The sequence below is a fragment of the Ceratotherium simum genome, chromosome 27 (genome assembly GCF_057802395.1).
Source record: "Ceratotherium simum simum isolate JZ-2026a chromosome 27, ASM5780239v1, whole genome shotgun sequence".
NCBI classification, from domain to species: domain Eukaryota; kingdom Metazoa; phylum Chordata; class Mammalia; order Perissodactyla; family Rhinocerotidae; genus Ceratotherium; species Ceratotherium simum.
The window spans coordinates 11,459,748-11,603,926 of NC_141926.1; the positions used below are offsets into that span (position 1 = coordinate 11,459,748).

General features: G+C 43.7%; 1 protein-coding gene across 2 annotated transcripts; it reads left to right on the forward strand.

Moving 5' to 3' along the window:
• The first annotated feature begins 15,191 nt into the window (after positions 1–15,191).
• RCAN1 (regulator of calcineurin 1) lies at positions 15,192–110,340 on the forward strand. Of its 2 annotated transcripts, none has more exons than XM_004429581.3 (4): positions 15,192–15,531; positions 103,367–103,540; positions 105,285–105,444; positions 108,590–110,340. In XM_004429581.3, exons 1-4 carry the CDS (start codon positions 15,289–15,291, stop codon positions 108,760–108,762), a joined length of 750 nt encoding a protein of 249 aa, XP_004429638.1. In that variant the 5' UTR covers positions 15,192–15,288; the 3' UTR covers positions 108,763–110,340. The 2 variants fall into 2 exon arrangements, with proteins under 2 accessions (XP_004429638.1, XP_004429639.1); XM_004429582.3 differs by lacking the exon at positions 15,192–15,531 and adding an exon at positions 100,445–100,695.
• The last annotated feature ends 33,839 nt before the right edge of the window (positions 110,341–144,179 follow it).

Here is a 144,179-nt window from a genome sequence, read left to right on the forward strand (position 1 = left end):
TGGCAATTGACGTTTCTCTAAACATATCCTCTTTTTTTTTTTTTTTTTTTAAAGATTTTATTTATTCATTTTTTTCCCCCCAAAGCCCCAGTAGATAGTTGTATGTCATAGGTTCACATCCTTCTAGTTGCTGTACGTGGGACTCGGCCTCACGTTGGACGGAGAAGTGGTGCCTCGGGGCGCGCCCGGGATCCGAACCCGGGCTGCCAGCATCAGAGCGCGCGCACTTAACCGCTAAGCCACGGAGCCGGCCCTAAACATATCCTCTTGACCAGGAGCCCTGGGGTCCCCCTCCTCCAGCTCCAGAGTCGCTTTCCAAGTCTCCATTCCTGCTCGCCTTTCATAGTCAAAGGGACACATCTCTTTGCACCCAGGAAGGAAGGGTAGAAGGCTGCCCGTATTTCCAGTTGACATGGACAATCTTCTGGATATAATATTCCCCACAGGCGCCCCCACGAGTGCCTGGCCCAGGATAGGCACCCACTAGAGACTCACTGAATGAGGGATTTCCCTGCGTTTTGGCCTGTCCTGTACTGTGGGAATCAACTTCAAGCAGTGTATATAGGCAGTATTCTGTGGCAGAGATGTTTTTAAGCAAACAGAACCCACAGTGCCTTTTAAATCGCTCTTATCTGTGGTAGCCTTTGGGCTCTCCTGATCTGATCCATCTGCCTAGGTCAGTCTGTCTGATGGAAAAATGTTAGGTACCTAACCATGGGGGCAGCCAAGTTCTTCTCCTTCCCCTTTACCTCCCTCCTTCACCCATTCCTTCTTTCTCCCAGCTTTTGTAAAGAGATGTGGGCAATTCCCCAGTGTTATTGATGATAGCACAGAAAATAACCTGCGCACATCAAGCCATGTTTTTGAAAGTCTGTCTTCTACCACTAGGTGGTAGTATTTCCACGACTTTCTCTGCCTTACCCTGCAATTTGCTAGGAGTGGCCCCTACAGACAAAGGAGTTTATTCTCAATATTTAAGCAGGGAGAAACCCCTTACAATTAGCTACTCTAAAACACAATCATTCTTTTGACAAATGTTCTACAATATTATCCTGGAGAGGTACAATTTGCAACTAGTTTGTTCTGGCAAGTTTACTTGACTTTTTTGCTTTAAATCAGGTATTTTGTGGCCATTTTATTAGACAATTTAAAAAATTAATAGACTTTTTTTAGAGCAGTTTTAGGATTACAGAAAAAAATGAATGAAAAGTACAGAGAGTTCCTATATATCACTTCATCAGCCCCACACACAGCACACAATTTCCCCTATTGTTAACATCTTGCATTGGTGAGGTACATCTGTTGTAATTGATGAGCCAATATTGATACATTATTATTAACTAAAGTCTATAGTTTACCTTAGGGTTCACTCTCGGTGTTGTACATTCTATGGGTTTGGACAAAAGTAAAATGACATAAATCTCTCATTATAATGTCATACAGAATATTTTCACTGCCCTAAAAGTCCCCTGTGCTCCACCTATTCATCCTTCCCCTATCCCCCACCCAACCCCTGCAGCCACTGATCTTTTCACTGTCTCCATAGTTTTGCCTTTTCCAGAATGTTATATAGTTGGGATCATACAGTACATAGTCTTTTCAGATTGGCTTCTATCTTAGTAGTATGCATTTAAGTTTCCTCCACGTCTTTTTGTGGCTTGATAGCTCACTCTTTTTAGTGCTGAATACTATTCCATCATCTGGGTGGACCACAGTTTGTTTATCCATTCACCTACTCAAGGACATCGTTCTCAAGGGGGTTGGCTAATCGTAAGAAATACTTTGAACATTTTCATCACAACACCATCTACAATGTGGAGCTCTTGCTATTTTATAAGGAAAATCTTGATTCTTCTTGAAATAGAAGTGAGGTGCCTCAGGAGTCCTGCAAAGGGAACTTGCATTGTGTAAAAGGAGGTCCCCGCCTCTGCTCACTTGATTGACAAGGAGATGGATCTGCCTTCAACCCACTACATAGAGTTCTACATTCAGAGCAGAAAATAACCTGTGACTCTCTTCTGATCAAAACTAAATTTAGAAACTCAGGTGAAATGGGTTTAGTAGAAGGAAAAACATATTTTTTTTTTTTTATAAAATAAAATGGCAGTGGTGCTTCCACAGTGTAGAGGGAAGGCCTTGGTCTCACAGGTAACTCAGAAACACCCAGGTGAGCCCTGAAGAGTAGTTGTGGGTGAGAAACAGGAGGCCCTCTTGGCACAGCCTGCATGAGGGGTCAACCTGCCCCCTTGACCCAATGCAGTAAAAATAAGAATCCCAAACAACGCATGCAGACTTGAGGTGGCTTAGCATCTCCAAGGAGCCTGTGTAGCTGAGAGAACCGAGAGGCCCCGGGCCAGGATTAGCAGAGGATTAGGGTTCAGATGGGGATTACTCGAAGTCTCTGTATAGGAAACAGCCATAACAGTCAGCGCACGTGCATGCGCGCACACTCACACGTGCATGTGTGTGCGTGTGCACACACATACGCACGTATGCACACACATGCTCATACACGTGTGCACCTACACAGGCCCACATACGTGCATACACGCATGCTACCCATATAAACACACATGCGTGCTACACATATGCGCACACACAGCTATGTACACATACACACTAAACATACGAACGCATACCTACATATGTACACATGCACACATAAGCACACACAAATACACATATATACATATGCACATACAAACATACACATATAAATGCACAGATACTCACACACACAGCAAACAGAACACAGCAAAAATCCAGACGGCTCTTCCAACAAATGGAACAAACTATCTGGGGGAAGCTAAAACTTTTCTTACTAATATTGGCATGCCAAGTGAAGCCCTTTCCCTCTGGCATTTCGGGGGTCCAAAGGCTGACAGCTGGCTCAATCCTGCATTGCAGGCTGACAGTTACCTCATCCATAACCCCCGTCCTTCCTCGCATAGAGTGGCCACTCAGAGTTCCCCTCCATGACAGACCTTGGGAAAACTGCCTCATTCAGCAGCAAAGGAAATACATGCTGGCTCCCTAGTCCTTCTTTCTTAAGGAAACATATGAGAACAAGCAAGATGAAGAAAGTAAAATTCTTTGGAGGCCACAGGGTTAACTCAGCAGACCAACCAAAATTTTTTAATCAAATTAAAACTCCAGACAGGTATCAGATAATAAAGCAATAATTTAAGAACAGGAAATCTACATAAAGAGAAGACAGAACAAAGACGCTCTTCAAGATTAAATACGCACTTGCTCAACTCATCTACAGCGGCGGGAAGCAGATCAGTATGGTTCAGGGCCACCGTGGACGGAGGGCTTATGAGGAAGCATGAGGAAACCGGGAGTGGGGGTGTGGGGGGCTGGAGGGGGTTGGGAAGTGGCGGGGGAGGGTATGTTCACTCTCTTGGTTGTGGTGACGGTTGCACCATATGTCAAAACCTATCAATGGTACAGTCTAAGTGTGTTTAGTTTAGAGTATGCCAGTTATACCTCAATAAAGTGGTTTTAAAAGTATGCTTGCTCCGCAAAAAGCTATAAAGTACTGGAAAATGAATGCAAATTTGAAGAAATCAATTAGAATGTTGAGCAAAGACCCCCTTTAGGGTCTCTTCAGTCACCCTCTAGGGTGGAAGGAGAAGTGGATAGACTGTCTGAAGTACATACAGCCCAACCGTTCCTGTAGAATAGTTGTAGAATAGTTCTACAGGATAAATGAAAATGTATTCCTGAATTAAGCCGGTCTGAGGACCACAGTGTCTGCTCCCTCCCGGAACCGCTTTAGTGGACTAAACATCGCTTTGCTTCATGTCCCTCCAGCTGGCACTGACGGAATCTCTAAGAAGCAGCCGTATAAAATGTGCCGTTCTGTTTATTGGAGGGATGTCGTCCACCATCCATTCATTCCTCCAGCAGTCAGTTATCAAGTGCTTGGGGTTGGGGTGCACAGATAATTACAGGAAGGTGCAGTAATTATCAAATATCAAGCGGCTGTGTGCCTGGCATTACGCAGGGTACAAGGAGACCCCCACTGTTCCTGTTCTCAGGGGACTCTCGGTATAGCGGGGAAGAAAGACAGTGAGGTGTTATAATGCAGTAGGATCGCTGTGTTTGATAAAAGTGAGAAAGAGGGCATCGATAGGGGATTGCATCACTAAGGGACCACAGACCTTGTCTGGGGGGAGGAGGAGGGAATTTGATGATCCTTATTTGAATGCCTGATCCTTGGGAGTTGCTGGTGATTAACTCAATCACGAATGGAGAAGGCACCCAAGCCCTCAGCTCTGCTCCCAGGAGCTTCCTGGGAGACACTGGAGGGCACCCATCTCTTCATCTAAAGAGAGACAGGACTGGAGGGTGCGATTTAGAGACAGGACTCAGTTACAAAGCAGCTTAGGCGATCCACATAAGAAATGCTGTGGTCCTGAGCTAAGAGCCTGGAGGTGGGAATCGAGATAATGGGGTAAACTCGGCTGATAAGGGGTGATGATTCAGCAGGAAGAGTGGACAGGACTTAGTGGTTGGCTGTCTGGAGTGGGGGATGGCCACTTGGGAGTGTGTGTGTGTAAGATAGAAGGAACCACCTACAGGACTCCTGGTTCCTTCCCTGGTGGCTAGGAAGATTGCAGGGTACAAATTGAAACAGAACAGAGTGGGGTAAGCAGGTTCGATGGAAAAGATGACGACTTTCATTTTGGCCTTTTGAATTTGAAGAGGTTTTTGGAAATTAGCCTGTGTTTCGGACACCAGTGATGAGCTGGGAGGGTGGAGAGGGCAGAACTCAGTGAAACCCTGTAAGCTCCACAGCCAGAAGCCACAGTCCCTGGTCAAAGCGAGACAGTCCGTGTGGAAGGAGCTGTCCTTGGTGGAGTCTTGTCCATTCTGTTTATTTGCCCTACGGGGTCAAGGTCACTCAGTGCGGGTGAGAGATAAATATTAGGACTTCTGTTTATATTTTGGTTTCTATCTTAAAAGGAAGAAAGAAGAAAGAGAGAGAGAGGAAGGAGGGAAGGAAAGAAGGAAGGAAGGAAGGAGGGAGAGAGGGAGGGAAGGAGGAAGAGAGGGAAGAAGGAAGGAAGGAAGGAAGGAAGGAAGAAAGGAAGGAAGGAAGGAAGGAAGGAAGGAAGGAAGGAAAAAAAAGAAATTATGCTCTGCTGCTTTGCCAAGTGGGTTGACCCCGGTGCCCACTCTCACAGCAGGAGCCCTACTGGCAGGTGTCACAGAGGGGCACAAGTCACTCTGATGGAACAGCTGGAGCTCCAAGTGGCATGGGTTGCCAAGGCTCTGCACTTTCCTTGCTTCCAGAATTTTGCTGTTATTGCAGATGCCAAATTCCCGTTAAGGGAATTTGCAGATTATATTATCTAGTTTTTAATCAAACTAATCCTCATGAAAATGGACAAGTGCCTGACAAAGGTGCCTGCTAAGCCATGGTATGAGGGTATTTCTAATGATGCAAGCAGAGCTGGACAATGAGATAGGGAGAGAGCTGGCACTTCTCTCCGGGTATGAGTAACCGCCAGCCAACTTAGGAAATTTGAGCCTTGGCGGTAGTTTAAAATAAATAAATAAACAAACTTAACCTGCCCCTTCAGGGTCAAGACAACATTTAACAATGAGGGAGAAAGTAACCACTTTCTGCCAGAAATGTGTCCTATGGTGAGAACATTTTAAAAACAGACGTTTGGAAAGGTTTCTATCATTAAGTGATTTTATTGCCAACAAATGACGTGTGACATCTATAAAAGCTCTCATATCTCACACTTTAAAACTTGGAAACACTTTTCTAACCTGTTAAAAAGCTTTCAAAGGATTCTGTGGGTTTTAAAACCCATTGGTGAAACATAGAAAAATGAATAATTTCCAATTAATTTGCAAGAACGGCTCATTGACATCAAGGTGCATGGAAATTTACTAACTGCATCTCAATAATAATAATAAACCTTTGCATATGTGGCAGATGGGATTGAAAAATGAGTCTCCTGATTTACTAAGCAGAGCACACATTACCCACCACGTGGCTCACTATGTTTTCCAAAAGGATGAAACATGTTTAATCACATAACTGCCACCAAGACATTGTTATTAAGTCATCGAGAGTAACAGGAGATTTTTGAGAAAACAGAATATTTTTGATTGTTGATAAAGACTTTGCCTTCATTGATCTTCCAAGCTAGAGAAGACGAGGATAAAAACACAATAAACATTTAAATTTGTGTTTATTTCTCTTTTCTTATACTTTTAAAATTTCTATTTCTATGTATGTTTTATAATAAGCATCACATCTACTATGAATAGAGTGAGGGAGACAGATAATTCAGAAATAAATGTGTTTTTAATTGTATATATTATGCACAGTTTATTAATATGTTATTACATACATTATCTGCATATATTTCTATATGCATATATGCTGGATGAACATATATTCATATACCACTTTACATATAATATATATTAGGTACTATTGATCGTAATTATTTTGTAGTGTTTGTTTTATTACAGAGCTCTTCCTCAACTTATGATGGGGTTACGTCCTGATAAACCCATCACAAGTTGAAAATATCGTTAAGTCAAAAATGCATTTGGGGGGGCTGGCCTGGTGGTGTAGTGATTAGGTTCACGTGCTCAGCTTCGGTGACCCAGGGTTCGAGGGTTCGGACACCGGGTGGGGACCTATGCAGCAAGCCAGGCAGCAGCAGTGTCCCAAATATAAAGTAGAAGAAGATTGGCACAGATGTTAGCTCAGCCACAATCCTCCTCAAGCAAAAAAGAGGAGGATTGCCAACAGATGTTAGCTCAGGGCCAATCTTCAGCAACAAAAAAATGCATTTAATACTGCTAACCTACCGAACATCATAGCTTAGCCTAGCCTACTTTGAACGTGCTCAGAACACTTACATTAGCCTACAGTTGGGCAAAATCATCTAACACAAAGTCTATTTTATAATAAAGTGTTGAACACATATAATTTATTGAATACCGTAGGGAAAGTGAAAAACAGAATGGTTGGATGGGTACAGACGATTGTAAGCATATCAGTTGTGCACCCTCGTGATCACAGGGCTGACTGGGAGCTGCGGCTTGCTGCCGCTGCCCAGCATCACAAGAGAGAATCGTACCACATAGCATATCACTAACCAGAGAAAAGATCAAAATTAAAAATTCAAAGTATAGTTTCCACCGTAGTTATCGGTATGAATGCTTATCGCTTTCACACCATCGTAAAGTCAACTAATCGAAAGTCGAACCACCCACTGTAAGTCGGGGACCATTTGTATTATACATATTATATATAAATATTATATTTGTTTACTTCTAGTAAAGCATATGTATACATTGTAATTATATACATAGATTTACAGATTGTATACATATATTATACTCACACTACATTTGTGTGCAAATGTAATCCTCCTACGTTTCCCTAGTCCATTCAGTCCCCGCTCTCCTGGAAGACTACTTCACATTTTCTCACATGCCTTCAACTCCCAATGCCATGTTCCTCATCCTCACCCTCAGCTGATGGTGTGGCTTCTTATTTCATCAAGAAAGTCAAGCAACCACAGGGCACTGTCGCCATCGCACTATCGCATCTCCCCACCCACCAGCACCAGTCTCAGCTTGCTGCCTTCTTTCTGTGACAATGAATGGATTCTATTCTTCCATCTGGGGCCGCCTCTCCACTCCCCTCCCACTGCACAGAGATGGCTCCAGAAATCCCTTGCCCCACCCGGTCATCAAGCTTTTCCTGTTCACTGGGTCATCCCCATCAGCAGACAAACCTGGCGTTTCTTCTCCCATCTGTAAACACACAAACAAAACTTGTTTTCTCCTCCCATTGCTTCTTCCTGCTACCGTCCCATTTCTCTGTCCCCTCCACAGCACGGCTTCTTGAAAGAGTTGCTTAAACTCCTTGTCTCCAATTCTTTTTCTTCTCCCAACTGGATATTTACCTCCCACTATTTCTCCAAAGTTTCTCTTGTCGAGGTCAATAATGACTTCCAAACTGTGAAACCCAAATGTTAGTTCCTAGTCCTCCTCAAAGCCGACCCTTCGGGAGCATTGGACGCGGAGGACCCTTCTCTCCTCAGTGAAGTCTTTCCGTCCTTGGTTTCCAGGAGGCCCCATCTGCCTCTCTGACCGCCCTTCCCAGGTACCACAGCTGAGGGTGTCTGAGCTCAGTCTCCTCTCTTCACTCACGCCAAAGGGGACCACAACAGCCTCACGGCTTTAAATTCCATCCAGAGCTGCATCTCCCAAATGCACGACTCCAGTCTTCTCCCACGAACCCCAGACTCTCTACCCAACCGCCTCCTTGATGACTCCACTCTCAGGTCCAGGGGTCTCTCAGGCCTAAATCACCCCGAAGTCCCACCCCAATCTGCTCTTCTTCTTTGCAGCTGCACAGGCCAAAAGCCTTGGAGTTGATCTTGACCCCTGTCTTTCTCTAAGCAGGTTGAGATACAATAATGGTCCCCGCCAGAGATTTCCATGTGCTAATCCCAGGACCTGTGAATGTTACCTTATAGGCAAAAAGGACATCGTAGTGTGATTAAATGAAGGATCTGAAGATGGGGAGAGGAGCCTAGGTCACCCAGGTGCCCAGTGTAATCACAAGGGTCCTTATAAGAGAGAGGCAGAAGGGTCAGAATCAGAGAAAGAGTTGTGATGGTGGAAGCACAGGTTGGAGCAATGCGGGGCCATGAGCCAAGGAATGCAGTAGCATCTAGAACCTGGAAAAAGGCAAGGAAATGCATTCTTTTCTAGAACCTACAGAAGAAACATAGCTCTGCTGACCCATTTCAGACTTCTGACCTCTAGAACCATAAGATGATTATTTGTGTTGTTTTAACCACTAAGTTTGTGATATTTTGTTATAGCGTCAATAGGAAACTAATACACTAAGGAAATCCTATTGGCTGAACCTTCAAAATACAGAGAGAATCTTACTGCTTCAGGTCTTCCATCTTGATCCAAGTTCCCACCATTTCTCACCTGGGTTATTGCAATGGCCTCCTGACTGGTTTCCAGCTTCCACCCTGTCCCCACCCCGTGTCCTGTGCACATCGCTCCCGAGTGAGCCTTCCTGATAGTCATGAGAAAGTCAGATTATGTTAGTTGCTTTTTGTTTAAGCCCTCCACTGGCTCCCTGTCTCAGTGAAGGGGAAAGCCAAAGTCCTCATTGTGCCCTACAAAGCCCGCTGTGACCTGACCCTATCACATCTCTGACCTCAGCACTACTCACTGCCCTGAGTACTTGCCCCAGCCCCACTGGCCTTTGAATTATTCCTTCAACAGGCTAGGTGGCTGCTGCCTCAGGGCCTTTGCACTTGCTCCTCTGCCTGGAATACGCTTTCCTAGAAGTGGGCATGGCATTCTCTCCCCTCACAGGGTCTCCCCTCATGGTCTTCCCTGGCTGACCTAGCTGAAATCCTTCCCCCCACACACACTTGCATGTGTGCACACACATATACACACATTTCCAATCCCTCTTCCCTGCTTTACTTTTTGCCCCTTAGTACTTATCACCTTACATCTACATGTTATATTATTATGATCAATATCTGCATGTGGTATTTATTTATCCTATCTATTGTCCCCCCATGACCACCACTAGAAATTACACTTTATGAGGGCACAGATTTTTATCTGTTTTATGAACCACTATATCCCTACCATCCCAACGAGAATGGGAGTCCCCAAAGTCAAAGTCAGGGAGGGTTCAGGCCTGAAGGAAGCTGGCTTAGTGCTGTCACGTTAGCCCAGCTCCTGGTGAGTTCATGAGCGCTAAGTCATCATTGTTCAACACACCAGGCACTGTTAGGTGCTATAGTCAAATAAGATGTGGATCCTACACAATAAGTTAAAGTCAAAGAAAGAACGCATCACAGTGGTTAAAAACCATCCCCAAAGAAAGGCGCTGGGAGAGGTACCAATGATGCCCTTCCCCAACCCCTACGATGAAATCTCTCCTGTTGGAATAATGACCATGACATCAGCTGGATCTCAGGACAGGCTAGCCCAGCACACATGGTGGCTTCCAAGGACAGACTGTCAGTAGAATGAGTATGAGGTGGGACAAGTCGTTAATGTATCACCCATCTTTCAATCTAAAGAAGAACTCACAACAAGCACAATATCTAACCAGTCCATAGACCAGATCCTGCCCTGGTATTCATTCCCTAGAAGCTGGCCAGAGGGGAAGACCTATTTACCTGTTACCCCATTGTTAAAGGACTTTAACATAGAAGCGAAGGGAGTCTCCAAGTGGGACATGCAGGACCGAGAGTAGAATTATAATCCTTCTGCTCTGAGCCCCTCCTCTGTGATGGGCATAGGTCGGACATGGTTTCTAGTCCTCGAAATACTTTTGAAAGGAAGCTATTTACATCACCTTTCTATACATGAGGATTTGGAGACTCAAAGAGATCAAGTGACTTCCCCAAGGCCACAGAGATAATAAAGGACAGGACCGGAATTTAGACCAGATCTACCTGGATTCTGGAGTGATACAGGAGATCGTGAGATACTATGACAGGAGTGACGATTTGGCTCAAAACCAAGGGACACACTTTGATCAACGAGAGCTCCCTGAAAATGCATGGGCTGCGAACTTTCAGAAGTGGACACCCATTTGCTTATGTGCCCATCCCCTATCTCTGAGAGTGCCAAGATGGCCCAAAATGACAACCTGCCTTCTGGATAGCCATTGAGGTCCAGTTTCTAGGACCTTCCCAGGGTCTGGCCACATTCCTGCATTTGGCTACCATGGGACGCCCTACATCCTTAATTTAAATTCCCTCTTGTTTAAACTGGTTCCAGAGGTTTAGGTTACTTGCAACCAAAAGAATCTTAACTCACATAAAAGCCACACAAGTCTTAGCAACCTTGAAAGAGAGCTTAGGGTAATGTAAAAGTCAGTGAACATTCTTTCTATACTTGGAAAGGCAAAGCAACCAAATTCCAATATTTCCCCCAACACCTAATTTATAACTTGGGCTTTCTGACTTAAAAAGCATCAGAAGATCATAAAAAATAACAGAGATTTTAAGAGTGGATTTTAAGAATGAAACTTGAGTAAGGAAAACAGTTCTTTTCTCAAACAAACCAAAACAACAACAAAATAGCATATATTTTTATTCATTTTACAGAAGGTAACAAAATAGAAACTTTGATTGAGTTATTTAAGGGGGTCTATCCGTTCGAGCAGTTTTTGGAACAGTCCATTCTTTGTGAAAGCAAACACTCAAAGTCAGCTATTTGGCTTCTATCTTAAATAAAATTTTTAAATGTCTATAATTTCCCAGAATGTGCAGAAATGGTTCATTTAATAAGCATTCAGCAAGTGCCTATTGCACACAGCCCCCTTCAATTTCCAGAACAAAATGGGAAGCAATTGAAAGCATCGTACAGTGAAACTTTCCCACCTGGCAAATGAATAAGCTAGTTTATCTGCGCACAGGCATGTTTCCATAACTGGGCTGCATCCGATGTAAGAAACAGGTGCTAAGAACGAAAATAACCAAACGTGGCTTTTTAGTGCCTCTTCTCCTTTTATATTTGGAAATGGCTAACATGAAGAAGTGTAAGGGGAGGAAAATGAATGGGAGGTGGTAGGATATATTAATTAAAATTTGTACCTCTTCCCCAATTTCAGAATCAGAATTCACAGAATTACTGAGAGCAGTTCTTTATCTATGTTGGTTCCTTTCCCTTCTGGGTATCTGAGATTTGGATCAAATCTGCTCCTGCGAACCGATGAGGAGGAAAAGCTCTCCAGTTAGACAGATGCCGAAGCTGGATGCAGGGACAGATCTTAGATTCCCTCGCCACAGCTGGAAAACGAGGGACAGTTAACGATTCCCCAGAAATTCTGCACATGTGCTATGGTAATCTTAAAAGATTACCCCCAAGTTTAATTGATTTCACCTCAGAAATGTCTGCAATCGTATGTAAACAGTATGTTTTGCTTGGTTTCTGCCTGCGCTGGTGACAGCTCACATTTTCTCTGTTTTTTCCTCCTTGGGAGAGTCCATTGACTGTTGGTGTTCATTGTTAGTGTCAGTGAGGGCATAAGGCACAGCATCTGCCTTTCTTAAACTTATAAGGCCTGACAAAGATGGAAGTTACTATAAAGTTTTATTTTCTAAGTGGAAAGAGGAAGCTGACATGTTAGTACTAAATTTGTCACCTGGAATAGGGCCAGAACCTTGAGCATTCAGATATGGAAGGTATGACACTAATCCTATTTATTGAGAGCTTCCATCATTTTGCTCCGGTATTTTGAGAGCTCTCTGTCTCTTTCAAGCATCATGCTGAGCGCTGGCCCTGAGGATCTGAGAGTGTGCCCTGCACAGCGGGCTGTGCTGGGGAGATTCAGCATTTCCTTAGGACCATCACTTTGAACCTCAAGAACCTCCTACCTTCTGCTCTCCATCTCCTTACCTCTCTCTCACCTCTCTGTTTCCTCTGCTTTATTTTCTCTCTCCTCTGCTTTTCTCTACCATTTTTCTTTGGTTCCTTCCCATTTTTCTGTTTCCTGTAGCCCCAGGGGGCAGAAGCATACGGGAACGAGAGCAGGATGGTGTCCTGCTTTGCCATTTGCTGCATGCTTGCTGGTGGGAAGGTCACTCAATCTCTTTGAGCCTCAGATCTAAGAATCTGGAGTGATAATACCTGTTTGTGAGGACTATGTGAGCTATTTTATGTGTGTACACTCATTAACTATTTAAGAGCTACCCAGATGAAACCGGCATTATTATCAGAGTCATATAGACAACTGAGAAATGTCACCACCTTTACTTTGCTGTCTGGGGAGGGAGAGGAGAGAGATAAATGTGAGATTCCAAAATCACTGAAGGGATGTGTGACTTTGTCTGTGTCTTAGTGATGACTAACTGCATTCCAAAGTTTATTACAGTCATGCCTCGATTAATGATGGGTATATGTTCTTTTTCTCTCTCTCTATCATCTGAGAAGTGCGTCTTTAGGCGATTTCCTCTCTTAGCTCAGCGGCTAGCCAGCTGTGATGGCCTGCTCTGCGTGCATTGCAGGTTTCTGTTTTGCTAGTACTTTCTTTTGCTCTTGCACGCTTTGTCCACCAGGCCCACTCTGCATGTAAGCGGCTTAGGGTAAGCCAGGATTGAAAGAGCGTACTGTCCTAAGGGCGATGACAACACAGACCCACCCAGCAACGGGGTGGCTGGGCGTTGTTTTTCCAAAACTGGTGCCTCATCCCCTCTGTTACCCTTTCCAGAATGTCTGAGTGAGTTCACAGAGAGTTTTCAACTCTGCAATGTCATCCACTCTGCCACACTTCATCTAACCCCTCGTGGCCTTTATCACATTCTCTTTTTTGTAAATACCAGCTTTATTGAGATATAATTCACATACCATAAATTTCACCCTTTGAGGTGCCATTCAGTGATTTTTGGTATATTCACGGAGTTGGGCAAACATCACCACAATCCAATTTTTGAACATTTTCTTCACCTGTGGCAGTCACTCCCCCTTCCCTCCTCTCCCAGCCACTGGCAACCACTAATCTACTTTCTGTCTCTATAGATTTTCCTATTCTGGACAGTTCATATAAATGGAATCATACAATATGTGCCTTTTGCAACTGGCTTCTTTCACTTAGCATACTGTTTTTGAGGTTCATCCATGTTGCAGCAAGTATCAGTACTTCATTCCTTTGTACGGTTGAATAATAACCCATCATATGGATATATATCTGGTTCACCCATTCATCAGTTGATGAATACTTGGGTTATTTCCACTTTTGGGTTACTATGAATAATGATGCTATGAACCCATATATACGTTTTTGTGTGGACATATGTTTTCGTTTCTCTTGGGTTTGTACCTAGGAGTGGAATTGCTGGGTCATGTGATAATTCTATGTTTAACTTGTTGAGGAACTGCTAAACTGTTTTTCCAAAACAGCTGTACTGTTTTACATTCCCACCAGCAATGTACGATCGTTCCAATTTCTCCAGATCCTCCCATCACATTCCATTTTATGAGTTATCTCTGCATGCATATTACTACTCCCCCTGGATTTAAGCTCCCAGAGGGCACGAACTGCCCTGAGATTGTCATAATAGCAAGCATAACACATGGTATGTTCTGAATTAATCTCAGCTGTTAGTTGATATACTTTTATTATAATCAGTCACAGTCCCTAACTAGACGTTAAGCCTACTTTAGGAGAAAACACAGGTCTAATTTCACATCTTCCAAAGAACCCTGCACATAAACAGAACTGCCTTTTATTGGGCCCTTACTGGATTCTTACCATATATGACCTCATTCTTCACATGAGGAAACTGAGATTCAGGTTACCGTCCAAGTAATTAACGTCAAAGCTGAAATTCAGACCCAAGTTTTCACTGTACCACATTGTCCTTTGCGGAGAAAGAATTCTATTTTGCAGGAAGAGAGCGAGGGAGAGACAGATGCTTATTTAAGGACCTCTGCTTTCCCTCTATAAACACGTGAAAGGCAAGAACCCATGTTTTACTTCTTTTGTTGTCTCCTATTGTACATAGTGGTCATTCAAAAAATTCCTTCTGATTTTATAAATTTTGAACAATGATATAACGACTAATAAGCTGAAATATAAAAGTAAGGTATTGTTATGGTCTAGTTCAATTCCCTATTTGCGACTATATCTAATAATATACAGTAAGCATCTAACCACCTGCCAATGGCCCCGCAGACATAGCCAGAACTGTATCTCGCTTAAATCTCCAAAAGTTTGCCTATGTGCCTCAAAACGTCACCTCATGGGAACCACAAAAGCGCTGCCTCTCCAGCTATCATTCCGGCGCCCAAAACACTGCCTGGCGCCATTCAGCTGGCATCAGCTGTCAGAAGAGCGGAACTGGCTAAAGAGGCCTTTGCCCCTAACCAATATGGCCGCCCCGAGGCTTCAGGCTGAGGGCGGCAGAATGATGATCACGTGAGGAGAATCCCGTTCCTTTATTGGCTTTCTCTCCTGGGGGGGCGGGACACAATACAAAGCCGGGGGCCGGCCTTAAAGGGCCTACGGCTAAATTCTCCAGAGCTCCGCCCTCGGGGCTGGGCGGGCGGGGCGCCGGAACAGTGACAGGCGGGCCCGGCGCGCGGAGGCCGCGTCTCCGGGAGCCCTGGTGACCGCCGCCGGCTGCGACGCGAGGCGGAGGGAGTTAACCGCGGAGTCGGCGGACGGGAGAGCGCGGGGATCCTGCGCGCGAGCCCGGCGCAGCCGACGGGGGCGCACGGGGGCGCGCGAAGGCAGGCGCGGGGATGGAGGACGGCGTGGCCGGGCCCCGGGTCGGGGCGGCGGCCGAGGCTGCCGAGGCGCGAGCGGGGCCGGGGGTGACGCTGCGGCCCTTCGCGCCTTTCTCGGGGGCGGCCGAGGCCGACGAGGGCGGCGGCGACTGGAGCTTCATCGACTGCGAGATGGAGGAGGTGGACCTGCAGGACCTGCCCAGCGCCACCATCGCCTGCCACCTGGACCCGCGCGTGTTCGTGGACGGCCTGTGCCGGGTGAGGGCCGGGCCGTGCGGGCCGTCGGGCGGAGGGCGGACACTTGTTGCCCGGAGGAGGCGGCGCGGGTCGCGGCGCGAGTCCCGGCTGGCCCGGGCCGCCGGCGGGGCGGGGTAGGCGACCCCCGGGGACACGGCGACGCCCCCGGCCGCCCTGCCGCGGGCCCCTCTTGTCCCAGCGGGGGTGAGGCGCGCTCCCCGAGGGTGCCGGGTCCCCAGCACCTGCCGGGCCGCCCTCGCAGCGCGCCCAGGGGGGTGTCAGGGGCTCGCCTTTGACTGGGGGTAACCGCCTCCCCGCGACGCCCCTGCCCACGGGTGTTTACTCGGGCGAGAAGGGTGGAGAAGAGGTAGGAGACAATCAGGGGGTGAATTAGCCCCCCAAAGTGCCTGAGCTCGTACTGTCACCCCGGGGCTTTAACCGTTGCCCTGCCCTTACTCCTTAGAGGAGGGGGTCGCCTCATTCATAGGGAAGCAGATACTGAGTGGCGACGTGACTCACTGTTCATAAATAGGACGAGGTCCCTGCATTTTCAATCTGCACTATTGGAAGAAAACCCAATGTTTGGGTGAGGATCCGTGGTTGCTCATTATCCTGCTGTTGGCCAGTTTTGGTCGAATGGTGTTCGGGGGAAGGGGCCCATTTTCTAGGCCTTTATGATATTTAGTAGATATTTATCTTGCTCCCTGAAGGGGTGACATGCCACCAACCAGGGACACTCAGTACCTGGGGAGTTGATTTTGTTTTTCAAATTCACACAGTTCAGACACTTAGGTGGGTGAGGGGGCAGATATGAGTAATCAGTAGTGGTGGTGGTGGGGAGGAGGAATTTATTTCAAATCAGCAATTAGTGTTCAGAAGAAAATTTGGACACCGTAGGCGTTGCAGACTGAAGCCTGTCTTTGAGAGATATGCTCCATTAGGAGCGCAGCTGTTAGAAAAAGCAATGCTTTCCATGCTTGGCTCTGGGTCTGCATATACTGTCAATGAACTGTAGTTGAAGGCTGCTGCCAAGAACACCACTGTAGAACAGAGAAGGGTGTGCTTAATCCCATTTATTTATAATTTATATGCCCATCTACTTTCAGAAAGGATTTACAGTGGCTGCATGCTTAGGTAAGTTTCCATGCATGCTTTCTAATGCAACAATTGTCAAAATACAGGGTCTGGCTCATTTTACTCTAAAACCTTTTCTCTTCCTGAGGCCGAGGTCTAGCTGGCATTTTAATGAGTTTCTTTTCTCCGGGTCCTGGGCTGTCTTTCTCATCGAGCAAGGTCAGGTCATATAAGACTGCACTTATTAGCTTAGTGTCTAGCAATTCATAGTTTTACATTCATCCCAGTAAGTACGCAGACAGTCCTGAAATTGCTTTGTATGAAATTTTGCCCACTTGGCTAGCTATTCATTTGAACAAATGTGTATTGAGACTGTGCTGTGGGCCAGGCACTGATCTAGGCTCTGAGGGCAGCATTCCTGCCTTCAGGGCTAACATTTTTGTTGGAGGCAACAGGCAATAAACAAATAAATATCAAATATGTCATGAGGTGATGGTGCTGTAGGAAAAAGTAAGAGTTGGAAGCTGGGGGAGGAGGGAGTGGAGGTCTGAGAGGGGAAGGAGATTGCTGTTATACATAAGCTGATCAGGGAAGGTCTTACTACCGAGGTGATAGTTTGAGCCGAGACAGTGGGCTAGCATTCATTCATTCGTTCATTTATTCTTTTGCTGTTTATGGCATGCTTACTTGTTGCAGGCACTGTTTTAGGCCCAGTGGAAAGACTGATGAATACCATGAGCTGCCTGCCTATGTTCTCGTGGTTGAGGGGGAGATAGACAATAGAAAAATGTAAGTGAACAAGGTAATTGCAGATAGTGATAAGTGCAATGGAGACAATAAAACAGGAGAATGATGGAGAGTGATGAAGGAAGGGTCGGGGCTGGGTCTTATCAAACAGGTCCTAACAGGGACGTGTGGAGGTTCAAGAGGTTCTAATGAAGAACTGATTAACTGGGGCAGGACTGAGGGGGTCACAAGGGGTGTTGGATCAAGAGGAGAAGGTAGTGTTGCTGGAACCCTGGGAGGAGCCTCCTGGCAGGAGCTGCGGACGTGAAGGTGTGGAATTGAGATGCTGAAGTGGGGAGTGCCAGGAAGGAACTACCCTGACTTGGCCTGGCTTTCTCATCCCATTGGCAGATCCCAGCTGGCAGCCAGGAAGCAGGGGAGCCCAAACAATATAGTCCATAGGTGGGGTTGGCCTTCCAGGGCCCAGAGAAGGGCGGAGAGGGGCAGAGAATGGCTCTGGGACAGTGCGGGTCAACAGGACATGCAGAGAGGAGTCAACCTAGGGCCATTTTAGACTGAATGGCCTGGAAGGCCCTGGAAGGACTCTGCACAGCCTGGACTTGGCTCACAGGAAGAAACTCCTTGTGTAGATTTTGTGTGTCCGGTGTCCAGGGAGAGGGAATAGCCAATATGAAAGTTCCAGTGCTGGGATGAACTGAGTGTATTCAGAGGGCACGACAGGGCCCGCATGGCAGAGTGAGAGGTGGTGGGAGGGATGGCCCAGGTTGGACACAGCCAGGGAACGGTTCCATGAAGGGCCTTGGAGGCCATGGTAGGGATTCGGATGTTATTCTAATTGCAAAGCTGGGTGGAGGATGTCTTTTGGGGAAGGAGCGTGGGTGGGCAAGAAGAGAAGAAGCAAGGAGACCCCTCGGAGGCTCTTGACTTTCGTTGTCCAGTGGAGCCTTGAAGGGGTTTGGACTAGGGCGATGGTGTCGGAGATGGAACAAAGGACAGAGCCTCTGTTTGAGCCTGTCCCCTCCATTCGGAGGGTCAGGGGCTTCAGAATGGGGACAGGGGGAGCATTGTGCTGGTTGCCCACCCATAGGGTCCTGTAAGATGAACACAGACGGTAAAGACACAGAAACCTGATGGGCTAAGGGAGTCGGAGTCCCTGAAGGCAAAGAGCTCTGAAACAAGGCAGTGGGAGCAGACATCACTGCTGGCCACTGGGAAGCCTTCCTGGAAAGACAGCATTTCTCATTTAGCTAAAACCATCCCTCTGGGTGGGAAGATGTGGCTTCTGAGATTTCAGTCTGATAGCTGTATTATTTGGAAGGCTGTTCTTCCTTAAGGCTGGCGTGTCACCTTTGGGTGCTGTAATGAAAGTGTGATTCTACTTCAGGTTGGTGGTCTCTGACCCTTGAGTCACAGACCATTAACTGCGTTGCCGACAGAAGTCCCTGTGCTGGTGGTCTGGCTGTCCCCTCTCCTTAACCAGTCTGTTGGAGGGCCACCCAAGTTAGTGATGGTGCTTAGCCTGTTAGGGCTCCTATAACAAAACACCACAGACAGGGTGGCTTATAAACAACAGACATTGATTTCTCACAGTTCCACAGGCCGGCCTGGTTGGGTGAGGGCCCTCTTCCGGCTTGCAGACTTCTTGCTGTGCTGGGGTGGAAGGGAAGAGGGAGCTCTCTGGGATCTCTTTTATAAGGGCACTAATCCCATTCATGAAGGCTCCACCCTCATGACCTCATCACCTCCCACAGGCCCCACCTCCTAATACCATCACCTTCAGGGGTTAGAATTTCAACATATGAATTTTGGGGGGACGCAAACATCCAGACCATGGCAGGTGGTGTGAAGGAAAAAGGCTGTGTCAAACTTGTTTACATTTGTTCATATTATTCTCTAACCTTAGTCTTAAAGGAAAGAAAGAAATTGACATGAACTCCCCATTTATTTGAGAATTTGCATCGGAAGCAGTTTTCTAACTATAACACTTGGGTCTGATATGTAAATTTGTTTTTGTTAGCCAGATCATCCTCAATATTGTAAATAATTTATACTGAGTATGTTCATTAAATGTTTATCTAAAAAATAACTGAACCCATATTGTCATTAATTTCAAGTAATATTATTAGAGAGATTCACACCATTACAAATGAATGAAAACTTTTATTAAAATAAGATTATTTTCCGTTGTACAAATATTCACTTAGCATATTCCATTACCGTAGACCTTTTTTCTTTTTACCGAGAAGGCAGAGCACTGCTCTGAACCAGTAATTACATGTGCTTTGGGTTGCTGGCAGCAGTTCGTTGGTTCCCCAGAGTAAGAGTTTATTCAGTCGTCACCACGCTAACCAGAAATTTAAGGGTTCTCAAATAATATTCTGTTAGTTTCCAGGCAGTAAATATAGTTCCATACTGTAATGGAAACAGTACCATTTTTTCTGTTATCTGAAACATGGACATATATTTGATAGAGCTTTGCATGAAGGCTAAGTCGGAAAATGCTAATCATAGAAAAATTTACCCTCCTTTAGTGAATAAACTCATCTTTCTTAAAGCAAATGCCCACTTAAGATTTGGGAGACTTCCATGACTTTCTTTTAATAACAGGAAATATTCTGATAGGCATAAAAGAAGTTTGAGTGATGTCCTTAAATTCTTTGTATCTGAAGATCTGTGAGCAGTTCACACCTTGGCTGCCCTTGGAACCCCTGGGGAGCTTTGAAAACACCCCCATGCCCAGGGCTCCAGACCAAGTCCAGTCTTGGGGGCTGGGAACCACCTGGATAGAATCACCTAGAAAGTTCCCCCAGGTGATTCTAATTGGAAGTCAAGGCTGAGGACCATTGTCCTAGCCAGAAAGCCTTTTGCCTGACCAGAGGCATTGTTGTATCAGGAGAAGATCATTGGGTTCCTCTTGTAGCCAGATCTTTTTTTTTTTTTTTTTTTTTTATTTTTTTTTTTATTGCAGTAACATTGGTTTATAACATTGCAAAAATTTCAGGTGTACATCATTGTACTTCTATTTCTGCATAGATTACATCATGTTCACCACCAAAATACTAATTATAACCCATCACCACACACATGTACCGAATTATCCCTTTCACCCTCCACCCTCCCCCCTTCCCCTCTGGTAACCACCAATCCAATCTCTGTCCCTATGTGTTTGTTTATTGTTGTTATTATCTACTACTTAATGAAGGAATATAGTGAAATAAGTCAGAGGGAGAAGGCCAAATACCGTATGATTTCCTTCATTGTAGCCAGATCTTGATTCCTAGATCCAAAAATGGGAGTCGGGCTCTTCCGAGTCTGGTGCCTCTCTTCTGAGTGGCGTTTGACCTTGTAGCCTGAAAGCAGGATGATAGGCCATCAGCTGGAGAGCTGGAGTCCTTGGGCAGGTGAGACGCGAGTTAAGAGCATTTTACTTTAACGGGGGGGCTGCCCACTTTGGCCTTTGCATCCTCTCCACGATGCTGCTCATTCTCCATCCAAATGTTAGATCCCAGACTTGTCCTCCCCAAACTTGTTTTTTGGTAGACGAGATGTCATCCAGTAGTAATTTGGTGACTGAAAGGATTTTAAGATCCAAGGTGGCACAGCTGATACGCATAGTGTCTGCTCATAGGTTGTGTCTACTTGGCTGTGTTTCTGCCTGTTTCTATTATAAGTCAGTCGGTGGCAGCTTGTTGTAAAATGTGACATTCCAGCAGGATAGTAACATTTGGATTCTATTACAGTGTAAAATCCAGGCGTTTTTAGGCCGTTTTCACTTTTCACCTTGGTGTCAAAAGCATGTTTCTCAGACTTAAATTATGCATAAAATTTCCCCTTAAACCTCGTTAAGTGTGGAGTGATATTAAACCAATATGGTATGGTTTAATCTACTTGGGACTGTTCAGACTGTTGTATGTTATAAAAGAAAACTACATGTTATATACATGCAAAATTTATTTTAGAAGTTATCCACTATTTCTTTAATTTTAGAATTTCTGACTCTTAAATAAATCAAATTTTTTTTACATCCATGAGGTCCTTTTAATCCCTGCTCACCACTCCACTCCCTAGCAAGGGTTTGGGGTTTTTTTCAGCTCAGTCTGCCACCACTACACAATGCTCAAACCATGTTATTCTTCAGTAGCAGTAGCTTTAAACAGTTTTGCCTGCAACTCTGGACTTTTCAAGCCCCAAGACAATTACATAAGGGAACAAAAAATAGGCTTTGTGATTGAACAGAATAGCTAAAGCAGAGGCTGTTTGATTTCAGTGTTTCTATTTCAGGCTGTATTCTTTCTTTCTTTCCTTTTTTAAACATGCCATCAGACAACACAGCCCACTCTTTTTCATGCATGTTGCTGATGGGCCTGTTTGCCCTGTTCTGTGACTGCCTCATTCCTGTTACTGTAATATAGTTGTGCACACGTCAGTGTGTGTGTTGAGGGGAATAGACCGCTCAGTGGATGTTTTCTATTGTTAGGGCTCATTTCAAGGGCTGTGGGGAGTGCCGATCGTTTGCGATACAATCCAGTTGTGACAGAAAGTTTTTTCTTTGGAAATACTAATCACCATCAAAACCTGGGGATGCTGACAGGTAACAAGATGGTAAATGACTCTGCCATGTTCTCTGAGCATTGCCAGGCTATACCATGGCAATAGAAAGTAAAAAGAGGGGGCCCACCCCGTGGCTTAGCAGTTAAATGCGCGAGCTCTGCTGCTGGCAGCCCGGGTTCGGATCCCAGGCGCACACCGACGCACCGCTTGTCCGGCCATGCTGAGGCCGCGTCCCACATACAGCAACTAGGAGGATATGCAACTATGACATACAACTATCTACTGGGGCTTTGGGGAGAAAAAGGGAAAAAAAGGAGGAGGATTGGCAATAGATGTTAGCTCAGAGCCGGTCTTCCTCAGCAAAAAGAGGAGGATTGGCATGGATGTTAGCTCAGGGCTGATCTTCCTCACACACACAAAAAAAGTAAAAAGAGCTCTTCTACCCTTCTTGGGCAAAACAGAAACATTTTTAAAGTATAACATCAGGAAAATATTAATTACCTTAACTCAAACTTTGACGTTGGGGCAGGGGTTGGCTTCCTGTTGTATAGATTTCAATCATTATAGAAATCCTTTATATATTTGATTTAGTTGGTGGAGAGGGTTTTTATTTATTTTTTTAACCTCTAAGGATTTAATATGCTCACAGTCCCCATTGAAGTGTGTACGTGAGGAGGCAGGCAGCCTAATAGCTAGGGGTATGGATCTTAAGCATACCTTCACCACTTACACAGTGTGACTCTGGGGAAGCTATTTATCCTACCTGTGCCTTAGTTTCCCTACCTGTAAAATGGGGGTGCTGATAGTACTTATGCCTTATAATGTACATAAAATGCTTATCACAGTGACTAGGTCATAGTAAACACACAATATAGGTTAGTGTATTAGTTATCTACTGCTGTGTAACTAACTCAAAAGTTGGTGGTTTAGAGCAATAAGCAGTTATTATCTCACAGTTTCTGTGGGTCGGGAATCCAGGGATAGCTTAGCTTGGTGCCTCTGCCTCAAAGACAGCAATAAAGTATCAGCCACCGTCTCATCTGAAGGCTCAACTGAAGGAGTGTCCACCTCCAGGCTCACCCACATGGTTGCTGGCAGGATTGCATTTCTGGTGGGGAGGGACTGAGAGCCTCAGGCCTTTGGTGGCTGTTGGCTGGAGGCCTCCCTCAATTCCTCCCCACACGGGCCTCTCCGTGGGACAGCTCACAACATGGCAGCTGGCTTCCATCAGAGCAAGCAAGAAAGGGCATGCAAGACGGAATGGAACTCATAGTCTTTTTGTAACTTAATCTCGGAGTGCTATCCCAGCACTGTTGCTGTCTTCTCTTCATTAGAAGTCAGTCAATAGTGCAGGTCACAGTGAAGGGGGCAGGGGACTTACACCAGGGCGTGCATGCCGGGAGCTGGAGGTCACGGGGGCCATCTTGCAGGCTGCCTGCCACAGTAGCTATTTATTAGCACAGTTTTTTCTTTGTAAACTTTTTTGACTTCTGTGGAGCAGTTAATGTTCAGAAATGTTTATTGAGGTATTTTCTAATCTGAATTTGTTTAGCTTCATCTCTATAAAAGAATGCAGTTTTAGGCTCCACATCTTAGTATAAAATACCTCATTGATAGGATTATAGGTGGGTTATTAAGTTTCTAAAGTGTCAAAAGCTGTTAGCCGCTACATTTTTGAAAGAAGAACTCAGGAAACTAAACCTTTCGTAGCTCAGGAAGGTCCAGTATTTTTCCTCTCATTACTAATTCCAGCAGGTGCGGTTATGGACGAAATTCCCACGTGTAATCATAATTAGCACCATAGGAAGAGGTATTTGAGGTTGGCCTGAATTCAGAATTAAAATACGGAAGTATTATTTAATTCAGATAGCTAATTTTGGATTTTATTCACTCAACAATAGCTTGTTTTACTTCATCACCTTCATATTTTTTGTTCAACTTTCTGCTTTATTTTAAAGATAATAAAATAGTTTCGGTTCATTAATGTGAAGTGCTTTATGTGTAATATATATATCATTTCATCTTTTTACGAGATCTCTATGAAATAAGTATTGTTATCATCCCATTCTACAGATGTGGAAACTGAGGCCAGAGGAGGCCCAGTAACCCATCCTGGCTCACACAGCCAGTAAGCGTTGGTCCTGTGATTCAAACCTAGTTTTAGCCAACTCAAAAGCCTGTGCTGTAATCAGCTTATGATATGCAGTAATGTACATGAATTTTTCATATCTTTCACATCTTATTTAAAGCCTAGGACAGCTCTGTGACGAAACTATTTTTATCCACAGGAAACTGAGGTTCAGATGAGTTACAACTCTATTATTCTTTCAGTCATTTATTTATATTTGACAGATGTATTTGAGTGCTTATGGGACAGCCCTGGTGAATGACAGACACCATCCCTCCCTTCATGGAGCTCACAGGCTAGCAGGGAAGACACAAAACTAAATTTTTTTTATTGTGTGTGTTATGTAAATATAACCAAAAAGCTTAATAGAGTCATACTAAACCACATGTCCTGGGGCAAGTTATTCAGCCAGACCTCAGTTGCTTCATCTGCAAAATGAGCAGGTTGAACTGGCTAATCTCTGTGAGGTCATTTCTGGCTGTCAATGCTCCGATGGCTCTGTATTCTTCTCTCAGTGGAACACAGCCCGGCCGCTGGCCCCTTGCTCCCCCGTGCCCCCAAATGTAAAATCAGACTTTTCTAAGTAGGAATTTGCTCAAGAAGAGAATTTCTCTAGTGTGATTCTGGTTCTCTTCCATCCAGCCTCTCCAGCCTTCTACCTGTAGGGGAGACAGAACTTGACCTCCACCCATCCTAGGTTTTCAGCTGCGGCTATGTAACAAAAAGACAGATTAACAAGAGAAAAACAGACGGTTATTAATGCGTGCAGTGCACATCGTGCAGGAAAAACCTCAGCAAAATGTCACTCACAGCGGAGGCTTAGACCTCGGCTTACATAGCCTCTTCAACAAAGAACAATAAATTTGTAGAGAAATGACATGACGCAGGAAAGCAGTTTTAGGCTTCCAAGCGGCAGCAAACTATGGGAAGGTAAATATGTGGGAGGAAACGAATAGAATCAAGTTTGCTTGCAGATTCCTCTGGGCTGATAAGATTCTAAAGTCATCTCCAGTAAAAGGAGAATTTATATCCTACCTTTAGGCAGAGAAGGAGGAGAGGATAGAGAGGGCTCTTCCTGCATGAGCTGCTGCTGAATTGCCTTCAGCTCAAGATAACTTTATGTCAGGGAGGCATATTTTGGGATGGCATTCCGGTTTCCATCATACATGTACTCCAGCCTGTCCTGCATTGGTCAGCGGGAGGCCTCTCTGCTACTTTGTAGCTAGAGAGGAGGTAAATTTCAGTCACTTAAACTGGTCTTTAATTGGTCTTGGAAATTTACCTAGGACAGATGGGAGGGGAGCCTGTGTCAGAGAGGGTGTAACTGACCCCAGCACCAATTCTGTCCAGTTACCATTTGAGGGTTTGCCAAAGATACAGCCTCACCAAGCCAGAACACTTGAGTGAAACATTTTTTTTTTTAAACTCTGTCGATTATCGGGGCCTTTTCCAAAACTCCTAATAGTGATTACTTATTGATAGGGTGACAGTATGTCCCAGTTTCTCCTTCGGTTTATGCCTGTCATCCAGGGAAAGTTATTCATAGTACCCCCTTTTAAGTTTGGGTGATAAATTATATAGCTAGTAGTTATACAGCTAGTAGTTATACAATTAATCATAAGCACCCTATTTATTTAGCACTTACCATTTGTGCCGAATATTTTATGTACATGATTTCGTCTAATCCTTCTTACAACCTTCTAAGATAAAGACTATATTTGCCCATTTATAGAGGAAGAAGCTGCCTTCTCCCTTTGCAAAACTAGTCAGCACATGGATTCCCATGGCAGCTGGGTGTCTGACCCTGGGGGCTCTCACAGAACCTCGGCAGGAAGGGCCCTCAGACCTGAGCCTTTCCTTTCTCCAAGGAGGAATCAAGGCTCAGAGAGGTGATGACATTTTCTCGGAGGTGCTCACTAGGTACTGGCAGAACTAGAACTTACCCGCCGATCTCCTTTTTCCCAGCCGGCTGGTGTTTATACCTCTCATTTAATTTTCTGTGAAATAATGTCCTCCCCTCCCACCCCTACCCCACCCAAAAGAACCTAGGGCATGCAAGTAATGAGGAGGGCATCTAGAGTCAAGTCAACTGGAACAGGCATTCTGTCACAACACACCGGTCGCCCTGTCGCCAGCGCCACTGTTCCTGGGCTGCCAGAGGGCAGGGTCTCTGTGGCCCCTGTTCCCTGAGGGGCGGAGAGCTTTGCCTTGAGAGGGAGTCCGATGCTGTTCAGCACACCAGCGGTCACCAGCAGGGGGAGGTAACTTCACATATGTTCTGCGATGGATCCTGGTGGTTGACTTAGACTTTATTTCAGGCACCAAAAACAGAAGGTGCATTTTCAGATGGGAGAAGTCATGCCTTGTGCTACAAAAGAAGCTATTGTAAAGATAAGTTCGTAGTTGAAACTTGAAAGTGGAGAGACAGCCGCCGGCAGAAAACCAGGGGAGTGAGGGAGCCACCTCTCTGAGTGGACCTGTCCCTGCTACTGGGCGATGGGACCCCCCCTTTGGTTAAACAGGAAACAAGGGCACTGTGTTCGCCTAAAGAAATGACCCTCCTACTCCAACTATCCGTGGGTACAAGTTTGTGACATTCTCTGCCATATGCTCAGATTTGTTGCAATTTATTTGGACTCGGACTCAAATTATCAGCATAAAGAAATACCAAGAAAGAATTCACTTAGATGAAATACACACTTCATTTCACAAAAGGGAATTTTCTGAGCCGGCTTCAGATATTGGGTTACTAAGTAGATTACTTTTAAAATGCAAAGCTTGTTCTGGTGGATAGGTCTCCGGACCTGTGTGGTGAGAAGTGTTCTTTCACATGGGAGCCTCTGTCCTTGGATGATTCCAGAATTACCTGCTGCTCAGGCCACGTAGGGACAGTATTCTTCTGGGCTGGAGCAGGGATTCTGGGGAATTCAGATAGATCTTGGCTCCACTAGCACAACCACCTTTTTTCATCCTAAGCTGCAGATCTCAGATGGCGATGGAGACCCCCTCAGGTCTGGGTCAGCAGTCTGTAAACTCCTTCGCAGTCTCTAAAAACAGACTACTCATCAGAAAAATTCCCTGGGTTACATATAGTTCATGAACTGGCCTGCAGACACTTGCACATGTTTGGCAACCTCAGGGGTTTGGATCTTTATCTCTCTTTCTAGAATCGCTGAACCTAAGATGTATCTTTCAAACCACCTGCTTTTCCTCTGACACAGTATTTCAACAGAGAGTTTTCATTTTCGTAATCAATTGTGAATTTGTGTAGTTCTTCAGAGTGATTCATAAATTTGCAGGGGGATAAACTCTGACCCTAATGTGCTCTGTTTTGTCAAATACTCATTTAATCCTTGACATATACTGGGAACTACTGTTAACAGATCATAAGATACTTTGTAACCTCCCCAGTTAGAGTATTGTGGTTATTTAGGGCAAGTTCAGGAAAATGACCTGGTCCTCAGCGCCATGAGCCTGCCTGAGACTGTGGCAAAGGGTGAGGTGGGGTGGGGGTAGAGAGGTTGTCTGCTGATGAGGTGACTTGCTACATTTACTGCAGGGGGTGGTTGTGCAGAGGACAGAACAGAGCATTATGTGCTGTTAGTGGCTTGGAAAGAAGCCGTACCAGCGGGCAGCTTTGAAGGCTGTGGCTGAGATTCTGAAGAGCTTCATCTTGTATCTGTAAAAGGAGGCTTGGTGGTGCTTTCACCTGACTAGGATGCTGTGAGAATTAAATACAGCACGACAATGTTTGCGATAGTATCTGAAGGCAGGCGGTAACTCCGAAAATATTTGTTTAGTCTTTATCAAGGACTCCATTTTAATGTCAGTATATCGTTAGAGGTTTTATATTGGGTTGCCATTTAATTTTTGTTTGTCCATTTATTTCCTTTTCACTTATTTTCTTTCCCTCCTTTGTTTTATCTGCTAGGTAGCACAGGGACCACGTTGGCAGGATCGTCTGCTTGCAGGTTTTCTTGCTGCTTGTTATTAATCGAGAGTGGAAATGTGCACCGTGTATGTGTGTATTACCCCTGAGTGCCCACCCTTCTTTATGGACAGATACCTACCTTAGTTTGGAGTTGTGCATGTTAGAAGGCAGACGATGCAGCGGTTAGGAGGGTGGGCCCCAGAGCCAACGGGGCCTGAATCCCAGCTCTGCCAGCAACTGGCTGTGTGACCTTGGACAAGTAACTTCGCTTCTCTGTGCTTCAGTCTCTTCATTTGTAAAATGGGATAAGAAAAGTTCCTACCTTATAAGGTGGTTGTGAGGATGAAAGGAGAGCATATAAATAAAAGGCTAAGAATAATACCAGGCTCGTAGTAACTGTTTAATACGTGTTAGAGATTTTATTAAAATTATTATTAAAATGCAAAGATTACAGTGTCTGTATTGCTCACTACTGTTTATCCTATGCCTAAGACAGTGCCTGCCACATAGTAGGCACTTAATAAATATTTATGCGGCAGTGGAAGTAAAACACTGACATAAAAATGAAAGTATTGCTATTTCAGTCCATTAAACATTAAGCCTTATTTTCCCAGGAGTAATTTAGGCTCTTCCAGAAGTTGCATAAATTATTTTAGGCTAGTAGAGTCTTTGGCTTTAAAATTATTGCAGTGATGTGTGTGTGTGTATGTGTGTGTATTTGTGTGTACGTGTGTATGAAATTAATAGGCTTAGATATTGCTGAACACTTAGAAAGACTGGCATGTTATCACCTGTAAACGCTTAGAAAAAGCATGTTTTAACATGAAATGAGCATCTACAAAGTTATAAACAACTCAAGAAACTAAACACTTTTTAAAATAAATCTCAAGTAAGATAATGGATATAAAAACCCCATGAACTCTACAGCGTAAAATCATTATTACTGATGATGAGAAATCCTAGGCTTCCTAACACAGTTAAAAAAAAAAAAGATCTTGTAATTGAAAAATAAATGCCATGTTTGCTGGTGAGTTCCCCCCACCACCCTCCCTTCCTCCCTCCCTCCCTCGCTGTCTTTCTCTTCCCTCCCTCCTTCCATTCTCTCTTTGTTCTTAGGATGCCTTTTAGGGGACACATGGATCATTCATTGTCATCTGCTAAATCTCCATCTACTGCACCAGCCAACCTCTAGCACCCCTGGTAGAAGGTGGCTGGTCATCCTTTGCCAGATCTTGTCCTAAGAGGGCAAAATCAACCTGTGATCTGATCTCTGAATGCCATCCTGGTTTCCATTAGGTTGTGCCAGGAAAGATGACCTTCTTTGATGAAATGCATGCTGTCTGCTTAGTACTCAGTAGCCTGCTGTGCTTTTAATTAAATGAACCGGTCTTTAAAAACTTGATTCTTACCCCCGAAGCGGCATGTGACCCAACAGTCTGTTCCCAGTTACAGGACCGCGGGATGATTACATCTTAGGGCGGCCCCAGTGAGGACTGAAGATTGGAGCGAGGGGCTTTAGTATGGTGTGACCTGGGCTTGTAGTTCTTGGGGCCAGTTCTCTGTGCTTTAGGTCTGGGATAACTGACCCCTTAGGCAGCATTCTAGCCAGAGAGCACCGCCATTGCAAGCTGACTTGAGCCAAAAGTTACCCACCGTTGTGTTAGGTCTACACTGTGCTGGGTATAAGGGTGTTTAATGGCATTAGAGAGCATGACTCATAATAAATACCACTTGCTGAGTACCAATTATGGGTCTTTACATTTGTCTAGATTGCTGTGTGATTGGAAGAGTAATTCACTATAAAAGTAATATTTGGTTGTCAAAATAAATAAAAGCCTTTAATAAAAATTCCCTCCTCTTCTCTCAACCTGTTTCTTAAAGGTAGCCTTTGTTAAGTTTTATATGTACTCTTTCATGCATGTTCTATGCATGTTTAAACATATATATGGTATATATAAAGAGAGATAAATGCACTTAAAATATATACATGTAGGGGCCGGCCCCGTGGCGTAGTGGTTAAGTGCGCGCGCTCCGCTGCTGGCAGCCTGCCTGGTATCAGATCCCGGGCGCGCACCGATGCACCGCTTGTCGGGCCATGCTGTGGCAGCGTCCCATGTAAAGGGGAGGAAGATGGGCACAGATGTTAGCCCAGGGCTGGTCTTCCTCCGCAAAAAGAGGAGGATTGGCATGGATGTTAGCTCAGGGCTGATCTTCCTCACACACACACACACAAAAATATATATATACATGTATGTATTTATATGATATCATACTGTATACACTCTTTGCTAATTGCCTTTTAAAAATATTGTGGACAGTTTTTTTCTTTTGAGGGATTTTGTTATAAGAACGTAACATAATTTAACCAGCAATTCCTATTGATAGACATTTAGGTTGTTTTCCCTGTTATAAACAATGTTGCAAGCAGCATTCTTATACATATATCTTTGTTCACTTGTGTAAATATGTTTGTAGAGATACATTCCTAGAAGTGGAATTTCTGAGTCAGAGGGTGTGGTTGTTTTGCATTTTGATAGATACTGCCAATTTGTGCTCCAAAATGTTTATACTAATTTTTGTTACCATCTGCATTGCATAACAGTTCCTCTTTCCCATGTTCTTGTCAATCCTAGGGATTATAAATCATTTTGGATCATTACCAAGATCCTTGAGTGATGAAAATTGTCTCTCTTTGTTTTAATTTGCTCTTCCTTAGGAACAAGGTTGACTGTCTTTTGTGCTTATTGGTAATTCATTGTTGGTTTTTTGTCCTGTAAATTGATTGTTTATATCTTTTGCAAGTTTTCTGATGAATTTTTGGTCTGTACTTAGGAATTTGTAAGTTTTTTTGTATGTTAAGAAATTGGTATTTTATCATATATGTTGCAGATATTTTTTTTATTTGTAGTTCAGCTTGTCTCATACCTAGAGACTCTTTACCTGGGCCAAAATGTTAGGAGTATGTTTTCTTCTACTACTTTTACATTTTATTTTTGATGTTTGCCTTTAATTCCCTGGGTAGTTTGGTATAAGGAATGAGGTAGGTTTCTGAGTTTTTTGGGTATTTTGTTTTTTGCATATTACCTGTGAGTTTCAAATCCTGGAGATTTGAAATACCACCTAAATAGTTAAATATACTTCCATCAGGACTCTTCTGTTGATGTTTTTGTCCACGTCTGAACCACTTTCATGCTATTTTAATACTGTGGTCTTACCTTTTAGCCTTATTTAACAATGAAATAAGGCTAATCCTCCTCCATTAGTCATCTCTTTCAGAATTTATTTTCCTGGCCAGTTTCATTTGCTTGTTTTTCTTCATGAACTTTAGAATCATTCTGTCACTTTCTTTTTTTTTTTTTTTTTTGTGAGGAGATCAGCCCTGTGCTAACATCCGCCAATCCTCCTCTTTTTTTGCCGAGGAAGACGGCCCTGGGCTAACATCCGTGCCCATCCTCCTCCGCTTTATATGGGACGCCGCCACAGCATGGCTTGCCAAAGCAGTGCGTCGGTGCGCGCCCGGGATCCGAACCAGCGAACCCCGGGCCGCCGCAGCGGAGCGCGCGCACCCAACCGCTTGCGCAACCGGGCCGGCCCCAATTCTGTCACTTTCAAACTATCCTCCACCCCCTACAAAGAACAAAAACAAAAACGCAACAACCAAACCTGTTGGTATTTTGAGTGGAATTGCTTTAAGTTTATAGAGTTACTTATGGAGAATTAACATCTTGGACTATTATGTTCCTATAATTTAATGTTCCTATAATTTATTAGTATTCTTAATAATTTAAGCCATCTTTTATGCCACTCAGTACAGGATTGACGTTTTCTTCATATAGATCCTATCTATTTCTTTAGTTTGTGTTTATGTTTTAGATTCTTTAGTATAAATATTTTTATGTAAACTTAAGAAATATATTAAAATATGAGATCTCTTTTTCCACTCTACTTAGCTTTACTTTCATATAGAGGGCATTGATGTTTCTACGTATTAACTTTGTAACCAAAAACTATACTCAAGCCTCTGTTTCTAGTAGTATTTCAGTTGATTATTTTGCATTTTCCAGGTATAAAATCATATCATCCACAAATAGTGATGCTTTTGCCATCTTCTTTACAATACTTGTATTTTACTCTCTTATTCACGTGGCACTTCCACACTGAATTATAGTGACAGCAGATGGCATCCTTGTCTTGTACCCAGCTTTTAAGGGAAACGTGCTCGTGTTTCACCATCGACCGTAACCTTGGCATGGCACTATGGTATTGTAACTCACCTTCAGGTATCTGACAAATAACTTTCCCGATCTAGACCTGGTTACACACAACAAACACATCCAGCTCTCTCTCGTTGCTTTTATGTAGGCTCTAGCCTAGCACTCAATTATCCTTTTAAAGAAGTGACTTTAAGAATGTTCTATGAACCGTGTGTCTCTGTCTGCAGTCTCAACGCTGCCCAGTGGAACTCTGTGGATGGAAATATTCTGTATCCACATTGCTCAGTGCACGAGCCACCGAGTGTTTGAAATGTGGCAGATACAACTAAAGAACTGAATTTTTAGTTTTATTTCATTTTAGTTAATTTACATCATCAGATGCTATTGAGCACTTAAAATGTGGTCCAGTGCTACTGAGGAACTGAATTTTTAATTTTGTTTCCAGTTTAATCAATTTTAGTTGAAATAGCCATGCCTGGTTAGTCGCTACAGACTCGGGCATCACGGGCCCCTCACTCATATCATGAAAGGATAAGATGTGAGTGCTGGGAAGGACCTAATGGCCACTCAGTGTGCCCAGAGAGGTTGAGATGGGCCCCAAGTCACACAGCAAGTTCCTGACTAAACTGAACAGAGAAGCCCAGGCTCCTTGGTCTCATCCTGAGCTTTCCCACTATGCCTGACCCTCACTTTCCTCCTCACCTCCCACTTCCCTTCTCTGAATGAAAACCAAAGTCCCAGGGTGTGCAGACTTGTAAGCGTTCAGTAGGCGTGCCTCAGCCCCACTGACTCTCCACTGATGTGGGTTGACCCCGGGGTGTGCAGCTGTGAGTTTTCAGCTGTCACCTTGCTCTGCACTGCACAGTTCTCTCCAGATAAGGGCAACGCACTGGGCCTGGGAGGCCCAGTCCCCTGGCTGTGAGTCCAGGTTCTGCCTCTGGCCTCTCTGCAGGAGGATTGAAAGCACCGTTGGGCACTGGGCTCGTGTTCCAGCATCCTCAGGAAATGTTAGTACTGTACCCTTTTGGTCCAAATATATTTTCTTGTCCTTTTCCTAAAAGATTATAAACATCCGTGCTTCCAGCAAGACAGCAGGGAGTTGCTTCTCCCCGCCATGACTACTGTAAACTTTAAGAGAACTCGGGTCTGGTGAGCTGGGAGTCAGTGAGGAGAATAAAGAAAGGAGAACCTTCAAGAAGGCCCTCAGCAGGGGCTCCAGGGTAGAAGTCGGGTCTCAGTGATGAAGAAACCACAGCGATGCTCATGAGTCCCTTCGAATCCTTCCCCCTTCAGCCAACCCTTCCTCTCTCCCAGGGGGCTCTTGGCTCAGTCACGTGGGGCCGCTGCTGGTGTATCCTTAGCTTTCCCTTCCAGCTCAGTGACCCACCTTCTAAGGAACTCTTTTCGCTTTTTCTCAACCATAGGAAGCCCCGCCGCTCACATCTGAAGGTCACTGGTCGGAGCTTAGCTGTTAAGAGTGCCCGCCCGCCTGGGTTTCATTGCAGCTCTGCCACTCACTCGCAGTGTGACTTTGGGCAACTCACTCACCCCCTCTGAGCCTCAGCTCGCTCACTTGGAAGATAATAGTGGCCCCTCACAGGGCTCCAGTGAAGATTACGTGAGTCCACGGATGGAAAGTGCTCAGAGGCTCAGCTCACCAGAATGCCCCCCACAAACGTTAACTCTTCTGCACACAGGTAACGGCTCTCCCTGCTCTGAGGGCGGGTCACCTCCAGGCTCGGTCCCCCTCTGCCCCTCAGTGAGAGTTCTCAGTGCAGGCATGTTTGGGGAGCATTGCCTGGGTGTGTGCAGATGGCTGTACCAGTGGCCCCCCCGAGAGTCCCCTTGCCTGGCCTGACCACATGTATATCCCGGCTGGGAAGAGCAGTGGTTCCTTCTGGCAGCTGGCCCAGCCCCAGTGGCCTCGTCCCGAGCTGCAAGGACCCATCCAGGCAGTGTGTTGGTGTTGGAAGCAACGCCATCCCAGCGGCCAGTGAAAGGGCATCCATGTCTGAACCTGCGTGCCGGTTCAGAAGTCAGCTCCTCGGGTGGGAAGAGGCCCCGGCCTCCTGGGAGCCTAAGGAGCCCCCAGGGTTTCTCTTTCTCAGCACAGGCTTCTGCAGTGGCTTAGATGTCAGCACTCACCTGCAGGGCCTGGCCCTCGGGACCCACTTCCCAGATGCTGGAATCTGTGATGAATAGATGGGTTGTGTACACTCTTAGCAGAGTCAGTAATTTGCGAAAAGGTCAAACTCAGCTTTATCAGAACACAAAATTACCAGGATTCTATTCTTTCTGCAGGTGTTGCTCCATTTTTCGTTTTTCTCATGGTCAAGAAAGAGCCTTGGAGTACTTTCTTAAAGCTTAAAAATGGTCAGTTTTCTTCCTCCTCTCATGGCCCTCTCTTCCTGCCTCCCAGCACTCCCAGAGAAGGGAAATGGCTATGGAGACTTCCCCAAACAGTTACTCAGTTCCTGCCATGTTCCAGTCCCCATAGCAAGTGTCTCGTATGTGTGTGCTTACAAGAACGCTTTTACAAAAGTGTTTGTCCTGTGCGAGTCGCTCTTGTGCACGCTTAGAAACGTGGACGCCTTTAATCTTCACACAAACCCTGTGAGGGAGATACCACTGTTGTCCCCATTTTAGGGATGGAGTAACTGAGGCAAACAGATGGAGTAACGCTCAATGTTGGACAGCTAAGTTGTGGGAGGGGCAGGATTCGAACCCAGGCTGTCTTGTCCGTGTATCCGTGTTCTTAACCACTACCCACCGCTGCCTCTCCGCTCTGGTCCCTCGTTTAGTTTGAGGCCGGCATCCCTGTGGGGTACGCACTTGTTATTGCACAAGGCCTGGAGAGCTCGTGTGCAGACCGGTAGCCTGCCTGGGATTCAGACGCAACACCCGGGGCTCTGACTCCAAACACTGCTCTTCCTCCGGGCACCTGGCCGTCCATCATTGCCACCTGATCCCCTGGACTCTGCCTCACCACGTGCCCCTCAAGTCAAATGCAGCTAACTGACATTAGGGGTCTGGAGGCTCCCCTAAAGGGGCGCCTCTCCTCATCCCTTCATGGAACTTTCTGTTTTTTTTTTCCACTAAGTCTCTCACTGCAAAGTTGTTCTATCTTCCCGCATGCTTGTGGACTAGTTCTGTTTCCTCTAGTCTGTTTCCTCCGGATAGTTCATATCCTTTGCCTGGTCAGCTATCGGGCTGTTTATTTTAGGTAGGCCCACTTTCCAACCCAAGGTCAGGACAGAAATTGCTCTAAACTCATCAATCGATATGTGACATTTTTTGTACCAAAAGGTACATAGAAAACTATGTTGCAACAACTCTAAAAATAGTCCCTGGCCCATAATCCTGAATAAGAGGATAAGAATGCAGACTCCATGCCTCCCCTAGCCCTCCATCCAGCCTCCCAATAAAAACAAAGGTAAGCTAGCAGTTTTTTCCCTATACGTATTATGGAATTATAAGTCTGTCTGAGGTAATGTTCGCCCAGGGTGTAAGCCACTCCTCTAGTCTGTGCACCTGTTCCTTGAGGGCAGAGACCGTCCCTGGTTCACCCTGTACCCTGGCCTGGACCTGGTGTGCCAGAACCTTCTATCAGTGTCTGTCAAGGGAATGATAGTGAGCAGCTCATATACATTCAGTGGGATGGGAGACCCAGGAATTCAGAAACTGGCCCTGAACTTCTATGAAGAGAATGCCCTCAATAGTTTTCTTCTCAGTTTTCCAGGCATTTTCCCATTTGTGTATTTACTAAGCCTGTTTCCTACTCTGAAAACTGCATATCCCTTCTCCCCGCATCAGTTGGCTCAGCAGCCAGAGGGCCCCTTTGCCCACCATGTAACTCACTGAGGCCCAGTTCCTTAATCTCTTGGAGGCTCTGTGTCTTCATCTGTAAAGCAGACACGGTTGTTAGAATTCAGGCTGCCTCCTTCTTGCTCCCTCCCTGCCTAAGCGGCCAAGTGGGCTCAAGCATAAGAGCGATCCTCATCTTAGTATATGCAAAAGACAGCAAAAATACTAGCTTGGTTAGCATCTCTTCATCACTTCCCTAAAAGGAAGCTTGTGATTCAGGGTGGCACCTCCGCCCATGTCGTAAGCCGAGTCTTATTCATAACTGTTCAATTATTTTATAATTTGTGATGAGGCATTTAGAAGGTTGGCCAAGCAAGGGTGAGCTTTGCATATGAGCTTGCAAAATAGCTTGTGCCTTGAATTGCAGTTATAGGCACTCTATAAGCACCGAGTTAGGTGAGGGCTAATTAGCGTTATGTCAAAACACATGAAATTGCCAATACCTGAGCATTTTTTACTTAAAAATATTGGCACTTCACTATTATGCCTCTCTCTGTGATCAGGTTTCTCATATGAGACCATCTCATAAAGAGCTTCTTCCATTGCTAAAGCGAGATTGAGAACATCTTATGAAGTCTTAATCTATGTAAATGAGGGTCAGATTTTATCGTCATCTAGATGAGGGAAGATTTAGCTCATTTTGGAGAGAAGGCCAACCATCGTTGATTTGCAGTACTGGTCAGAGTTGGTGCGTAACTGCGCTCAGGGGTCTTCTGTGTGTTGAAGCCCTCGTGACTGCTCAGACCCCAGTGCCCGATCTTCTGTCTTCGTGTTCCCATATGCACTTAAAAGAAACAGCGTACAGTCCCTTCCCCTGTCCTCCTGGTACTCCAATTAAGTCAAGCTGTTGAGGTTTTCCTGTAATTGTAGGTCATCTCCGTATTAATCACTGGAGTACGTAGAAGTTACACAGGAAAATCTGGTCAGGGACCAGATGGCCTTAACCAGGAAAGGTTTTTCTTTAGAATTAGAGAATACAAGTAACAGATGATTGGGTTCCGTTCACTTTTTAAGGCCGCATGAATTAATATGGGTCGTTGATAAACCATTCTCTTCTTAGAAACTTCGAGTCCTGGTGTAGAATAATGACAGGCAGCTAGATGGGAAAGGTGGCTCCGGTGGGAAAGGCGGCAAGGGGTTTGTGTGGGTGTGGGAGGGAACAAATGGTCCCATTATATTGATTTGCTGGCTAATCCCAGTGCTGGGAAAACGGGACTTCCCCCTCTGCTTGAACTTGAATCACTTCCTGACCAGTGTTTTGTTCAGAACAGCAGCCTAAATACTGATCCTTAGGTTTTAGCAAATCTTTTTTTAGCCAGTCAGTCAGAGGACAGTGTCAACAGGGTGTGGGCTTGAGCTTGGGTGTCATCGTCCTGAAATAATAAGAACCGTGCTGATTGTGGGGGTGGCCTTAGCCCAGCAGGAGAGCTACCTGCAGATGAGGCCAGAAGGGGGTCCTGACTCTTCCTGACATCCAGGTGCACTGCGAGGCTGGGAGCTTCCTGGGTGCCCCCGCCTCAAGCAGAACTTCTCTACAGATGGAAGTTCAGACATTTGGGTGAATTTGGCTAGTTTTCTCAGGTTTTCTGGCTCCCGTCATTTTTCTTTTATCTGTCTAAACCCAAACAGAGGAAGATTTGGTAAAGATGGTGGGATCTGAAATTCTGGCAGGGGGCAAGGTGTGGGAGCACTTCTTCGTTACATTTGATGACACCTTGACAGCTTGGATCTCTGTCATGCTGCAAGTTGCTGTGTAACCACGTATGTTGTAATAGAGGCGGGGGCAGTGGGATGGAGAAGAGAGGATGGGTTGAATTAGGTGATGGCTCATTCTGTGGACTCATGTGATATAGCGGACATTTGGGTATTAGCCTGACAATCATAAAATCCCACTTGTGGGGATCTTGATCTCTTTTGCTGGATCAATTCATCAAATTAGAATTCAGTGGCTCAAGCTCTACTTAGTCTTAGAGGAGGTGTGTTTGAAGCTCAGCTTTAATTCTGCTCCCCTTTATTCACACCCTCTGGGGTTTCCCATGTCGCCCTGGACAGTGTAGCTGGCCCATCCCTCTCTGCTGCCTCCTGTTGTTCCTGCCTCCTCAGGCCTTTGTGCCTGCCCTTCCCTCCTCCTGGGATTGTTTTCACCCAGAAAGCCATAGCCGGCTTCCTCACCTCCTTCTGGTGTTGGCTCAAATGTCATCTTCTCAAGGAGACCGTCCCCTGCCATCCTATTTCAGTTGTACCCACCTCCCCTGTACTCTGTCCCCTGCCCTACTTTTTATTCCTCCATGCCACTTACCATACAACACACTGTGTGTTTTACTTATTATTATTTATTGTCTGTCTCTTCTTTCCAGACTGTGAACTGCATGCAGGAGCTATGCCTGGTACACAGTAGGTGCCTAAATGAAAGTTTATGAAATGAGAGAATGAATCCTTCCTGACACAGATTTCCTAGCTTTGGCCGGGTGGCGCCCTGGCAGTGAGGGCTGGATCCGGCTTCTCTCTTGCTTCCATGCTGTTCACGAGGACCTAGCTTTCGTGGGTCCTGGCAGGTCTCTTGTTCTGAACACTGCGCAGGCATCACCTGTACTCAGATTATAAGAGAACAGCTTGATGGGTTTTTACTAAGGAAACAAATCCTTATCATTCCTCCCAGGTCAAGAAAGAGAATATAATTATTCCCAGAAATTTCTAGACCATCCCAATCCAGTCTTTCTCATTGCTTCATTCTACTGCTATAATTGGCTGGATAGATGCTGTTTTGCAACAAGGACATAGTTTTACTTATCTACGAGATTCCCAGCTTCTCAAGGGTGAGAAACATGTCTTCTAGTTCTTTTGTAACCTTCCTTCTGTAAACCTTGCACACAGGGACCATCACGGATGTGACAGATCAGCCCTTAGCCCTGGCTTCACTGTATGAGGAAATGTTGGCTGAAGTCACAGTGTTCTGATTGTCAGAACCCTGCAGGGTGCTAGGTGCTGGTAGGATGTAGGGATGGGAAGAGTTTGTTATGTGTGTCAAGATAATGTGGAGAAAATACTCAGTTGAAGAGATGCAATTTAGAAAGGGAATTCAGAACATTTTTTTCCTGTAAGTTTCTGGTTCTTATTCCCTTTTAGATCAGAGTGCTGAAGTTAACATCCTGTGAGGCCTGCTCATTAGACATCCATTAATTCATTTAGTTGTTCATCCAACAAATATTTATTGAACTCTTATACCCAGACCCAGGGGAAGACAAAGCAATGTCATTGTCCTCATGGAAGGTACATTTCCTGGGAGAGACAGATAATACTTTCTAGGTGTATAGGTAGGTTATAGATTATGATTACTGTTATGAGTAAAGCCAACAAGGAGCTGTGATAAACAAGAACAAGAGGCACCTATTGGGGGCCCAGAAGTTCTGAGGAGGTGATGTTTAAGGTGAGGTCTGAGGGATGCAAAGAGCCAGGTAAGGTCCAGGCAGAGGGAATGGCTGGTGCAGAGGTCTCTGGCAGAAAGAGCGTGGTGTGTTCACACAGGAAACCAGTGTGCACAGAAAGTAGTGAGCAAAGAGAAAATGGGTAAGCATTGAAAAGTGTTTGCTAGACTTTGGTATTAGTCCAGGTTCTACAGAGAAACAGAACTAAATAGGATAGGTAGGTAGGTAGGTAGGTAGATAGATAGATAGATAGATAGATAGATAGATAGATAGGGATGGATGGATGGATGGATGGATGGATGGATGGATGGATATAGGTATATAGATATGTAAAATTAATCCCTTATATATATAAAATAAAAATATTTATAAATATATAAATATGTATGTATATAGAATATCCTAGAGAGAGAGAGAGAGATTAGTTTTGCTTGTTTGGAAACTTATATAAATGGGAACATATGTTTTTAATTATTTGTATCTGGTTTCTTTTGTCCAACATTATGTTTATAAAATTCATCCATGTTGCATGTGGTATTAGTCAGAGTTCTTCAGAGAAACAGAACCAATAGGATGTGTATATCTATAGAGAGAGATTTATTTTAAGGAATTGTCTTACATAATTACGGAGGCTGGAAAGTCCAGAATTTGCACGGTGGGCCGGCAGGCTGGAGACCGAAGGACAAGCTGATACTACAGTTCAAGTTGAAAGGCCATCAGGCTGGAGACCCAGGAGAGACCCAGGGCTGCAGAATTCACTCTTGCTCGGGAGAGGTCAGTCTTTTTGTTCTATTCAGACCTTCAACTAATTGGATGAGGCCCACCATATTAGGGAGCACAATCAGCTTACTAAAAATTCACCAATTTAAATGTTAATCTCCAAAAACACCCTCACAGAAACAGCCAAGATAACATTTGACCACATATCTGGGCACTGTGGCCCAGCCAAATTGACATATAAAATGAACTGTCACACATATAGTAATAGTTCATTTTCATGGTTTTGTCTAATCTATGATGTGAATATATCACAGTTTATTTATCATTCTACTGTTTATGGCCATTTGGATGTTTTCCAGTTTGGAGGTGTCACAATAATGCTGCTATAAGATTCTCCTACATGTGTTTTGACATACATGTATTCACATTTCCTTGATTGTGGTGCAGTGTTCTTTGTTACAACTCCAGCTTTGCTTTATTATTATTTTTGTTTTGGAATTTTACATCTATATTCATGAGAGACATAGGTCAATAATTTTTCTTTCTTATAGTATCCTTGTCAGCTTTTAGGATCAGTTATGCTAAAGTCTTGAAACAGGAGGGAAGAGTTCCCCTTTTTGTGTCTTCTATTGAAGAGTTTATGTAAGAGTGATGTTATTTCTTACTTAAATGTTGGGAAGATTTCACTGCTCTTCTGTGAGGGCCTGGAGTCTTCTTTTGAAAAGCTTTTTAATTTGAGATTCAGTTTCTTTAATAGATATAGACCTAACTGATTTTCTCTTCTGTCAGTTTTGTAACTTGTGTTTTTCTAGGAATTTGTCCATTTAAAATTTCAAATATATTGTCAAAAATTTTTTATTATATTTTTGTAGGCTTTTTAATACCTGTAGGACCTATACTGATGTCTCCTTTTTCAATCCTGATGATGGCGATTTGTGCTTTTTTTCCTTTTTCTTCATCAGTCTTGTCAGAGGTTTATTAAATTTATTAATGTTTTCAAAGAGCCAATGCTTGACGGTTAGTTGTTTTCTGTTGTATATTTGTTTTCTATTTCAGTGTTTTGTACTCTCTTTTTTTCCTTCTACTTTCCTTGGGTTATATTTGCTGTTCTGTTTTCCTGCTTTTTGAAATTAATATGTAAAGCATTGATTTTCAGTCTTTCTTCTTTTTCAGTATATGCATATAAGGCTATACATTTCCCTCTAAATATGGCTTTTGTTGCATCTTACAAGTTTTATGTCATATCTTCATTATCTTTCACCTCAAGATATTTTCTGATTTCCATTGTAATTTCTTCTTTGACCTATGGAGTATTTATAAGTGCATTGCTTTGTTTACAAACATTTGGGGATTTTCTAGTTATCTTTTATGTTGATTCCTAGCATAACTCCACTGTTTGATCAGAAAACACCGTATCTCAGTCCCTTGACATTTTTTTCAGACTTGCTTTATGGCTCAACAAAGAGCAAATTTCATGTGTACTTGAAAAGAATGTGTATTCCGCAGTTGTTAGGTACATTTAACAACTTAGAGTCAATTGGGTTAAATTTGTTATTTATATTGTTCATATCATCCATTGCCTTACTGAGTTTTGTCTATTCTATCAGTTGCTGAGAGAAGTGTCTTAAAATTTCCAACTATGATTTGGATTTATTTCCCCTTTCTGATCTGTCAACTTTATATATTATTCATTTGAGGCTATAGTATTAGGTACATACAAATTTAGGATTGTTATATCTCCCAGGCAAATTGTCCCTTTTATCATTATTAAATTACTCTCTTTTTTGCTAATAATTCTTCTTGTCTTAAAGTCTATTTGCGTGATATGAGTATACCTATACCAGCTTTCTTCTGATTAGTGTTTATGTGATATATCTTTTTTTTTTTTTTTTTAATTTTTTGTTTATTGCAGTAACATTGGTTTATAACATTGTAAAAATTTCAGGTGTACATCATTGTACTTCTATTTCTGCATAGATTACATCATGTTCACCACCAAAATACTAATTACAACCCATCACCACACACATGTACCCAATTATCCCTTTCACCCTCCTCCCTCCCCCCTTCCCCTCTGGTAACCACCAATCCAATCTCTGTCCCTATGTGTTTGTTTATTGTTGTTATTATCTACTACTTAATGAAGGAAATCATACGGTATTTGACCTTCTCCCTCTGACTTATTTCACTTTGCATCATGCCCTCAATGTCCATCCATGTTGTCACAAATGGCTGGATTTCATCATTTCTTATGGCTGAGTAGTATTCCATTGTGTATATATACCACAGCTTTTTTATCCATTCGTCCCTTGATGGGCACTTAGGTTGCATCTTTTTCCATTCTTCTGTTTTCTGTCATCTTACCATTTGTCTTCCGTTTGTTCCACTTTCCTTTCTTGCCTTCTTTTGAATTAGTGTTTTTTCATTATTTCATTGTCTCCCCTCTACTAATTTTTCTGCTATACATTCCTTTCCTCTTCTTTTGGTGGTTATTTTAGAGGTTACAATATGCATCCTTCATTTATTAAGGTCTAACATGAATTAGAAAGTAGAAATAATATCTTAGCATATACTCCTTCTATAGCTAATGCATTATTCTGGGAATGCCTATAAATTTGCTTCTTTTTTTGTATATCAGTAGGATTCCTAAGCACCTTTTAGAGCTGTTAATGTTATAAATAATCACCAAAATGAGTTGAGGGTGAAGTTTGAAATCTTATATAACCTTTAGAAATTATTCAACTTTTTTGAAATTCTATTACTAATTTTCCTAGAAAAAGAGAAATTTTTTTTAAAAAAAGAGTAATTTATAAATTATTTTTACAATAAAGTACACAGTTTATATAAAATTTTAACACAATGCCCTTTCAGCATACAGAAGTCATATCCGTTAAATGCATATCAAAGCATGCCCCTCACATAATAGATAATTCTTGTTTTTAGTTCCTAATGCCCCACATTTACATGAAGCTGTGGGCACTAGTGGTTAGTGTGTATTAATTTTGTCATTTGGATTCATGATGCTCTTAGGAATCCTCTGGTGAAAGTCAGACTTAAAAAATGTACAGATTTATTTTGAAATAGGCTGTCACCAGGCAGGCAGGTACATGCTCTCACAAGGTCTGAAGGAGCCTGGCCTGTGAGCTCTTTTGAATTTGTAAGCACATAATCCAGAGTTAAAAGCAACTTATGATCTTCTCATTGTTTACCTCCTTTGGGCTGATGTCCTCTGCATCCTTTGTAATTTTCCCCGTCTGTCCCTAATTACACCGTCTCACCTAGCAATTTGACGAAAACCTTAATAGGTGTTAATATCAACGGGATTATGTTTCGCAGAGGAATGTAATTTTCCACTGCAGTCAGCGATGGAAGAAGAGGAGGTAAAAGAAAACCTTTTGCAAGAAGGATATATTTGAGGAGTTATTCACAAGAACAAACTATAATTATGAAGCTTTATTTTTACAAAGTACAAATTTTTTTTTAACCTTAGTAATGTCTGTTTTCTTAGATTTGATAGAAACATTCAGAAAGAGAAATAACTCTGGTGTTAGAAGGCTTATCTGTCATTATTATTTTTGCTTTGAAGTTGACTGGTGAATTCATTCTGAATGCGACATTTTGGATGTTTCTAGCTAACTGAATTTCTGATTTCCCTTTGCATTCTTAGCATCTTCTGAGGGCTAGGGAGGGATATTAATAGAGATTACTTGAAATAAGGTGTGAGGTTTTTCTGCATCTAGACTACAGGCAAAAGGTTAAAGGTGACACATTGCTGTGTGATGACAGTCAGCAGGCTGGCCACTCCACATGGCTCTTGCAAGCTGTCTTTGGCCAGCCCTGTCCCCGGGAATCTGGACAGGAGCAGGAGCAGGGCTGCTCTTCAGCAGAAAGTTCAAAGAAAAGTTGTCTAAGATAATAAGGCAGCTCTTGGTTAGAGTTCATATTGACTTTGCTTGTGTGTGTGTGTGTGTGATTTGTTTTTTTAGTGATCAGCCTTCAGGTCTCTGCAGTGGCTGATCTGGTCACAGGATCTCTGTAAATTGTGGTTAAGTTTATCAACCTATAGAGATTCAAAGCAGAATAAAGGCTCTTTGTATTAGTCTGCTAGGGCTGCCATATCAAAGTACCACAGACTGGGCAGCTTAAACAACGGTCATTTATTTTCTTACAGTTTTGAAGGCTGAAGGCTAAGTTCAAGGTATTGGCAGGTTTGGTTTCTCCTGAGGCCTCTCTCCTTGGCTTGCAGGTGGCCGCCTTCTTGCTATGTCCTCATGTGGTCTTTCCTCCGTGCACACATGTCTCATGTCCCTCTGTGTGTCCTAATCTCTTCTTCTTATGAGGACACTAGTCAGATTGGATTAGGGCCCAGCCTAAGGGCCTCCTTTTACCTTCAGTACCTCTTTGAAGGCCCTATCTCCAAATATAGTCATATTCTGAGGTAGTGGGGCTTAGGACTTCAACGTAGGATTTTGTGGGGGTGAGGCACAATTCAGCCCATAACACTATTAGGGTAATCTTAGCTCTCTAGCAGAAACAGAGAGTAGAAGGTGGTTACCAGGGGCTAGCAGATGGCAGTGGGCAAAATGAGGAGATTTTGGTCAAAGGGTACTGATTTTCAGTTATAAGATGCGTAAGTTCTGGAGACCTAGTATACCACGGCATGGTGATTATAGTTAACAATACTGTGTTGTATACTTGAAATCTGCTAAGAGAATAGATCTTAAGTGTCCTCATCACACACACACACACACACAAAGGGAGTAAATGTGTAAGGTGCTGGATGCTTGATTGTAGAAATCATTTCATGATGTGTATGTATATCATTTCATCATGTTGTACACCTTAAGTATATAAAAGTTTTATTTGTCAATCCTACTTCAATAAAACTGGGGGGAGAAAGAGTCTCTGCAGGAATTTATTGGTACTGTTGTTCCTAAAACAAGCATCAGGTTGTTCTCTCTTTGATACTAAGGACTCCGGACCCAGTTCCAACGTGTGTGTGTGGAGGGTTTCCCCATACCACCAATTCTTGGATGCCAGCAACTCAATTCTGACACAGTCTACCTAGAGATAGCGTCAGATTGCACAGGTTAAGGGCTCAGTCCTAGAAGACCGCCCCCCCTCCCCCCCCCGCCCCCATACACATACACTTCAAATGCCAGTTGTAAGTCCAGGTGGTCACCTGTGCTTCTGATTGACCAACTATGATTGGAGGTTCCAATGACCCCCTCCTTGGGTTTGATGAATTTGCTAGAGTGGCTCACAGAACTCATTTACTTACTAGATCACCGGTTTATTATAAAAGGATGTAACTCAGGAACAGCCAGACGGAAGATATGCATAGGGCAAGGAAAGGGGAAAGGGCGCGGGGCTTCCGTGTTCTCTGAGCAAGCCACTCTCTCCAAATCTCCCTCTGTTCACCAACCTGGAAGCTCTCCGCACCCTGTCCTTTTGGGTTTTTATGGAAGCTCCATTACATAGGCATGATTGATTGAATCATTGGCCATTGGTGATCTAGCCCCTCTCCCCATTGGAGGTCAAGGGGTGGGGCTGAAGTTCCCACCTTCTAATCACAGGATTGGTTCCTCTGGCAACCAGCCCATCCTTAGGTGTGTTCCAAAAATCACCTCATTATCATAACAAAAGACACCTTTATGCTCTCATCACTTAGGAAATTCCAAGGGTTTTAGGAGCTCTGTGCCAGAAAGGAGGACGAAGACCAAATATCTATTTCTTATTATAAATCACACTATCACAGATACTCTTTAAAATGGCAGCAACCTCCATCTGGCAGCCACTCAGCTCCTTTCTCCATGCCCTACATCCAGCCCAGGTGCAGTACTAAATGACTCGTCTGGTTAGAAAGAGAGCAGCCCTGTTGGCATTTTGATAACAGATTCTGAGCTGGGAGGTCACTGATGAGCCTGGTCCCTGATTCTGCGACCTAGATGGACAGGCACCCGCTTTGCAAGAATGCAGCTGAGCCCCGTGCACACTCAGTGGACATGTAGGCCACTTCCTAATCTTCGTTTTTTTTTAAGATTTTTTTTCATTAATACCCTATTGAAACTGTCATACTGGCTATCCTGATTGTGTCTAACATTTTGGGGAGCTGGTAAGCAATAGCAGCTTTTCATTTTTAGTGATGTTTTTTCCATTAGCAATGGCACTGATGTCTGGGATGGCTGCCGTATGTCTTTTGGAATTCTTGACGTCCATGGTCAGAGTCTAGCAAGTGGAGAGAGGAGAGTGGGGGCTTGGAGGGGTGGGAGTTTCCTCTTCCTCCTCCTCCTCCTCCCTCTTATACCTCTTCTTCCATGTGAGGAAACTTTTCAAGTGAGAAGAAAGAGGGGGTATGAAGAATACTTTCTCAGATTGAAAAGACCTTTCAAGGGCAGTGTTGATTCATTCTTCGACTCTGGGAGATATTCATTTTCCTTTTGTTCTGCTTTTTAATAAGCCTTTACTCCTAGCCCTCCTTGCTCTGCCCAGTCCTGGAGCTATCTGCGCAGGGGCAGTTAGGACCCTAGAGACAGCATCTTGATTTGGTTGGGATGTTAGAATAGGTATCTTTCAATTGTAAGACAATCTTTAGAAAAAATTATGAGGGAGGCTCAAACATGTTGGTTATTTAAACTTTCCAGCTTGAATGCATTTCCAGCTATTCTTTCCTACAGAGACTAAGACATCTCTGGGGCAACTCTGGGCCTGTCTCTAGAAGGGCCTAGAACTCCCAAATCACTGCTCAGTGCTTTTGTTTTTTGGAGTGCTTCTCCTAGTGTTGTCTAAAAGACATTTTCGGAGTTTTATCCCTCCTCCTCACCGGTCCCAGCTCACAAACATCCCTTGTTGCCGCTTGCCTTTCTTTGCTTTTCCTTGACTTACAACAACTTTTATACGTATGTGAGTGGGACACAAGCAGAGTCGCAGAGTCATGGAAAGCTCACAGGTCTCAGGTTTAAATCACAGGGCCTGGGGTTGGGATCCCTGCTCCGTGCAACCCTGGGCAAGTCCTTTAACCTCTCTGGGGTTGGATTCCCTTGTCCATGAAGTGGGGCGAATACTGCACACCTCTTAGGATCACGCACCGAGGTGAGGGGTCCAGGAGAAGCATCCAGAGCCCCGCTGGGCGCTGGGTAGGTAATTAGCACAGGCAGTGACCACACCCATCTCAGCTCCCAGCTTCAGTTCTCAGGAGGACGTCCCGTCCCGTGCCTGTTTTTGCAAGCACTGTCTCTTCAGCTGCTTCGGGTTGCAGCATATAATTCTTGCAGCCCAAAGGACGTGCCTGGATAACAGCCTAAGTGAGCTGCAGTGATATTGGAACACAAGCCCCGATCTGATTATTCCTCAGTCATTCAACCCCAGGCAAGAATGGATTCATACTTTCCACTGCCGCCTGCGCCAGCCGGTTTCCATATCAGCCGGAGCCTCAGGAAGATGGAAGGACACACTGTCATTCTTTCCATTCGCGCTGACCCCGCTGCTATCAGGCCTGAATACCAGCACGTTCAGCCAAGGAAGTTGCAAGTGCTGACCAGGCTGTGCAGACCTCTGTTTCCAGCACACTTGGGGATAGATAAGATGGCTCTTGATGCTCTAAAGCCGGACTCGCCTTACCTGTGAAAGCAGAACAAACAGAGCCGCCGCCTCTCTCCTTGGGAATCCTTGGCCAGGTTCTCTTATTTTGAGCTGTTGAAGTAATTGCAGTGCAGACGCTTTGGGTCTGAAAGTAATGCAATGTGACATTCTCCCCTCTGTTCCCTGACGCCTGGTGTTAGTTGTAAAGCGTCAGAGTGATGGCAAATTCCATACGAATTCTTCCCAACAGCCCTGGGAGACAGATTGGTGGTTGTTATTTCTATTTTACAGAGCAGAAAGGCAATTCAGAAGAAATCAAAAATTCTTCTGCTCAGGGTCGTCATAGCAAACCAATGGTCTAGATGGAATTAGAGCCCGTGGCCCTGGACCTGCCAACCCACCACCTCCCTCCTCTCAGCTCAGGGATGTTGCTGACACTCTGTTCCAGTTTTAAAAAATTCATCCAAGGGAAATGAGAGACGGGTCTATTTTAGGACCCCTGACTAATTCATTTTATTCTGTTTTCTGTAAAGCAGAGAGTTATTCATCAGCAAGTATAAGCAATGTCTGAGCAATGCAACTACACTGTGTTAGCTTTGGGGTCATGATTATTGAATTGGTCATGAGCGTTTATTAAATACATGCATTGAATCATATAGTGTTAGAGCTGGGAGGGACTTTAGTAATCATTTAAGCCAGTGGCTCCTAAATCTGGCTGTTTATCAGAGTCATCCAGAGAGCTTATTAAAAATTCACAAACCCTGGTCCTACCCCAGGCCCAGGGTCCATGTTAGCATTGCCTTTTTTTTTTTTTATAATGTTTACATCACTCAACTTGTTTTTTTTTTTCTTTGAGGAAGATTCGCCCTGAGCTAGCATCTGTTGCCAATCTTCTTCTTTTTCTTTTTTCTCCCCAAAGCCCCAGTACATAGTTGTATCCTAGTTGTAGGTCCTTCTAGTTCTTCTATGCAGGACGCCACCTCAGCATAGCTTGAGCGGTGAGTAGCTCCACACCCAGGATCCGAACCCGCGAACCCCAGGCCGCTGAAGCGGAACACGCAAACTTAACTGCTGTGTCACCAGGCTAGCCCCTAGCATTGCATTTTTAACAAGCTTCCCAAGTGGTTCCTAAACAGCTAGGCTAAAAATCTCTAAAGGACCCACATTTGAGAATCACTAAACACAAATCCTTTTTTTTTTTATTTGCTGGTTTTTTGTTTGTCTGCTTATTGTTTTTATTGTTCTTCAGGTGAGGAACCAAGGGCCCAAATGCTAGGTGAGCTTGCCTGGGGTCTCTCAACTAGTCAGTGTTAAAGTTGGGACTAGAAACCCAGCTCTGCTCTTCCCAGGGCATCAATGTGAACATAGCCTGAGAGGGCGGCCAGCAGAGGTTGATGACCAAGGCACTGTATGCAGATCCACACAAACCACTCCTGGGAACATTTTCTAATGTGCCAAGGCTCCTGCAAAGTCTCTCTGGTCAAGATGGATGTCTGTCTGGTCAAGATGGATCTCTGTCTAGTCAAGATGGACCCCTCAAGATAGGTTCAGGAGATTCTTAGGGCTGTCTACAAAGCCTGCTTTCCCTCGCTGGGCAAACCCGAGGGCCCAGAAGGGGCCTACCAAGACCAGACCAGATGCCAGGGCTTAGCTCTGAAATAAAGCTGATCTGCCCAGTCTATCTGCTGTCCTGTGATAGCAACCTTCCTGGGAGTCCTGCTCCCAGATAACCAGTTCCATTGCCTTAGACAATGACCTTTACTTGTCAGTGGCTTCAGTTAAATGGCCCATTTTAAAATAATTGTCCAATAGGTTTCAGATGGGGCACCGGCTATCTGATTACTTATTTGGCTCAGTAGAGAGATGATAAGAACATGTCATCTGGTCTGTCTCAGATTTCTAGGCGGTCTGGCTAATTGCTACTCACAGCAGGAAACCTACTAACCTATGATGTAATCCATTTCTTCATTTTCTCCTGCAAGATAATTCTGATGTCTTTCTTCCATCCCTCCCTTTCCTGGAGTTTCTCAATATTCTGACTTATTTCCAGATCAAATAGGTAGAAATGTCTTTCCAGATTGTGCCTATCCTTGGTACTCCTTTAACATGGAGTCCAGTATGATGTCCTGATCTGTTTACCCAAATCATATATTCTGGAGGGAAAAAAATCATAAGGTAAGTAGTCAGAGAGATACAAGGGTGAAGGACAATATAAAATCTTCTATTCCCATAGCACACATCTTACTCTTTCACGTTTTTGAATTATCACCTCCACATTGGTTGTCCTCAGGACCCTGGCCGTGGCTGGCTCAGTGTCCTCCTCCTATTCACCCACTTGTCATAGTCTGCTGACGGACACACCGAGACCCCTCTCTAAGGGCTCCAAACCCTGATAGCCACCTTTCTAGTGGACCTTCCACCCAGCTGCTCCGCAGGCATTTCAGGCTCCATGTGTCCAAACCCTGGGCCACTGTCTTCACTCCTGAACTTGCCATCCCTCTTTTCTTCTCTCCCATCCACTCAGTTGTTCGTGCCAGAAACAGAGGAGACGTTGACACCTTCTCTCTCATCCTCATTTATTCAGGCAAAAGTTCTGTAGATTTCACATCTAAACATGCTTTCCATCTGTTTCCACTTTCTTGTCCCCACTACAACTGCCTTAATTCAGTATCTTAGAATGCCTCTTGCCTGGGTTACTGCAGCAGCCTCCCACCTAGCTTTCCTGTTCCGTCCCAGCCCCCTCTGGTCTACCTGTAGCCTGCTCCCTGAGACGTCCTTCTGAAGACCTATTTAATCGTCTCACTACCCTGCTTTTAACAACTCTTCCACACTTAACCATTTTCTATAAGATAAAATTCAAAATCCTTACTTTGCAAAAAAAGGCCTTTCATTTGGCAACCGCTCTGTCTCTGTCCCATTCCCTAGTATGGGTTGTTAATGCAGGGGTGCAGAAGCACTTGGGGTCCTCAGATTGCAGAGTGCTATGTGATGGAAACTGCTGTTGGCTCTGCCTGGGATGCGTCACCCCACTTCTTCGTCCAGCTGACCCCTGTGGTCCTTCTTAAAATTGTTTTTAAAATAGACTTCCTGTTTTAGAGCAGTTTTATGTTCACAGCAAAATTGAGTGGAAGATACAGAGATGTCCTGTATACCCCCTGTCCCCACACATGCACAACCTCCCCCGCTACCAACATCCCCACCAGAGTGGTACATTTGCTACGATCAATAAACCTACACTGACACATCATAATCACCCAAAGTCTGCAGTTTACATTAGGGTTCACTCTTAGTTTTAGTGTTGTGTTGTACATTCTATGGGTTTGGACAAAGGTACAATGACATGTATCCACCATTATAGTATCATACAGAGTATTTTCACTGCCCTAAAAATCCTCTGTGCTCTGCCTATTTATCCCAGATAGACTTTTCTCAGTAGCGGTCATCTATCTTCCCAACTAACCTCTGATCTTCTCCAGTGAAGAACCTGTCTTAGTATTGCCAGCTCCTAGCACAGTTGCTTGCCATGTTATATATTATTAATAAGTGTTTGATGAATGAATGAATGAGTTAGCGAGTCATTTAAAAACCAAGTCATATAATTGAACCAAAGGGGAAAGCGTAATTCATTAGGTCTCTTTGGGTCTTCTCCCCTCTGCTTGTTTGTATTATAAAATTCGACTGCAGTAGATTTCTTGCCAAGCAGCAGTTAGACCCCCTGGAAATCTGCCCAATTTAAACTTTAAAACATTCATGTGTATTTACCAAAATGTGCAGACTTCTGCAATGTTGGTGCATTATTCTCAATCAAAAGTAATTTATTTCTTCTAAAGTCTGTACTTGCCGGCTGGTTTTGGTTTTGTTTTTAATAAAATTCATCATTCTTCCTTAAGAAGAAAGACTGAGTTTAAGAGCACACAAGACAACCATAGACTGATTTAAAGTAAAAAGAGTGCTCCATTGAGCCTGGAACCCCTCACGGCCACCCACCCCACTGTTCGCTTGTGTCCGAGTTGGATGGTGTTTCAGAGGCTCTTTTCTCCTTGTCACAGGCTCCTCTGGAAGCTGTCCAGAGCCCTGCTCTTGGAGAGGCCCCAGTTCTCGTTGCTGGAAGGAACAGGTCAGGGAGAGGGCATGGCCCCCAGGCTGGGGTGGTGCAGGTGTGAGCCTGCAGAGCTCCCAGACTTGATTATCGCACTGATCTGAGAAAGACAGTGCAAAACCCTGTCATGGTGTTGAGAAACAGAAGGAAGAACTAGGAGGCCAATTATGGAATCATCGAAGTTTATCATTGGGTGGTACCAAGGGAACATCTAAGGTGAGCTACATTGTTGAGCTCTTGGATTCGAATCAAAATCTTCCTTAAGCTCTCTGACATGTTGCACTTCTTCTCCTTGAGCTGTAACATCTGGGGTGCAGTGTTGGGAGACTTTTGTTGGACCCTGGCTTGCTTACTCACTCACTCAGAGTAACCAAGAGTTAATGATCACAGGTGGTGTGAGGGAAGGAACCCAATCTCTGGTGCTACACAGGCCTGGGTTGGGCCTACTCAAGTTCTTCAAGTTTGCCTCCTCATCAGTAAAATGATGCCCACCTCAAAGAGTTGGCGTGAAGATTAAAGGGAGATGATGTGTTTCAGGGTCCCATAGCAGTCCCCCAGCAAACTGCTGTCTCATCTACTCTTCTGTGTTTCAGTTGGCGGATTTTTTGCATGTGTCCTTCTGGTTAGTGGAATTATGCTTAGGAAGTCCTAATCACTGATCTTTCTATGTTAAATGCCTTCTAGAAAACACTTTACATCTTCTTCTCTGTCACCTCCAGGCATACATTCTTCGGGCCTTAGGTGTGACCCTGTTTAAGATGGGCTCACTTTGAGAGCAAGACCATAATGTTTGGTATATCAAGAAGCTTCATGATGGGGAGAGGAGAGAGGGAAGGAAGGAGGAAGAGAAGGAGGAAAGGCAGGAAGAGGAAATGATATCCCCAGCAGGTTGAGTGTGGTAGACCCAGGCAGGGACAAGGGGGAGAACCGTGTTTTCCTGTGGAGTGATGCCATCCATGCTAAGGGTGGGCCTGGGCAATTTGGGGCCACCCAGGGGTGGACGGCAATGGGGGCCAGGTAGCTGTTGCAGAGAGAGGCTCACTCTGACCACATCTCTGAAAAGCCCAGGGCCAGTTTTCATAGAGTGACCCATGATGCTGTTTGAAAACTGATTTGATGTAAATGGACCGGTTTTAGCAGATCCCCTCAAATTCTGGAATTGAGAGTTTCTACCTTCCTCTTCCTCTCGTTTCTTCTTGACTCAACCTTCCACGTGTCCAGTTCCACCTCCTAACAGCGATAGTTTTACGTTTACATTTAGGTTAACATTACATTCTATGCTGTAACCATTGTCCATGTTTTACTCATAAGTTGATCTAAAACCTGAAAATCAGGTAAGTAGAGTTTACACTATTATAGGTATAAAAATATTCTTCAATGCTGGGCCAAGCAATTGGTTAGGATCACGTTTCCTTCTAAGTAGGTCCAATTTCATGATGCAGGAGGCACTTGAAGAGAATGTGTTTAGCATCAAAGGTAAATGGATACTCCTTTTATACACTCAAAAACCTGCCAGTTTAAAATCATGTCATGTTACACTTTACTTCATGTTTGGACCTGACTTTCTTGAATAGAATTTTTATTTTTCTTGAAGTTTCTGCTTTCTTTTTTCATGTGTCATGTGCTTTGTTATAGTCTTAAGTTTTTGCATCTTCTCAATTATGGGAAACATTCTATTATTCACATTTCCCATTCTGGAAAGGCAGAATGCAAAGTAAATTGTCTGATTTCTTGAAAATATGTTAAAATATATGTATTTCACCTTTGCACTTGATCACTAATTTCTCTGCACATAGAATTCTCTAGTGAACACTGTTTTCTCTCAGAACTTTCAGGGAGGCTCATTGTCTTCTAGGGTCCAGTCTGGCTGATGTGAAGGCTGATATCAGTCTGATTTGCACACCTTTGTAGGTGACCGATTTTTTTTTTTCTCCTAAAACATCTCTCTTCATCTTTGATATTCTGAAATGCTTTGCGGATATGTCTACATGTGGGTCTTTATTCACAGTAGTCTCCATTTGATGAGTTCTTTCCATCTGCAGACTCATCCCTTTAGACCTAAAGAATGTTTTTTAGCATTTCTAATCTCTTCCCCTTCATTTATTTCTCTTCTTTTTGGAACCCTAGTAATTGAATTTTGGGCCTTCTAAATTGATACTCTATATCTCTTATCTTTTCTATCTTTATGTGTTTTCATGACACAGGTAATTTTGGCAATTTTCTGCTAATTAGAGAAGCAATGTATATTGTAACAGCAATAACAAAAATTACAGGTAGGAGTAATTATAAGATGGAGTAAGGCCTTGGAGGAGGCGGGAGGGAGCAGAATTGAAGGAACAAATGAAGGCTTTATGTTTGGGAAGAAGGAGGGATGTTTCTTATTGACATGATAGAGGAAGAGCCAAGAATGAGTCGAGATACAGAAAATGTTGTAGTACAGAGTGGAGAAATTAACTCAAGTTTCTTGGCCTTGATGGTGGTATAAAGTAGAATTAGAGGTTTTCTACTTAGACTGAAGACTCGGGGATATAACAAGTTATGAAATGTCTGCTGAGGCAACAAATGGTGAATGGAAGTTTGACCCAGAAGCCTTGAAGACTCATCAGAAGTTATATAGGTTGTATTTGTAGTGGGACCGGTTGGCCTGGTTTTGTAGCATCCAATAATTAGAACCTGTGAGCAGGACTGGGATTGAAATTTGGCAAGGCAAGCACAGTAATAGGACATTGATGAGGCCACTCAACCAAGGGAAAATATTTTCATCAGTGATGTTAATATGAGACATGAACTAAATGATCTTGACTTTATCCCAGTCCGTGACTTAATGTTCTCTCTGTGGCCCTCCCCCTAATCACCATCACCACGCCAAAGTTTGCCCCAGGAAAAACTGAGACTAAAAGGAATTTGGAAACTTTGGGTCCCCAAATTTGAGGGTCTCTGCTAAAATCTTTCCGTTGACATCAAGTCCGTTTTCAAACAGCATCCTTGGATCACCGTTGTAAAACCAAAGTCTCACCCAGGAGAGTAATTTCCTCTTGCATGCAGAATTTCCAGCTGATATTTGCTTGGATCTAGGAGCAGAATCCAGATAAGCCAAATTCACCCATGTTCATGGACTTTAGAAGGTTGAGCGTGGAACAGACCTTAGGGATCAAGCTCAGTGGTTTTGAAATGGTCTCATTTTGGGGTTTTGTTGTTGTTTTTAATGAAATGTTTGAAATTAACTCTTCTGATGAACCCAAAACATACAGAGAGCAAAGTGGAGCTGCTCCGTTGTACAGTAGGGTATGCCCTGGAGCCCCACCATGAGTTCCCCTCCACCTCCTGTACCATCTCCACAGCCTCCTAGAGTGTCCCCTTATTTTATGATTGATGAAACTGAGCCCAAAAGAGGGCAAGCAGGGTCAGAACTGCACCCTAGCCCGCTCTGTTCTGTTCGCTGTGCTGTTCTCCCTGCCATCCGAGAAGCAGCAGGTCCTGGACCCAAAAGGTATGTGGATGAATCGAGACCTTTGATATTCTAGCTCCTCACGGGGATGAAGGGAGCTTTCTTAGGAGAGCTTTAATCCGAGGTTTTTTTTACCGTAGGCTCTTAGGAAATCTCTCGGTCCTAAGGGAGTTAACTGCTTGTGTTTTAGTCCCACAGATGCCTATGTGCCCTTCAGATAAAGTGCGGGTTAATTCTGCAGATTTTCCAGCCTACCATCCAAGGAACCGCTGGGTACTGTGTTCCCTAGTCATAAAGAGGGCTCTTCTTGCAAGAGAATGATCATTCTCTGCCTTTTCCTGGTCACCAATTATGTTAGCGATAATTAAATTAGGTCTTTGACAGGCACGCAAGTAAAAGCAGTTTGCTGTAATTTACCAAATTCAATAAATTGTCTTAATGATTAATTGTAAAGTCATTTAAGATTTTTATCTGTATTCTCTGCATAGTTTTAATTTAAAATGAATTCATTGGCATTCTTAGGGAAATTTGAATTCTTTGATTAAAAGTACATTCATGTTTTGAAATAATACTTATTTTTAAGAGGTAGGTGTAAGCTTAATTTTTATAGAATACATTTAATCAATTTTTAAATTGTGATTTATTTTTATTTTTTCAGGAGAATCTTGTCAGAAAACCAAACTATGTTGTGACATATTTAAATATGTTCCATTCATTTATAAAGCAACTTGCTTCTGAGAACTCTCCCTAATCATGACTAATTTGTGTGGGTCTTTGTTACCAAGTTTGCAACTTGCTTGAGTCTGTGACTGGGGAAAGGATTTTTAAATATATATATGACTTATACAAAGTCATGTAAATCTCTATAAACAAAAGCATATTCTAGCACTGTACCAAAAGCAATTTGCAGCTTTTCTTTTCAGATTGTATTTGGAGCAAGTTCACCAAGTACATGAGAAAATTAGATGGGGGTTATGGTCACATTCTATTTTTGGTTTATAATAGTGTTACCTAGGTTGATCATGCACTTCATGTACCAAATTTTGGTTTCAAGTGTTAAAAAAAAAACCAAATTCACCATCATCAAAGAACAGAAATGCATCATCAGAAAAATGTGTTATAGAGGCCATATGCAGCGTGACTTCCAAAAGAGTTTTTAACCATATAGCATGGAGTACGTGGACAACATGCTTTAAATATTTTAGTGGTGGAGTGCTCATTCAAGATGTCGGCCATATTGCTCTACAGTCTAAACTCCTGTTGCCTAAGAAGTTGTCATTTACATCCTATTCTTAGGATTTTTTTCCATATTTACTAGACCTCTTACACCACTGGTACTTAAATTAATGGAAGTTACATGCCAGAGCAAATCACCTAGTCTTTTAGAGAATGTTTGTGCCATAAAAGCTTCCTTCCTGGTCCAGCCCTCTGGCTTGGCAGTTAAGTGCACGCACTCCGCTACTGGCAGCCCGGGTTCAGATCCCGGGTGCACACCAACGCACCGCTTGTCCGGCGATGCTGAGGCCGCGTCCCACATACAGCAACTAGAAGGATGTGCAACTATGACATACAACTATCTACTGGGGCTTTGGGGAGAAAAGGGGAAAAAAAGGAGGAGGATTGGCAATAGATGTTAGCTCAGGGCTGGTCTTCCTCAGCAAAAAAATAAATAAATAAATAAAGAGGAGGATTGGCATAGATGTTAGCTCAGGGCTGATCTTCCTCACAGAAAAAAATATAAAAAGAAAGCTTCCTTCCTTTCTTCCTTTCCTCTTTCCTTCCTTCCTTCCTTCTTTCTTTTTTGAATTATTATTCCCTTACTTGATTTGTTCTCTTTTATTTTCTCCAGAGCATATTTTACCTATAACAATTTTTCACTCTGAATTTTTAGAAATGAAAGGGCCTTTTTCATTGTCTGGGATCTTCTGGATTGACTGGTTCTCTTTCAAATCTCTACAGACACCACACTATTGAAAACTCAACCATACGGGGGCTGGGGATTCTCATACAGGCTCCAGCGGCCATGGACATAGACCTGCCCCTTCCCTGTCCCCTGTCCCTCAGCTTCAGTCTGTGGATGGACAATCCCACAGGCTTCCAGGAGAAGCAATGGGAATGCCCCCACCCCCATCTTCACTTCTGCTGCTTCCTCTAGCCCCTCTCACCTCCAGATCCGAGGCTCCTAGATCTTGCCCAGTGGTCTTTGGCTCCAGAAGGGAATTAACTGATGACCTCAGGCAAGACCTTTAACCTCTTTGAGATTGTTTCCTCCTCTGCAAATGGAAGTAACATGTACCTCATAACCAAGATGATAAATTTAAAAAGATAATATATTTGAACACCTACGCCCGGTTGCTGGCACGTAAGACCTGCTGAAATTTTTAGTTGCTTTCCCTTCCTTTTCTTTTCTTCTCTCTATGGTTATCCCTCCATCCCTGTCCCCTCACAGGTGCCATCCCAGTAGCTCTGCCAGTGGCTTCCCCACCTCAAGCAGTGCCTGGAGGGCGAGCACGCAGCCGGAAGTGCTCCACCTTGTTCTGAAGGTGCAGAGAGGCAAGACCTTCCATCTGCAGCTCTGGATATTCTTTCTCATGGGATAATAGTCAAAAACGGGTTTCTAATCTAAGATATGCAAACATATAAAGAATCACCACAGAATAAAGGTAACATTAATTTATTAGTATTTGTATTCAATTATTTTAAGACAACTTAAAGGAAATAGACTCTTATTTGAGGCTCAGTCTTTCAGGATTTATGGCAATTCCTATACAGCAATTCTCCCAACTTCAAAAATAAGTTTTATTCCAAAAAACATCTCTTTGTGAACGTGCCATTTAGGGTTTGGAAGGCATTTTCCCACCTGCCCCTGAGAAGGGAGGTCCAAATGCGTCCTGTTCAGGTGGTTCCACCCCAGTTGTTCCTGAGCACAGTTCCTTAGAGAAACAAAGCTCCTTTCTGCTTAGAGCTCCCTCACCCTTAACATACGATTGATAAGTGACTCCTCCACTTGGCGTAAGGAGACCCATCTGAGGAGCCCAATCTGCTGTAGATGTCAGAGGATTAGGTTGGCGCCAACACACCTTTGCTCCCTGGCATCGCTGCCATCTCTCACCAGCAAACGCACTTCTGAGACTCAGTTCCAACTTCACATCGTTGCGAAGTGGGAAAACTGAATTCTCAAAAGTTAACCAAAAGGTTAAAAGATGCTTGAGGTCACGCTCTTCACAGCCAATATAATTAAACAGCAAGATCTTTTGATAGGTTTGATGGGGAAGAAATTGCGCCAAATATAGAGCGCCTTTCTCTTGCCTAACATGAGCACAGAGAAGTGTCTAGATTTCAAGATGGAATTCTGACTGTTGGGGGAGCGAAGGAAGTCGTTAGCGGAAGCCTTAGTAGCCAGCTGAAGTGCTGAGTGAAGCAGAAGGTCAGCTTCCAGTGTTCATATTGAACTTCCTCTTAATGGGACCATGGTGTGCTTTCAAAGCTAGAGCCCAGGTCCTGAGCGGAAGGCTCATGTCCCAGTGGAAGCTGTTTTAAGTGCATTGTCACACAGATCTGCCAACGCTTCCCCTATTCTCAGAGCTAAGCCCCTTCTACACAGTTATCCATCAAGTGGAATGTGGTCCTGACTATGAGATCGACCGACCAAATGCATGAGAGACGTCTCTATTTCACTCCGATGATCTTCTGTCCACGGAGCAGACAGAATTCTGGGATATAAATGGCAACAGGGAGGTACATGATTCCTCCCCCTTTTTTCCTCTTATGTTCCTACTATTTCTTTACACCAGCAATGCAAGAACAAGTAGAAAATTCCAATGAAGCTCATACTTGCTGAAGACTTCTTCGGTTGTAGGTTAAACCTTACAAAGATTTCCCCATTTTCCCTGCCGGTAACTAGACTGAAGTTTTAAGTTTCAAAGTTGATTTGAGAGTATTCTGAATAGTTGTCTTTTTCTAACAGAGGGATGCCTCTTAGAGCTTATGTTCTCAATCCATTAAGCATTCATAATTTCTTTTTAGTGGAAATGATCTGAACCTTTTTTACTTTAGAGCATCTGGTTTGTGCCTACCCAGAGCCTCAAATTGCAGAAACAGGTAGAACCATAAGGGGCTGTGCAAGCGTAGGAGTGGGTGGAAGGCAAAGCAATACTGTTTATCAGATTTTTAGTTTAAAGCTGCAGAAAACACTCAAGTGAGGGCGCGAGACATGATTATGACCTCTCCTCAACCTCCTCTTCAGCTGAGGTCCCAGTCGCACTGGTCCTCTGTGTCTCCTCCGGGTCAGATGGCGATCTGACCCGTATCCTACTCCGCACTGGGGGAACACATGATTGGTCCATAACTGCGTATGTGCGCATGCGCGCGCGGGAAATGCGCCTGTGCGTCTATGCTCCCACTGAGAAGGGAGAAAGGAAAAGGAACAGGGAAGGAAAAGCAAGGAGAGTCTGGTTAATCGTAGTTGGGAAGCTAGAGGACAAAGAAATCACGTTCTTTTGGGGAGTGGGGAGCGTGGCATGCTTGTCTTGTAATCAAGACCTCCTGTAGACCCAGGCAATGGGCACAAGCCCTGGACCTGGTGCTTCCCCACTGTAGCCCTCCTCTCGGTCCACACCCCTATGTCCTCCAGGGGACATGCCACCCATACCCTACACCCCTTCCATTTACACCACATTCTGGATACTGAGGACCCTGGAGTTTCTTCCCAAAATGGCTCAAATCCACTTCCAAGGTTTGAATGAACTTCTTCCCCAGATCCTTTTATGCCACCAGGTGCTGAGGAGCAGTGGTCTCCTCAGGCTGTGGACAGAGGTTCAACATATCCTCAGGAGTGCTGACCTGGAGTGTACAAGGCCCCTTGGGGAGTGACCCCAGGGTGTGGGGTGCAGGCGGTGGTAAGGAGTGAAGGGGTCAGTTCTCTATTCTCTGTTACATTCCACTGAGAGACTCTAAGGAGTTTGAGAGTCCTAAATTTGAGCCTGGCCTTCCAGGTTACTATGACTGTCTTTGTCAGCTTGAGATGCTATAACAAAACACCATACACTGAGTGGATTATAAACAACAGAAATGTATTTCTCACTGTTCTGGAGGCTGGAAGTGAAATCAGGATGCCAGCATGGTTGGGTTCTGGTGAGAGCCCTCTTCTGGATTGTAGATGAGTGACCTCTCCATGTATCCTCATGTGGTAGAAGGAGTGAGCTAGCTCTTGGACCTCTTCTTGTAAGGGCACTAATCCCATTCATGAGGGCTCCACCCTCATGACCTAGTTACCTCCTAAAGGCCCCACCTCCGAACACCATAACATTAGGATTAGGGCTTCAGCATATGAATTTGGAGGGGGACATAAACATTCAGTCCATTGCAATGACCATCCTTTTTTTTCAAGATAGGAAGATAAAACATATTTTATTCGAACTTTGTTATTGATGTATAACTTTTAACCATTTAGGCACATGGTATGTGGGCCTACATTTGTCCGTGAAAGGTAGCCCGCTGTAAACCCAAGTGCTGTAAGATTGAGCAGGTCTGAGTTCTTCACACAGAATTTGGAGACCCAGGAAAAGACTTTCCATGTCCAGAAGCCATCTGTGCTGCACTGCCTTGACATGCCCAGGTACATGCCACGTGGTTGCCCGGCCTCTTCACTCAGGAAAGGGCAGCTTCCTCTGTCCCCAGGCAGCCCATGTCATCTTTACATGGCTCTGAAGTAGGTCCCCCTTCTCTTAAGCCAAAGATATCCCCATTTCCACTGTGGCATTATCTAGTAGATTTCAGAAAGATGACAGGTTAGGCGAGGAATTGAAAGTGTTTCTGAGTGAGCATAGTAACCAGCCCTCGCAGTCCAGGAGACAAGGTGCGGTTCCACTGAGACAATAAGCACAGAAAGGCCTTAAACAATCCCATGCTGTTCAAACAGGAGGTGGTAGCGCTCATTCTGTGGTCCTGCTTGGTGCCATGCAGACGTGCATATATGTGCCTACACGTAGGATGGTGACATGAGCCCCGCCCTTATGGAGCTTCAGTCAAATGCATAAACGTAGTCATTGTTGAGGAGACACGACGAAGCCCTTTGAATCAAAAGGCATGTCATCTTTCTGTGGCCAGTTCTTATTAAATGCAAGTCACAAAATTTTCAGAGAGCACATGGAAGGCCATTGGATTCATCTAATAGTGCCTTTTAAAAATGACAAAAAATAGAGGGGTCAATCAGGAGGAGGTTCTAGTGCTCTTTAATGGTCCCCTTTCTTGTCTCGGCAGTACTTCTCATCTGTTGTAGTGTCTGATGCATACACACACACACTTATCTAAGTGATCATTACAGGAGTGTTATCCCCTGGTGATGGCTGTCTGACTGTATCATATGGCTGTGTCCCAGCTGCTGAGCCCTCACCATCCCAACCACCACGTCAGTGGAGCAGCAGCCCAGATTTGGGGGTGAGAGTGGCCTAAGCGGCCCTGGTGCTAAGCTTTGAGTTGGAGCAGGCGGCCCTGTGTGGACCACGCCAGCCTCTGAGAGCCCCGCAGCTGTGCCGTGTTTTTAGTCGGTGTTTCTCAAACGATTCGTGAGGGTGACCTGCTTTGTTTCAATTTCCCATCTCTTGCCAACTAATAAATACACTATAATAAAGATAAATTACCAGAAGAATGAAGTAGAACAGAAAGACATACAAAACACAAGCATTAACTTTTTATGATTAGATGCAACAGACATGCAATTTTTCTGATAAATTGCTTTACAAGTTTCTGAATACTTACTCCTGGTTTCTGTTGTTACCTCATTGCAGACTGGCCCCCGTCCACAGACCGCACTTGGGTAGCACTCTCCTGAATGACAAGTAGAGGTCAGAGCCTGGATTTGAAATGAGAAATATGTATATTTATAATTATGAGGTTATCATAAACTTTTCAGGGAAAAAAATGAAAATCAATGCACATTGTATTCAATTTGCATGACTTTTAATTTATTTTTAAATTTTTTCTAGTGAACAGGCACACATTTTACATCATTGTAATCCCTAACTGTGTTTATATTCTGCTTTTATTCACTGCCCTTTTCACACACCTACGTCCCCAGAGCCACTGCCTAGGTCGTGACCCTCCTCACTTGCCAGCTGGTCACTGTCCCAGCTTCCACTGTTCTCCCCTCTCACCTCTGTTCTCCATTCAGGGCAAGCCCCATGAGGTGCCCAGAGTGGTCTTCCCAAGTCACAAACCTAGTCTCATTCCTTCCGGTGGTCTCTCAGTTCTTATAGGACGGTGTCTATGTTCCTGCATGGCCTGATCTGGCCCCTGCTCGCCTCTCTGGCTTCATTTCTTATTTATTTCTTGTGCTATGATCTTCTCACCCCACCCCACCCCAGCCATGCTGAGCTCCCGGCAGCCCTGGAAGGTCTCTACCTTTTCATGCCTCCCTGCCTATGGCACTGATAAACCACATCAGCGTCCAGCACTCAGTGAACCGTAGCTGTTTGTTCTTATGGAGAATTCCGCATTCTGGTGCATTTCCCCAGATATTTTTCTATCATAAACAGCACTGACTTAAACATCTTTATGCAGTCTATCTTTTTAAATAGAGGAATTAATTCCCGGAAATGGAATTATAGAGTCCAAGATTATGGACCCTTTATAAACATGGTTGCATATTGCCAATTTGTTTTCCAGAGAGGTGGAGCTACTTTTCAGCATCAACATCAATAAGTCATGAATTTTAACTCAGAAATATTGTGCCAATATTGACCCCAAGTTAAGTTTTGCATTGGATTATACAGTGTGTTCTTAAGTTTGTGATAGCTGATGGCACCCTAATTGGCTCTCTGCTGTGGATGTTAGTTCTGCAAAGGCAAGGGCCTTGTCTTCCAACATTCTTTTACCCTGAAAACAATGGACACATAATCAATGCATGATGACAGTGATGTTGATGACTCCAAGTCTGATGCTGAGGTGAGAAGAAGTTAAGATAAAAGGTTTGTTGATGGAAAATATCTGTCCCTATGGGTCCAGTAAAGGTGGAAATGAAGAGTAACAAAAATGGCCAGCTCAGTACATACGATATGCCTAGGCATGCTGGTGGCAGAAGGTTGACATGGATGCACCATCCACAGGGTCTTTGATCATTTGGGGTAAGAATATCCTAACATGTGCACTTATAATAGCGCTGGCACTGTGAGCACTTCCCACTTACACTGAATCCTCACAACAACTGTATGAGCTAGTATGCTAATAGGGTGCTATTAGCCCTTTTTATGGATGAAAAACTAACGCCCAGAGAGATTAAATAACTTGCCCAAGATGGCAAGTACACAGAATGAAGCAGGGATTTGATCCTGGGTGGCCCAGAGGCCCAATACCACCCTGTGACAACGCCATGTTTAACTTCTGCATTTGCCCGACTTGATGTGGAAGTTCTTTTTTGGGGCACTTATTATTATGGTTATTGTTATTATTACACATAAGTTGCAAGTTCAATACAAGTAACTCTTGTTCTGAGCCATTTGAAAGTCGTTGCCAACCTGATGCCCCATCATCCCCGAAGACAGTAGAATATCTCCTAAAACAAGGACGTGCTTCTAGATAATTACAATAAACTGCCAGGGTCCGGACATTAACGCTGACACAGTACTGCCATCCAACCCTGAGACTCCATGTAAACTTCCCCATTTGTCCCAGTGATGTCCTTTGTAGTAAAGGATCCAGTTGCACGTTGTCAATAGTCATCTTATCTCTTGAGTCTCCTTCAGTCTAGAACAGCCCCTGTCTTTCCTGGACTCTCATGCCCTGGACACTTTTGATGGGTATAGACCCATCGTTTTGTGGCATGTCCCTCAGTCTGGGTTGGTCTGGTGTTTCCTTGTGATTAAATTCAGGTCATGCATCTTTTTTTTTTCATTGTGGCAAAATACACATAACATAAAACTTACCATCTTAACCACTTTTAAATGTACAGTTCAGTAGTGTTAAGTATATTCATGTTGTTGTGCATAAGTGTTCTTTCGTAAGCGTCCTGGACATCTCAGGTGGGTAAGAACACCTGGGAAGGATGCAGGCTCTGCTGGCACCACCACCCCTCCCTCCAGTTCTCCCACTGGTGTCATCCCGCGGCCCTTTGTGGGTGCCTCCCTAGGGCATTTGTCACGTGACTTTTTTCACATGCTGCCCTTTTCCTGGCTCTCCTAGAAAGTACACTTTCTTGGGAATGCCTGACACGTAGTAGGTATCCAATCAGTGATGACCGAATGAAGCAGAATATGCAGGGGAAATTATCGAATGTAGAGTAATTTCATTTTCCAGGAGTGTAAGAATGTCCCCAAACTGCTGTCACTGCAGAGTAAATCAGTGCTCCATAAAGTCTTTATTGACTTTTAGCCCGGAGATTAGCCCTGAGGGAAATGGAGCAAGATGATGATCTTATGTGCCTTCATAATGGAATCCACAGAGCGCTTGGTCAGATTTTCTTGAAGCGCTCGTCCTGCATGACCTCACAGAAAGTATGAGCCCGGCCTGGGAGTGCCCCACTCGGGTAACGCAGTCACATTTAAGAAGCTGTAATTGAGTGCAGCCCTAGTGCACTGGAGTGATAAACAATCTGGAATTTTCTGGGTAGATCCCTGAATTGGCAAAGATAGGATCTTGAGCCTTTTAAGGAGCCAAATTCCTGAATCCCATGTACCTGTGGAAAATGCGGTAGGGCAGGAGCTGACTCACGTGCTTCGGCTCTTCTGACTGGTAGAACTGTGCTGGCCCCCTGACATGAGGCCAATATTGACAGAATGTTTCTGAGTTAAAATTCAGGCTTTATTGGCATGACACTTTTTATTAGCTTCTCTTCTTTTCCTAAACAGATTACTTAAGTAATTATCTTTTATGTAAAATAATCCAGAAAGAGGTAAAAGTTTTCCAGAAAGTGCTAGTGCTTGCAATTCTGCCTTCAAGTATTTGAACCAGCCAAGTAAAACTAGCAGCAATATTTTTAACTCTTGGAGGAAAATAAAACTATTCAAATGTATCTTTGTTTACATACAGACCATTAGAATGGTATTTAAAATCAACAGGATATGTAGGCAGATCACTATTTCTAACATCACAAATAGTCCAACCATGGCTTACAAATATACTTTTGGGATTATTTTTCTTTGTACTAAAAATAAAAGTTTTAAAGTAACTGCTTGCCAAAAAGAATTTCCTGGTGCTTGAGGAAATGGCATAGACTGAGAACTTTTTCCTATATTTCCAGTGATTATGATTTCAGCATAGCATTAGTTTGTAAGTATAGTCAGAACAGCTTTGGGGGACATTGCTCTTCTTTTTTTCTTTATTTCACCACTAATTCTCCATTTAGCTTCTCCCCAGGCTCTCACTGTGCTTCCTAAGCAGATATATCATTCTTCTGATGTCTTTGTGAAATCACGTCGATATTTCCAATTTTTAGCACATTATTTTCTTTTTGTTCTTGCTTCAACCAAATTTTTTTCTGGTATACTTTTCAAAGTGTTATATTAAGTATTAAAATTATTAAAGAATGCAAAATGGTTTCCATTATAAAACCCTATTTTCATCATTTAAAACTTCACAACAGTCCTCCTTTTGTAAAGATGTTTTCCAGTCAATGGATGTCCCACAAAAATCAGCGACCTTGAGATGAATGTCAATATGGATATTCGTGGTTTGCATCTGTTTTTCCTCAATTTTTATTGTTATTCTCTATTACCTGTTTGTTCTGAGTATAAAAGATGGGGAAACGATAAAGGAAGATCCTGCTTTTAAATTCTTACAGAAGTCTGGGTTGCTGTCCTAATGTGGAGCAGTTCACCGAAAAAGTTAGCCTTCTCGCAGAAACTTCCAGCCCCTTCCAGTGTGGGTTCTTCCTTACTAGCACTTTCATGGGCTGCCTGCGTCTGTGCAGAAGGTGCCTTTGATCAGCCGCACCTCCAGACTAAAGCTTATTAGAGTCTTAAACCTGCAACCTCGATTACTAGCTTAGGCAGATTCTGGGCTTGTATTAGGGCTCTAGCAAATGCCTAGAACCTGACTTCTTGTATTAGAAGATAAATTTGGGGGAAATTTTTTTTAGTCATCTTAACCCTTTCTCAGTTCAGAGCCTGCGACCTGAATGAGCTCACCAATGTTTCTTTTAAGTCATGTTTACTGACTCACCACCCACAGGGGTGCCTACATTTCGTGGGCGTTTGGTGATTGTAACATCACAGACCTGAGCTGGTGTGGTTTGGACCCACACACCGTGCAGCAGAAGGCAGTGGTAAACCACTACTGTATTTTCCTTTTTTTTGAAATATGAGATAGTGGTGGAAGATGAGGTGCCCCAGGTCGGAAGGCACTCAGTACCTTGGGAAGAGCAAAGAACAACCACGAATAGTATTGTTGCTAATGACGCAGCCAGACTCCAGCGCGAAGGTCGTCTAGCAGCTGAAATGCACAAAGCTGAAAGCAAAGTCCGATGCTGTACCACACACACAGCCGGAACATGGAACATGAGAAGCATGAACCAAAGTAAGCTGGAAATCGTAAAGCAAGAAATGGAATGTTTAACTCTCGCAGTGCTTGGTGTTAGCAAACTAAAATGGACTGGAATGGGCCACATTCAGTCAGACAACTACAAAGTGTTCTACTCTAAGTGAGACACTCAGAAGAAAGAGAGTGGCTCTAGTACTGAGGCAGGAGGTAGTACAGGCAGTTAGGGGCTCTAATGCAAGGTCAGACTGAATAATATCCATCAGACTTCTGAGAAAACCTACTAACGTAACCATCACCCAAGTGTGTGCTGCAACTACAGGTGCTGAAGAAGATGAAAGTGAAAGTTTTTATGCAAGTATCCAAAAAGAACTTGATCGTTCACCAAAACAAGACATGCTGGTAATTGTAGGTGACAGAACGCACAAGTAGGAAAGAAAGCGGAATCAAATGTCGTAGGAAGATTTGGACAAGCGGTCAGAAATGATGCAGGAGAATGACTCGTGGATTTCTGCAAAGCCAACAATCTGTCCATCGCAAATACACACTTCAAGCAACAGAACAGACGACTGTCTGCACAGACATCACCAGATGGCTGATATAGAAATCAAATAAGCAGGAGATGGATAAGCTGTATTCTCTCTGCCAGAACAAGACCAGGAGCAGATTGAGGGACTGACCATGAACTGTTAACATCAAATACCAGAGTAAAGCTGGAGAAGAGCACAAAAAGAATTGTAGTGCCAAAATATAACATAAACCACATTCCTGATGAAATTTAAAGTCCACATGAAAACCAGATTTGCGTGGTTAAACTTAACTGACCAAGAACCAGAAGAACTATGGACTGAAATCAGAAATATTAAGGAAGAATGCGAAAAGACAATGCCTGAGTAAAAAGAAAAGAAAAATTGAGATGGATGACAGAAGAAACTCTAAAAATTATTTAGGAGAGGTGAGAAGCAGAAGTGAAAAGGGCCAAAGGTAGGGTTAGAATCCTGAACGCAGTTTTTCAGCGACTGTCACGTAGAGATAAAGAGAACCACTGTGATGGCCAATGCAAAGAGACAGAAGAGAACAACGAAAAAGGAGGAACAAGAGGTCTCTTCCAGAAGATTCAAGAAATCAAAGGGAAATTGAAACCTAGATTGGGAATGCTGAGCAGCCAACAGGGAAGCATACTCTCTGATCAGCAGAAATTAGAGGGAAGGTGGAAACAGTAACTGATGATCTAAACAGAAGAGACAAAAGGATGACAGATGCCTTTGAAGAAAATTCCTATGAGGAAGAACTTGTAATTTTAGAAAGCGAAATGAAAGCTGCCCCAAAAGAAATGTCACCATTTCTGGGGCAGAAATGGGAAGAAATGTCACCAGGGGTAGATGGGATATCAATAGAATTATTTCAAACCACAGAGACTGAATCTGTCAAAATCCTACCAAGAATAAGCCAACAAATATGGAAAACAAAACAATGACCTACAGACTGGAAATGCCATATATCCCAATCCCCAAGAAAGGAGATGCCAAGGAGTGCAGCAACTGTAGGACCATTGCTGTAATTTCCTATGCGAGTAAAGTGATGCTCAAGGTGCTGCAACAGAGGCTTTTACCTTACATGGAGCAAGAAATGCCTGATGTCCAAGCTGGATTTTGAAAAGGGAGAGGCACACGACATCTAATTGTGATTATTCATTGGCTACTGGAGTGCTCCAAAGAATTTCAGGAGAAGGTTGATCTATATTTTATAGACTATAGTAAAGCCTTTGACTGTGTGGATTATGAAAAGCTATGGGCTGCTCTGAAAGAAATGGGTGTGCCTCAGCACTTGAATGTCCTGATGCGTAACCTGTATTGTGGACAAGAAGCCACTGTCAGGACAGAATATGGAGAGACAGAATGGTTTCCAAAGTTGTCAGACAAGGGTACATTTTCTCTCCCTGTTTAGTCCGTACGCAGAACATATCACATGAAAAACTGCGCTAGACTCAGAAGAAGGAGGAGTGAAAATTGATGGAAGAAATATCAACAATCTGAGATATACAGATGACACCGTCTTACTGGCAGAAAGCAGCAATGACTTGAAATGACTTCTGATGAAAGTGACAGAAGAAAGTGCCCAAGCAGAGCTGCATTTGAACATCAAGAAGACAAAAATCGTGACTACAGAAGAACTAGACAATGTTGACATAAACAATGAAGACACTGAAATTGTTAAAGATTTTGTTTACCTTGGTTCAGTCATCAATTTAAATGGAGACTGTAGCCAAGGAAGACTGAGACTCAGAAAGGCAGCAATGAAAGAATTAGGCAAAATCATCAAGGGTAAGGAGGTGTCATTAGAGACTAAGGCCAAGATTATCCACGCCCTCATATTCCCAATTACTACACACAGGTGTGAAAGCTGGACACTGAAGAAAGCTGACAGGAGAAAAATGGGTTCATTTGAAATATGGTATTGGAGGAGAGCTCTACAGATACCCTGGACTGCCAGAAACACCACAAGGGGGTCCTAGAGCAAATTAAGCCTGAACTATCACTGGAGGCAAAAATGGTAAAACTGAGGCTGCCCTACTTTGGGCACATCCTGAAAAGGCACGAATCCTTGGAAAAGGCAATAATGCTGGGAAAAGTAGAAGGCAGCAGGAAAAGAGGAAGACCAAATAGGGGATGGATTGACTCCAGAAAGGAAGCCATAGGCATGAGTCTACAGAGGCTGAGTAGGGCTGTTGAAGACAGAACGTTGTGGACATCACTCATTCACAGGGTCACCAGGAGTTGGAGCTGACTTGACGGCACACAACAACAACTGACTCACCACGGAAATCTGAAGTCCTGTCCTATACCTAAACTGTGCCTTTTTTGGTACTATCTTAAGGGTTTACCGGAAGGCGTATTTGGGTACAGCCATCCTGCGTAACAGTCAGAGGGCGTGATTGTGCGTGTTGATGTTGCCAGTTATGAGCTATATGACCTTGGGCAAGAAATCTGAGCTCACCGAGCCTCATTTCTGCAAAGATAGGGTTAAGAATGCCTTCCCTATGTCCTCTCAAGGGTTTAGGGAAACTCAAATGAGTTAATACACGTGAAAAGACCTTGTAAACTGCAAAGTGTAGATTGCATGTAACTTTAGAATTATCATCAGTCAGCCTGCATAATAAACTGGAAAATGTGAGCTACGTTCTCAGAAGAACGTCAGGACCTTCTGTGAGATCCGTTCTGGTTATTTTGACTGACTGTATCCACTGGAACAAGGGGATATTCCAGAGCGTGGCATTTAAAGCATTGGGCTGGTTAGAGCGTTACCAGCAGAACATTTGTGCACCTTACAAACGAATTCTTTATCTTCTCCCTTGCCTATGAAAGTTATGGGAACACCTGCTTAATAGGATTCATCGTGGAGCTCTCCTTTAACTTGCACTTGTCTGAACTTGTTCATGAGCATGTCAACCATTATCCAGAACAGAGTTTGATGAGAGTTCTTACAGAAAGAATCCTGTGCTGTGAATTGAACAGATTATATTAAACTTCCTGACACTGCTTAATTCATCAGGCAAGTTTTCTTTTCTTTTTTATCCCCTACCCCTGGCCTTGTTCCGAATTTTCCAATGATTCCTGGAATAAGTAGGCTACATTTATCCATCTTTGCATTCTCACAATTTCCAGTGACTCCAAGGGGACTTTCATGCAGCTGGGATGACAGCAATTTATGATCTTTTTTTACTATTATGATTACTTAGAAGCCTATTTTTAGTATTCAGGTGAAACGTTTTTATAGTGCTCATTAGCATAGATATTAATACACTCGAGTATTTATAACTCTGCCTGCTTTCCCACACTTTGTTCTGTTATATAAGCTGAATTATATCATACATGGTTATGATCTTTCCTATCCCTGCTGTTATCCTTTTGGATTCTCTGGATCCAGAGCGTTGGAGCTGAAGGAGCCTTTACCATTGATTTTGCAACAGATGAGACTGAGGTTCAGGGAGGTGAAATGTTCTGCCCAAAACAGCACAACTTAATTTTGCCAAAGCCGGAGCTAGAAACCAAAACTGACTCCTGGACCAGCGTCCTCTCTACCCGAGTCAACCTCTGTTATTCAAAAGCCTTAGATAGCCAGGTGTTCTGTAGAGAAGGGTCTGTAACATTTTGATTGTTAGGAGTTTAATGTTTAACCATTTGGAGATCACTGTCTAAAATGGACAGTCCAGCCTTGCCTTCTTCAATAGGGATGAAAAGTTTTTTCTTGATAATTTCCTTTCTTGATAATTTTTGATCATGGCTTTTCTAGATCATTCTAGCTTATCAATCACCCTGAGCCTGCGCCTCAGTCACTGTTTTGCTATTGGTGGACGTGGCGTGGTGTATCAGGTGAAAACCGGGGCCTGAGCTTTCTGAGCAAAGGTCATGGGCTTTGCAAACTTTTTGATCTTTGCCTTTCTCGAATACATTTCTTTGCTAGTTTGTCAGCGCAGGACGCCTGTGCGAGGTAACATCTTCCGTAAAGTGGCTGAATGTCTCTTGAATTGTCAGCAGCATTAAAAGAATTATGCTTTTTCCATCAGTAGTATGTGAGACCACAGGCACCTCCTTGACAGCTTGAACTTGTCATCATAGTTTGCCACCGGGCATGATGGATCATTCTTCACTATTGTAAGAATTTGTGTTAGGCTGGGTGCAATTTCATCATCGCTTTCCTTCGGATTCTGATTCTGATTCAAACATCCAAGAGAATTAGGCATGACATGTGGCCTTAGTTCCTCATCTGTGGGAAAAAAAAAATTAGTGCCTATCTCATAGAGGAGTTTGAGAATGAAAAGAAAGAATGTTTGCAGAGTACCTGCCTCAGTACCTGGTAGACAGTAGGTATCAATTTATGATAGCTGCTGTTTCCCATCATCTTCATCAGCATCCTTATCACCATTTGCTGCTAAGTCTATTAACGTCATCTTCTTCTGTGAAAAATGGTCACCACCTTTCTCATCTTTTAAGTACATTAAATGTGAAAGTTGTTTTAGTGTTTACTTTTAAGAATTATCTGGAAATTTAAAAACCCACCACCAGATACTTGCTAATATGCATCTTAATATGTCAGTCTGTTTAGCATCTTCCCCAGGCTTGGAAAAGGTACACTGTGATGGTTAAAGCCTCGTGCTGGGATGTCGAAGTGTTGGGTTGGGTTCTATTTTTGGCCTTCCCCTTGAATCACTCCCTGGCTTGAGCAGTCACATGATCTGCATCCATCTTTTCGTAGATGAAATACAAACATACAGATTGCCACCTCCACACCTCATTGGATTGTTGTGGGAGTTAAGAGTTAGTGCTTCTGAGATGGGGGGCTGGAATGAGACATGCAGGCATGAGGTGTCTGAGCGGCATATCTGGTCGAAGGGACATTATCTTTATGGATAATGTAATGGCTCTCGTGTGGTCTTCACAGCTTTAAATGTTTCATCAACAGTGCAGTAAGGGCACCCTTCTTGGCATGGCCCTTAGACCTTTCAAGTCACATGATTGATTGATAGAAGTCTGTTATACAGTAAGACGCAAAAACTTTGGTAATACTTGGTCTTCACCTGAAAGGTGGGTTGAGATGTTTCTCCGCTCGTATTTTCCAGCACTTTGAAAATTACTAAATACTTTCCCTACTGTCTGTATTACCATGATTGTAAAAATAATCTAAGTATTTTCCCTACTGACTATATTGCAATAGTTGCAAAAATAAATCATGTCCAAGAGACTTCTATTGTATACTTTTACTGTCAGAGTATGCAATTTTTCATCAGAGACCTCGCTTTCTTGAAAAATTGTTAAAACTCAAATTATAAAAGCAGAGAGGATAGTCTAATGAACCCCAAGTACTCGTCACCCAGCTTCAACAATGATCAACACATGCCCCCCTTCCCATCCTTACACCATGGGGTAATTTTAAACATACCCCCAGGCATCATATCATTTCAATTGTATGCCTCTCTGAGAGATAAGGATTCTTTTCTAAAAAAATAAAATAAAAGTATTTTCTTAACATCAGATATCCATTCTGTGTTCAAATTTCCCTAATTGCTTCATGAATATATGTATATTTTTTTTACAGGGAAGGATTTGCCCTTAGCTAACATCTGTTGCCAATCTTCCTCTTTTTTTTTTCTTCCCCCCAAAGCCCCAGGGCGTGGTTATATATCCTGGTTGTAAGTCCTAGTTCTGTGTGAGCCGCCACCACAGCATGGCAACTGACAGCCAGGTGGTGTGGTTCCGTGACTGGGAAGTGAACTCAGGCCACCAAAGCGGTGAGAGCACCAAACCTTGACCACTAGGCCATCAGGCCTGGCTCTCATGAATCTATTTTTCTAATTAGTGTGTTTGAATCAGAATCCATCAAATGTACCCGTTGCATTTGGTTGATACATCTCTTCTGTCTCTTCTGTTTTTTTTTTGGTGAGGAAGAGTGGCCCTGAGCTAACATCTTTGCCCATCTTCCTCTATTTTGTATATGGGACGCTGCCACAGCATGGCTTGATGAGCAGTGCGTAGATCCACGCCCAGGATCTGAACCCGCAAACCCTGGGCTGCCAAAGCAGAGCGTGCGAACTTAACCACTATGCTACCAGGCTGGCCCCTCTTCTGTCTCTTAATATCTGGGTTCATAGTCGTTTGTATTTGAAGACACTGGATCATTAGTCTGGTAGAATGTCCCACAATCTGGAAGCAACGATTGTATCCGTTTAGCATCCTTTAGCACATCCCTTTCTCCTTCTGTTTATTGTAATCTCTTAGGTCTGGGAGACTGGTCAAAATCAGAGTGTTTCGTTTGTTTTGTTTTTGTTTACCTGAGATATCCTGTTACTGACCACTGCTGTCCATTGAGAGGTGCACGATGACTGGTTGTCTCTCCTTTGGTGTGTCAGATCAATCCATCCCTGTACTAGAGTGTGGTCAGTCTGATCCAGCTTATAAAATTCCCCATCAGCTTTTCCCCTGATGGTTCAGCAGCCGTTACTGGCTCTTGCCTGTAGATCCATCATTTCATTAGGGTTTCAGCACCTGAAATCTAACTTTGAGCACCCAATGCATAACTCATTTTGAAAGATTTTCCAAAAATATTCCTTAGTGGGTATTAGGAATACTGAGTGATTCTAATAAAATAATGATTTTTAGGTAAAAGCGATTGCATGATTGAAAATGTTTTCGTGTTTTTATATAGAAACATACTTTTTGAGAAGCTAACTAGAAAAATAAAAATAATTCTGTCTCAAAGAAAGAAGCTATGAGAAATAATTAGAAAAGGGTTGACTTGTGTACTCACTTCCCATAAGCTCCAACTAAAGATTTGAAATATGCATTATTTCCAAGAGTTTTTTTTTTTTTTTTTAGGAAAAAACAGTAATTTTAAAGCATTTATCTCCCTTAAAACACAAGCAGATCGAGGCAATTTAAAGTACTTCATGTTCCTTTTGGTAATAATGTAAAAAAGAAATTGGCGCTTAAATATTGAAATGCCCCTTTAAATAAAGCATAATAGTGCGCAATCTTATAGAGCAGGAGTGTCTATAATGCTTCTAATCCGCTTTGCGCCTCATCATGCTTCTTGACTTTAGACCTCTCTTTGGTCTGAAAAGATTTTTGCTTTATAGCTTATTTGTTCCATTACTGGTAGATCTGATTCTGGAACTGAATTCAGTAAGTTTTGATCATGAGCCCCACACTGTGCTTGCTACAGGCTCATCTCCTGGAGTATATGATGTCCCATAGAACCCAGAAACGTTGGTCCATCTTATGAATTAACAGCCAAAGTTTAATTCAGGACCTAGGGTTAAGACTTGAAAGTTGTACCTAGGTTTCTGGGTTTTATATATCATTCCACTTTTTATATGGAATAACCTTCATCAGAATCACTTCAGGAAATGAGAAAAGTAGGATAGGGTTATGAGTCAGCCAGGGAAAACTGCAGCATGGAATGAATTAGTCAGAAGAAGGGTTTCAGTGGCCAGCGTGAGCTGTGTGCTATCAGGAAGTGGCGTGACTTTCCATGATTTTACGCACTGTAAATCATGTGGCATCATGCTCCAGACAGCTGGAGTTTTTTTTTTTTTTTTAAGCATAAGTTTTGAAATAAAATTGAAAAGTACTATGAGCCAAAGCACCACAACCCTCTCAGTAGTCAGCCACCCCTACTGTCAGCTTGAATGGATTTCCTCCCACTGCCACTCCATCCGGGAGAGGGACACTCACATGAAAGACCTTGGAGCTGCCAGGTCAAGTCTGAAAAACGATTGGTCTTGGCAGAGTCTCTGCTACAAAGGGCAGCATCTGGCTCTTTCTTTGGTTTCTAACACTTTTTCTGATACCCCAGGTCCTGCTGCTTATAAAACCAGGCCATTTATGGTCTGCAAGAGAGTTGCTTCTCCCTGTGTTATGCCGTGTTGTAGAAAGGTACTCTGAAATTCAGAATAAGGCAGTGTGTTCCTGTCTTCCATCAGCCTGTTAAAGAGAAAAGAAAAGCTTGTGGAAATGGGTGGATTAAAAGTTTGAGTCGTGTAACGTCTGTAAAACTACATCTCTAGGGGAAAAGGCTAAAAATAGATAGTTAACCACTAAAACTGGAGAGAAATACGTTCATTTTATTGGCAATGCAAGTCAATTAAAATACAATCAAGTAATCAAGTCACCTCTTCCCTGTCACTTATGCTTGATAGGCACATATAGCATTCAAGAATTACAGCTTGGGAGATATATGTATATTTATATACATATATGTGATATATATATTCATTTATTGATATTTATATATAAAAAATATATAAAATATGTGTATATTTTTAACCAGCATATCTAGTGGAATAATAATTTTTTTTAACCAGCATATCTACTGGAACAATTCACATTTTTTTAACCAGCATATCTAATGGAATAATTCAGTTAAGAACGGAGCCTGCATGTGAGTACTCACATTGCCCACTGAACACCAATGAAATTTCCAGTTGACTCTGATGCCCTTGGCAACCTGGTAAACATTTTCTCTGGAAGAATCCTGTAAACCAAGTTTGCCATTTGTGGCAATCTGGCGAGACTCCTGCGGAGAATTATTGGTCCACAGTTAACCCAGGATGGTTTAATGTTCTTGTCACATGGTATCACTTAGCAATCAGATGATGGTAATAGACACAGTCTTCCTCCCCTCCTACCCTAGACCAGTGCTTCTCAAGCCTTACTGTGTGCCATAGACTGAATGTCTGTGTTCCCCTGAAATTCGTATGTTGAAACCCTGACCTGCAATGTGATGGTGTTAGGAAGTGGGGCCTTTGGAGGGTGATTAGGTCATGAGGGTGGAGTCCTCATGAATGGGATTAGTGCCCTCATAAAAGAGACCCCAGAGAGCCCCCTTGCCCCTCCCCATGTGAGGACACAGTGAGAAGATGGGAGTCTATGAACCAGGAAGCAGACCCTTGCCGGACACCAGATCTGCCAGTGCCTCGATCTTGGATGTGTAGCCTCCAGAACTGTGAGAAAGAAACATCTGTTGTTTATAAGCTGCCCAGTCTACGGTATTCTGTTACAGCAGCCGAACAAGCTAAGACAGTGTGCATACTCAGAGTCACCTGGGAATCTTGTTAAAATGCAGGCTGTACTTCCATAGATCTGAGGTGGGGCCCGGTGCTCTGTATTTCTCACAAGCTCACAGGTGATGCTAGTCCTGCTGGCTCAGGGCCACCCTGTGAGTATGCAGGCCAGTGCAGAGTCAGCAAGAAGCCGAACTCTAAAAGGTATGGCTGCCTGTATCGCTGATACAGAGCCCTTTGTTCACGACCTCAAGTCTCTACATCACATTAACAACCCCCCACCCAGCAGGACTGGGAATCACCCCAGGATGGAGGGACCCTCATAGCCACATAGCATGAGTCCCCTGCCGGGCGTCCCACCCAGCATCTTGAACCATACTTCATCCAGCACATGACCATCTGCCCCAGACTCGGCCAAAGCCTCATAAAGGTCTGGCAATTCCTTCCATTTCTCCACTGACTGGACTCTTTCTTAGTATGAAGAGGATTTCTAGAACTGTTGGTCATCTAAGTCTCCTCACGGGACCCATGGGTCCTACTCTTAACTATTCATCCCAAGACTTTTTTACACAACCCACTTGTCTTCATCCTCCAGCATGCAGAGAAAGGGCTCAGAAAGTTCAGAATGACAAGAAAGGATTTCAACATTAGTGACCAAGCAGTCAATGCTAGAAGTTCTGTGAACAAAGGATTAAGAAGTTTCAGAATTCCTTACGGCTGGTTTCAAGAAAGAATGTTCACCAGGAGAGGATCCCAGCCTAGAAACTTCAGCAGTTGCTGTCTTTCAGACCCATCAGAACGTGGGTTTTGGACTAGCTGAAGAGTTACTAAGCCGAAGTGGTAGACCCGCTTTCCGCCACCTTCTTTCCCTTGATTGCCCTGCTGGAAATAGGTTTAATCTTTAATTGGTTATTTTACAACCATGGAATTTTCAAATAAACCAGCAAAATCAGCATGATTGTTTTAAGATCCTAGGAAATATGATTCAGGATTTGTCATTATTTTTTCCAAGGAAGAAACTGTTACAGATATTTTCTGCAAGGATAAATTTCTGTGACTTTTCCAGTTAGAAACCAGCCAGCAGACCTCCCATCCCCCCGGTTTGAAAAGAAACAGTGTTCAGAATGTAGGAGTAAAAATAGTTACTACTGGCATGCATACATCCTCGATGGCTTCCGTTAGTGCAATGGGTGCTTTTGAAAGCCTTTCCGCTGTTCTCCTTGGGTCTTTATTTAGGGAAAAAAAAAGCCCCATTCCAAATGATTGCCAAGAATGTGGCATTTGAAAAGGCAAATTTGATCATTGTCTTAGACTTGCTCATCTTATTTAGCAACATCAGAGAGTTGTGTGGTTTTGCATATATGAATGAGTGACTTCCAGTGTGGACTCGGATGATGGCAGGATATGAATTCCAGCAGATACATGATAAAGCTCTGCACACACCACTAAACGTGTCTGAAGGCAGCTGGGTGTGCATTCCAGTGGTGCACTGGAGATGTCCTTACGTTCCTGTCTATCATTTTCTTCCGGAGACTTTTCCTTGAAAACATGAAGGCACACTAGATAGAACTGGTGCTTCTGCAGAGACTTGATATGAGGATTTTTAGTAGGAGGTAGTTCAAGACGGGCACATTGTATATTGTTACGTACTCTTAAGTTGGAGGTTATATTAGTTTCATAGGGCTGCTGTAACAAAATACCACAGGCTGCGGGGCTTAAACAACAGAATTAATTTTCTCACAGTTCTAGAGGCTGGAAGTTCAAGATCAAGGTGTCGGCAGGGTTGGTTTCTTCTAAGGCCTCTCTCCTTGGCTTGGTGGCTGCTTTCTCGCTGTGCCCTCACACGGTCTTTCCTCTGTGTGTCCGTATCCCTGGTTCTTTGTGTGTCCATATTTCCTCTTCTTATAAGGACACAGTCCTGCAGGATTGGAGCCCACCCTAACAGCCTCATTTAACTTTAATTACCTCTTTAAAAGCTACAGTCACATTTTGAGGGGTGGGGGGTTAGGACTTCAACATAATGGCATGAATTTTGTGGGGACATAACAAAGTTCATAGAAACCACTTTGAAATTGCAAGACTATTTCTTAGACTCAGATTATTTGCACTTCTTCCATTTCTTTTCAAGAATGGTTCTGTCTTCACCTTAGTGGGGAGAAGGCAGATCGGGAATATTATTTTGGAAGTCAAAATTGCGACAACAATAACGTAATTCTCTAAATGGTATTTTAGGCCACTGGAGAAGGTTTTACTCTGTGAGAAGACTTCATTAGACATACATCCGGAATGTTCTGCAGAGAACAGAATAGACCTTTGTCACTTAGGAGTCTCGGCTGTGCTTTCTCACTTGCTCTACCTCACAGTCAATGTGCTGTCCTGCAGCTGCCACCACCAGCAGGAGCACCTGGGGGCGGGGCCTCAGAACTATACCTGGATTCTGTGGTCAGTAGCTCCCAGGGTCAGTTTGGGTGGCCAGGTCTCCTCTGTGGGACTGTCGGCTCCTCAAGGAATATGGCGGAGTCATTTCTGGGCCCCAGCACCTGGCTTAGTCAGTGCCTGACCCATGGTAGATATTCAGTGAATGGATGAATGAATGAATGAATGAATTGATAACAATGGCAAACCACTTCACACCTACCTCCACTTGGAAGTATTTCAGAAAAATTTCAGCCATTGAGGCCGTGACCTCCTCCTAGTCTACCATCATTGCCTCCACCCTGTGCAGTCCTTTACGGACAGCTGCTATAGACACCACCAGTGGCATTCAACCTCATTTTGCATTACGTATATTGGAAACAAGGCAGGTGTTGTGCAGTCCTGTTTTAACCTGGTCTGGAGGGGCACCAGCACCATCCTGGCTGTGAAAGAGTACTAATTTTCCAAGTTTACCTCCATCATTTGTCCTTTTGGGGTCTTAGGCACCCATCACTCATACTGATTTTGAGCAGCCACAATGAGTCATTTACTAGATGCATTTTCAAACTCAAAAGCAGATTAGAGCATCATGTAAACCACCACCAGGTTAGAAAATGAGCATTACGATGAAAACATAAAAATAATAATTATATAGTCATAGGCTGTCCTAGAAAGTGCCTTCATGGCAGAGTTCACCTTTTTGAATGCAGGCTGCCGCAACCATGGCTACTGGCTGGCTGACTCTCTTCCTTCACCCAGTACCTTTGAGGCCCACTGACAGCATAAGTCAGAACACGCCAGGACCCAACCCAAGCGTGCAGGGGCACGGCCGGTGCCTTAGTCATTGGCCAAAGACACCCAGTTTTCTTGCGTCAGAGAGGATGGAGACAGTAAAGATATGAGTAACCCAAGGCAAATGAAGGAGAACTTTAGACGTGACTATTTGGTCATAGCCCAGCATCTGGCAAACAAAATCTCATAGTCCCTCCCCTGGGTGTTTGACCACAAAAAGCCAGTTTGTTGACAGTGCAATTTAGCAAAATCATCAAACCTACACAAAATAAGAAATGAGCGTGCAAAATAAGCACAAAGAGGAAAGCACGAATTTCTTTGTAATTGCTTCATACTCTGTTATATCCTTTGCTTGAATTTTTACAATATAAACTTAGAAGAAATAAAGTTTTATTTAAATGGCACTAAGACAGATTTTACCATTCTTCTGCCAGCACATTTTGCACTAGACATGAGTAGATTTACTGATAGGTGTAGAAGTTCATAACTGCTTTTTAAATTATCGTGAATAATGTTTTTTGGTTAAAACAATATTTCTCATGATGTTAAGCAAAATATCAATTTTATCACAATACAGTTAAAGGCAAAGATTTTTAAAATACCATAACGGTATTTAAATTATATCTCAATAAAGATCTTTAAAAATGTACTATGCTTATATTTCAAAAATTTCAATATTGCGGAGAATTTAAATCCTGAGCATGTACTGACTTAACCTTTTCAATCATTTTTACCCTTTCGAAAACTACACTTTTTCAGTTTAAATCTAAAAACCCAGCTTTCCCAGTTTAAGAGGTCATTAAAGAGCTTTTGCAGAAATCAGAGAAATATCATTTTATTAAGAGAACTGATTTAATTATCAATATGTTATTTTCCAAATTCTTAATCGTCCAGTACATGTCTAACCATGCAAAACAAACTTCATATGTAGCTTTGAAAGCAAAAAGTGCATTGTAATTAAACCACATTGAATGTCTTAATTCAGTGCTTCTTGAAAAGTGGTAAAGTGCAGTTGTTAAGAACATGGGCTTAGAATCCAGAGACTTTGGGTTGAATTCCTGGTTCCAAAGCTGAGTGGGTGCCTTAGCTCAGGCTGCTATAACAAATGCCGTAGTCTGGGTGGCCTAAACAGCGGATGGAGCCTGGGGAGTCGAGCTCAAGCGACCAGCATGGCATAGGTTCTGTGTGCTGTCTTCCCGGCTTGAAGATGGCCACCTTCTTGCTGTGTCCTCACATAATGGAGAGAGAGAGAGCTCTGGTGTCTCCTCCTCTTTTCGCAAGGACGCTAATCCCATCACGGGGGTCCCACCTTCATGGCCTTATCCATTACCTTCCAAAGGCCTCACTTCCTAATACCATCACATTGGGAGTTTGGGCTTTAACATATGAATGTTGTGTGGGGACATAGCGGTGGACAGGGTACTTAATTATCTCATTCTCCTGGCCTCTTCATGACAGATTTTTACTTTTTCTTTTGGGACTATTTTTTTCCAAGTTTTCTCTCTCCTAGGGAGTATTCACCTGCATGGCAGGGAGCAGGTGGTGGGGTGGGGGGAGAAAGGGGATACGTGGTGTACAGAGAGCACTAGGCCTATATGACTTCCCAGTCGCCCGTGCAAGGTCTCCTGACTTGAGTCCCCATGCCTGGGCACAGGCTCCTGAGACAGCCGGGCGCTGGGGCCCCGAGCGCTTTCCTGACTCCACTGCTCCTTGGTTCTGGGGACGGCATGGCTGCAGCCTGGTGGGAGTCTTTCTGTGACGCTCTGAGTTCCAAAAAAAAACAACACCCGCAAAATCCACCTGTCATGCTCACTGTGTAGACCTTTTAAAAGAATGGACCCCAAAACAGAGGTTTGGGGAAACGTTCATTCACGTAGGCCTGTCCTGTTATCCAGAAAGTCGTTTTTCATAAGTCATGCTCTTATGACTCATCATTTTCTTCACCTTTTTTATTTTCCAGATAGGACATAGTAATAGGTCAAGCTACTTATACCTTTCCTGTTTCCTCTTTTGATGGGAAAAACACACTATCTTTCCATATCTAAAATGGAATTGAATATTTCGTGTAAAATATACATCTCAGGGAAAAACCCATTGCTATTCTAAACCTGCTTCCTCCTATTCTTGAGTTCCTGGTACGGTGGATGTTGTTTGTGACCTCTGGCTTCTACTTTCTGAGTCGAGGAGTTATAATAACTTATTTGCTTATTGATATTTGAAAGTGCTGTGTTTATCTTCAAACTATAAAGACAGTGTTGCTTTTAAGCTACACTGATTTTTCTTTCACTTTCAAGTTTGTGGTATCTTTTTGGCATCAGCTTCTAAAATAAAGAGTAGTTACACACTGTTGACGGTATATTAACAGTATACTTGGGATTTTTCAAATAATTTAATGCTCAATTATATCAGTAAATGATTTTAAGTTAAAGCCTATTTAGTTTGAAACAAAGAAATGGTTTCTACATTTAAAAAAAAAAAACTAATTAATGATAAGGAAGAAACTGTGAACAAGTACACAGAGACAATATTTTTATTCCATTTCCTCTTAGAGCCAAAGTTTAGTAAGTTCTCAGCCTGCTGGCAAATGTTTGGAGCGGGAGGTTGCTATTAGGTGCATTTTTTTTTTTTTTTTTAGTGGAAAAAAGTGAACTTTTGCCTGATGTGATTTCTGGCCATTTTCGGAGTCAGTGCAATGTTTGTTGTTATTCATTTTATGTCTGTAAATCACTTTCTTTTGCTATCCCTCAGATGATCAAAGAGCATGTTATATCTCTGAGGGATTTCTTTTTATTCAAGATGGACTGAAATCTTTCAGCATTTCTATGTGTGTATTTCAACAGAGTGATTGAGATCAGAACAATATCTGCTTTGGACTCTTTTGAAATGACATGTTTCAAAGGAGCTCTTTATTAAAAGAGGTCATTCTTTCCTGTTGACAAGAAATTAAATGAATGTGTTTGGTGTGTTGGGCCTATTCTTAGGATGTTAGAACAAACCTGCTTAATTTTAGATCCCAGAATTATCCTCCCAGTGACATTTGAAAATCCATGGGAGGCAGGGGGTTGCAGTGGTGATGGGGTGAGGGGAGCTGCTGGCATTTGGGGAGGGGGAAGGGGAGACCTGCAGGATGCTAAACAGTCTAGAATGTGAAAGACAGGGCCACATGAGGAAAAATTGTTTCATCCAAAATGTCATTAGTGTAACTGTTGAGAAACACAGAGAGAAATCATAGGCTCCTTGAATATTAAGACATAAAGGATCTTCCCAGCTGGTTCGACTCCTTCATTCTTCAGAAGAGCAAACAGAGTGCACACGTCTCTTTTTTTCAGCGTTTTCCTTCGCCCCAGCCCCACATTGCAGAAGTTTTCATCAGAAACCACAGGGAGCCCAAGATACGCTTCCTCATTTCTAAACTGACTTTTGTTAGTCACGGCTCAGATCAGTTTTCTGTGGGGAACCAAGGGTCATACACTCCACCAGCACAATCTTTTGTTAGAAAATGTCAACCCAGTGTTCAGATTGTCCTCCGGCCGGGTTTTGGGAGTGTGGGTCATACATGCTGACGGGCCCAAACTGCCCCTTGTGCAGTACTGTAATCTCCCTGGGAGAGCCAGAAGCAAACTGGAGGCGACGTTGAAACAAGGCATTGGAGGGGGGCTGCTTCTGTGACTTTGCTTTGCTTTTGCCTTCTGGTTCGGTTTCTCTGAGGGATCATGTCCCATTGCGAAGTATACGGAGCTGCCGAACCGCAGGCCAGTCCAGCCTGCCCCCGATTGCAGGCATGGGGCTTGGGAGAGGTGGTCCCAGTGGCTCTCACATCGCTGACAGCGGGCTGGAGGATTCTGTCGAGCTTTGTCAACATAAAGTCGCGTATAAAAGGCCTCCATCTCTCTTAGGGCTTCCTGGCCTTCAAGGATAGATCCTGAAGCTCACATCCCACAGCCTGTAAGAGGCTTCCCTCCCTGCACCAGTGGCACTCAATGCTCCCTTTTCTTGGGTGTGCATCGCTCATACGGCTGTTGGCTAAGACTTAAAGGATAGTTCCGTGTACCCACCGGCCTTTGACTCCGACCTGACATGGGTGCTCTGAGAGCATGGCTGTGTCTCATTCACCTGATCTCTCTCTCAGGGACCAGTGGGGCCCCTCAGACAGGGAAGATGCTCAGAAAATGCTGTTGAATGAGTGGGGAAAGGAAATCTAAAACTCAGATTGTCCCCCACTCATTTACAAGTTTTAAAAGGTGCTGATTACCTTTTTTCTTTTTTTTCTAAATTCCTCTTTTTAGGTCAATATTTCAGAGTTTACAGAGAGTGTGATCATTAATTCATTCAGTCATTCAGCCAACAGATGGTCACTGAGCCATCTCCTGGGTTTCCAGCCTGGGGCTAGATGTGGAAATATGGCTGGTCACAGGAAGGTCACTTTCCAGCCCTAAACCCAGTACTGATTACAGTTGTCACATGTGCCAGGAAGGAATAGGCGCTCTTAATAGAGGACTTAACCTCGTCTAGGGGGTCAGGGGCAGTTTCTCTGAGGGGGGATGTTTAAATTGTTATCCAAGTGGGAATCAGCCAAGAGCAGATGTGGGAGGTGCTCTAGGCAGAGAAAGCAGCCTGGATAAAGGACCTGAGGACGGGTGTGGGGAGCACTGACGACCCAGGACAGGGTGGCTGGAGCTGGACTGTGGTGAGGGCGGGGCCTGCGCCGAGAGGTAGCAGGACCCACTCGTGGTCAGCATGCTGGACTTTCTCCCGAGAGCGAATGGAGGCCAGAGAAGAGCTGACAGGAGGAGAGGGCAAGCCATTTCCAACACCCGAGTCGAGAATGTCTCCAAGAAGAGGCCAGGGTGGTGCATTTTCCGAGGCTCACCTTCCCGAATGCACCTCAAGACACGTCTTCCTCCTTGTATGCTGGGGCCTGTTGCATGCAGAGAACTGGGTGGGGCTGCCAGCCATCCTTTCCGGTAAACAGGCTGCCCTAAGCTTACGTGAAAGCACCCGTGGCCATCCACCACCCTCCCCAGGACCCTCTGGGCAGCCCCAGTGAAGGAAGCATCTAGGAGTGAAAGGGGAGGTGGGGGATGACTCGGGAACAAACCAGAGAGCTGGAAAGAAGGATGGGGGCCAGAAACAGGGATTTGAAAAAGAGTCAGAAATCATAACAAATATCCTAGATATTAATCCAACTAGATCAGTAATCTCTTTGAATGTCAGTGGTCTAAGTGCACCAATTAAAAGACAGAGACTGTCAGAGTGGATCAAAAAACAAGACCCAACCATATGTTGTCTACAAGAAACCCACTTTAAGTATAAAGATACATGTAGGTTAAAAATAAATGGATGGAGAAAGATAAACCATGCTAATGCTAATCGAAAAAGAGTGGGAAAAGGCTGGAAGGAATGAGAGGTGTGTGGAGAGAAATGGAGGGAGATGGAAAAGGGGGTCCACCCTGACTGTGCATCTGCTGAGTGCCAGGCCCCGCGCTGAGCCCCGGGTACGGGTCTCTCATCAGATCCTCACAACCGCCCTATGAGGGAGGCCCTGCTGTTATAGTTTTGGAGACTCGGGTCCCCCTCCCCTGCTCGCAGCCTCTCAGAATAGGGGATATGGTCCCACCTTCCCTGGCCCACTCCAGTTAGAAATCTTCTGCAGCTAGTTGAGTGGTATTATCTCTAGCTGCCCTTGACCTTTAGGCTGAAGGGGAAAAAGGAAATTTCTCATGGCCTCCTTATCTGGTGTTTGCAGAATGTCCAGGGGCCAGTCTGATCTTACACCCAAAAGGGCAAGCCGGGAAGATTTTTTCTTTTGTGCTTTTTCAACCTTTTTCAAATGCAACAAAGGAGCCAGAAGATTCTCTGAATATATAATGATCGTCCAGCCGCAGGTGCTGTTCGCCCCGACCTACTTGCAGTGAGCTCTGTGCTGGGTGGGTCCTTTATGTACACCAGAGGTGCTCAAACTTGAGTGCACATCCCAGTCACCTGGAGGGCTTGTTAAAACACAGAGCTTCTGACTCAGTAAATATATTCTGTAGCTGCGTAACGAATTACCACAAATTTAGTGGCTTAACAACACCCATTTATTAGCTGACAGTCTGTGTTCAGAAGTCCAGGCATGGCTGGGTTCTCTGCTCAAGGTCATAGAAGGCCAGAATCAAGTCATCAGGCCAGCTATGTTTCAGTCTGGAGGTGTGGGGAAGAATCTGCTTCCAGGAACATTCAGGTCCCCATTTCGTTGTGGGGAGAGGCCACTCACATCCCTTGCCACCTGGCCCCCTCCATTTTCAAGCGAGCAACAGAGGATCTCGCTCACGGCAAATCTCTGACTTCAGAAAGAGCCCGGTCCCTTTTATGGGCTCACCTTGTATAGTCTCCCTTTCACACGCTGTGCTGTGTAATGTAACCTGATCCCGGGGTAAAATCCATCATGGCCACAGTCCTGGGGTTTATGCAGGGCGTGTCCACCCAGGAGTGGGATCTTGGGGCCATTCTAGATTCTGCCTCCTACAGTAGGTGGGGCGAAAATTGGCACTTCTAACAAGTTCCCCAGTAAAGAGATACTGCTGCTCTGAGAATCAGTTTGAGAACTACTTACGTACACCAGTTCCACAACTTTTGACTTAGACTGTGCCTAATTTAATGATGAGGAGGTTTAAGTCTAGGGGTAATATTCAGAACATACAGAAACTAGTACCTCGTGGGCACTGACCAATCAGAAGGGATGTCGAGATAATCAGGACGGATTCTGGCTGTGAATAACCACTGGGGCCCTGCTGGCTGACACCAGTTGACTAGGGACCCCAGCACGTAAGGGCTGGACATCCCAGAGCTGGGACATTGGCTACTCCACCATGCTAAGACTAAAGAGCAAACGTCCCACCAAGGCTAAGTCAGGATGAGAGGAAATAAAGAGAGAGCAGTTTATTGATTCCAAAATCCATCTTCTTTCCATCATTCTATCTACTCCATGTTCTGTAAAGCCACCTTTCTCAAGGTTAAAATCTGGATTCGTTTCCTATTGTGGCTGTAACAAATTACTAAGATTTAGTGGCTGAAAACAACACAGACTTATTACCTTACAGTTCTGGAGGTCAGAAGTCCAAAATCAGTCTCAGTGAGCTAAAATCAAGGTGTCGGCAGGGCTGCATTCCTTCCAGGGGAACATCTGTTTCCTTGCCTTTTTCCAGGTTCTAGAGGCTACGGCCTTCCTTGGCTCGCAACCCTGCATCACTGCAATCTCTGCTTTCATCATCACATCTGGGTCTCCAACCCTGACCCTCCACCTCCCTCTTATAAAGACCCTGTGATCACACCAAGCCCTGTCCAGGACAATCCAGGGGCATCTCCCTTCTCAGGAGCCTTGACTTAATCACACCTGCAAAGGGCCCTCTGCCGTGTAAGGTAACGTATTCACAGGTTCCAGGGATTAGGACATGGGTGTCTTTGAGAGGCCATTCTTCAGCCTACATCACCATCTAAGGCCCACATTTATGCGGATCACAACAGCAGACGCATTCCTAGAACCTCCTACATGCCAAGCCCTCTGTAGACATTAGCTCAGTTGGTGCCACAACCACCGGATGAGGTAGGGTCTGTTATTATCCTGCTTTTACAGACAAGGAACCTGAAGCACAGGGGAGTTAAGAACCTCGCCCAAGGTCATGCAGCTAAGAAACAGCAAGGCCAGTGTCACACCCGGGTGGTCTGGCTCCAGAGTCCGCGGTCTTTACCACTCTGTTCTGTGCCTCTCATAGATGCACAGGTAACAAGCAGCCCACTTTATATAAGTGGCAAGAAACCAAAGTCACTATCCCCACCTCCCCCCGTCACCTGTCCTTATACTCCCACTGCCCTTGTTAAGGACCCTGTGCTCCTCTGGTCTCTTAGGTGGGAAAGCAGCTAAAAACTTTGGTCTTTCCTTTCTTCCTTTCCAAATCTAATTAGTAGCAAGGCCTGATACTTCTGCCCATCTCTGAAATGTTGTTCCAGTTACTCTTGCTATGAAACCAACCACCCAAAACTTAGTGGATTAAAACAGCAACAGTCATTTATTTTGCTCATGAATCTGCAGTCTGTGCGGAGATGGTTCTTCTCTCCTCCATGCGGCATCTGCTGGGTTTGTGTGGTTGGGGACAGGAGAGCTTGCTCTCTAGATGTCACACTCACATAGCTGGCAGGTTGTGCTGGCTGTCAGTTGGCAGCTCAGCCAGGGCGTTGGGCCAGGGGCCTCAGTTCCTGTACACGTGGGCCCCTCCATGGGTTGTTGGGCTTCCTGACAGCATGGTGACTGGGTTCCAAGAGAACAAGGCGGGAAGTGCAAGGCTTTTTATGACCTAGCCTCAGAAGTCATATGGTGTCACTTCCCCCATATAGAATGGGTTGAGGCGCTCACAAAGGCCCTCCCACGTTCAAGGGCAGGAGACAGACACTCTTCCTCTTGATAGGGGAATGGCAAGGTTCTACAAGAGCATGTGGGATGTTAGATGTTGTGGCAGCCATCTTTGGAATAGTCGATCTGCCAGAATTGTCTTTACTATAGCTCCCTGAATCCTCCTCACCCCACCCACACTTATCAATACATTATTCTCCAAGCCCCAATTTGGGTGTATGAGCTAACAGAAGATTTTGTCTAATGTAGTAATTAATTTATTTTGATATTCTTACCAAAATATTAAATATGTAGCCACATATATTGCATGTATTGTCTTTATTTTAGAAATAAATCCAAGTATGCAAAGGTAAGTTTGTCCTGAAATCCAGGACATCAGATTAACAAATATTGGCACTTAACCAATGCCATGTAAAAATGCAGGCAATCAAAGAAATTTGTTCAAAATGAATAAAGTTTGAATATCCTTTAATAAAAGCAGCTCCTTATTTGATTCTCCATGATAAGGGATGGAGAAAATGTTAACTTTCCTAATCCCTTTTTTTCAATTAGGAATGAGAAAATAGAGGGATATATCCTTTTCCCACCCATTTAAAATCTAACCTTGTTTTCAAGGCCTTTAACCAGAGGACTGTCCATGACTAGATTAATTAGGTATTGAGAAGGGATCATTACATACTACACTAGATCACCACCCTCCACCTCCAATAGTGTGACTCTTATTGTCTGCATCACGCAATGGACATCATTTATCTTGCCACTAGAGTTGCAGTCTTGTCTCCCAGGCTTCAATGTTAAGCCCCTGGAGGGACAGGAACTGGGTCTTGGGCTTTTGAAGCCCCTAGTAGATTACTGAGACCTGGTACTGGCTTAGTACGTATTTCCTGGTTGATTTGATGAAGAGCTTTTTGAAGGAATGGTCATGCCTTCCTCTTTGTATCTCCAGTGAAGAGTCAGGTACTTGGCTACATGTGTTCGTTCAACAGATATTTATGGAGGATCCTAAGTGTTCAAGGATCTGTGGCTTGGTCTGACCTCAGTTTAGTAGAGGAAAGCAATTAAAATGTGGTAAATGCTAAGAACTAGAGGTTCCTGGTGTTATGGTGTAATTTGTAAAATAGGTGTAATTTGACCCAATCAAGGAGTTTGAGAAGGCACATAGCAGATCCTTAATAAATGGTGGTTCAATGAAGGAATGAATGAGTTGTTTTCCTTTAAACTTGGAAGTCTGTTCTTAACTCCAAACAGCCCGTATAAGAATCTGCTCAATGACGCAAGCTCGAGAATCTGCTTGAAAAATATGTGTCTCATCTCCAGGTAGGCAGCACCTGGCACCAGAAGAACCAGGCAGTTTCTCCTATAACTGACTTGCTGCCTGGAATTTCCCCCTTAGTGATGCATTTTTTGGGGCTGAGACTTTGATCTCCAGAATTTGCTGATTAAATTGGCCCTATACATTAAACAGCTGTCATCGTTAACGCCGTAATAGGAAAAAGTTCATTAGGTAACATTCCAGTCTTGTTAGAAGGGAGCTACAGAGGGCCGTTCTAGGGAGGAAGGAAAAGACCTGGATACGATTCTGGGACAGCAAGGAGAATGGAGAAAGTAACACAGAAGAGGAAGGAGTAAATGTAGGGACAGGGCAGTGACAAGAAAGAATTTGATAGTTTTGCTCAGAGAAGGCATCATGGTGGGGGACATTTGCAAGACCTGGGTAGGAGATTTTCCAAAAAACATTGGATATTCTCTGGAGCCTGCAGAATGTGCTGCGTGATATCTGTTCACACCAATGCAGAGCTCGGCCCACTACCCGCGCTGTGGAGCAGGACAGAATCACAGGACTGTTTCCTGGCGTGCGTCCGGCCCTGACTCCAGCGAGAGTGGCTCTGTCAACACAACTGATTAGTTGAGCATTTCACCAGATAAAGAGGGTTGGCAGGAGAGGTTATCAAAGAAAAGCAAAATAAACATTTTCTGGTGAAATCCCTGTTTTTAAAGGTATTTAGGTAAGAAATGGAATTCTTTCAACAGTTGGCACCCCAAAATATTAATGGACTAAAAATACCAGGTTTGGGAATTGTGCATTACAAATACTCCCAGTGCAAAGAAATTAAAGCCATGATATCACACCACTGTGCAAAAAGGTGTAGATTTCCTATCTGACTAACCTTTAACCTTACATCTGTTAACCATGGTTAACCATGCTTTTCATGACGATTGATAGAACAAATAGTGGGGGGAAGGGAAAGAGAGAAGCTCATTTGTTATTACAAAAGAAAGAAATGTTCATTGTGGAAATTCTAGTAAGTCCAAATAGACAAAAAAGGAAAACATTGCAATTTTCTTTAATACTAACATGCATATTTTTTCTTTTCACCGAAATGGAGTCACAACAATAAACATTACTTTGTAACCTGCTTTTTTCTTAACAGCAAGTTGTGAATATCGTTTTAGGTTATTAAATATCTCCTCAGTGTGAGTAGCTCTATAGCCTACTGAATGGATTCAGCATATTTATTAGCCAGTCACTGATTGGATGTTTAGGTTGGTATTTAGTGTGTTATTTGCATGAACAGCATTGCAGGGAATGTATTTGCATCTAAATCTTTGCCCACAGCCATGAGGATTTCCTTAGAATAAATTCCTAGGAGTGAAACTGTTGGGTCAATATTCAGCGGTTTAGTTGACCTGGATTATACCACAAGTTGAAACAAGTTTCAGGTTGAGTTTGCTACTTATTTTACCATGTTCCTTTTGAAGTTCCTTACATGGATAGACGAGCTAATGATGTGGAGTGGAATCAGTCACATTTTCATGGTGTCCAGTTTAAAGTCTGGCCTATCTGTGAGTAATTTCAGATGATTAGCTTAAGGTACAAATCTTTGATTTTGGGTCTTATTGTTTCCTTGACTTTGGATTTTCTCAGTTTCTTGACCTTGGGTCTGGTTGCTTGGTTGGTTGGTTGGTTGGTTGGTTGGTTGGTGGACACAGTGACACACCCCAGGACCCTCCAGGAATAAAGGATTTGTCCCCCAGCTGCCCTTGGCAGTTGCCCCCTTTGGGGATTACTTCAGCTGAGGAGAGCCACCTCCCTAAGTCCCCTCCTTTCTCAAGGTAGCCCCTATCCCAGAGCTGACCAATGTGGGGGTATCAAGGCCCAGCACTTCTGCTCCACAGAGGGTCATCCCATCTCAGTGAAGTTTCCATTGGGACCACACTGTGGATCCACCCTCCCTCTCCCCAGTCCCAATTTCTCCCCTCCCCTCCCTTGCCCTCCCCACCCCTCCCTGGGCGTTGATCCCAGAAACACTCCCTAATAAACCTCCTGCACAAGAACCTCTGACTCAGATTCTGGAAGCAGCCAGTGACTGTTGAGTTTTTGTTGGCTGGTTGGTTGGGTCAGGGGGCAGGGGTGGGGGCTCGGCAGACCCCAGCGGTTGATCACTGTATGTGACACACAGTTTCACCCCTGCAGAGGCAGTAGTGCCACTGTGACCTCCCTCAGGATGGAAGAGCCCAGGGCGGCTCAGATTCACGGGGAGAGTTTCCTACAAGTATGAGGTCAGGCACCATCTTCCTAAGAGTTATCTCAACATAAGAAGAGTGATCAAACTGTGTCCTAGATTTTTACAAGAGCAGTTTAAAAGGCTGTCTTCTCAAAAAGGTCTTTTAAAAGACTATGTTAAAGGGGCCGGCCTGGTGGCATCGCGGTTAGGTGCGTGCTCTCCGCTTCAGCAGCCCGGGGTTCGGATCCCAGGCGCGCACTGGCACACCGCTTGTCAAGCCATGCTGTGGCGGCGTCCCATATAAAGTAGAGGAAGGTGCGCACGGATGTTAGCCCAGGGCCAGTCTTCCTCAGCCAAAAAGAGGAATATTGGCAACAGATGTTAGCTCAAGGCTGATCTTCCTCACACAAAAACAAAACTATGTTAAAAACCTCACCCTGAAAATACCTGGATCTCGGCCTACTTTCAGATCATCTTTGTAACCCTGTCTTCTAATGCTAGTCACGACAAAGCCTTTCTGCCTCCATTTGTCATAAGCTAGGTCTGTAGAAATCTGTGAGTATTAAGGTTCTGATCCTCAGCCGTGCTGTCCGCCTCCTGGTATGGCCCAATCATGTCTTACTAACCATTGCTAAAGAAACAAAGTGTGGTTTGTAAGAGTTTGGGCAGAATCTAGGTCATCCTCATAATAATGTCGCCACCGTTCACTTGGATTACAGTATAATTTTCAGGAGTGGGAGAGAACATTCTGCAAATGCCCAGGGAGTCGCCCATGGAAATGTGCTGTGCCAGAGAATGGGCCAGAAAAAAATAAAGGATTGCTGTGTAAGGAGTGAGGGCCACACTCTCTAAATGTGTTATTTGGAGTCAGTTATTTGACATAGAACATTTGGGGCCCCGGGGATGGATGGTAAGCTGCCATACATGTATTCCTACTTCTCACAGTGTCTGGCTCACAGCAGGTGACTAATCTATTTTTGATGACTTACTAAATTAAGCCAGAGGCCAAAAACTCAAAAGCTTTGGGGTCGAGAGCGATGGGGCCATTGACATTTGGAAAGCCCGGGTTTAGCCAAAGGTTCAGCCATAGCCACATGGGCCTGTGGGCCCCAACTTGCCACATCTTCCTTTTTTCTATCCTAAAGAAGCCACCGGGCCTGTCCCAATCATTCCCTTTTTTGATGGCAAGTGTTAATATCCAAGTGTGGTGGTATCTTGTTTGTTCTGTTTATAGTTTATTGTTTCTTTTTTTTTTTTTAAAGAGACCTCTGTTTTTAAAGATTTTATTTATTTATTTTTTCCCCCCAAAGCCACAGTAGATAGTTGTATGTCATAGCTGCACATCCTTCTAGTTGCTGTATGTGGGACACGGCCTCACCATGGCCGGAGAAGCGGTGCATCGGTGCGCGCCTGGGATCCGAACCCGGGCCGCCAGCAGCGGAGCACACGCACTTAACCGCTAAGCCACGGGGCCGGCCCTGTTTATAGTTTCTTAAGTATGTTTTGAATCATTGTGTTACTCGCCTGAAGATAACAGGATATCCTTCCTCAAGTGACTTATTGCTAGACTTTTAAATAATCGGCGAAGAAGGCAATGTAAGTGTAAAACGACAGTATATGGGTAACTTCTCAACCACAGACATGGGAACAGGGCCTGTGGGTAATGGAAAGAGTAACAACACAACGCACTTTTCTCTTCTCCCACACTTGGCAAAAAACGATTTCTGAGCTGACTCCTGAGATTTAAAGCTGGGTGTGGATACAAACTCTGCATAGCAGAGTTGCTGAAAACTGTGTTTTATATCTGGTATTAAAGATTTACAGATTTGAATTTTACGCCTATTATTCCCGCTTCCTCTCTTTTGATCTTCAGTGAAGCCAGTCACTCACTGGGTATCAACAGGGTGTTGGCCTCTCCCCAGCACTGTGCCAGTTCCCTGGGAGAACCTACTAGAATCAGATCCGGCCTCTGCCCTGTGGCGGCATGCGTCCTGGCCAGGCTTTAGTTGTGTCAGTTCTTCCGAGATGAGTCTGGAATATGGCAAGGAAAGGAATAAGGCTTTTCCACCAGCGTTAACACTAGAGCGTAGAACCCACACTTTGCGTGTAAAGGGATTTATTGATGGGAATGAACCAGTCTGGGGCTGGGAAAGCTGTTTCATGCTGGAATGAAAGATCACCACGTCCTGGTGACTGATAAACGGTGCAGTGGCAGCCAGTCCCTAGCCCACTCCTTCACAGATGTTTCTCCCCAGGTTTTTGTCTGATTGTGCAGGCTTGTGTCCCCACCTGAGAACCGCTTCAAAGCAGAATTTGAAATCAGTAATTTAAGCAAGGTGGGTCTGGAAGGGAATAGACTAAAGAGAGCAAATCAGGAATGATTAATGAGGGTGGCTTTGGCCCCCATCATCTCTGAATAAATGTTCCCTCCCTGAATCCTGCGGCCGCTGGTCTCCAAGTTATTAAGTGTAGTTTTGATTTGCCTGTGGCTGTTTCCCCATCTTAAGCATTGCAAGCAGCGCGTTTCCAAGAAGTTACAGAGGGGTGGTTAACCTTTATGTACTAAGGAAAGATTGAGGTAATAAGGAAACAAGTTAATGGGATTTTGAGTGCACATGGAATTTACCAAACAAGATGAAATCTTGTACAAACTGTGACCTCTCTCTTAAGGAATAAATTTGAACACGCTCTTCCCTATTTCTCCCAATCAATTGGCTATTTTATTTTATCTTATTTCTTTTCTTTCCTTTCTTTCTTTTTTTATGATGATTGCAATTTTTCTTTATTTCCACCATGATCTTTAACAGAGCATGACTGCCATTCTGCTAAAATACGCGTTTGTCATTTTCATTATTGCATCCATCGTTTTTGACACTGGCATCAATAAGCCACTTTTTAAATTTAAGTAATTGAAAGTTCTGTGTTATCTCAGAAATACAAATTATTTCTACGCTATCTTGTACTAATCCATGCAAAGTACTAATCAAACAATATTTCAGGCTTTTCTACTTTTTTCCAAGTGTCAGAAATGTGCCAGGCTGAAGTTTAGTATTAATACCATTTCTTCTGTGTTATCCTACAGATTCAGAAGATTAATGCTTATTAAACTGAAAGGTGATTTTCATTTAAGATGGTTTTCTCATTTCAGATTTAGAATTATCAGGCTTCATCCTCTGTCGTGAGAGAAACAGCACTTGCCTGTTTTCTCAAGGGGGTTCTGGTTAGAACCTTGAAGCCCTTCAGAAAAAAGGTTATCTGCTTTGTTTTACATTCTCTTTGAAACAGAAGCCCCTCTCTGTGGCCGAGCAGATTTTACCAGTAAAAAAAAGCAAATACTAAGAGCGATAAATTCCTGAGCCCAAATCTGGCCTCCCAGCCCATTCCCTGATTACCTCTAAAAGTGCACAAAACTGGAAATTCCTTTAGAGATCAAAAAGAAGAATAGTTTTCCTGTTCTCTTTCTTACACTTGATCGTTCTGAAGAATCCTAAAGAAAGTTGGGAATTTCATCACACTGCTGCTTGGACAAAGGGTCCCCAAATGTTTTTGATCATGAACCTCATTGGTAAAAGATTTTTCAGTACCTCCACCAGTAAAAGCATTATATTTGTAAATTCTGTACAATTTCTACTCTACACTGGGCACCTTATAAAACACACCCTAAAAATAAGGATTTAAAAAAGACAAGGGTGACATATATTCAGTTGAATATGGTCTTCCCACACGCAAAGGATTGTGGAGACTACTGCCGTAGACCCCTAAGAACCACAAGGCTCTGGTAATGTTGCGTGGGGCGGGGCCTCAGAGTCGGGGGTTGGTGGTGCAGTCCCATGCCCCGGCGCCCTGCAAGGCCCCATATAGCAAGGGCAGAGAAAGGACACTGGAAATGTGATGGCGCTCGTTGAGCAAACATGCCTTTACCAACGCTATACCACCTCCTGTGACAAACAAGAATGGCATGGCCTTTGCTCAAACCAAAGACACAGGACGCCCTTCAGTCAGGAACACAGATGGCCATGGCTCTTTGATGCCTGGTGAATTCCAGCTCTGCATCTGCCTCAGATGGGCCATCCCTAGTGCAGTCCCTGGACTTCACAAGCATTTATCCACACCTCTGGGGAGCACCGTCATGCACCTCTCGCTGTAGTGGGGAGATTGCCAGGTAAGGAGTCATGCCTGGCACTCTATGGTGAGAGCCAGGGGGTCTCCAGAGTTCAAGGATGGAGAGAACATTTAGTTGGGAGGGGCCCCTTCTGGACAAGTGGCATTCATGATGGGCTTTGAAGGATGAATAGGAGTTTGACAGGCAGTGAAGAGACAAGGGAGGAGCCAGCTGAGGGAACTGAGGAAAGTGGGTGCAGCGGAGAGCATGTCTGGGAGACATGGGCTCCACAGCCAAGAAGGCCTCATGCCTCACTAGGCACCTTGCTTCCACCTTGCCCCTCCCTCTGTTCTGAACCCAGGCACTGGAGTGATTCTGTTATATGGAAGTCAGATCATGCCCCTCCTCTGCTCAGAACCCTCTGATGGCTCCCACCTCAGTCAGCGTACAAGCGAGAGTCCTTGCAGTGCCTAAAGGTCTCACATGGCCTCGTTTCCAACCACTTTCTCCGTGTCCCTCCTCTGCAACCACCCTGAGCATCCTGCTGGGCCTTCAACATGCCAGGCTTCTCCTGCCTTGGGGCTCTGTGCATTCTGTTCCCTGGGCCTGGAAGGCTGTTCCCCAACACCCCATGGTTCACTCCCCCACCTCCTTCAGGTCTTGATGCATCCTCATGTCATCGCAGGATACCTTCCCTGGCTAGTCTTTCAACATCTCTTTTTCCCAACTTTTCTATCTCTGCTCTCTGCCTTATTCCCAGCCTTTGTCACTATCCAAACCTACTATATATTTCTCCCCATCAAGAATGTAAGCTCCACGAGGGCAGGAGTTTTGTCTCTTTTGTTCACTTTGAACCGCCAACATCTGGAACAGTGCTTGAGTGAAAGAATGAGTGGATGGATGGATACATGCGTGGATGGATGTGTGGATGGACAGCCAGATGAATACTAAGTGAAAGGCTTCATCTTCAACCTCGAGTGCAGTGGGAAGTCACTGAAATCTTATATTAGGAGAAGAATGTTTTATGTTGTGGGAATTACACACCATATTGGAGCAATAAGAAATAGGCCACAGTGAGGCCAGTTAGGAAGATCTTGTGGGTGCAGAGGGCTGCCTGCAGTGGTGTGCTAGGGGTCCAAAGTGGAGGGTGGTACAGAGAGCCTACAGAACTCTCCATTGACCTGCGGGGCACAGGACATCCAAGGTGCCCCGGACGGTCCAGCGGAAGGACTGAAAACAGAGATGGGGAAATGAGCTACATGCCAAAGGGCACTGCTGCTAGACAGGCAGAGTCCACGGAACAAGCGTGGAATCTGCAATCAAGAGACCACGGTGAGTCCCGGCTGTCCTAGACACAGGGTGCCCCTTGAACTTCAGTATCTTGTATGGGTGAAATGGGAAATAGAAACGCAACTAACATGCTTCAACCATGGATTGTGTCTCAGGCCCTGTGCCTACATCATGTTGTTCAATCCTCACCACAATCCTGAATTTGATATTGACCCGTTTTACAAGTTGAGGACAAGAACTCCCCTCAGTTAGTAACACCTCTCAGACTGGGAACTGATTGAGATGCCTAAGGGGTGAGCCCCTGTGTTTTTCTTTAGTTTGGTGACTTAGGTTAGGGGAACAATGCTCCACATTAGAGAGGGAAGGGCTGCAAATATTCAATAACAGTAAAGCTATGCCATCATCCCAGAAACGGAAAGCTCCACTAAAACCTAAGTTTCATCAGATTCCAGATAAATGCTCTGAAACCTTTTACCCTTTTCCTTCCCGAGAGATCTTTTGCAAATTGCCTCATTCTTTGCCCTGCTTTTGTTTGCACATCAAAGTCAAAACTCAGCTTCCTTCCCTGGTCATTTTGTAGAATGTTCCACCCATGGCACATTCTTGGTGTAGTTGTAAACTCCTTGGGGTTTATAATGGACGTGCTGAGGTCACCCTAGCTATGTTTTAGGAATGCTGTAATGGGAATGATGGAATTCAGCATAAACCTCAATTTTTCCTCACTGAAAATAGAAACTTGTTAATGAAAATATGCTCTAACTGTTTGGAGCCAGAGAATGCAGGTTAAAGAGATTCATTTAAGAGATTTATGGTGTGAATGGAAGAAATGCCAAGCATCTAAAGCTTTCAGTTGACTAAAGCATTTCATTTCTTCTTTAACTTCTGGTTTCAGTCTTGCTATTTTAAGTGCAATTTTTAGTATGCTTTTCAAGAGTTCTAATGAGACATTAGGCACTGCGTTCGTCAAATCACTTACATCTGACCAGCAAACAAGAATCTAGAATGTACCTGTCTCCCAAACCACAAGGGATATACAAGTAAGAAAGTCAACTTTTTTTAAAATACTTGCTTTGGATCAGCTTTTATTCTAGGTGGGGAAAATTGCTATTTACAAACCAAATTTTTGCATAGGATGTTTAGAAACCCAAGTTCACGGATAATAGACATGCAGTCAAAGAGCGGACATTCCTAGAGAGAACTGTCAGATTAGCAGGTGAAGGGAAATTGAGATGAGTTTAAAGCAGTGTTACCTCTGGATACAGGGACAGGTGTCTTTCCCCTTGGCCAGCCAGGGTGTTAGAGCACCACAAAGGAGCCACACTACTCAGAGTGACACACTGGAAACATGGATCTGCTCCACCCCTCTCACATAGCTGAGGGAGCCTGCGCCAGCAGACCCTAGGTGCCCTCTCTCCCGGTCCAGGGCGCTGGTATACTTTGTGACCCAGTGACTTGCCAGATAGGATCTGATCCAGCATCCCTACAGTTGGCTGCCATTTTGAGCCCCTTTCCCTGATCTAAAAACGGAAGCACTCAAGTTCGCTAAATTCAATTCAGATGGAGCTTAAAACCAGTTCAAAGGCAGGCGCAGAATTACACATTTTGTTAGGCTTTGGGGGCAGCCTAGTGAAAGATCGATCATTTATCATTTATTTCTACAAGCAAAGATGGTTGAACAATCTTCAAATACCTCACCATTCTTTTTTTGTTTTCATCTGTATAATGAAACCAAAATTGTAAATTTGGGTGAGCTCAGTACTGTTGTCTCAGATGAACAGAAATGTTCCGGATTCGCCTGCAGAAGTGAACTGGAGCTTCATGTCGTGATTTTTAAAAAAAGAAGGAAGAAAAGGAGAAGAAGACAGTGAAATTGGCCTCTTCTTTCTCCTCTGGTCACCTTTGAACTCCATTTGCCAAGGTGGACTCCAGGAGAAAGAGAAAAGGCGGGGTGAGGGGTTGGGGGTGAGGGAGGGAGTGCACCTCAGAGAAGTTCCCAGCCTCCCTGGAGGAGAGGAACGAAGTTCTGAGTCTCCTACCTCGCTCTCCCCTTCCCCTTAGTCTCCCCCCCACCAACACCTCCCATACAACCTCCACCGTCACCGGAGTCTGCACATGCCTCCAGGACCCGCTGCCAACTCTGCGCAGAAAACGCAGCACATCCAAGCCCACGTTCCCCATCACCAAGCACCATCCCTATGGTGATTGATGTACATGGAACTATTCACAGCGTTCCAAACCTCTTTAGAATATATGCATTTAGATCTTTTCAGGTTGGGAGTTATGGGTAATTTGGGAAAGCAAACACCATAACTGGTTTCTTACGTAACTCTACAGTTGGCAGCAAGGCACCGTGCATTGAAATTAAGCAGTGCTCATTCATCCACGAAGACTCTGCTTTTCCTTTTTTGGAGGGATCAGTGCTCTGGTTGGTTTTTTTCCCCATTGCTTATATTCTTTTTATTATCGGCTGAGTTTAATGATTCTTTGAAGTTAATTTTTAAATGTGAATGGCAGGGTTCCATTTAACTTTTAGAAACTTAAGAAGTGTATCTGTGTGTCTCTAGACTCGAGAATGCTTTTATAAATGACATGAGTACTTGTAGGTGATAACGAAATTGGGGAGATTGGAAGGCCTCGGACCCAGACTGCCATAGGGATCTAAACTGGTAAAGTGCTTAGAAGTTCAAAGAGTTGCAGCCTTTTGAAGGAACTGGCATCCTGCCATTCAAGTATGCTTCTCTAGACCAGACACCTTACCTGAAGAAAGACCAGCTGAATTAGCTTTTCAATTGTAGTGTACGTTCTTTCCATTTCTTCTTCCTTTCTTATTTAAAAAAAAAAAAAAATCAGTCTGTGAGTATCAAAGCAGAGTGACCTCTTAATGTTTCTTTTCTCAACTTCAGAGACTAGAATCTCTAAACGGTTTTTGTATCTTTTTCTGACTTCTGTAGCTGTTAGAAAATGATCAAAGTGTTGCATATTCCTAGTTCTCAAATTACAATAATAAAGTTTTCCAGTGAAAATGCTAGGATGGCCTGAGGATCTCCTCCCATGTTTTCACTGTGGAATACAAGTGAGAATTAGGACCTTCATCCAATAAAGTTCAATTGGGAAAAAAGAAAATCATATTTCACAATGAATTCCACTTTTTTCTTTAGAAACAGAGTTCACTGACCAAGACAGATTTCAAAATGTTCTCTCTAGTACCCCGATATCAAACTTTGATGGAGGCTTTCAAGAAATTACAGGGATCAAAGCACTTACCAAGACTTTGGTTTCCAGGTTTCCCAAAGCCTTGAAACTTCCCTGGAGGCTAATTACTGTTTACTGCTGTAGACCTTCCTCCTTTTTCTTCTGTAACATTTTCCATCTTAAGACGCTTGTCCTATTCAGCTGAGCAGCGTGGTGTCTGAGTGGCTGAATGGAATTACTACCAGTGGAAACTATGCTGCAAGAGGGGTCGATAGAGCAGCTGCAGAGCAAACCTCGGCTGTTTTTTCCATCCTCCCCGAGCAAAGTTAATTAGCATAGGGAAAATGACTAAGGTGCTGACGTCACCTCTTTCCAGTAGAAACTTACACTCTGTCCCTGTCTGCCTGCAAGCATGCAGGACTTGAGTCAGGAATTTGCTGTCCAAACAGGATGCCCTGGAAGCTGCGCTTTTGTTCCCAGGGGGCTGGACCTCGGCGCTTTATAAGCGCTGGCTCCAGAAAGAACCTACAGCCTCTCGCAAAGGAACCTCACTTGGAGCTTGACTGCGAGCGTCTCTAGCGCTTTCACTGCAAGAAAGCAAGATGCATTTTAGAAACTTTAACTACAGTTTTAGCTCCCTGATTGCCTGTGTGGCAAACAGTGATATCTTCAGCGAAAGTGAAACCAGGGTAAGGCTTCTAATATAATGGGATTTCTGCGAGTTTTCAAAGCATTACGTTAATGGGAACTATTAACTGCAATATTTGGGGGGTCTGTGGCTCTCTTGTGGGTTTGGGGGTGTTGAAATAAATCCAAAATACTTTGAGCCTTAGAAATCAAAAAGTGTCGCCTGAGGAATTAAGTAGGAAGGAATTTTTAAAGCTCTCAATATTTGAAAACTAGGAAGGCAGAGTTTTGGCATCATGTGTTTTTCATGCTGTGTAGCTTTGTAAGTAAATTTTTTGGAGGGAAGTCTTTTCTGACAGTGAACAGAAAGTTTCACTTTGCCATCTAGAGTTCAGAATATTTGATTTTATTTTAGGAAATAAATATTGTAAAGATATTTGTATGTTCGCAGTAATTACAAGGGTCTGTCCTCAAGTTTCCAGATTTCTCTAACTACAGAAAAGGCAGCCATAGCAAATAATAAAACTGGGTAAATAACTTAAGTGTGGGGTGAGTGTACCTCCTGGGAAACAGCTCTCATTGATGGTAATTAATATAATTAGTAATTTTAATTACTGTGCTTGCTTCTTCATTTGATTAAAATGTAACATTTTCATACGTAGCTACCCAGCTATCTAATTGATCTTTAACAATATTGGATATGAATGAATTCTGTATGTTCTGTTTGGGGGGTGGTATTCGCATTATATGCTTTATACCCAAAGCCATATTGGGACATCTGAAGATTTCTTTTCTTTTTTTTTCTTTAATTCAGTTTAACTCCATAATTGTGTACTGTGGTTTCAGCTGGGACTATAGTTTTTGAACTAAGTATTAGAGCACTTTCTATGTGTAAAAGTACTACCAGGTTTGTGTATTTAATATTAGCCTTATGTGAGTAAAATTGCTATTTTATTTATTTAAGTAAGTAGGGATTCCATCCAACAACTATAATAACTAGATATCAGTTATTAGAACAAATTAGATTATTTTATAAGAGAATGGTATAATAGTATGATGGACTTAATAGATAATGTGGGTTCTCTTGTGTTCTTGTCCTAAGCCTTGACTTGTATTCTAAAAATATTCATCAAAGTCATCTCACCTAAATTATGAATCATAACTTCAGAACTACACAGTTGGTGACAGTGCCCATCGATGAGGTCATGCGAAATTCCAAATTACAGACACCCTTATGCCAGAAACTTGCCCATGCTCAAAGAGGTGGAGAAAACAAGTCCCAGGCGGCCAGATGAAATCCCACGGGAACCATCTGCTCTGCTTTCTTTCTCGTTTTTTGCCTCTGTAAAGCCCCTCATGGGAAAGTCACAGAAATGTCCATAAACTAAAGAAAAGCCAGGGAATTCACAGAGAGAAAGTTTGGGGGTTGTTCCCACTTCCCCCTAACAACCTGCCTGTTGGAGACCTGCTGGCAGCGCTGCCATGTGGAGCAGGCACCTACAGGGAGGCCCATTCCCTCCTCCTCTTTCTAGCACTGAATATTCTTGAAGATGTTCTCCTCTCTTGCTCAGAGTCCTCTCTCCCCTCTGCAGAAATACTGTGCTTTCCATAGGTTTCCACGGTACTTGGTGGGCCCCGCCTCCTCTTCTGCATCAGTTGCCTGTGTAAAGGGCATCCAGATGCTCAGCCACCCCCTTCTGCCTTTCACAGGGGTTCCCAACCTGTCCTCAGTGTTTAGTCTGGAATAAAAGACTCATAAAACACAGTGACTAAAAGTCCGTGCAATCTTCCCCACAGTTTCGACTATCCATCAACTCCCTCTCTGGTTGGAATCCTGAAGGATTGCAGTGGCCTCCCAGCTCCCCCCATGGACACCTCCACCCCAGGACCCAGCCCAGGAGGCCTCCCCCTAGAGCTTTCCGAGGAGGCTAATGAGCTCTTTCCTGAATCTAAGCTTGTAACCATTGAACTTGGGCATTTCAATTCTAAGAGCTCCTGCTGTTTGAGAATTTTCACTAGCCCTGATAACACTAGAGCTAGATATGTGTATATATAATTAACACTAGCATGCAGAAATGGGTCCATTGGCAGTACATTCATTTTTTAAACCAGTATTATTTTAGAGAGTTAAAAAGTAACAGATTGAGGGGGAAAACGGTAGTAGGAATTTTTTTTTAAACTGCTTCCTTTACATTAAGAAATGCAAGGCTTGTTATTAACTTCATTATTTTCCAATTCAATAAAAATGGTTTTTTCAAATTAGTTCCAGTGCTTTTAAGCCCTACAGAAGTCTTTGATGTACACAGCAATGCCGCAAGCTGAGAGGCGGGGTTGGAGTTCATCAGGCTGCGGAAGGTTGTGGGACACAGAAAGTGTCAGGCCAGAGGGGTGGCAAATTACCAAACCGGTCCTCCTTGGAAAATGCTCATTCTACTTTAAAAAGAATGTTTCTGTGACTATAACAAGTGGTTAAGAATTAGTAATTGTTCTGCTGATTAAATGAAGTTAGTAAATCGTATACATTCTTACTTTCATATAAAATCACCTGTACCCGAATTAAAAGGGCAGAATCTCCTCAGAGGGGGAAGTTCATCTCTCTGTCTTCTCTGAGAAAGAAGTTAGGAGTTCTTGAAATGGTTAATAATTCCATTCCTCAATAAGAAATGTAATGAAGTCTTCTAGTCAAGGACCATATGCAGGTAAATTTTAACTCCTCTCGTTTTTATTTTTCAGGCCAAATTTGAATCCCTCTTTAGGACATATGACAAGGATATCACCTTTCAGTATTTTAAGAGCTTCAAACGAGTCAGAATAAACTTCAGCAACCCCCTATCTGCAGCAGATGCCAGACTCCAGCTACATAAGACGGAATTTCTCGGAAAGGAAATGAAATTATATTTTGCTCAGGTGAGTCGAGTTCATCGATCTGCTTGCCTCTCCCTTCTCTCTCTCACCGTTATTAAAAGTAGCTTATACATCAATTACATATCCATTGATTTAAAACTCCAAGATTTCATCTTGAGAGAGGCAAAGTTCATACTCCAAATTTACAATGTCTTACTGATTTTAGGAAAACATCAGGGTGTATTTGAAAGCGACCTCAGAAATGGCTCCTGATCTCCTTGGGTTGAGTGATGATGGCAGAAAGAATAAGGTTGTAGAGGGCAGTGTTGTGGGCACGGCTACTCTAGAACCCTAAGATTCGTGCAGCAAGTTTTCATGAATTTGCTCAAGGATCAGGGCCGAGGACTCGTTCCAGACCGAGAGCAGACCAGACTGGCTCCCCGCAGGTCCTCAGCCTTCTCGAGGTGGAGAACTTGTAGTCTGCAAGCCGTGGATGTGCATCAGCGCAGGGCTGCCAGGCCCGCTTCAAAGGAAGAAAATGAGTTACCCAGACAGGTGGCCAGCGCTAAGAGGAGTCCTGGCCCCAGGGCACTCAAGGGGGCTGTGAGTGGGCTTGCTTTTCCTGATGCTCGCCACCCTTCCAGCTCTCCCCCTGGGGACCTTCCATGATAGGTGCCCACCTTTCAGGCAGCTCACAAAGTTCCATTTGACGATGTAACGGGGGTCTAACAGGTTTACAGGGGGAGGAGGACGGAGCTTCTCTCGGGTGCTGCTCCCTGGTTAAATCGAGCCCCCATCCGCCGTGGGGGCTCTCAGTTCGCACCATTTTGGGAGCAGACCCGATAGAGAGGCTCCAGCGGAAGGCGGCCAACTTGCCCACTCGTCAAGTGTCTGTTAGAGCTGGGATGCCCTGCCCCCTGGTGGTGGTTGGGAGGCACAGCTTTGACCTTCGATGGTTGGTTGAGTCCACTCCTCTCTGCATTTGGTGGAGTTCCGCGTAAAGAATTACTTAGTCCCTCCACGACTTCTTCTGATTAGTAAAGTAAATGTATGTTCATCGTGAAAATTGGGGGCAGGAAATATTAAAACACAAAGAAAATTCTAACCTGTGAGATGTTGATGTCCTGTCTTTCTGGACAGCCCTCTTGATCACTGACATAATTTTTAAGCCCAAACTAGGATCATAGGTTATTGTTCCTTATTATTATTTTTTTACATCTCCTGGAAGGTGGATTTTTTTTTCCTTCCACACTTTTGGCATCCAATTCGGAGCCCCAGAGGGAGGGAAGTGTGGGGCTACCACTGGGAGGGGAGGCCTGAGCATGTCGGGGGCAGGAGTCCTGGGTCCCATCCCTGCTTTGCCCCTCTGAAAGACTGTATAATCCTAGAGATGTTGCTTAGCCTGTTGGAGCTTCAGTTACACCTTTATGATATGAGGAGCTGGAAGAAATGGGTTCTGAGATCCCTCTGACCTGGATGACAGTGGCTGTATTTTTTCCATTTAGAGTAAAACCATCTCTGTTGGTTTTCCGTCAGTCTAGGTCAAGTGTAATTACTTGCAGTCCCTGTGCCTGTGAGTCCCAGTCCTGGGAGGAGCTTCTAATCATGTCTGCACCCAACCCAGAGTTCTTCCCTTCCCCTCCCCTCAAAGACCAAGATCCCATTCATCCCCGAACGGCCCTCATTCTGCTGCCCAGACATGGCTCGTCTTTTCCCACCTGTCTTCAATACGCGGTCATTAAGTGCTGTTGCACTGCTTCAGTTCTTCCCTCTGGAAACATCCACCTGTATTTATTTCTCTCCTCAGACTTTACACATAGGAAGTTCACACCTGGCTCCACCAAATCCAGACAAGCAGTTTCTGATCTCTCCTCCTGCCTCTCCGCCGGTCGGTTGGAAACAAGTGGAAGACGCTACTCCCGTCATAAATTATGATCTATTATATGCTATCTCCAAGCTAGGGCCAGGTAAGCAGAGCTCTCAGGTGGGAGCGGGGCAAGGGGACGGGGAGAGATTGTACTAAAGGTCTCAAGACACAGAGGCTCACCTGCAGCAGGGAGCTGCGGCCCCATTGCTTTTTCAGCTCTCATGGGATGTGTTGTGAATTGTTGCTATTTGCATTCTTCTGCACCACCGTAACTCATGCTGGGAGCCTGCGTGCCTGCCTTAGGCCTCATTCCTTGGGATGGTATACAAGAGGGACTGTAGCTGGCTATGGGGGACCATGCACCATGACCCTCCCACACGGCATCACATGAATCCATCCCTCACGCACTGAGCACAGCCCCCCATGGGGGTGGCTCAAAACCAGGCCCCATGTCCTATCGCTCCAAGTGGGGATGAACAGGTGGCTTTGGAAAGGGAAAACAGACCCCTCCTTTTAGAAATTTCATTTTTGGTCAAGGTAATTTTGTCCATTGATCTGATTCTCACCTGCCCATTTGAATTTGAGGAAATGGAGAACAGAACTGTAGATCGTAGTGAAGAAAGAGACCCACTCCTGCATGCCCCCTTCTGGTCCCATAGGGGCGCTCCCCTGCTGAGCTTGCCAGGGAAAGAAGAGGGTCCAGACTCCTGAAGGGACGAAGGTGTGAGCATTCCGGGAGACAATTTCTCTGGCCTCAGGCTCCTCATCCGTAAAATGGGTATTACCCCATGGAGTTGTGATCGGTAAATGAGACCATTGTGGAAAAAGCCCTTCAAATAGTGCCTGGCCCATAGACAGCACTCAATACATGTTTTTTGGAAACAATAAAATGTCGGTGGCTCCTGTCCTCTCTGATAAGGTTTCGGTGAGTAGGCAGGTACGAGGGGGATCTTGGGGTACAGAAGTTTGAGCCCCACTCCTGCCCTATCTGTGGAGCAAATGCAGTAAGTGCTGAGACCATCAGCTTTCTCCTTGACCCGCAATCTGATGTTCCTTTGGGTTGAGGGTTTTATTTTCTCAGACCATCAGCAGTTTCATGTTGAAAAGGTTACATTTATGAAAACATCGCCCAGACGGAAATCCCCTGTGTCGTAGAAAGCAAGAACCACGTGACTTACTGCTAACCATGGCGTGAAGGTCAAGATGGAAATGGCCGGTTTGAGGAAGCCTGTGCCCCTCTGGCAGCTCCTGGCTGAGGGGCATTAGCAAAGCTGAGGGTTGGAACCTGCTGGGATGTTAGAGAAGGGAGGAAACGAAATCTTCACCTGCGGAGACGTGTCAAACTGCTCCAGGGGCAGGAAGTACTGCTAAAGAAAATTCCCCACACTCCAGAATCTACCACTCCTTACAGAAGGCTTATTTGAGAAGGCTGTTTTAGAACAGAGGCGTAATAAGATCAGTTTGCCCCTTAGTTTACTTAACAATGAGCTTGAATAATATTTCGTATTTCGGCTGTGCTTTGCAGCCAAGATTGCAAAGATTTTGCAGATACGGTCCTAAGTGGAGTTTTCTGGCTTGTGACTGACTGGTGGGTAGATGAGGATTTGTAGAGAGCATCCTGACCAAGGTGATCTGTCTGACCCTCCACCTTAGTACTCTCTCTGAGAGAGCTAAGGCTCCTTCACCTCTCCAAAGGCAATTGCAGGAACATTCCAGTCTCCTGTGTGGGATAGAAAAAAGGCAACCAGCTTTTTTTATGGGTAGAAGCGCCTTCTCTGTTCAGAGGAGTCACCAAAGCAGCATGAGGCAGGAAAACATGGTTAGCTGCTCCTTCCAGCCTAGAATCAGGCAAGAAGAGAACCTGGAGGAAAACTCACCCCAGTCCTGCCCCCCACAACTGGGAGGTAGAGCAAACTGAAGCAAACCACCTCCCCCTCCCCCACCCCTGTCTGAAATCCCAGCATTTCTACCACTCCCAGCTTTCCGCAATAACCATTCATGCTCTATTTTTAAGCATAATAAAGCTGGGTGACACTTATGGGGAATGTGTACCATGGGCCAGGTAGAAATGCTTTGCCTGCATTCGCACGTGTAATCAGCTCCCTGAGGTCGATGCCTTTATTATCCCATTTTACAGAGGAGGAAACTGAGGGGCACAGGGAGGCGAAGGAACATGCCCATGAGCACCGGGTACTAAGTGGTGGGGTCACAGCCTGAGTGTTGGCCACTGTGCTGCACTGCCTCCTTCAGCTCCCAGGATGCAGACTCTTCTGTCACCAGACTGGCGCCATAGAGCTCTGCCAGGGCTTTGCAGTTACAGAAAGCTCCCCAGGCCATTGCTGGACCAGAGTGGCCTGAACTTGAATGAACTGGTAACACTCAGGCTGACCTAGAACAGCAGGACACTCTTGGTTCCAGGGGGTTGATAGTTGTCGTATGAAAAAGGATCCTGTAGTCAAAAATGTTTTCGGAGCCCCTGGTTCAACCAGCCACACTTGTGTCTTCATGCAGGCCCTCCTTGTGCCTCCCGTCCCCCAGGGTGATCTGTGGACCTCAGCGGGAGCCTCCAGAGGGAGGCTCACCATGTCCTCTCCTAACACGTTTATTTGTGTAGCGTCTTTTCCTGAACAGATACTCCTCACACTGCCCTGGGGGAGTCCACTGGGTGTTTTAGGAGACCTGCTGGACATGTTAAGTGTAATTGGAAAATATATTCCTTCCATACCTTTCGTATGCCTAGATTGAGAGTGTTTGATTGAAAGCAGAGTAATATACAATGATGATACTGTATATTACAGTCATGCCTCATTTAATGACGGGGATACACTCTGAGAAATGCATTATTAGGTGATTTTGTCATTGTGTGAACATCATAGAGTGTACTTAGACAAACCTAGATGGGATAGCCTACTACACACCTAGGCTGTATGGTACTAATCTTACAGGACCACTGTCATATATGTGGTCCGAAATGTCATTGAAATGTCATGACATTGACAGAAATGTCATTATGTGGTGCATGACTGTGTGTGCATGTGTGTGTGCATATGTATATATATATTTTTTCCCCTGAATGAGCCACCAAAGAAACACCAATCCAGAGCATAGTGGCCATGTCCCTCAATCCCCACTGAATGTTCACAGAAGCTTGGCCGACCACACCCCTACCAGCTTTTCCAGTTACTCTTACCCATTGGCTCTCAATGACTTGCCTGAGTTACCCTGCAATTGTTTTCTTTCCCCAGGGGAAAAGTATGAATTGCACGCAGCCACCGACACCACTCCCAGCGTGGTGGTCCATGTATGTGAGAGCGACCAGGAGAACGAGGAAGAAGATGAGATGGAAAGAATGAAGAGACCCAAACCAAAAATTATCCAGACCCGGAGGCCAGAATACACGCCTATCCACTTAAGCTGAGCTGGCACCGGGACGAAGAAGTAATCCAAGTCATACTCACGGGGAGGAATCTTTTACTGTGGAAGTGGCCGGTCACAACTTTGGAGGTGGCAGCCGTGATCGCTGTGGCAGAAATTCCAGTTCATGTTGCTCAAGAGAGAATCAAGGGTTTGTCTCCTGGTTCTAATGCTGCGCGTCCGTCAATGTTCACGGCTCCCGGGAATGTCCTGGGCCAATCACTGAGTCTGGGGTGATCGCACAAGGACATTTGGGAACGTCTCGAGAAAACTGATAACAGTAGTGTCTTGTACTTGTTCTTTTCTAGTAGGTTCTGTTTTTGCCAAGGGCAGGGTGATCAATGGGTCCGGGGAGAGCCGTCTGTTTCTAACCAGCCCACGGGTTAGACTCTCTCTACTGGTAGGAAAAGGCACTGCGTGAAGCGACGAAGTGTCTGGTGCAGAAAGGTTGTGAAAACAACAACACAATGTGGGAATTGTGGTGTTTCCTTTTTTTCCCTCATGTTCTAATGTTTGTGCATGTATATAACTGATTTTCACAACTAACCTTTGTTCGTGTATAGAGTTCCGCCATTGTTTTACATCTTTTGGGAAGCTAGGAAAGCATTTGAAAAAGCTATCACCTTTCCAGATTGATGACTCTCTTTGCAACAGCACTCACACGTGGAATTCTACCTGGAATATACTCAGTCAGCATCCTGTCCGATGCAACCTACAACCAGTGCTTTGGCAAAAGAAGTCAATCTGAAATTCCTCCGTAGAGTTTCGCTTGTAAAATTCAGAGAACCACAGTTTCACTGCCAACTTTTCGTGGGTGAGACATTTTAGTTTAGATGTTTTGGGTAGGACGTCGGTTTCATTGATTTCTTTCACGTGGTGGTTGAATCCATGACTCATAGCCAAAAACCTTTTAGGGGGATCTGTCGGTTGAGATAGTTGAATTTTCACCCCACTAAAAACATCAAGATAAACTTGTAAATAAAGCTGATAGCATATATTCATACCTGTTGTGCACTTGGGTGAAGAGTATGGCAGTGGAAAAATAGTGTAAGATGTATTAACCCACCTGTGAATTGTACGTCGTAGAAATGTTTGGCAGGACTTGAATTCAAAGCATGTGAAGTGGATAGTCAATTGTGGTGACATGAGAGAGATGCAGTGCCTTTCCCCGTTAATTCCTGATGGAATTGTTACACTAGGTTAACGTTTGTAATATTTTTCTAGTTGTAACGTGTATGTCTGGTAAATAGGTATTATATTTTGGCCTTACGATATCATAACAGAATTTGTCCTTTTGAAATACCTAATGCTGGATAACAGTGCATGCTTTGGAAATTTGGAAGATGGTGTTCTTTAAGAAGCAAATACATTGGTGGTTCATATCAAGAAATTGACTGAATGTTCTCAAAACCCTGTTTACAGAACTTGGCGGGTGGGGTAGGGCAGGTGAGGGAAAGACCATTGCATAGCTGGTCAAGTGTTCCTAGTGAAGTGCTTTTAAACTGGAGAGGCTAACCTCAAAATATTTTTTTTAACTGCATTCTGTTATAATAAATCAACACAATATGCTCTTTATGGAAAAGTTATCTGTTTGTCGTTTTATTTCTGATGATCCATCTGTGAGCCCTTTGAATTCTGCAGTCTCAGAAGGACACACTCCTTCCTCAGTTTGAGTTTAGAAACTCTTAACTCTTTGCTATGTTTCACGGAGGATCAACCGCACTAATGTACATCACTTCATAAGGGGGAAAATGCGTGAAATTGGAAGTTTGAGCACTTCCCTTGTCGAGGGAGATGACACTATGGTGAAAACCAGCAACTCCACTAAACAACGGTGTTTATGATTGTTAACTTGAGGAATTCTCTTCCCATTAGAAAAGACGTCCACAGAAGGTACTACATTACGAAGGCCCGTTCTTTTCAGAAAGCCTGTCTCTAAGCCTTCTGTTTGCATCTCAGAGCAACCTTTTCCCTGGAATTCTTATTACAAATGGTAGTGAGCTTCCTAGGCCAGCCCACAAAGGCCTAAATAACCCAATATTTATTTGCTGAACTCTAGCAAATGACATCAATCTTGATCAAGATTAACATTCAGCATTTTTCCATAAAAATTCACCTGTTCTCTTTGTTCCGTTTATGAATAGCCTCATCCTGTCGTGTCCCAAGAGTATTTACGTATTTCAGAGCCATATATGTTTGAGGTTTAAACATGTTGGAAAATCCATGTTTCCATCAGGTTGGTCGACTCTGCAGATTAGTGAGCAGATTCACTCATTGACCACCTAGTAGGGGAGGAGGCTGTCATCTATCATCATTTTAAATAGTTAGGAGCCCATGGATGAACAGAGCTGGATTGACAAGTGTGCCAGCCCAAGATCCTATTTCATAAAAAACCCTGGAATGAAGCCGAAATGTGTTGTCAGTTAACTCAGATGTCCAGCAGGTCCCCTTACACAACTGGGAAAGGTAAGTGGATGGTCCCACTGCCCGAGAAACCGACAGACCCTAGAGTAGACATCGCATGTCAACCAACATCCTGGCTCATGACGGATAACGTCTGATGAGTAGTTCTGTGGCAGGTACATGTGGCAACCTCAGCTGAAACTCTGAAACCAATAGTGTATGCAGTTGCTGGTTACCAGGCTGATGCATATGAAGGGCCCCAAATCATGAACGTGCCCAGGACTGCTAGTGAGAGGGCTCAGTAAAACGCAAAATGACACACAAAATGAGTGGAATCCTGCAGAACACATCCTTTGCCATTGATTGAATGTGTTCCTTAAATAGATTTGATAGACTATATTTCTGATCTGCTGGTAAGTGGCTTAGGGCCATCCAAGAAAAGAAAATCAGCCCCTTGGAAAGGTATGCTAAATCCAAGCGAAGGGTGATAAACGATGAGAGAAGCATAACATTTCACGCAGCTATTAATACTTGGGTTATAAACATTGATTTGCAGTCAGCAAGCATTTAGGATTTTACATTTCCAGAAGGTTGTGTGAATTAGTGCCCACAGGAGATTTGGGTTTTCGGAGAGCTTTAACTTTAGGTAAGATGTACAGAACTCACTACACAGTAAATAGATTTTATCAAATACCAAATTGCAAAGGATTGAATACACTATATGGACATGTTATGACCAAAAATGAATCAGCGGCTGGGCTTTGTCACCCTTTATGGCTTTTGCAGAACTCCATGGAATGTTTGCCTCGATGTATTAAGTGTCTATCAAGTAACATTCATCTAAAAGTCAACAATTCGGATGGAAACTACATAAATAATTTACCTTACAATTATTTGGGAAGAAGTTAGAATGTAAGGAAAAAAATACATTCTTTCTTCCCCAGTTCTCTGGTCTTCTGATTCTAAAATAGGACATGTCAGGAATTTTTTTCAAGTATGCCACCACTCTTGGCAATCTTTAATTCACATCTGAAATTCTCACTCTGGTGACTCACCAAAAGTTACATGGCAATCAGGTAGATGGATTTTATTCTCGCATACCTCATTTTCTTCAGCAGTCCCTCCCTGCTGTTCGTGAAAGGTCATTTTAATCATGGCTATGTTTATGAGAGACAGAAGGAAATTATTTGCAAGTGATTGAGATGTGGTATCTATATTCAATATTTCTTTTTCTTTTAAAATTCTGATTAGGGCTTCATGACCATTCTAAACAGCAAATGAGAGCCAAGCAATTGCTATGGCCCCAGCTCACAGCTCCCTCTTTCAAGACCATCAGGGCCCCCATCCTGGCTGACATTCATATTCTGGTCATGTGGAATTTTGGGTGTTTCTAACTCACCTTGTTGTCTTTTCCCTATGGTCCATTACGCATGTTCTCTCTGCCTAGAACATTATCCCACTGCCCCAGCCCAGCCTGGACTAAGTCCACAACAATATGCACCCCATGAGAGCAGTCCCATGTCTGTCTTGCTCACATCTGTCTGAATCACTAGCAGCTACCACTGTGCCCAGCCTGCAGCACCCAATAAATGTGACTGAAATAATTAACTGACTCGTTGATATTTGTCCTACAGGTCTCCATCGTTAATGTCTCTTCCCCCTGAGAATCATTCTTAGCTATTCCTGCTGAGTATCCCATTGTATCTCCCATACTTCCCCATTATATTATGTATTGTCTTTTTAGCATAATTGTTAAATTGTTTGTCTTTTGTGTTAGAACATAAGTCAAGTGGAGGCAGGATTCTTGGTAGCCTGTGGCTCATAGTAGACGCTCAACAAAAGTTGGATGGATGGATGGATAAGTGGGAGGATGGATGGATGGATAGGTGGATGGACGGATGGATGGATAGATGGATGGATGGATGGATAAGTAGGTGGATGGATGGATAGGTGGGTGGATGGATGGATATGGGTGGATGGATGGATAGATGGATGGATGGATGGATGGATGGATGGATGGATGGATGGAGAGGTGGGTGGGTGGGTGGATGGATGGATGGAGAGGTGGGTGGGTGGGTGGATGGATGGATGGATGGATAGATACATGGAGGGTTGGATGGATGGATGGATGGATGGATGGATGGATGGATGGATGGATAAGTAGGTGGATGGATGGATGGATAGGTGAGTGGGTGGATGGACAGATGGGTGGATGGATGGATAGATGGATGGATGGATGGATGGATGGATGGATGGATGGATGGATGGATACATGGATGGTTGGCTGGCTGGATGGATGGATAGATGGGTGGATGCATAGATAGAGGGGTGGATGCATAGATAGATGGGTGGGTGGATGGATGGATGGATGGATGGGTAGATGGATGGACGGATGGGTGCATGGGGATTTCAGAGGCAGAGCAGTGAGAGGTCACTGAGAAAGAATAGAAAAACAATGAAGAGCATTCTCCTCTCTCTACTCAGTAGAGCCAACAAGCAGCTCAGTGCTTTAATCCAAAAAATTGCCAGGCTGCTGGAGCAAGAAGAAAGGGAGAGAGAGAAAAAGAGACATAATTGTGTTGGGGTAGGGCAATAGATGAGAAAAGAAAAGAAAACTTTGTTTTTAAAATTTTCTTCTCAAAACAGAGTGATTGGCTAGAAGGTGAATGACTGGGAAGGGCATGAAAAAACTTTTCAGGTGGATGGAAATGTTCTGCATCTTGATTGAGCAACACAGTAATAGCAGCAGTAAGAACACAGTCGTAGTAAAACAAGTATATACATTTGCCCAAAACTCATCAAACTGCATACTTATGATGGGTGCATTTTGTTACATGTAAAGTGTGCCTCAATAAAGTTGATTTAATTTTTAAAAATCAGGATAAGGGGAAAAAATTTCAAACTTTGGACAATGGACAACAGTTGGGGGGAGGTCTTAATTCTCATTATCCTATGAAAAACATTTTCAAGTATATAATGCTTTAATAACATTTTTAAAACACAGTGTTATATAGCTAGGCAAAGCAGCATACCTAATTAAGCTTTCCTAGAAGAGCTTGATATGTCCATGACAATGTTAACTTTAAAAATTGACTTTTTGATATTTATTTCCTTAAAGAATAATATACACCCACAAATAACCAGTGGTAAATAAAATTGACTTAGGCTTGTCTTTAATGTCAACCCATACTCTCATGAGACCTCGGGTAGCAGTGACATATTGGACCAGGAAAATACATTTGCAATGATGCATTTGAAATGAATGAACTATTGGAAAAACAAACAAACAAAAAAACACCACTATGTTTCTGCAAGGTCAATATTATTTCTGAAGCTTCTAAAACATTTTTCCTGCAAACTAGACAAAATGTACTTCATTCTTTTTATTGTAGAAATAAAAAAATTTTAAGCACCATGAATGTTGGAGAAATGACTTTAAAAATTTTTTTTTCTTTTTGTGAGGAAGATCAGCCCTGAGCTAACATCCATTCCACTCCTCCTCTTTTTGCTGAGGAAGACCGGCTCTGAGCTAACATCTATTGCCAATCCTCCTCCTTTTTTTTTCCCCAAAGCCCCAGTAGATAGTTGTATGTCATAGTTGCACATCCTTCTAGTTGCTGTATGTGGGACGCGGCCCCAGCGTGGCCGGAGAAGCGGTGCGTCGGTGCGCGCCCGGGATCCTAACCCTGGCGGCCAGTAACAGAGCGTGCGCACTTAACCAATAAGCCACGGGGCCGGCCCTGACTTTTAAAATTTATATAGGATCATAAATAACCATTATAAATAGCGGCTCATATCAAATATGCATTTTTATACCTTCCAACATCTAATATTTTTCTTGTGGTTTTACTATAGGTTCAGTTGCCAAATAACTTCTTTTAACAGAGTGCATTTGAATTCATGGTTTGTATAAGGTAAAAATAGTCCCAGCTTTAGTTTTTGGTCTTTGAGGCAGGTCTTTGGTGAAAAAGCAAAAAAATTGCTTTATAGAGGTACTAATAAGTGGGTATGTAGAAGTTTCTTAAAATATCTTCATATTGAATAATCAAGAACGGAGGGATTCACATAGATTCACTTGGATACGGCATGATATCTCTTGTTTTTATTATGAAATGCTACCGTGGAAATAAAAGTGATTTTATCACTACCGGGGAAAAATGCTACCAGGGAAAAAAGTGCTCACTGCCTTCACCCCACCACCTGAGTTTGCCGCCGGCTCCTGGGCTGGTACTGGGAACTAACGAAGCTGAGAGCCTGAGAAGCCCAAGGGACCACTTACATCTGGGAAAATAGGAGCTCACGTGGGAAGAGGAAGAGTAAGGGTGGACCTTCAGAGAAAAGGGGCGAGCAGACCAGCTTTGGTCAAAGTATTCAGGGAGATTTCATTTGAGGCTGGTGAGATGCTCTGGGCAACCGCTGGTCTCAGGAGTTAGACAGACAGACAGATAAATGAGCTTAAAAACCAACTAAGGTGGGACTTGTTTTCATTTAGTACCTGGCCGCCCGTCTGCTGTCTCCTTAAACCTAACCATGCAGTGCTCAGACTCTGAACTGCCTCGGCTTTGAATCAGTTGTTTAAAATTTTCTCTGCTGACTTTCATTTCCTAAATAGTTTTTCTTCTTGTTTGGTTGAGAGCCATTCTGTTCCAGATTCTTGCCCTCCCAGCACCGTGCCGTCACAGGACAGGTGAACACAGGACAGGTGTTGATCTTCTCCCTGGGGTTACGCACCGTCTCTGAGCCGAGTCTAGTCTAGCCTTGTGACCTATTGAGAAGTTATTCTTTGCATGGGTGGTTTTCTTGTTCTTCTTTTTTTAACCCCTGCAGGCCCATTAGGAAAGGAATGGAAAAAGTTTCCCCTTCCAAAGCATTTAACCAGGATAATGTGCTCCTAAGACTGGGCTCCTTTAGCCCTCAGATGAGGTCAACAAGATCTCTTGGGGTCCTAGTGTCTGGGGATCCCCTCTCTGAAAGATCAAGGTCTTCCTGGTGAGAAGTCAAGCTTCCAGTCTCTGAGACAGGAGTCATAGAAAGAATCTGGGCTCAGAGCTGGGAGGGGAGAGGCCAGGGGTCAGGAGGGGTTGGGGTTGGCGGTAGTGGGGGGTACAGAAAGGGGCAAAAGGAGAGAGCTGAGCCTGCAAGCGTGCAGGGCCTCCCAGGAGGGAAGACTTGGAAGAGCCTGACTCGGTCTTTACAGGTGAGATTCAGGGCCAAGTGTGAAGCCTCATCCAAGATCCCCCAAGGCCAAGCTTGGCAAGGTCGTAGTTGATGGCTCCTCCCACTAAGGATCCTCTTCTTCACCTGGGCGGTGAAGGCCTGAGCAGGGAGCAGTGGCAGTCACTGCAGATGAAGAACCAGGCCCTTCCCATGGCGTGGGAAGGCAGAGCCCCAGGCTCCCTGCCATCATGGAAAAAGCCCCCCAGTTGACCTCCACTGAGCTGCCTGCCAATCTCGGAAGGTGGGTTCCTGCGCCAAATTTCATTTTATCCTATGCTCAGGATGTTTTTTTTGTTTGTTTTACTTTTCATTCATTCAGACAAAATGTACCCAAATCCAAACTTTTTCTTTTTCTCTCTTTACTGAGAACAATTGGCCCAGAGCTAACATCTGTGCCCATCTTCCTCTATTTTGTATGTGGGATGCTGCTACAGCATGGCTTGATGAGCAGCGTGTAGGTCCATGCCGGGGATCCAAACCCATGAACCCTGGGCTGGTGAAGCAGAGTGTGCAAACTTAACTACTATGCCACCGGCCAGCCCCCAAAATTTCTTTTTAATCTTAATTTCCACACGAGATCCTTAGACCTGTCCCTCCTCCAGTGTTCCTTATCCCCCTCAGTGGCGACACCATTCACCCAGCTCAGCTGAGAAACCCTGAGGTCATCCCTGACTGTCCTCTGTCTCACCCCTCACATCCAGGCCATTAGCAAATGTTCTCACCTGTCTTCAAAATACATCCAGAATTCCCCCTCCTTCAGATCGCCTGGTCTAAGCCACCTCTCTGCCCAGGGCGCTGCAGGAGCTTCCCACGTGGTCGCCCTGCTCTGCTCTTTCCCACTCCAGTCACTTCTCCACAGCAGCCAGAGGGACTCTTCTTACAATAGATTGGCTCCTGCCACACCCTTGCTCACCACCCCCCAGTGACTTTCCACGTGTGATTGACTGAATGAAGGACCCCAAAGATATCCAGGTCCTAATCCCTGGGAGCTGTGGATGTGACCTCATAGGGCCACAGGAACTTTGCAGGTGTGATTAAGATAAGGCTTTGAGATGGGGAGAGTATCCAGGTGGGCCCTATAGGTAATCACAAGGGTCCTTATAAGAGGGAAGCAGAGAGAGATCTGATGACAGAAAAGAGATCTGAAGATGCTCCACTGCTGACTTTCAAGATGGAGGAAGGGGCCACGAGCCCAGGGATGCAAGGAAGACAGCTCTTGAAGCTGGAATAGGCAAGGAAAATGATTCTCTCCCAGAGCCTCCGGAGGAAGCACAGCTTTGCCAACAGCGGGACTTTGCCCAGTGAAACTGATGTTTGACTCTGGCCTCTAGAATGGACAGAGAATAAATGTGTGCTGTGGTTACCCACTGAGTGTGTTTATTCGCTGCAGCAGCAGTAGGAAGCTAATACACCCCCGACTTAGAGTGGAATTTAAAGTCCTTACCAGGCTCCGAGGCCCTCTCCCTCCTGCCCTCTGTCCTTGTGTCTGACATCCTCTTCTACACTCTCCCCCCGGCTCAGCACTGCTCAGCTGCACCAACATGCCAAACACACTCCCTCGTATCCCAGTTTGCCACAGATACTAACTTCTGTGCAGTTTCCTGGACAACACAGAAAGAGGGATGGGTGGTGAGTTTTAGGGCTCTGCCTTGGGCCCTGAATAATAGAAACTACCAAATGTCTTCTAGAGGAGGAAATTACACCACAGACCGATGTTGCCAGACACCCAGGACATGAGATGACCCCTGTTGCCCTAGCCTGGTCAAGCCACATGGGCTAGGCGGTGGGTGGACCACCGAGCCAGTGGTGGAAATCATGAATTACCAAGAATTCAGAGTACTTTCTGGAAATAAAGCTTCCTCCCCAGGGAGCAAGGGTTTTGAATCTTGACTGGGATACACTACAGGGATGCTCCAAGGATGGCGGTTCTCAGTGAGGCAGAAGCAAGTGGCCAACAGATGGTCTTAAGTGCTCAGGTTTTGGGGACATTTCTATTCCTAATGCCCACTCTTGAGTGATTGCAGCAGAGAACCTGAGTCCTTCAAAGAGAGGGTTTGGGAGGGGCTGGGTGGGGAGCTGTACAAGCCATGCAGACAGATTCATGGCGATGGGCTGTCCACCTGATCGGGAGAATCCTAAGACTCAGGCCATGTGAGAAGGGCACCTTGAGGGACAAGCTTTGCTCTAAGCACAGAGCAAGTGAGTTTGAGCCCCACTCACCACTTCTTCTAAGTACAGAAGCTGACGGAGATGGGAGGAGGAGAAAGGATTGCTCACCTCCAAAAGAGAGGGGAGCGTGGTGCAGAAGGATAATCATGGCGCCAGACAAGGCCCACGTGCACGGGGGCAGTGCTGACCCAGTGGGTCCCAGTTCACACTGCTGCCATGCGGGACTTCAGGGGCCTCATGTGCAGGCCTGTGTAAGCTGGCTGCACGCCCTGGGATACAGCCCCTGGGCCTGTTGTGAAGGACACAAAATGGTGTGGCCTGGGGCTCACCTAGGGCAACTGTGCCCAGGAGGAAGAGACTAGAAAGAGTTCTGCCAAGTTCCTGAGACTGCCCTGAGGACAAGAACCTACTGCCAATAATGTGAACACTGTAGTGGGCTTGAGGGGGCCTTCAGAGACGAGAAAGGGATAAGAGAAGGGGCAATACAGGCCCCTCTTCCATTAGGGACCCCTCAGCTCCCACCACTATCCTCACCTCCACGCCCAGATGCCGGACAGAGTGGGAGGCGTCTCATCTGCTGACGGGCCTGGCCATGGGAGCCCTCATTCATGCACTCTGCCACCCAGACGGGGCAGGGCCTGACTCCCCTGCAGAGACGCAGGCGGGGAGAGAGGATACCTCAGGCGTAAGCAGAGCCTACCTCCTCCCCGGGCCAGGGTCCCGACAACCAGGAGGGAGCCGGGAACCTCGGAAGATGAGCTGGCCTGGGACGTGACAGCTTCAGCCTCTGTGGCTGCCCACCAGCCGAGGCCAGCAGCGCCCCCTGCTGCCTGTATTGAGCGGTGCACACTCAGAGAGCAGCGAGGAGAGAAATACAGCACCAGCGGCGACAGAAGTTCTGAGGCGGAGGCTGGCATTACAGGGAGGATGGAACGGCAGGCAGAGAGGTGACCTGAGCAGGTCACGTAGGGCCCTGTGGGAGAAGGTAAGAGGGCTCAGCAGGTTGGCATCCCTGGTCTGAAGAGATAGTTCCTTTATCCCCAGTCTCCAGAGAGTTCTCTGGACTCGGCGGAAGCCCGGCTGGAGGCTGTGTCACTGGGATGGGAGAGGACGGGATTGGTGAGAATGCCATTGTGAGTTTGGGCCTTTTGGGTTGAGAGGTTGGGGTAGGCAGAATGGCAAAGATGCCCCCAAGATCCCCACCCCTGCCGCAGATGAACATGCCTTACATAAACCCCTCTGTTAGAGAGTGTGGACAAGACTTGTGACTATGATGGGTATCACTCTCATGATTATATCACTTTATAGGGCAAAAGGGATTTTACAGGTAGAACTCAGTGCCCTACTCAGGTGACTCTGAGTTAATCAGAAGGAAGATTATCCTGGGTGGGCCTGACCTAGTCAGGTGAACTCTTGAAGGAGACAAGAAGCCACAATAGGGCTCTCCTGCTGGCCCGGAAGAAGTGAGCTGCCTGTGAGAGGAGGGCTGTGTGCCAGGGACCTGATGGAAGCTTCTAGAAGCTGAGAGCAATCTCTGGCCAACAGCCAGCTGGAAAAGGGGGATGTCAGTTCTACAACTGCAAGAAAATGAATTCAGCTAACAACTGCATGAGTTTGGAAGAGGCCCCTGAGCCTCAGGTGAGACTGCAGGGCTGGTTAACACCTTGATTTCAAGGTGGTCTCACCTGGTGAGAGACCCTGAGCAGAGGACCCAGCCAAGCCATACGTGGATTCCTGACCAAATTTGTGAGGTGATAAATGTGTGCTGTTTTAAACTTCTATGTTGGTGGCAATTAGTTGTGCAGAGATAGAAAACTATATGGAGGTGTGACCTCTTCATCGGGGCCAGGCTCAAAGGGCATAAGCACCCCTGGGCAGGCCATGCACCCCTGTGACCGTCAGCCCCAAATGGCCCTGAGGTCTCCTCACCCCATCCCTGTCCTGCAGGCTTCATGCCATGTTGATTTAAACACTGGTTTCTTGTCTCCTTTTTAAGCAATGCATTTATGGATATATTTTAGTAAGCTCTTTCCTAGGTGGTTTTACAAAAAGATACAGCTATGAATTTGGGTGGGTTTGTTTTTTTCTAAAGGGTATGATACTCTTGGTACAAAGCATTCTTGTAAAATGTGCAAAATAAAGTTACTACGATTTAAAAATCAGGCTACTCATGACTACTTGAACTAGTGAAAGACTAGAAGCACAGATAATGCCATACACAGGCCAATATTGCAATATTTCATTCAATGCTCATTTAAAAAGTATTTATTGAGCATTTAGATGTGCCAGACACTGTTGGCAGAGCTAGAGATGAAAAGCACCAACGTGGAGCCCACTCTCACAGAGCTTAGTAAGAGGAATTAGACTGGAAACATATAAACAAATGAATTAAATAATTTCAGATAGTAAGAGATGCCATGAAGAAGATACATCAGATGTATCTGTTTCCTATGGCTGCTGTAACAAATTACCCCAAACTTAGTGCCGTGATGCAACACAAATTTATTATCTTCTGGATAATAAATTCTGGAGGTCAGTTAATAAGTTCTGGAAGTCAGAAGTCTAAAATAAAGGTGTCAGCAGGGCTGTGTTCCTTCTGGAGGCTCTAGGGGAGAATCTGTTTCCTTGCCTTTTTCCAGAGGACACCCACATTCCTTGGCTCGTGTCCCCTGCCTTGTGTCACTCCAAACCCTTGCTTGCTTCTGTTGTCTATTTTAATCACCTCCTCTTCACCCTGTTGGTGAGGGGAGATTTCTGCCCCAGGGTTATGGGGATGGTGAACACCCGACAACGGACACATGAGATCAATAGCAGTTGATTAGTCTCATACACTCACAGCCAGAGGGAGGGGGACACTGCATGCCACGTGGGGCCACACAAGGGCTGCACTCGGAAACAGAGTGAACGACTAGGGGCTGTGGGAGGCAGGCTGTGTAGTAACAATAGGGTGGAGTGACCCTTGGTTCTCACAGGAGGGTGTGATGGGCTTGTTTGAATAATTCCACTAGCTGGGCGGGAACTGAAACCCACTGCTCAGGGATAAGCAAGAACTGAGCCTGGTCCCCTTGATTAGGAGGGTTGTTTGGCTGGGGGACCTTATCCAGGGAAGCAGAGTCAGGAGGGGAACTTGCAGTTAAGCCATTCAAGGCCCTCCCAATTCCACCAGATGTCAAGGCAGCACATATAGAGTCTGATTTTATGTCTTGCATCACATTGTCACATCTCCCGCTACTGGCAGAAAGCGGTTGAGACAAAATTTCCACCCATATTTGTCTGACTCCAGAGCTGTTGCTCTAACCACTACGCTACACAGCCTCTCTAGCACTGTGGGTGTGGCAGCCAGTGTGCAAAGATGGCCCCCAAGGAGCCACACTTGCCAGCATTCATGCCCTGGCGAAGTCTGCTCCCACACTGAGTCTGGATTGGCCCTAAGACTCAATTTAACCAACAGAACGTGGTGGAAATGACACTGTCTGTTCTGGGCCTGAGAAGACCTGGAAGCTTCTGCTTCTGCCCTCTTGGCAGCCAGCTGCCATGTAAGTAGTCCAACTACCTCCTGTGGAGAGAGGCCACACGGAGAGGCCCTGGAGGATGAGACCCTCCGTGGAGAGAAAGGCCACAGGAGCACCAAGATACCAGCCATGTGAACAAAGAAGCCATCTTAGAATGTTCTAGAAAAATAGAGCCCTCAGAGACTGTAGCCCCAGCCAACCTGATGGAGCAGAGGAACTGCCAGCTGAGGCCAGGCAATCCACAGTGGGGTCTGAAAGAATGCAATGGTGGTTGTTTTACTCCACTAAGTTTTGGGGTGATTTATTACTCCCGTAGATAATTAAAACTCCAGTTTAAATCTTCTCTCAGCTAATTTTGCACCATTAGCGAAACATAAACACTTCAGACTAGTGCTGCAGTAAAGAAAACAACCTAATTCTCTCTATGTACAAGAAGAACACTTGGGTGAATATACTTGTATGTCAATAAAAAAGGATGAAGAAAGTCTTCTAGCTGTATTGCATTTTTTATCATTTATATTCACTTCTGTGGATATTTTAATAAAGCTGTCCAGTGACTCCTTCCTCACTCTTTGCATATTTCCCGTGTTTTAAAAAATATATTCTGTCCTAATGCTTGATTATTCTGAAGCCTTTCAAGAGAGACTTACCTCATAGATGTTCTTCCAGAAACACCAAAAGCATGACTTAAGCAGATTAGCTAACCTAGACCTGAGGCAACGTGTTAGTTTCTTTGTGTGACTACAAAGAAAGGTGGTGTGTAATTCCACGTGGTGGTGTCATTAGGCACAGCTCCTGTTCTAAAAAACATTCTAAAAGCCAGAGGAGGTGTCTTTAAAATTTTTCAGATGCATGCCGAAGCTGGTAAGTCACCGGTGGCCCTCCCACCAGGCCCTCCCACCTCTCCCATGGCTTGTGATGTGCCGGAGTTTTAAGGGAAGGCGTTGTATTAAGCCGAATATTACCTGCTCAAAGCTTCGTTGTCATCACTGACTTAGGTCCTCTCCCAGGCAAGGGAGATTCTGGGATACCCCATCCCTAGTCGTCATTTAATTCCTCCAAGAAAGATATTCGAGGCTGACACACTGATGCGTGTTTATTTCTGTCACCGTTAGAGATGTGCTTTTCTTCTTTGAGAAAGAAGTCTTGGCATGCTCGTGAGGGCCCAGACCCTGCTTCTCTTCACACTCTTCCGCCCAGCCTCTCTCAGGAACTCCATCTGGGCATGTCCATTTCCCTTCCACGTTTCCAGATTTCAGTCCACCCAGTCCATCCAGTAACTCAGGCTAGCACCATGGAAGCGGTCCCCTCTTTCCTTGTCCCCCACTTCGTTCACTTCTCAAGTCCTGGTCATTCTCTCTTCTTTCTTTAGAACATGTGCCCTGTGCTCCAACCCCAGAGCTCCCCACCACCACCCCTAGCCCAGCCCTAACCAACCACGAATCTACTTTCTGTTTCTATAGATTTCCCTACTCTGGACTTGCATGTGAATGGAATCATATCACATGGGATCTTCTGTGACTGGCTTCTTTCACTTTTATGACATTTATGAGTATCACATTGTGACATATATCAGTACCTCATTCCTTTTTATGGCTAAATAATATTCCATTGTATAGATATACCACATTTCTTTTATCCGTTAATCAGCTGATGGTCATTTGTGTTGTTTCTACTTTTTGGCTATGATGAATAATGCTGCTATGAACATGTGTGTAAGTTTCTGTGTGGACATATTGTTTTCATTTCTCTTGAGTATATATCTAGGAGTAGAATTGCTGGGGCGTATGGTAACTCTGTATTTAATCATTTGAAGAACTGCCAGACGGTTTTCCAAAGCAGCTGAACCATTGTACATGCCCACTGGGAGTGTATGAGGATTCCAATTTCTCCACATCCTCTCCAACGCTTACTGTTATCTGATGTTTTCACTCTGGTCGTCCTAGTGAGTATGAAGTGGTATCTCACTGTGGTGTGCATTTGCATTTCCCTGATGATTAGTGACGTTGAGCGTCATTTCCTCTACTTAATTGGCCACTTGTTTTGGTCTCAGAGGAGGAGCCTCATTTTTCAGAACATTCTACCATCTCACTCTCCCTCTCTGTCTTCCTCCTCCTCTGCCCTCCTGAATCCCACCCACCCCAAATGCACACCCAGATCCAAACTCTTCTCCCTCCTCTACATAGGGGGGCTTCCCTCTTCCTCTGAAGGCCCCGTGCCAGTCAACACAAGGGCCCAGGGGCTCGGGATCTTCCACAAGTGGCAAACTTGACAAAGGCAGGACTTCTTGCACCAGCTGCTTAGATGAAGATTTCTCCACCTTCCTACATCTGTGTAACTGGCACATGGGAGGGGCTTACTAGTGGATAGCTGTTAGTATTTACATGTGTTTGAAAGTGCGTGTTTACTGCTTTGAAGTGCTACAAATTCACAAGATGAGGAGCTCCTCCAAAATTTCAGAAGGAAGAAAAGGGTTTGGTGGCATACGTTGAAATTCTGGACCCCCAAAGAGCCCACTATTCATGAGGATCTATGTCCCTTAAAGTAAAACAGATGGTTTTCTAGAGAAGAAGGAGCCTTTGGAAGATGAGAAACTCACCCATGCCTGAGGGTCGCCATAGCAAGATTTATATGTAAAGCTCAGATATTCTAGAGCCGTGCTTCTTAAGAGAAACTGCTGTGGCTTAATAAGGAATATTGTGACTTCTGATCATGTGTCGTTACAGCCTTGGCTGAATTCCAGTCTCAGGCCAGTGCCCTGAGCATCTCTTTGCACTTCACACATGTCAGGAAAGAATAATCGACAGTAGGTCCTCAATGCACTCTTGTTGACTGATGGAGGGACCGGTAGGTCAAGTCACCAGATGGGATCAGGTGAAAGAGTGCAGGGAGTGGGGTGGGGACAGGCTTTCCTAATCATGGCACACGGGGAGCTCCATCCAGGTAGGCACTAGAGACGATCAGGAGGGACCAACAGCAAGAACTCCAAGGTAAGTCTACACCCATATAAAAGGCAGGACGTGTCCTGGGATGAAAAAATCAACCTGGGTTTTGGTCGTTATCCCTGGTTGGTGCAAAGAGATGAGAAACTAACAAGCTGGATGATTTTGTCAAATGGACGAATTACCCTCAAGCCAGCTTCTTCACCTCTTGAATTCATTCATTCATTCATTCATTCTCTGAACTGTTATTGAGTAGCTGCCAGGTGCCCAAAACAGTGTTAAATGCTAGGGAGAAAGGCGAAGCAAAGTCCTGATAATCCAGCCAGGATTGAGTGCAAGAGGAAGGATTGGGCCTTCCTATCTAAGGGATCCCAAGAAAGGTTCCTAAGCAAGGTGGTATTAATGCTGATTCTTTTTTGTGTGTGTGAGGAAGATCAGCCCTGAGCTAACATCCATGCCAATCCTCCTCTTTTTTGCTGAGGAAGACTGGCCCTGAGCTAACATCTATTGCCGATCCTCCTCGGTTTTTTTTCCCTTTTTTCTTTCTCCCCAAAGCCCCAGTAGATAGTTGTATGTGGTAGTTGCACATCATGCTAGTTGCTGTATGTGGGACGCTGCCTCAGGATGGCTGGACAAACGGTGCGTCAGTGCGTGACCAGATCCTAATCTGGGCTGCCAGTAGTGGAGCATGAGCACTTAACCACTAAGCCATGGGGCCTGATTCTCGACAGATGGGAAGGACTCTGCCACGTGGACCAAAAGAGGAAAGGTGCTTTAGACAGTGTTGTTGGTACAACAGCAAACGCATGCAGAAATGGAGTGTTCATCTAGTCTGTCCCCCATTCCCAGGACATCAACATTCCTACTCTTACCAAGGTATGAGACCTCCAGGTCCACACCCACTGGTTGGTGATAACACCAAGGCCAAGGCCCACCTTGGGATCTACAGACCTCCAGGGTTCAGAGATTTGGGGTTATTATGGAGCTCATTGTTTCTGGAGTCCAGAGTGTAGCTGAGGTGTGCTTTAACCAGAAATTAACAGATGCTGTCTTTATCCTGTAGGAGTCATGGACGCTCCATCCTGCTGGGGATGAGATCATAGTTCAGGAGTAGGTTCTCAAGTCTGGGCCTGTACTTGGGGCCCTGGCAAGGACCCTACATACTTAGAGCTTTCTTCTGTCTACCAACCCTTCCACCCCCAGGCTCTGCTGGTTAATATTCCCACACACTCACCAACCATGCCTCTTGGACCCAGAGACTAAACCTTCTCATCCACCTCCATCCTTCTCTCAGGGTCCTCTAATCCTACTTGTGGGCCCGGAAACCCATGGGATGATCTCATCCTCTTTCTCAGATAGTTGGATATCTACCTCTAGGACAATAACAAGAGTTGAGACCTGGGGATGGGAGTGTCCTCCCAGACCAATGGGTCCTGTCCCTACTTCCTGCTAGAATCCCCTTCCCCATTCCCAGCGGAGCTATGAGCAGCAGTCGTCAAGCTCTATGTAGGTAGTTGCTCTCATCTCTGCCTGGAGCAGACCGTTTCTGTGTTTAAGAATGTGGGGGCCCTTTTTCTATCATTTTTTCCTCTGGCCAGTAACTTATTATAGTGAATTACCTTGTCTTGCCTGGTCCTACTCTCTGCTGTGATATGTACGTAAGTAGAGTCCTTGATCCTTCTTGCATGAGACTTGAGATGGCCTTCCACTCTTCTACTCTTCTGAGCTCTTTTGTGCTTACGGGGCAGTCCAACTTCCACACGAGGGCAGCTTCTTACCTGGCATTTACACTTGCTTAATCTCACCCTTGCTAAAGCAGGAGACAGCAGTGGCAAGCCAGAACAAGTCCTGTAGCTTTGGGCCAAGGGTGGACGACACTTGAGTGATGTCCCCCAAAGTCTTGCCTCCCTCATCCGCCCCATAGCAGAAGTTGGCAAGCAGTTGAAATGCCTAATTGTAAGGATAATTAAAATTCTCATATCTTTTTTAATAAGCAGGAGGTTACAACTTTGAGCCAGGCACCATTGCTAACCTTGCAGAGAGACAGGGAGACAGGATGCTATCCACCTTCATGTTCACATTTCAAAGAGATGACCCCAATGCCCCTAAGAAAGACATTCCTGGGAAGCAAAACTGATAGACGGCTTATTTAGCTTTTTGAAAGATTGACACACATCCCAAAGAAACAGAGAAAGGATTCTAAATGAAATACTCTAAGAAAAGAGAGAGAGGGAGTACTCTTTCCCTTTTGGCATTAGGGAAAATCCTGCTTCTTTTTATTTGTATTTACCCTTCCACTGCCTAGGAAATTAAGGAGCAGTTGAGGACCCACTGAGGGGCAGATCCTCCTGGGAGAAAGGTCCCCCAAGCCCAGGGCTAGAAGAGCTTCTGTGGTCCAGGCAGGCCAGCCCTCCTTTTCCTGTTCGCTGGCTGCTCCACTTCCTGGGCCACTGGCCAGTCCTGGACCTGCTGTCTCCTGAGCTCTCACAAACGCCCTATCGGATCCAGGTTCCCTCATCTTCTTTCCTCATCCCCACCCCCGTCTCTCTATCTGAAATCCACTATTTGCTGCAATGGACTGACGTTGGAAACACAAAAGTCCTTCCTATTTTTGAGCCACCAGAATCTGCAAATAGTTCAAGAAGGTATCAGCAGGTCATGGGGAACTGAACTAAAAATCCAGATACCTGGGACCCTCCCCAGACTGATTAAACCAGAACCACTGGGCAGTTTTTAAAGCTCCCAGGATTCTAAAGTGTAGCCAAAGGTGGAAACTTCTGGCAGGAGGCAGAACGTGGAGGAATCTTTTGTGTATTACCAGGGAGTCTGGACTGGAGTCTGTGAGCAAGGGGAGGCCTGTGAAACTTTGTAGGGAGAGGGATAGTAAGATTGGGGATTTTGAAATATCCTCTGGCAGCCATGTGGAGGGCACACAGGAGACGAGCAAAGCTGGAGACTGGGAGGACATTGCTGGGTGATACAGGTGAGAGCCGTCTGGGCCTGGGCTTGGTGGGGGCAAGAGGCCTAGGAAGAAGGGAAAGAGTCTGAGAAGGATTAAAAAGGGGCTTCGACCTCGCTCACCATCGCTCAAGGTCGTCCTTTTCCACTTCTCTCTGCTCTTAGGTTTCTGCAGTCTTTAAGTCAGTTTCCGGAAGAACAGGAGCTAATGTTCACACCAAGAAGTTTCGCAAATGTCCTCTCATGAGGGGCCAGAAACATCTGCTTGCATCACTCATCACAGATGAATTTAAGTGGAAGGTCATTCTAACAGGGCAGTGGAAGGGGAGAGAGATTCTGGATAACTTTTAACTAAACTCTATTTACAAATTTTTGTAACATGGTTACATTACTTAAGTAAAGGAAAACCAAATTCAAGATAATAACAAGTATCGTTAAACAATTTCTGCTCATGGTTAACATTCTTATGGCTGATTCAAAGTTCCTGGGATGCAATACTGGGATTAAACTCAAGGATTGCTGTCTTCAGTATTCTTCTGCCCATTCCTAACTGTCTGAGAAGGAGAATGAGCTATTTCCCAGTCTACTTAATAATAGAATTCCCTAAGATGGAATATTACAGCCTTTGGTGTGCGGCTAAAGGCCTGGACATGAGTTTCGGGTCAATCACAATCTCAGGTGGTGCCATCTAACCAATCACGGAATCCAGTGCTGGGCTGGAAATTGCTTCTTCCCAGTAGGGGACAGTATTTGCTGTTCAGTCCTTAACTGTGATGTAATGTGCTCCCTACACGGACCGAAAGTTTCTTTTCTTCCTAACTCAGCCTGTTAGTTCCTTTTCCACCATTGCCATAGGAAAATGTTTCTCACGCTTGAGAATCCAACAAGAATGATGGTTGCATCTCTTTTTTATCTGGAAAACCTTGACCTACTTTGCATCCTCATCTTATCAGACATTTCAGCAACATTGGCCAGAGGGAACCAACCCCTCCTTTTTGAGACATTTTATTTTCCTGACTTCTAGGATGATATTCCCTCTAGCTGTTCCTCCTCAGTCTCCTTTCCTCCTTTATTCTCCTGAGAGACTGAATAAACAAATGGACAATGGCCATATCAGGTATAAAAATAGAACTCTGACTCATAATCTGCAGCAACCTGCCCAGGAAACCAACCTCTTATCTACAGTAACCAGCTCAGGAAGCCAGCCTGCCATGAGTCAGGCATGTCAGAAGCCAGGCTGCTATCTCTAATAACAATATGGAAGCTAATCAACAACTTCTATAACAATCAGCCCCAAATGGCCAGGACTTGATTAATAAGTGACAGCTTCCCCAATTTTTGTCCCTGCTCCCAACTTACAACCAACCAGAGAAAGCCAAATATGCTCCCCAAACCAATCATATAGGATGCTCTCCTTCTAGTTGGCTGTCTACAGCTTCCCCAGGCCCACAGCCTCCAATCAGGACACCTGAAGCCTTCCCTTTTTTCCACTATGAAGCTTTCTCACTCCTCTGCCTGCCCTTGCATCTCTGCCAAGATGCCAGTGATGGTGGCCGAGTCCCTTGCTACAGCCAGCTCTGAATAAGTAGACTTTATTTTTCTCATTTGGTTGGTCTTCATTTATTTGCACACTCATCTGTGAAACTCTAACCCCTGGAGTGTCTCAAGACTTGATCCTCAGACTCTCTACTCTAACTGCCCTTTCTCCAGGGGAGGTCTCAACAAGCCCCCCGGCATTAAGTACCATCAATATGCTGATGACACCCAAGTGTATGTCTCCAGCCTGCCTCCTCTCTGAGCTCCGGATTCAACATACAACCGTCCACTTCTACACATGGACTTTGAAAGGCACCCCAAACTTCACATGTTCAAAAGACAAACTTCTTGATTTTCACCGCCACCCTCCTCATCTCAGTTAATGGCACCAGTCTCCACACAGCTGCTCAAGTAACCCTAGCTGACTTCCTGGATTCCTCTTGTCCCCTCCTGGGCCCTGTCACATTATTCAGAGCCATTCGGCGACTTCTGACACCTGTGCCTCAAGTCCTTTCTCAGATCTGTATGTTTCTCTCTCTCCTCTGCAGCCAGCCTAGTTCAAGCCCCGTAATATCGCACACGGACCATATGGGTGCTGAGTTCATGCCTCGGAGCTAATGAATGAGCAACTGGACTGGTTTCTCACTGACCTCCAACATCTGACTGTTCCCAGTGGTTCTAAAGAGGCTTTTCAGCAGACGTAATTTATCTTCCAGGAAACTTTGAGATTACGTTTCATGAAAGATATGATGTTAACAAGGGGCTGGTGAAATGCAAAGGTCGTTAGTCTTCGAGTTAGAACTCCACTTGATAAAAAAGATGCCAAGAATTTCCATATTACAAAGGATCAATGGATCCATTTATCCTCAGCAACATGGAGGCCAAGTATTGACCACAAAATACCTGTTAATTCTCCTAGGCTGTTATTGTTCTATATAGTATTTGTTACATATTCTTATAGATATGTGTGTGTGCATGTATGTGTATATATAAGTACATACAAATATACATGTATATCTCAAAACTAGGAAAAAGAATAGAGAGTAACATCATGATTACCTGTGTAGCTGAACCTAATTGTATCACAACGTTATATTTTGCAATATGTGCTCCCAATATTTTACATATATACATATAAAACATTGTAGGTACATGTGGGACCCTCTAACCCCCTCTCCTTGATTTCATTTCCCTTCCTCCCTCTGCAGAGGTAACTGCTATCATGAATTTGGTATTTATAATCTCATGTGTGTTTTTATGTATTTAGACTAAATTTTGTAAGTCCATAAGCAAGGTATAGTTTGTTTTACCAATGGTAAAATTTTAAAATTGGTATATTTTAGGTATTATTTGACAAATTAATTTTAAAATTTTAACATTGTTTATATATGTATTTTTTAATTGAAGTATAATTGACATATAATATTAAATTAGTTTCAGGTGTACAACATAGTATTTGATATTTTGATACATTACAAAGTGATCAACACACCAAGTTTAGTTACCATCTGTCACCATGCAACGTTATTAGAATATTATTGACTACACTCCCTACGTGGTACATTACATCCCTGTGACTTATTTATTTTATAACTGGAAGTTTTTACTTCTTGATCCCTTTTATCCATGTGGATACACGTTCTGATTCACTCTTCATGCCTTCTTGTTTTCTTTTCATCATTGAAGTTTATTACAATGTATAGAACAGTGCACAAATAATGAGTGTCAGCTCAATTAATTTTCATAAAGTGAACATACCATGTAACCACAACTGGATCAAGAAATACAGTGTCAATTACACACCAGAAGCCCCTCACGTGACATCATCTGGTCACCATCTGCTCCATCCCCCCAAAGGAAACACTTTCCTAACTTCTCATACCACAGTTGCCAGTTTGAAAACCCTACATGGAAGGAATCACAGAATTTGTAGACTTGTGTCTGGCTTCTTTTGCTCGACTTTATACTCGAGAGATTCATCTCTGTTTCTTGGTGTAGAAGTAGTTTGTTCATTTAAAATTTTTAAAAATAGACTTTATTTTTTAGGACAGTTTTAGACTTTCAGAAAAATCGAGAAGAGAGTACAGAGAGTTCCCACATACCTCACACCCAGTATCTCCTATTATTGACCTCTTACATTAATACAGCACATTTGTTACAATTAATAAACCAATATTGATACATTATTACCAAAAGTTCATAATTCACTTCTATTTTCTTTGTCTTTAACTAATGTCCTTCTTTTCTGTTGCAGGAGCCCACATTACGTTTCGTTTTCATGTCTCTTTAGGCTCCTTGTGGCCGTGGTAGTTTCTCAGATTTTCCCTTTTTTTAAAAAATTTTATTGAGGTCACATTGGTTTATAACATTGTGTAACTTCAGGTGTACATTATGATATGTCTGTTTCTGTATAGCCTGCATCGTGCTCACCACAAATAGTGTAGCTTTTATCTGTCACCATACATATGTGCCCTCTTACCCCTTTTGCCCACCTGCTCACCCCCTTCCCCTCTGGTAACCACTAATCTGTTCTCTTTATCCATGTGTTTATCTTCCACATATGTGCGAAATCAGACTTTCTCTTTTTTGATGCCCTTGGGAGTTTTGGGGAGGACAGGCCAGGTATTTTGTGGGATGCCCCACTACTGAGATTTGGCTAATGTTTTTCTCATGATAAGACTGGGTTACAGGTTGTTGGGAGGAAGACTACAGAGAAGAAGTGCTATTTTCATCACATCATAGCAAGTGTACATACCACATGATTTACGGCTATTGATGATGGCCTTGGTCACCTGCCTGAGGTAGTATTTGTCAGGTTTCTCCACTGTAAAGTTACTCTTTTTCTCTCCCTTTCCGTATTGTACACTTTGGAAGGAAGTCATTAGGCACAGCCCTCACTTACCGAGTGGGGAGTTTTACTCCCTCTTCTTGGAGGCAGAGTATCTACTTAAATTATTTGGAATTTCTCTGCTTGGCAGATTTGTCTCTTCTTCCCTATTTATTAGTTTATTCAATCGTTTTTATATCAGTACATACTCATGGATATTTACTTCATACTTTGGGTGATAATCCAATACTACTTTATTTTATCGCTCAGAGGTTCTAGCTTTGGCCATTGGGAATTCTTTCGGTTGATTCCTGTGCTCCTTTGATATACCCCATCAGTGTTTTGTTTTGTCTTGTTTTGAGCACTTCCTTACTTTTCGGGACTACGAGACTCTCTAGGCTCATCTTGTATATTTCCTGCACAGTCCTAGCATCAGCCATTTCTCCAAGGAGCCCTGGTTCCTTTTATTGGAGAACAGTATTAGAAACCAAGATCTGGGTGCTAGGCTTGCTTGTTGTCACTGGGATGTCACTTCCTGCAGGCCCTATCAGAAGACAGAGCAAAAAATATACATATTTATACTGAATTGTGTATATATACTCATCCACAAATACTTGTATATGTAACCACCTGTATCTATATTTAATGATCAGTACGAGTTCATACTGATATCTTCAACTTTAATCCATTACTACATGGATCATTCTAGCTTCCTCCCCTTGCTTATCGATAAACTCCCACTCCAATGGTGAGAAACCTGGCTCCCACCATCTGCCACCCATTCACATAATTGTTCTATTCCAATATAAATATATAGCAGTATAGAATTGTTAACCAGTACCCCATGGGAAACAACTTGATCAACTAGAGTACAGTGCTCATATGCAGTTCCTTTTGCCTTTAATCTTGTAGATCTCACTCATTTCCTAAGAATCTTAGGTCAGCATCTCCCCGTCACCTACCCATCCCCTTCAGTGAGGTTGTTTCATACTTTTGTAATGGAATTAAATTATCTTGTCACAGTCTGCCTTCCTTCCTGGGATCTCCAACCTCTTAAATGATTTTTTAAAACCTGCATTCACTAAAATTCATGCTTTGTTCTATAGGTTTTGACAAATGCGTATCTTGTATCCACCATTACAGTAGTTTTACTGCCCTAAGAATTTACATTACAATAACTTTATTACCCTAAAAGTCCCCTCTGCTTCACCTGTTCATTCTTCTCCTCTCCCCCTGATCCCTGGCAACCACTGATCACTTTACTGTGCCTATAGTTTGACATTTTCCAGAACGTCACGTAATTGGAATCTTACTATATGTACCATTTTCATACTGGCTTCTTCCATTTAGCAACATGCATTTATGATTCCTCCATATCTTTTCATGGCTTGATACTCATTCTTTTTATTTCTGAGTAGTGTTTCATTGTATGGATGTCTCATAGTTTGTTTATCTGTTTGTTTAGTCAGTTCCTGAGAGAAGTGTGTTCAAATTCCACTGTTTATAGATTTGTCTTTCTCTCCTTTTTGTTCTACAGTTTTTGCTTTATATATTGATGATATATTAAGTACATACAAATCTAAAATTTTTATATCTCTCTGATGAATTGAGTCTTTTATCATTATGAAATGCTCCTTCTTACATCTATTATGCTTCTTAGTCTATTTTGTCAGGTATCAGTGTACTGACACCAATTTTCTTTTATTTAGTGTTTGCATGGCATATTGTTTTCTGTTCTTTTACTTTCAACATTTCTGTACCTTTATATTTAAAAGGCGTCTCTTATAAAGCACATATAGCAGATTTTGTGCTTTTATCCTGCCTGATAATCTTTGTCTTTTCATTGCAGTATTTTGTCTTCTATACGTAATGTAATTATTGATGTAGTTGGGTTTAAATCTACCATCTAAATAATTGTTTTTTATTAGTTCCACCTGTCTATATTCCTTTCCTTTCCTTTTTTTGGATGAATGAAGTTATTTTCTTTATATTTCCTCATCAATTTATTATCTGTATGTTCTTTCATTATTATTTCAAGGACAACACCAGAGATTACAACATGCTCATTAAATTATTAAAATCTTTATTTTGCCTTCAGTTTTAAAGAGTATTTTCACTGGGTATAGAATTCAAGGTTGGCAGTTATTTTCTTTCAGCATTTTAAAGATGTCATTCCATTTTCTTTTGGATTTTATCATTCCTCTTGAGAAATAAGATATGTATCTTATTGGTGATTCTTTAATGTTATACATCTTTCTTTTCCTCTGTCTGATTTTAAGATTTTCTTTTTGTCTTTTGCTTGCTGCATTTTTATTATGACGTGCCTATGTGTGACTTTCTTTGAAGTAATTTTGCCTGGCATTTTTAATACTTCTTTAATCTGTGGCTTGATTTTTTAAAATCAGTTTTGGGAAATTCTCAATCCCTGTCTCTTCAAATATTGCCTCTTCTCCATGCACTTTCTTCTCTACTTTTGGGACTCCAATTCCACTTGTATTAGTTCTTTGCCCTATATCTCTTATACTCCTTTGTTGTATTTTCCATTATTTTTTCTCTTGTGCTTCGTTCTACGTATTTTTAACTGACTTATCTTCTAATTCATTGATTCTTTCTTCAGCTGTGTCTAATCAGCTAGTAAATTCATCCACTGAGGTAATACTTTTTATAGATTCTAGCTGTCTGCCAAAATTCTACTTATTCATGAATTAACTTTGGAAATTTATTTTTTTTCTGGAAAAAATATATATTTTATCCAAATATTCAAATTATATTTCTTGAGTAGCTTTTCATTTAGGTGATCCTTTCTATTTTTCTTTATCTTCCTTTTTGTTAATTTCTGTTCTTAGTTTAAAATTTAATTTATTATTTCTTTAGTTTATCTCATAGTTCTTCTTTTGCTTTTTGAGTTATTTTCTATCATTTTTCTATTTAAAAATTTGTTTAATGCCATAAACTTGCCTCTAAGAGCCAGTTTACAAACCCAGAGGTTTTCATATATATATATATATATATATGACACTTTCTATGTCATTTAATATCTTATTATTTCTACAATGTTTTCTTCTTTAACCAATGAGTTAGGTAGACATGTATTTGGTTTCTGGTTTTCAGATATATGAATGTTTATTGACTGTATATTTATTATTGATATATAACTTTTTAAAAATTGAAAGCAAGATTTATTTTTCTATCAAATCCCTAATCCACGTTCCAACCAATGGATGAGGGTACATCAAGACTCTTGGTAAAAATAGTTGCAATTTTCTATAGAAAAAAAAAAATTCTTTTTCTTTATAAAAAGATCTTACATATTTGTGAGCAGATGAAAAAATTCACATGTTGAATGGGTCTGTGTGTTGTTCTTTTATGTATTCAAATGTTCCCTTCCTGTTGTCACTTCTGCACAGATGAGGCACCAATAATAGTTTGGTAGCTGCATTAACAGTCCTCTCTCCATCTCACAGAAGTACACATAGGAAAATGGTACTCCCATATCAGCCTTTGCAGTAAAATTCACCAGTTGCTCACTCCAAGGTTGAATGAAGGAAGCATTAGTTGTCATATATGTGCCAACCACCATGTTCATATACTGAACCTGACTGGACAGGCTGGTCATTCCCACAGGGTAGAAGTTGGAGTTCCTGATTTTCTGGGTGGCCATGATGGCAACGATTACAAGGGAGTTCTGCTTATTAAACTTGACTTTCACTACTTTGATACTGTAATCATCCACAAGTACTGAATGCAGAAAAAGGAAGAAAACCACCACACCAGATGCAAAGAGACAGAGCAGGGTGGACAGGAGGACATACTACCTAGTTCCCTGAGAACACAATCTCAGATCACTGTGTGGCATCAAACCCACCTACTCATTTACTTGCTGTGTTGGAATGTATGTAACCTGTCCCTTGACACATGAGACTGTAATGTTATCTCACCCTGTGAACTCCACATATGAGAACTGAGCAACTGCATCTTCCTGTTCTTGTTCAGTCTGAAAATCCTCCCTATCATCTTCTCTCTTTCCTTTGCAGGAAGTGGGGGCAAGCAGAGGCAGAATGCTGGGACCCCGTGGCTGTGATATGCCACTTGTGTCATGTCCTGCCCCTTTGGTTTTCAGAGCTGCACAGACTGATTTATAACTTAATTGCATTTTGGTCATTGAACCCAGTTTATATAAAACTGATATTTAAAAATTTGTTGAGATTTATTCTGCGACCTAGTATCTGCCCAATTTCTGAGAATGTTCCACGGGCACTTGTACAGAATGTATATTCTCTATTAGTTGGGTGCAGGATTCTGTCTATATATCTACTCAATAAAGCTTGTTAATTCTATTATTCAAATATTCTTTATGCTTACTATTTTTTTTGAGGGGGGGAGATCTATTAGTTTCTGAAAGAAGTATGTGAAACCTCTCCCCACAATCCCATTCCTCTTAATGTAGAAACCCCAATTTCTTGTAAATCTGCCACTATTGTTTTATATTTTTTTAGTCTGTATATTTAGGTACATACAAGCCCATAATTTTAATATCTTTCTGGCAGATTGTCTGCTTTTATTAAATTGTGGTGACCTTTGTGTCCTATTGATCACCTGAATTTCTACTTTTTCTTATGTGAATATTGATACCTTAGGTTTCTGTCATTTAGCCTTGGCTTAGTATGTTTTTTCGTTGCTTGATTTTCAACTTTTTGATTTGGTTTTATTTTAGATATGTATCTTGTGAGCAGCATATAGTTAGATTTTACTTTATTAGTCAATGTGAAAATCCTAGTCATTTAATGTGTGCTTATACTGTTTAAGGAAATTATGATTATTGATATATTAGGATATATTTCTACCATCTTATTTTTTTATTTATGTTTAAAAACTTTATTCTTAAAGTATTTTTCCCTCTTGTTTTCCATTGGTATGATAAAGCATGCTATATACACTTTTATTTTAAAAAGGGAATTTACTTTGCTGCTTTGCAACTTACAGATTTTTTTCTATTCTTTTCATAATTACCCATACATCTTTAGCATACTTAGTGAACTATGTATTTAATAATTTTCCTATGAAGTTTCTAGTTATTCAGTATTTCTATCTTCTTCCTGATCACATCAAGGACCCTAGAAAACTTCAATTATCTGTTGAACTTTCACCCATTTAATTGATCTTACCCCTTTTAAGACGTCTAAATTAATCATTATTATTTTATTAATTTAAGAAGTAATTAAATGTATTAACATTCTTTATCAATATCAGTGATTACCATTTTATCTCGAATTTCACACATTCTGTCTTGTCCTCTTTTCTTCTGGCTGAAGTACAACCATTTATAGTTCTTTTAGTGAACGTGAATTCTCTTCATTTTTGAAATTCTGAAAATCTCTTTACTTTGCTTTATTCCAGAATGGTAGTTTAGCTGGTTGTAATAGTCTAAGCCCACGTAATTCAATGGAGAAAGGTCAGTCTCTTCAACAAATGGTAATAGAAGAAGCCAGTTGGATACTGCCATGCCAAAACAACCCTCAACCTTTACTTCACTCATAAAAAACTCAACTCAAAGTGGATCATAAACTAAATGTACAACCAAAAACTATAAAATCTCTAAAAGAAAACATAGAAGAAAATCGTAGTGATCTTGGGTTAGACAAACACTTAGCTAAGATTAGAAAAGCATTAATCAAAATTAAATTTAATAAATTAGATTTCATAATTTGCTCTTTGAAAGACATTGTCAATAAAACGAAAGACAAGCTTCACACCAGGAGAAAATACTTGCAAAATACCTATCTGATAAAGACTTCAATCCAGAGATACGGATAGCCGATCAACATATGAAAAGATATACAATATCATTAGTCACTTAGAAAATTCAAACTAAAACCTCAATGAGATACCACTACACACCTACTAGAATGACTAAAAAATTTAAAACTGACCACACCACATGCTGGCAAGGATGGGGAGCAACTGGAACTCTCATACCCTACTAGTGGGAATGCAAAATGGTACAACCAATTTGAAAAAATATTTGGAAGTTTCTCATAATGTTAAACATACAACTACTTCTCCTAAGTATTTACCCAAGAGAAATGAAAACATAGGTCCAACACAAAGACCTGTGAGTGGATGTTTTTAACAACTTTATTCATAAGAACTCTGAAGTGGAAATAACCTTAATGTCTATCAAGTAGTGATAGATAAGTTGTGGTATATCCATAATTAAATACTAACCAGCTATATAAAGGAACAAACTACTGACACCTGAAACAACATGGATGAATCTCCAAATCATTATGAGAGAGACAGACATGAAGGCTACAATCTGTATGATTCTATTTATATGACATTCTAGAAAAGGTGAAAATGTATAGTCAGAAGTCAGACCAATGGTTGCCAAGGGCTAGGCTTAGGAGAATAGATTACTACAAAGGGGCACATTGGAACACTTCTGGAGGGAGGAAATATTCTATATATTTATTATGATGGTGATTACATGATTATACATTTGTTAAAATTCCTCAAATTTTATATCTCAAAAAGATAAATTTTATTAAATGTAAATTATACCTTAAAAAAGATGACTTTAAATAAGTATGAATATAATCCAGATTCTGACCATTTCATGCCATTTTCTTTGCTACTCTCTTGGTCCAAGCCACCACCATCTCTATTTAGCTTCCTGAATAGTCTCCTTTCTTCAGCATCTTTAGTCAGTTCTCAACAAGGCAGTCAGAGTGAGCACATTAAAATGTAAGTCAAAGCATATCATCCTTCTGTTCAAAACCATGCATTTTTTTCCCATCTTATAAAGGTTTATAAAAGTCCCTACAAGATCTTCCCTCCATCTCTCTTGGGGCCTCCCTCCCCCACTCCACCTCCTGGGTCCCTCTTTCCAGCAACACTAACCTATTTATTTTTCCTAGAACCAGACCTTTCCCATCTTAGTGTCCTCACGTTTACTGCTCCCTCTGCCTCTTCCCAGGTGCCTGAGGTCTCCCAGGTGCCTGAATAACCTGCTCCCTTGCTTCCTTAAGACCTTTATTCAAATGTCACTTTTTCAGTGAGTTCTTCCCTTGCCATCCTATCTAAAATTACAACCTCCTCCTAGCCCTGGTCAACACTCCCTATCCCCTTTTCAGCTTTATTTTTTCCATAGCACTTGTAAATTTTTAACATACTGTGAATTTTATTGATTTCTTTTGTTTCTTGTTCGTCTTGCTCCCCACCCCAAGTTGAACATGAACCCCATCAGAAAAGAAATTTTTGTCTGTTTGTTGATCCCTGTCTCTCAGTGCCTAAAACAGTGCCTGGCACATAATAGATGCTCGATACATAGAGGTTAACTAAAGAAAGAAATGAATGCACATATGGTTTTTCTCATTTAATACATCACTTAAAGAAATTTGATAATAATGCCATTAACATTAGTCAGAGTTCTCCTGAGAAACATAACCAATAGGAGATTTTATATATACATATATATATAATGTGATATATGTGTATATATTATATATACATACATAAAAAGACTTATTTTAAGGAATTGGCGCGTGTGATGATGGAAGCTGGCAAGTCCAAAATATGCAGACTTGATGTCCCAGTTGGAGTCTGAAGGCTGGCAGGCCGCTGTAAAACCAGAAAGAGCCTACGTCCCCGTTCGAAGGCTGTCAGGCAGGAGAATTCTCTCTTACTCAGGGGAGAGTCAGCTTTTGTTTTATTCAGGTCTTCAACGATTGACTAAGGCCCACCCACTTTGGGGAGGGCAATCTGCTTTACTCAGTTTATAGATTTAAATGTTAATCTCATCCAAAAACATCCTCACAGTAACACCCAGAATAATGTTGGAACAAATATCTGGGCACCATGTGGCCCAGTCAAGTTGACACATAAAATTAACCATTACATCATAATATTAATATTAATACTACTAATATGTTAACTACATCCATCAATTTTCTTATATTATACCATGTTAAACCAACCTGGGCATTCCTGGAATAAACCTACCTCTGTTATGATATAGTGTTTATTTTAGAATTGCTGAATTCAGTTTGCTAATATTTTATCTAGCATCTTTGCATCTATTTTCAGGATTGGTGTTGACTAGTAATTTTCGTTTTTCATCCTGTCCTCATGTAGGTTGGTATTAGAGTGTTCTAGCTTCATAAAATGAGTTGAGGATTACTGGCTGTCCTTAATATTCAATTTCTTCACATTTTTTAGAATTGTGATTTTTAGGCTTATTTTGAGAGAGTTTTGTTTTTCTGTTTCATTTCATTTTTCTGCCCACCTGCCTCTACCCCACCTAGCCAGCCCTTCCCTGACCAGCATTTTGTGATAGCTTCCACCTGGACTCTGGGATTTCATCCTGGACCAGATTTTATAAGGGCAGTTTGGGGTCTCTGTCCCATAGTGATCCTGGGGACATTCGTGTCATCGTGATGCCAGTACGTGACTAGGCTCAGTTTTGAGCTCGGGGTTGGGTCTCCATCCCCGCATTCCCAGACCCTCATTCTTCTAAAATCTTGATCTCCAGACGATGGAAATCCACTATTTCCTTCTTTCAGGGCTCCCACCCAGTTCCTGACTTCCACAACGAAGGTGCCCCTCTGCCAACTTGGGTGTTTGCATCTTGGGTTTGCCCCACAGAAGCCAAGCTCCCTGCTGATTTTACACAAAGAGCCCAGTGGGTCAGAGGCTGCCAGCAGTTTTTCTTCTGCCTCTCTTGAGCCAGACGTCTGTTTTTAGCTTTCCATTTTTATACCTTATCTGTTGTGGCTTTGTGTTCAGAGCTGAAGGATGGATCAAAGCATGAACTCATTGAGCTGGCTTGTCCAGAACACTCTTCCCTATCTTTCTTATTTTCAATTCACTGCCTTGTTGAACATAGATTTTAAGAAGCTATTTTACTTCATCACACTGACACGATGAGTCAAATAGAGCAGGTATTCTTGTCACCCTGAGTGACAAATGAGAAAAACAAGAAACAGAGAGTTCAAGTGCCCCAGCTCAGGGTTCGTGAATAGATGGTTACCTGCAAAGCCTGGACCCCACATGGAGCTCCAGAGCCCATCCCATTTTAGTCTCCAGGTCACCCCTGCTGTCAAGAGAAGTAGAACACTGAACGATCATGGTGTTTGTTAAAGACAATTCCCAATTGTTCAAAGCTTTTGATACCTTGGGCATTTTGCGATTTCCAGAAGAACAATATCAGAAGAGAAGAGGTCTGATCTGCTGTCACAGCAATGGATTTTAATTTAGATAATGTCGTTCGCTCATATTCCTCCTACTTACCTTTCTAGTCTAAATTTCCATGCTCTGACATTCCAGTAAATTCAGCTCAACTCAGCAAATGTTCACTGAGGTTCTGTCACTCTCAGGCACCACCAGGTAGTACAGTCTGGTCCAGAAAGGGATTTCCTCCAAATCATGGATAGATGAGTAACCAGTTATCCACTCAAGAAATATTCATGAATCCCTTTCTATGTGCCAGGCTCCTTGCTGGTCACAGTGGAGGACTGGAGGCAAATCGGTTGGTAGAATGTATCCTTTGGGCACTTATGGCTCACCAGGAGATCTAACATGGTCATCGATTACTGACGTGTGAGGTGGAAAATGAAGTGTGTTAAAATGGACCACGCAAAGACAGATGAAGCGGGTCAGTCTGGGCCAGCAGATCAGCCTGGAAACTCTCTTTAGATTCCTGGCAAAAACTGATATGGCCTTTGATGGGGGCTTCAAAAAAGAACAGAGAACAATGGTCTTGAGAGTAGAGGGGGGCAGAGGGCTGAGATCAAACGTGATACCTTGGTGCTGTTGGAACCTGCACAGTGGTCCCCAGCAGAGAGAAAAGATCACTTCATCCAGAAAGTCTTTGTGTTTAGGGGGGTAGAGGGGGTGAGATTGACAAGAGAAAGGGCATTTTAGCTCTACTCTGCAAGGTGTGTGAATTCGGACGTTTGGTTGAGTGCCCTACACCCTGCCCATATAGGAACTCGGTAAATACTGGATTGAACTGACTAGTCATCAAAGAAGAAATTTATTTATTGAGAAAAATTTTAAGGAAAGAAGTCTAAATTCAGATTAGGACATTAATTAGCATAAGGATTAGTCTGAAGTTCAAGGTTGTCATCAATATCTTTTCAGTGTTTACAGATTTTGCCCTTAAAGGTATTTTGGAATTTCCTTTTCTAAAAATTTCCTTTGAATATATTTCCTTTCATCCTCCTTTGTGTCATGCCAGACACCAGCTCTGATTTCTTCATTTATTCCTCCGATCCCTGTGGCGGGCCTGCAGTAACTCACATTAATCCAGACTTTCAGGCTGAAGGTCCTGGTTGAGACAACACAGAAACCATGACAATGGCTGTGAACAGTCTTGTTTCTAAAAAGTGACCTTCTCACACATTCCCAGAAAGGCTGCCTGCACTGGTTTTAAATTCAGGCTTGCCAATGTCCTTCCATTTCAGGCACCTTGGCCACAACAGTGCTTCTGTGTTATCAGGAATTGGAGGTACACCAAAATAATATCAGACATGCAAGGCACTGAAGAGATGCTAATCTCATTCCTTTGTCGCCTTGTTCTTTAGCTAAAACATCCAGCGTACTGTTACCTGTGTGATTTTAAATCCACAGCGTTTAAAAGGCTTATACATACGTCTGCATAAACTAGTCCAATTGTTTTTTTTAAAAAAAAACATAAGGACAATGTTTGTGCTCAAATGTCAAACATTGTATGTGTAGATTTAGTGTTCTTTCCTAGCCATAAATAACATTCCAGAGTGTAATTAATTTATCCATGTTCCTATCAGCACAACATTATTCCAGGACAAAAAGGGGTGGAGAGAGGCGGGGGGCGGGGCGAGGAGGGCGGGAACAACGCTGTTACTTCTTTTGGAAAACCTTTCTTAATTGAATTTGTGCTCCTTTCATAGCAAGGTGAAGGTTGTGGTTACTTGTCAAACACAAGGGCAGCTGTGATGCCTGAATCAGTGGGTCCATAGTCAGCAGCATCATCTTCCTTGGGTGACTCGAGGGTGCCAAGAATTAGTGCAGATGCCCCCCAAGACCTGGGCAGAGGCAGCTTAAATGACTATTTTGATGTGCAGTCTTGCTGTCCACCAGTCGGGCAACATTCAGTGGCATTTCTTGAGCACAGTATAGAGTAGAGACCCACAGAATCCATGCTACACAGTTGAGTTTAATGGAACAGATCGTCTTTGCCCTAAATCAACAGCTCCTAATGTGGCAGCCGCGAATCACCTAGCACATCAGGGATCCATCAACCTGCTGAATTGTAGGTAAAATGTTGCACATGTGTGCATTTGGGGCGGGGGTGGGGGAACCATAGCTTTTCTCAGATTCCCAAGAAGAATCTGAAAAAATTAAGAACCATTACTCTAGAATGACAAACAGAACACACATCTGACACAGCCAAAAAGCACTTGTAACACTACAAATTAGCCAGGACAAAACAATTTAATGAGGAAATGAGTTCTCAGGTTTGCAAAGTGAAGGAACGGCCAGATAAGCGGCTTTGCAGAAAGTTTGTCCTGGAAGGGAAGGGCCTTGAACAGAAGTGACAAACTCAATCCCTACAGAACCAGCAGTACATTCAGTAAGTGGGGCTGCTACATGTCCCTGCAGGGGCAATGTGATGTGGTGGGGACTGTGGCAAACTCTCTAGTTTGCATTTTTGTGGAAAGGGGCTGATGCCATCAGCTCCTGCCGTTTGTTGTTCTGCCAAAGGTGGACATGAAGTTTCTAGATCCCTTGAGTTTTGTAAGAGAAGCCAGAAATATGGATGTTTAGTATGAGAGCTCTCAACTTGTTAATCTTAAAAACTAATTAAAAATTAAAGCAA

What these genes read in the sequence shown, in the direction of transcription:
- RCAN1 (XM_004429581.3), top strand. Translation starts at nt 15,289, where the DNA reads ATGGAGGACGGCGTGGCCGGGCCCCGGGTCGGGGCGGCGGCCGAGGCT. An exon ending in TGAAATTATATTTTGCTCAG is followed by an intron (nt 103,541 to 105,284) that starts GTGAGTCGAGTT and finishes TTCTCTCCTCAG; the next exon opens with ACTTTACACATAGGAAGTTC. An exon ending in TATCTCCAAGCTAGGGCCAG is followed by an intron (nt 105,445 to 108,589) that starts GTAAGCAGAGCT and finishes TTCTTTCCCCAG; the next exon opens with GGGAAAAGTATGAATTGCAC.